General features: G+C 47.8%; 4 protein-coding genes across 5 annotated transcripts in view; 2 read left to right on the top strand and 2 right to left on the bottom strand.

Moving 5' to 3' along the window:
* ITPK1 (inositol-tetrakisphosphate 1-kinase) overlaps positions 1-37448 on the bottom strand; it is a gene marked incomplete at its 3' end in the record, with an annotated part of 167532 nt that extends 130084 nt beyond the window's left edge. Inside the window, exon 1 of the mRNA XM_079699798.1 lies at positions 36775-37448. Within this exon, the coding sequence (XP_079555924.1) occupies positions 36775-36869 (95 nt within the window). The 5' untranslated portion in view covers positions 36870-37448. The remainder of the gene's footprint in view (positions 1-36774) is intronic.
* Positions 37449-55514: 18066 nt separating this feature from the next.
* GON7 (GON7 subunit of KEOPS complex) lies at positions 55515-105959 on the bottom strand (the record flags this gene model as incomplete). Of its 2 annotated transcripts, none has more annotated exons than XM_079698979.1 (2): positions 55515-55569; positions 105752-105959. In XM_079698979.1, the coding sequence occupies 2 exons, from the start codon at positions 105957-105959 to the stop codon at positions 55535-55537; spliced, it is 243 nt and encodes an 80-aa protein (XP_079555105.1). In that variant the 3' UTR covers positions 55515-55534. The 2 variants fall into 2 exon arrangements, with proteins under 2 accessions (XP_079555105.1, XP_079555104.1); XM_079698978.1 differs by lacking the exon at positions 55515-55569 and adding an exon at positions 102891-103400.
* LYSET (lysosomal enzyme trafficking factor) lies at positions 90156-91117 on the top strand (the record flags this gene model as incomplete). Its single annotated transcript, XM_079701365.1, has 2 exons — positions 90156-90253; positions 90706-91117. The coding sequence occupies 2 exons, from the start codon at positions 90156-90158 to the stop codon at positions 91115-91117; spliced, it is 510 nt and encodes a 169-aa protein (XP_079557491.1).
* Positions 105960-106213: 254 nt separating the features above from the next.
* On the top strand, positions 106214-121383 carry UBR7 (ubiquitin protein ligase E3 component n-recognin 7; the record flags this gene model as incomplete). Its single annotated transcript, XM_079699271.1, has 11 exons — positions 106214-106363; positions 108560-108693; positions 109530-109590; positions 110677-110772; positions 111715-111768; positions 112339-112444; positions 113881-114089; positions 114265-114414; positions 114929-115091; positions 116341-116402; positions 120801-121383. The coding sequence occupies 11 exons, from the start codon at positions 106214-106216 to the stop codon at positions 120891-120893; spliced, it is 1278 nt and encodes a 425-aa protein (XP_079555397.1). The 3' UTR covers positions 120894-121383.
* Between the last annotated feature and the right edge of the window lie 13627 nt (positions 121384-135010).

A 135010-nucleotide genomic window follows, 5' to 3' on the forward strand; every position in this document is an offset into this window, starting at 1 on the left:
GATAAATGTTGGATTAATAAGTTTTGGACAGAGGTGTACCTCACAACTCATAATACAAACCTGCTTTTCCAAAAGCTGGATATCCCATAAGGGGGGATCCATTTTGCAAAAGGGACCTCCCTCTCCAGACGACCAAGGAGAGCATACCCTTGGGGAATTTAAAATAGTTACTTACAAAACGGAGTATCTTTTCAGGGGAGAAGACGGAGCAATCAGAGAAGGCTTCAAGGAGGAGGCGGCATTTGCCATTCGAACAAAAACTGAAGGGCAACTACAGACAGACACTGGGGAGAAGAAGTTAAAGAGGAATAACACGAGGAGTGTCCCCCCTTCCCAAAAGTCATCTGGGAGTGTGGAAGCATAAGCCCCACTGAGAGGGCAGGCGGGGGCGATGAGAAGTGGAGAGAAGATGCAGGCTGGGCACAGCCCAGGGGCCCAGAATGTCACCCCACGGGCCAGTGGGTTCCAAATGCCAGGACAGATGACTAAGAATCACCCCTGGAACTTGTCAAAAATACTAAATTCAAGGTCCGGTCCCAAAGACTCTGATCCAGGAGGCGGAGGGCAGGGTCTGAGAGGAGCTCGGGGCTCGTCCAGCTCCCAGGTGTCCTCTGGAGCTGCCACGTGTGGAACAGCTGCTCGTCCCCAAGCAGCAACTCCTGCCGCTTGAGGAGCAGCGGGACCAGATACGCCCGGGAGGGGGCGGGGGCCTGTTCGTTCAGGGGCAGCCCCTCCAGGTCTTGGGGACAGGAGTAAAGGTCATGAAAGAACCAGAGCTAGCTGTGATGCTCACAGTCTGGGCGCAGCAGGCTGAGAACACACGCCAGCACCAGGGACGGAGCGTAGCAGGGAGACGGTGACTTCTCCATTTTTTGACCACGGTGGTGCCAGGAGGTGGTCAGAAGCCCCCCACTGAGCTGAGCAAACAGTTCAGGCCTGTCTGGGCGGCAGGCAGACGTGGAAGAGGTGGGGGGCGTCCCCACGAGGAGAACGCGGAACCAGACGCAACTGTACCTCGTGCCTCCCTTTCCTCACCTGTCAAGCGAGGAGAATCCTGGACCCCACTGCACAGGACGGCTGGGCCCACGCCGGGGCTGGGGGCCTGTTACTTCTGTTCTGCCCTGCCTGCCTGCCCTCTCAGAACTGCGCCTCCTCTATCCATGTGATTCTGACGGGCAAACAGAAAACGGAGGCGCTGCAGCCCCTCCAGGGGTGGGCACGTGGCCTGGCACCTCACTTAGCTGCAGGGTGAGCGCGGGACCCAAGCCAGAGCAGCCAGGGGCCTTTCCAGGACGGGTCCTGGGGCACTGTCAGCAGCACGAAGAGCACGTCCCGGAAACGTCAGAGGACACCGTGGGCGGACTCTCCAGAAGGAGGCTACACCAGGAGAAAAGGCCAGCACTCCTTTGCCAGAGGTCAAGGCCCCAATCCAGCCGGCCTAGAGCCTGCCCTCTCTAGACTTTCAGTTGTGGATTTTGAGTTTCTGTCACTGGCCACTGTCTTGCTTAATATAGCAGAGCTTAGTAAGTAAGAGCAGCACCCACTTCCTGAAGACAAAAATTACCCCAAAAGACACGGTGTAGAGAGAGGGGGGACAATATAGGACAGGAGTCCAGCGAAGAGGGCCAAAAGCAAGAGGACTAGAAAAGAGCAAGGTCCCAGAAGCCAGGGAGGCGGGACCCTGCAGAGGCACCAGCCCAAACCACTCAGAGGCCACCATAAGGCCTGAGACTCAGCTGCTGGGTGTCGCATCAGGAAGGGTAACAAGGTACACCTTGGGACACCAGCAGGCCTGCCTCACAGCGGAGCGGGGCCCGCGAAAACCAGCAGCAAGAACAGGACGCAGGGCTTCCCTGGTGGCGCAGTGGTTGAGAGTCCGCCTGCCGATGCAGGGAACGCGGGTTCGTGCCCCGGTCTGGGAGAATCCCACATACGGCGGAGCGGCTGGGCCCGTGAGCCATGGCCGCTGAGCCTGCGCGTCCGGAGCCTGTGCTCCGCAACAGGAGAGGCTGCAACAGTGAGAGGCCCGCGTACCACGAAAAAAGAAAAAAAAAAAAAGAACAGGACGTGTTGCTGAGCAGCCCCGGGTCTCAGCTTTCACATCTGTTAAATGGGTCTGACCCTTCCAGACCTTCCAGGGCAAGTGTGAGAACCGAGGGCTGCGGGCAAGTGAAGCACATGCAATGGTGAGTCAGCAGGGAAGAGGGGATTAGGCCGAGACAGCGGTACCCTCTGACCAACAAGGAAAGAAAAGTCCCGTGACAGCTGGGAGAATTCCAGGTGCTCTGAGAAAGCAGAGCAGTGACCAAAGAAGAGTAAAGTCTGCCAAAAAGCGGGCCCTTGGGTTCATCAAGAACCGCTTTCCTGGGACTTCCCTAGTGGTCCAGTGGTTAAGAGTTTGCCTTCCAATGCAGGGGGTAGGGGTTCGATCCCTGGTCGGGGGAGCTAAGATCCCACATGCCTCGCGGTCAGAAAAACAAAACATAAAAAGACCCAGAAGCAATATTGTAACAAATTCAATAAAAGACTTTAAAAATGGTCCACATAAAAAAAAATGAATAAACTTTAGGGACTCCCCTGGTAGTGCAGTGGTTAAGAATCCGCCTGCCAATGCAGGGGACACGGGTTCAAGCCCTGGTCCGGGAAGATCCCACATGCCGCGGAGCAACTAAGCCCGTGCATCACAACTACTGAGCCTGCGCTCTATAGAGCCCGCGAGCCACAGCTGCTGAGCCCGCGTGCCACAACTACTGAAGCCCACGCGCCTAGAGCCCGTGCTCAGCAACAAGAGAAGCCACCACAATGAGAAGCCCGCGCACTGCAATGAGGAGTAGCCTCCGCTCTCCGCAACTAGGGAAAGCCCCCGCGCAGCAACAAAGACGAAACACAGCCAAAAATAAATAAATTAAATAAATTTAAAAAAAGAATTGCTTTCTCACGATATGCAAAGCCACAGCCACCTGCCTCCCACCCAGGCACAGCAGAGGGCTGGCCAAAGTGGACAGCAGAGGAAGGATAATCCCGCTGGGGAGGGAGGCTTGCCAGGCTGCCTCGGAGCAATTTCACAGCAGAGGGCATCAGCCCGGAAACACAGGTTTCCCCCACGCCAACGGGCAGGGAGAAAGAAGCTGCACCTGCACCAGAGCTAAAAACCACTTAGAGACGGGAAGTGTGTAATTATATAAGTGGAAAGCCAGGCACATTCACATCCCAGCCATTTGTAGCACAGCTTGGTAATCACCAGGTTTCAGGAGCCCCGAATAACAGGCCCTTTAGCACCACGAGGCCTGCAGGCAAATCCCCTGCCCCCGCCTCTCCCCAGCCTGCAGAAGGCAGGGCCTCGAAATGTCTCCCGAGGACTCAGGGTTCCCCGAATAGGCGGCTGGGCCTTCTCTTTCACCCAAGTTTGCAGAGGGACACGCTGTCCCCACCGCCCCAAATGCCACACCGGCATCACCACCTAACCCATGCTCGAGGACAGCACCTTAGGAGCCCTTCTTGGCTCCCGTCCTCCTCAGAGACCCCACACCCCAGCACAGAGTATGGATGTGAAGGATGCCCGGCTCCGTGCCGTTGACCCCTGCTAGACTAAGAGCTAGTAAAGTGGACATTAATGGTGACCACCAATATGACAGTTCTCCTCCTCCTGGGCACTCCCCAGATATACACACACACACATACACACACACACACACACACACACACACACACTCAGCAGGCTTAAGCACAGCCATGTGGCTTGCTTTGGCCAAGGAAATGTGCACAGAAGTGACCCATGTCACTCCTGAGCAGAAGCATTCGATGGCCAGTGGTCGGCTCTCTGGCCAGTCCTCCTGGTCCTCAGCAGCTGTGGGGGCACGGGGGCACAGACGGCCCCCAAAGCCATCCCAGACCCACTCCTGGAAAGAAACCTGGCTGGGTGACTATGATGCCAGGCCGGGAACCAGAAAAAACTCTATTAAGAGGACCTTCAGCTTAACAGTGGTTCTCAACCGGGGCAATTTTGCCCCAAGGGGACATTTAGCAACGTCCGAAGACATATTTGATGGTCACACCTGGGGGAAGTGTTCCTGACATCCAGAGGGTAGAGGCCCTACGACGCACAGAACAGCCCTTAAACAGAGAATGATCTGCAACACAGTGCCGAGAATGAGAAACACCAAGATGCAGAGGACCAGCACTGAGCCACCCCAGGGAGGCCGCCAGCCCTGGAGAGTCACGCAGGCCCAGAGGGAACTCTCAATGAGCTATAAAGAAACCTGTTGTTGCAAACCTCTCAGGGATGCCCGTTATTGTAGCCTAACCGGGCCTAACCTGACTGATAAACGCTCCTTGAGGAAACGGGGCTTGTGCCCTCTGTCTACACCCCAAATTCCTGGCACAATACCTAGCACAAGGCATTTGGAGGCGCAGCACGCAGGCATCGGGGGTGGAGGGAGTAGCACAAGTCCCTCCTCTCATCAAACTCCCTCAAGAGAGACCCTAGGCTACAAACACCTAACTGCCAATGCAGTCAGGCCTGACCTGACTGTGCATCCGCACAAGCTGTGCCCTCTGCTGGAATGCCCCTCCTCCTCTGGCAAAGTCCTGCTCATCCGTCAGGGGAAGCTCAAACATCACACTTGCCGAGAGGCTGTTCCCTGCCCCTTCCCCGGGCAGAAATAATGGCTCTTTAGCCACACAGCCACGGACACTTAAAAGACTGCCCTGTGCTCAGTTTTGGGCCGTGAGCCCCCGAGGTCTGAGAGTTTGTTCTTTATTCCAGTGCCCCGTGCCCACCACTGACACCCCCCACCTGGCAGGTACTCTGCAAGCACTTCCTGAATGAGGCTGACAGCCTCCAGTCCATCCCTGAGGGCCCCGGCCCGTCTGCGTCCTCGGCAGCCTGGTTCACTGGTCGATGGTTTCGTAATTTGGATTTGTCTTCTCTCAGCAGTGCCAGAAACTGAAATGGCCCCATACAAAGGCAACATACGAAGAGAATTTTAAAGCCAGTGCAAACATTTGAATTGTTTGGACAGCTCCAAGAAAGAACCAGATAAACTGGAAGCTAGCATATGTCTTTTCTTCTTGTGGGGGGGGGCAGGTGGGAGGTCAAGGGAAATGTAAAACCCTTCCCCTGATTGGACAGTCACCACCTCTGGTAACTGAAGACCTTCCCCCATACTAGGTGCCCCACCTGCAGGAGGTGGGCCAGAAGGTCCCCGCAGTGGCACGAGTCAGCGTGTCCCTTCCGACCTAGAACGAGCCCATGGGATGCCTAGAAGAGGCTCTTCCTCATGAACCCAGGATGTGGGCAAGAGGCAGAGATAGTGACTCACCTTCCCGGCATCGCCAGGAAGAAAACAGAACCACCAGGGCCAAAAGGCCTTTGCTATGGAGGCACATGGCAGCACAGGGACTGAGGCACTTTAAAACCCCACCCCCTCAACTTTCAGGGTGGGGAAACTGAGGCAGGGGTGGAGATTACCCAAGAATGTGTTCTGCTGCATCCAAAGGGTCACGTTTCAGATTAGAAATCGCCCTGACTTTTCATCCGAAAATAAATGTTGAAATTCCCTTCACGCCTCCACTTTTCAATATAAAATTCTCTACTTGAAATTCTTTTAGGTCTTTCACTACCCCCTTGCAGGTGCTAAAATTTCTCCTTCTCATAATTAAGGATGGGCCTTAGGAGCGGGAGACCCACAGGGGCATCAGGAAGGGTTGGTTCCAGCGCTTTCCCCCACCCCCCCACCCCCCCACCCCCCCCCCGCCGGGCAGTCAGTAGACCTGCCTCAGGGCTAATGACTCAGTCGGTTCTCTTCAGAGCAGTTTCTTATTCCCAGGAATGCGAAGTCTCTTTAACATCAGCCCAATGAACAAGGTAAGCTCCAGCAGGAAGGGAGACAGGAATCCCTGTGCTGATATTTCTGCCCTTTGGACCCAATGGGGGAGGGAGAAGCCTGCCTGAGAAGTTCTGAATTGTCTTTAGCGCCTATCCTCAAGGTACCACACGCTCTCAAAATAACTGCACAAGTGTGTCCCAGGACCGCTTCTGGGATGCTGACACTCTTATAGGCTGCATTCCAGAGCAGATTAAATATCTCCATCCACCCAGATCCTGCTGCTAGCACTCCCTTACAATTGAAAGCTCCCTCCTGCCCGAGGGCTGGAATCCAAGACCAAGAGAAGGGTTCTTTGAGCCACCATGGTTGGGGGGTGGGGGGAATCTCGGCCCTGCCGCTGTGCTGGAACTCCGAGCACAGAAGCACAGAGTTCCCTGTCTGACTGTCATCAAACATTTGCTGGCCACGGGGCCCTTGCACACAGCAAGCCCCTGGGGGATGGCGGTGAGCGCGGGAAGGTTTCTGAAGCCTTCCTTGAGCTGCTTGAGCTGAGCCCCAGGGGTGGCCAGGAGGGGGGCTGCCAAGCACCAGCTACAGCTGGGGCAATGCCAGGGCCTCTGGGCACTGGGGTTCCCTGGGCCCCTCTGCCATAAGCACCAAGGCTGCTGCCACATCAAAGCAAAGGTGAGGTTAGCCCTATCCCCAATCTCTGAAAACTTAAACCACAAGCACCTTATTCAAATACTTCCCCAACCCCCAACTACTTGCAGGATGGGGGGGTGGGAAGACAGGCCCAGGGAGTCAAGTAACAACCTTACCCACTTGGTCTGTGACTAAGGGCAGGGAGTCAGAGCCTGGCTCTGACCTTCACCTAGTCCCTCCTGACAGGTTCTGAAAAAGGCGGTGCATCAGAACAGTATATTCATTTTCCTATGGCTGTTGTAACAAATTACTACAAAGTAGGGCTGAAAATCACACAAATGTATTCTCTTGCAGCTCTGGGGGTCAGGAGTCTAAAATGCAGTCAGCAGGGCCGCGCTCCTTCTGGAGGCTCTGGGGAGAAGTCATGCCTTTGCTGTTTCCAGTTCTAGAAGCTGCCTGCATTCCTTGGCTTGTGGCCACATCATTGTGACCTCTGCTTCCACTGTCACATCTCCCTCTGACCTGCCTCTTATAAGGACCCCTGTGATGACACTGGGCCCTCCCAGATAATCCAGAATAGTCTCCCATCTCAAGATCCTTGACCTTTATCACATCTGCAAAGTCCCTTTGCTATGGAAGGGACCATATTCACAGGTTCTAAGGACAACTAGGCGGAGGGGGACATTATTCTGTCTATCCCAACAACAAGGCTCTGGCAGCTCCGCCACCCCGGAATCTCGGAATCTCAGACACTCTCTCAAAGTGCCCACGTGTGGGCTGGTGGCAGATTAAGATTTGTCCAGAGGTTCGTTGGGGGTCTCGACAGTCACCAAGGAGGAGGCTGGGGCTCAGCCCGCACAGTGCCCGCAGGACCTCAAGGGGGCAATGGATATAACCAAACACTGACATGGGTCCCTGATGGGAAGAGGCACCCAGGGCCTGGGTGGCAAAGACCTAAGGCCCCAGGCCTGGAAGGCTTGGTTGTAAATTGGGGGAAGGGGTGATATTCCTGACCCTTGGGTCCACCTCAAGGTCTATGAGAAATGCCCAGACCACCTAGGCCTCCCCACCCTCTGCTCCAAGGCCACCTGGCTCCAGCGAAGGCCACAGCTCCAAGCTGCCAAGTGGATGCAAGAGACACTCCCCAAACTGAGGCATTTGGAGCCTGAGCCCAGCACCTAGGCACACCGGGGCCAGAGAGGGCCTGCAGAGCCCCCTTTTACAGGCCCTGGGTATCAGGCCCTGGCCCCTGCCCACTTCAGATGCACTGAGCAGCAAACTCTAGAAACAGGCAGTGGCTTCATCTGGTGCCTCTGAGACCCTCAAATTTCAGGGAAGGTGCCAAAGGCCTGGATACAACCCAAACAAATGATTGGAAACACCTGTAATTCCTGAGCCCCTCACTCCCCACTCAAGAAGGGGATAGAGGAAGAGGCAGGGGTAGCAGGCGGGGCCCGGGGGGGCTATGAGATGTGCAACAATGGCCACTTAGCATTCATTTCAAAGGCTGCATTAGGGGGTGTGACTGTCCTATTTTTTCAAGTGAGGACATTTAGAGAGGTTAAGAAACTCACCCAAACATTATGCTAAGTGAAAGAAGCCAGAGAGAGAAGGACAAATACTGCATGGTATCACTCCTAAGTAGAATCTTAAAAAAAAAAAAAAAAAGAATCAAACTCAAAGAAACAGAGAACAGGGCTTCCCTGGTGGCGCAGTGGTTGAGAGTCTGCCTGCTGGTGCAGGGGACACGGGTTCGTGCCCGGGTCCGGGAGGATCCCACGTGCCACGGAGCGGCTGGACCCCGTGAGCCATGGCCGCTGAGCCTGCGCGTCCGGAGCCTGTGCTCCGCAACGGGAGAGGCCACAACAGTGAGAGGCCCACGTACCGCAAAAAAAAAAAAAGAAACAGAGAACAGAATGGTGGTTTCCAGGGGCTGGGGGCAGGAGGAAACAGGGAGAGCTTGGTAAAGAGACAAACTTGCAGTTATCAGAAGAATATGGTCTGAGGATCTAATGAATAATACGGTGACTATAGCTGACAATACTGTATTATATAACTGAAATTTGCTGAGAGTGGAACTTAACTGTTTTCACCGAGAAGAGGAAGGGGAGTAAATATGTGAGGGCACAGATGTGTTAATTAACTCAATTAATCCTTCCACAATGTGGAGTATCTAATCATCACACCGTATACTCTAAATATATTACAATTTTGTCAACTATATCTCAATAAAGATGGAAAAAAATACATATGTATTGCAAAAAGAAAAAGAAAAAGAAAAGAAAAGGAACTCACCCCAAAGACTCACAGCAAACAAGCCACAGCAGAACCACAGTCTAAGGTCTGGTCTGTCAGCGAAGACCATCCTTGTCCAGTGACCTATGAGGGTGCGGGCCCAGCCAGGTCTGCTAGGGGTGAAGCTTCTGGGATTTCCGGAGGAGGAATTGTTCTGGACAGACCTGCCTCTCCTCCCCCACCCAGCCCAGCCACTGCCCCAAGTCTGGGCCGAAATCCTTCCTCAGACCCCTGACCCCCCGGAGCCTGGAGGACGGGTGTCATGGCCCCTGGGAGGCCTGAGGGTCAACAGCCCCGAAGGGGCTTCCTGAGGAGCTGTGACTGGCCACAGGCATCCCGAGACCACTGTGCAGTGGGGGCAGGACACGCCTGGGTCACCCAAGGCCCAGAAGCAAGGGGAGCCGGCATGCCTGTTTTCCCCTCTCCAAGGGGCTGACAGCTCCTTCTGGCCACTGTGTCACCTGAAATCCACACTTTCCAAGCAGGAGGAGCCCTTCCTACAAAGCAGAGGGACAAGGAAGCAGATTTTGGTTCAACTGTAGAAGAGGCTGCCGGCTCCCCAAGGAAGGCTGTCCAGGCAGGTGGTGACTGCCCCGTGGTGGGATGGACTCAAGCCAAGGCTGGCTGCCCGTGTCACAGGGGGGAGACAGGTACATGGGGAAGGGGATGGGGCTAACGTCTTAGGAGGCCTTCCCCATCTCTGAAGGCTTCTGACCCCCAAGGAGAAGGAGCAATTGGCCCTCTGGGCCCCCGAGGAGGAGAGATTGAGTCCGGGGCCTCAGAGGGCCCCACCACCAAACGCTGAAGCCCAGAGCCTCCTCCCTGCAGGCAGGCACGTGCCCCACCTCCTTCCTGCCCGGCCTCCCACCCTGCCAGGCTCTGCAGCTGGGAGCCATGGCAACAGGCCCCAAACAGCCTGAGAAATCCCTCCGAGAGCCCCACGCAGGGTGTCACAGCAGCCGCCAACCCGAAGCCAAGAGCCAGGGTTGGTTTCTCCCAGAAGTGAGAAACACCAAAAAGAGGAAGCCCCGAGTCCAGCCAGAGGAGAAGAACGCTTCAGTGCCAGCAAAGGGCAGCCTCCCCGCCCCAAGAGACACAGGCCTCCGTCCCGAGGGCCACCAGGACCATAGGCCACCATCCTGCCGACCCTGCCCACCCCCCAGGGGTCCAGCCTGTGACCCTCTACATCTAAGATGTGACACAGCCCCTCCCTGCCCCCCACTCCTTCAGCTGCCCTCGCCACACCCCCAGCATTCAAGACCTCTGCAGCAGGTGCCCACCTCCTCATGTACCCCGTCCGCTCCCAGCACACCTGACTCTGTGCCCTCCCCCACCTGCCCACGCTGGAACATCCCCACCCCTGCCCACCATCCACAGCACTGGAAGCCTCCTCCTCACACAGAGGGCAGCCCAAGAAGAAGGTGGCCAAGGAGCCCAAGGAGATAAACCCCGACGGGAAGGGCCAATAAAGAGTGCCTTCTCCTGACCTGGGTGCCCCCTTACCTAAGGACAATGCACACAGCCCACTCCGTTCCAGTCCTTGTTGGGGAGTGGGGGCCCACTTCCCCGAGTCAGGACGTTAACCTGCTGGATAATTCTCCAGGAATGACCTTAATTGCCAGGATAAGAACTCAAGATAGAGAGGAATGGGTCCAATGTGCAGGAGGTGGGGAGAGGAGGCTGTCTTTTTTCTTTTTTTTTTTTTTGGCCCAGGTTTTCTTAAACCAGATTCCTCCTGATGGCTTGCTTTCCATCCAAGGCATTCTTTTACTCATTCATTTATTTCATGCCTGTTTCTTGAGCACCTACCACATGCCCAGCATGGTGGACACACACAGTCCTCAAGGAGCTTACAGCATAGAGAGGAGGGTGAACAAGCAAACAACTGAAGTAAGTACAGCAAGCTGTGACATGTTCTGAAAGGAACACTCGAGGGGCTGACAGAGAAGGGGGGACTGTGCTCAGACCAAAAGGCTGAGGAGCAGCCAGATGTGTGGTGGGGGCAAGGGCCTGCAAAGCAGCAGGAACAGCATGTGCAAACGTCCTGAGGTAGAAGGAGTTTAGAGCAGCTGAAGAACTCAGAAAAGATCATGGAGGCTGATCCATGGTGAGGATCGAGAGGGGCAGGAAGTATGTCTGGGGCCCTGAGGGGCTGTTTTGGTACCATTTGCTTCCCTGAGCCAAAAAATTTTCTTTTCGCTTAAGCTCATCTGAATTGGGTTTTCTGTCACTTGCATCCACAGAATCCTACAACATCCAAACCAACGCATCATATTCTATCACCTTCTCCACCAACCTGGGCCTCAGTCCTGAAAGCAAACACTCCCACCCATCCAGTCGCCCAAGCCAGAGCCTGCACCACCCTCCACTTCTCTCCCGCTGCCCCATCAGTCACCAAAGAAAGGTTCCATTTGGGCCTCTAGACAGCCAAGGGCTGGTGGTCCCTCTCCCAGGGAGGTGGCCTACTGCATGCTGGGAGGAGAGGCAGGAAGAGAAAAGCAGGTGGTCTCTTGGCTGAGGGAAGAAGAGAACCCCCAATAACACTGGCTGGCTGACTGCATACAATTACAAAAGAAAAACGTTATTTAAAATTAGCTTCCCAAATGCGAATATAATTTCAAGCGTCCCTTGCAGTGTGATTACAATGTCAGCCCAAGGAATGTTTTACCACCAGCACAGATCATTCAGGCCCCTGCAGGCAAAAAATAACGAAGCCAACAGGGGCACCAGTGCTCCCCGAGAAGCACGCCCAGCTGCCCAGGGGAAGCACCAGCCCAGAACCAGCCCGGCTCCCCTCCACATCTGGCTCAGGGCCTTCCCCAGGAAGGCACGTCTTTCTTCTTTTGTCCTCTCTCTTTAGGGTCTTTGACGTTCAGACTCAAATCCCAAGAGCAGCCAGTTAATAATAACAAGGACAGCTTCAGCCTCTGTATACCTCCTACACCCAGCTGCTCTACTCTGTGCCTCAGTTTTCCCATCTGTAAACTGGGCGTGACAATGCAGTGTAACTCACAGCGTGCTGAGGACTGAATGACGCCCGGGCAGCCAGTCAACAAGCCTCCCTCTCCCACTGAAGCCTCAGAACAGCACTGCCGGCTCTACAGATGTGGATCCTGACCCTCAGAAAGGCTACACGAGCTCTTCGGCTAGTGGCTGAGGAGCAGGGATGCAAACCCAGTTCAGCCGGAGTCCAAACTCCTCAGTGTGCCCCTCCTGGCAGAGCTGCCAGGCCAGCGTGCACTCTGACCTCAGCCCGCAGCCCGGCCCTCCCCAACCTTGGCACACAACCCTCTTCGGGACTCTGGGTTTTAAAACGCCACGGGGTCTGGCTGGGCGGCTGACTTCCACTATTCCCCTCTCTCCCCAGGGGATGCCTTTTAGCTCTGGGCCCTCTGCCTCCTAGGGTCCCCCCATTTTATACACAAGAACCAAGGCCCAGAACTGAGAGGCACTTGAGGTCACAGGGAGGTCACACCCAGGATGAGCCTGGAACTCAGGAGGTGGGGGGCACCACACTGGCATCCCCCGTCTGCACCAGCACCCAAGGAAGGGAAAGGCTATAAGAGCCCCACTTCAAAGATGAGAAAATCGAGGTTTGGAGAAGTATAAAGGGATAGGTTCAGGGTCTCCAGCAAGGGAACAGGAGAGCCATGACCCCCAGGCCAGAGAACCGGCCACACGGAGTGCCCACAAGCACGCTGCCATGTGGGCCTCGACGGATGTGTGAGGACAGTAAGCCACCAGAGCGGCCACCAGAGCAGGCCAGACCCACACCTGGTGGCTGGGTGGCAACAAAGCCAGCCTAGCAGTGGCTCTCACTGGAAGCGATTTTGTCTCAGGGGACATATGGCAATGCCTGGAGACATTTTTGGTTGTCACTATGGGGCGAAGGGGTGGCACCCAGTGGCTGGAGGCCAGGGATGCTGCTACATCCCACAATCCACAGGAGAGCCCGTAACAAGCAGAAGGATCCAGCCCGAAATGTCAGTCATACGAAGGCGGAGGAACCCTGAGCTACAGAAATCTGTGAACAAGGATTTGGACCTTCCTGGACAGGGGGTTGGTTCAAAACAATAAGACTTTCAAATAAATAAATATGCATATGTGTGTGTGTGTGTGTGTGTGTATTTATGTAAATATGGATATAGGTATGCACACATGTTTGCTTGCATTTGCTAGAATATCCTGGAGGCATAAAAAACTAGGGACAATTCCAAGGGGGAAGCTAGGGGTGAAGGAGCACAGCTAGGACGGGACCCTTTGCACTCTGAGTCCTTTCTTGTCTTTTGATTTGAATCGTGTGACGATACTGTCTATTTCAATGCATTTATATTCTCTGAAAATAAAAAAATAACACTTCCCTGCATGTAGGGTCTCTTTCAACTACCCAGCCTCTGGTTTGAAAGCCTCTGGAGCAAGACGACCTGAGGTCAGCCTTCCCAAATGTCTTCCTGACAACGCCGTGATTACATCCTGGATTCAGATGCCCACAGAGGCACAAGGACAAACGCCAGAGAGTTCCACACACCCCCTGACCTGCCCCTCCGAGCCTGTCCCCACAGGGCAGGGCTCCCCACCCCCAGCTCTCTCCTCTTCACACTTGCCACCATCTGTTGCCCCCAAAATGACGCTCATAAAAGCAGGACTCTCTTTATTTCTTTTTTTTAATTAATTAATTCATTCATTTATTTACTTATGGCTTCACTGAGTCTTCGTTGCTGTGCGTGGGCTTTCTCTCGTTGCGGTGAGTGGGGGCTACTCTGCGTTGCGGTGCGCAGTCTTCTCACTGCGGTGGCTTCTCTTGTTGTGGAGCACGGGCTCTAGGCACGCGGGCTTCAGTAGTTGTGGCACGCAGACTCAGTAGTTGTGGCACGCGGGCTCAGTAGTTGTGGCTCGCGGACTCTGGAGCGCAGGCTCAGTAGTTGTGGCGCATGGGCTTAGTTGCTCCGCGGCATGGGGGATCTTCCCGGACCGGGGCTCGAACCCATGTCCCCTGCATTGGCAGGTGGATTTTTTTTTTTTTTTTTTAAGAAGATGTTGGGGGTAGGAGTTTATTTATTTATTTATTTATTTTTGCTGTGTTGGGTCTTTGTTTCTGTGCGAGGGCTTTCTCTAGTTGTGGCGAGCGGGGGCCACTCTTCATCGCGGTGCGCAGGCCTCTCACTATTGCGGCCTCTCCCGTTGCGGAGCACAGGCTCCAGACGCACAGGCTCAGTAGCTGTGGCTCACGGGTTTAGTTGCTCTGCGGCATGTGGGATCCTCCCAGACCAGGGCTTGAACCCGTGTCCCCTGCATTAGCAGGCAGATTCTCAACCACTGCGCCACCAGGGAAGCCCTGGCAGGTGGATTCTTAACCACTGCGCCACCAGGGAAGTCCCAGGACTCTCTTTACTTCCACGACCCACAGCGGTGCACCTATGGACTCAATGCCCACTTCCTGACCGGGTAGGCAGATGAACAAGCACCCGAGTCTGGGGGGCAGGCCCGACCTCATTCACAGAGGACAGGCCCCCCCGGTTCTGGAGCCCCAAGAGCAGAGCTGCGCGCTGCTGTCAGCCCTTCGCAGAAAGTCCTCTGGACCGTCAACCACCCTAGTGAGGAACCCGAGGGCAATGAACACCCCAAATCCTACACCACTTCCTCCCCCGCTGCCCCTACATGGTCGGGCCTTGGCCTCATTCCCCCTTCCCTCCCCCAGCCCCACACCCAGGGGTCAGCAGGTTTCCACCCAGTGCTTCTCAGACGTGAGTGTGTAACGTGCACAGGCACCTCCCGAGGACCCCGCCACAACGCAGATTCTGCTCAGTGGGCCTGGGGCAGGCGGGCTCCTGCCACACCCTGAGCGTGAGGTCGGCACACATCCCCAGCCACCAGCCCCGGTCACCTCCATCTGCCACCGCACCCTCCGGACCCCCGTCACCTCTCGCCTGGACGACCATGGGTGTCTCCCCCTCCCCCCACCCGGAGCCCACCTCTGATCTGTCCTCCATGGGAGCTGGCCAGTGGCCCAGCTCACATGCCCGCTGGGGCTCCCACAGCCTTCGGGACAGGCCCAGACTCCCGCGGGGATGGCTCACGGGGTCCTGTGCCACCTGACCTTGACTCAAGCCTGCCCCAAATGCCAAGGTCCAGACGGACTGGACTGCACTGGGCTCCTGGGACGCTCCCTCCAGCGTCCATGGCCTCGCTCCAGCCCTCCCAGCAGGGAGGCTCTGGGCGTCACCCAGCTCTAACCCTGAGGGGTCCAGTAGGGGTCACTTAGCCTCAGGCAAGAGCCTCCAGCCTCCGTTTCCTCCTTGGTTCAGGCCTGAGGGCCTGTGGGGTCTCCTCCTCCCCACCTCCCGGAGGCCGGGGTGGGGGGAGGAGGAGGGGGGGAGGGGGCGGGGGGCGGGGTTGCCAGGCAGGGGACGGGGACGGTGGCTGCCCTGCGCTGCTTCGCAATGAGAAAGAAAGGAAACAAGCAGCAGGGCTGTATCTGTCGGCCTGCTCTGGAAACTCATCTGTGCCCACAGCTCAGAGGAGGCTAAGAGGGACGTCCCCCCACCCCTGCACACCACCCCTCGCCGAAACCAACAAGAGGCTGTCAGACGGGCTCGCCCTCCAGGACCCCGTTTAAAAGCCACCATTTCATCATCAAGTGCTTGCCATGTGCTAAGTGCCAGCCGTGGACCTCTCGTCCACCCACTGGCCCTGCAAGGGGGGACTGTCACCATCCCCAAGAGAAGCTTAGAGACTCGCAAGGACCTCCCAGCAGGGCAGCCAGAATCTGAGCCGGGGGCGGGGCGGGGGGACCCTCCAGGCTCCAGGGTCCTCATCACACCTGTTCACCTGCACAGCCACACCTGCCGCTCACGGAGTGGGGATGAGCATCAGAGGTGCTCCTTCCCCTGTACCCCACCTCACTGCTCTCTAGATGCTCATCAGCCCAGGCTTCCACAGGCTCTCTGCAGCCCCCGTCTGCCCCTGACCCGACACGTCCAGAGTCCCTCTCTGAGGACCCCTGACCTCACAGATCATACCTTCCCACATGCCGGCTCGCTACGTGGACTTCCTTAAATCCACACTCCTCTGTCCAGTGAGCTCCTCCAGACCCTCAAAGACCCAGCGGAAGCCTTCCTGGATCCTCCTAGACGGAGAAAACTGCCCGCCCCCCACTACTACCGCTGTTCCTAACCTGAGCACAACTAGCCTAACCCTTCAGCGCTTCTATCTCCCGCACCCAACTGAGCTCCCGGGTGCTCCCAGCTTAGTACCAGCTCTAACCCAGGCCCACAGCACCACCCGATAACACCACCTCCACAACTTTAATACCATCCGCCTCCCGTTTACCAAGGAACCTGGGATGGGGTCCATCTAACATTTATAAATAAATAAATGCGGCAGGCGGTGAACGACAGGGCTTTACATTCGTTATTCCAACTGACACATCAACCACGAATGTTAGAAAGTGCTTTGCTTATCCTACAGATGTAGGAACTGAGGCTCAAGAGAAGTTCAACAGCTTGCCCCAAACGACAGAGCTAGAACGTGGCAGAAGCAAGGTTGAACCCCAGGCCCCTCCGTCCAAAGCCAGCTCGGGGCACTTCGTTATCCAGGTGGAGGGAGGGGAGCCCAGGCTGCCCCAGGCGTACAGAAGTGTCCCTGCGACCGCCCAGCCAGGAGGACGGCCTGCTCCGGGACACAGTCACACACACGGGTCCTCACCCACCTGAGGGCTGAGCACGGCCCCAGGGGTGCAAGGAGCCAATGTCTTTCATCTGACATTTAACATCCTCAAGGATAATACGCACGGACAGCCAAAACACCTTGCCCTGGAGCTCTGAACACTGCCCAAAGCTTTTAAAGCGGTCATCGATGTTCAAGGGCTATCTTGTGGGGTGATCTGATGGGAGTCTTTGCCGTCCCCTCTCACATAAATAAAACTCAAGCTGCACGCCACGGCATGGGCAGCCCTGAAGAATCTGGCTCCACCTCCCTCTCTACCGCTCCCTCCCTCACACCTCACAAGCCTGGCTCCAGCCAAGCCGTCCTCCCTGCTGCTCCACAAACACAACAAGCTCCTTGGCCCTGCGGCACCCCAGGGCCTTTGCACTTGCTCCTCCCCCTGCCTGAGATGCTCCAGACTCTCCACAGCTTGCTTCTTTCTGACCAGTCAGGTCACAGAAGGAGTCTCTCCTTTAGAAAGGTCTTCGTGGGCTTCCCTGGTGGCGCAGTGGTTGAGAGTCTGCCTGCCAATGCAGGGGACACGGGTTCATGCCCCGGTCCGGGAAGATCCCACACGCCGCGGAGCGGCTGGGTCCGTGAGCCATGGCCGCTGGGCCTGCGCGTCCGGAGCCTGTGCTCCGCAACGGGAGAGGCCGCAACAGTGAAAGGCCCGCGTACCGCAAAAAAAAAAAAAACAAACAAGAAAGGCCTTTGCTCACCACCCTGGGGATCACTGCTATCACTTCATGTCCTGTTACCTCCTGAAATCACCCCTTTACCTCACTGGTTGACATGTCTGTTACCCACACACACCTGCCCCCATGGACCAGAGCTCCAAAGGATGGGGCCTTTTCCATTCTGGCCATCCGCACCCTTTGCAATGACTCTGCCGCTGCGACCAAGCCAACAGAGTGGCATTAGTATCACTGTCCCAATTTCACAGACGAGAAAACCGAGGTTCACACAGTTAAGCTCTTTGCCGAAAGTCACAAAGCTAATAAGTCATGGAGTGAATACCGGACCAAGCTGTGGCTCCCAAAATGTCTTCTCTGAGATGCTAACACGTCAAACGCAAAACGCTAAGTCAAAAACAATAAGGTTTCTTTCTGGCAAGATGTCTTAGGATTTCTAATATGCTACTGTGTGTTTTAAATCTCCAGGTATGTACTGCTCCCCAAACTTATGTGACCATGGAATTGCTCGTTGGTGGATTATCTTGTAGAAATCTTACAAGATAATTGTTCTAAAGAATGCTTACACGTCATCCTTCCTGAAAATCTAGGCCAAGTGTGTCAAACAAGCAGCTTTCGCCTGGGATCCATAGAACCTTTGCTTCAGAGAGCCTGTGGCATTCTCTGTGTTTTGGTATATGTGTATTATTACATGTCATTTCTTCAGAATAGGATCTATAGCTTCTAAGAAAGGTTAAGAAGCAACTGTTCTACAGAAACAGGTGATTTATGTGACAGCCTCAATATTTCCGAGTAAATTCCTTTTATGTACTAAAAAAAAAAAAAGAAAAGAAAAGAAAAGAAAGAGGTGAAGTTCATTTTTCTCACCCCCTGAATCCGGGTGGGCCTTGAACCTTGTTTGGCCAACAGACTGTGGTGGAGAGACCAGGCATCCAGAGGCCTTGGAAACGCCCACTGTCTTGGACCCCTGCCCCCTGGATAAGAGCACACACCCAGGAAGCCTGCTGGGCGATGAGACACCCATGGCCGGGCCACCCCCATCACCCTGGCTGAGCAGAGGCCAAGCCACAGAAGCAGAGATCCTGACCAACCGGCCGCTGACCGCAGATACACAAGGGAGCCCAGCCCGAGCCGCCGCGCCGCAGAGCAGTGAGCTCACAAGTGGTTACTGTTTAAAGACGCTGCTACGCTGGGGATGGTTTGTTATTCAACAATAACTGATAAAACTCTTACTTACGCGTAATGGAATCAGAAAGGGAAGGAAGGCAATTATATTCACAATGATATCCAATGCAGCATTATCCACACCAGCAAGAAAACTGGAAATAATCTAAATATTCAATCATAAGATTATAGCTCAATATATCACAGCGTAGACACCCAACAGAGCTATTGCGTAGCAATGAAAAAGGACCATCCTCTATTGTACTTTATTTTCAGGTGAGATAACATCATTGGGATTATGTTTTAAGTCCTTAGCATTTCTGCCGGCAGGCGGGGGACGGGGGAGGGAATGATGACACTTTTATTATCTTTTAAGATATCTGGTTTATGAAAAGGAAAATTAAACTATAAATACATGATCATATTGATTATGTAAGTCCTTAGCTTTTAAGGATCATACTAAATTATTTACGTATGAACTATGGCTGAGATTTTCTTCAAAATAATACGAGGGAAATAAATAAAACAAGATGAGCCATAAGTTAATAATGATTAATACTTGGCATGGGGGGAGGGAGTTCATTTTATGATTCCTTCTTTTATACATGTTGGAAATGTTCATAATAAAAGTTCATAAAAATTTTTAAAAGATCACTCTAAAGACTGTAGCAGGACTTCCCTGGTGGTGCAGTGGTTAAGAATCCACCTGCCAATGCAGGGGACACGGGTTTGAGCCCTGGTCCGGGAAGATCCCACATGCCGCGGAGCAACTAAGCCCGTGCGCCACAACTACTGAGCCTGCGCTCTAGAGCCCACGAGCCACAACTACTGAGCCTGCGCTCTAGAGTCAGCAGACCACAACTACGGAGCCCGTGTGCCACAACTACTGAAGCCCACGCGCCTGGAGCCCGTGCTCCACAACAAGAGAAGCCACTGGAATGAGAAGCCCGTGCACCGCCACGAAGAGTAGCCCCCGCTCGCTGCAACTAGAGAAAGCCCGTGCGCAGCAACAGAGACCCAACGCAGCCAAAACTAAATAAATAAATAAATGAGTTTATTTATTTTTTTTTTAAAGGACTGTAGCAACATGGAACTAGTTTACACTAAAAGGCTGTGTGCAGAAAGCAAACATCAAAAAGCTACCCATACAATGTTTTCAACTCTGCAACTTTAGATACAAAAAAGGAACTAGACGTGGTGGGGTGAGGAGTAGAGGGATGATCTGTCTCTTCAAATTTTGCTTTCATGATGTTACACTGTCTTTACAGAGGACCAAAACTGCCAAGAGAGAAGATGACGTTCTTTCATTTCCTTCAGCTGGGGCTCAGCATGAGTGAGGGGCTGGCTGGTGGGGGACCCTACCCAGAAGCACGCGGGGCTGGGAAGGAGGAAGACTCTGACGGAAGCAGCTGAGGAAATCCAGACTTGGCGGAGCTAGAGAGGACCCCCTCCCCCCTCCAACCGGCCCCAGCAAGAGTGCTGGGTTAGGAGGTTATCAACCAAGATTGGTCCTTCCTAGTTTACCAGCTACCCTTCCTGTGACCAGTTTTGAGATCACAGATGATATTCAGCTCTCTAAATATTCATCTCTAGGCAGAAAAAAAAATTATTTGAGGAAGAGCGTAAATTATAATCAGATCCCCCATCATGTGTCAGAGACCACCTCCACCAATTCAGCCATCACCTCCTCTGATCCCCCGAACTTCCCAACTGGGTGTTAATGTGCCCATTTTACAGACGAGGAAAAGGAGGCCCATCACCTGCCCCAGGTCAGTCATGCCCTGGGCACTGGGGCTGGGTTCAGGAGCCAGTGGCAGGCCTGGACCAGCACACCTGTTGGCTTCCTTCCAGGCAGCACCTCCACTAAGGGCCACATGCATGTGGGGCAGGAGGTAGAGACCCACACACACTGAGGACCCCCAGCCTTAGATGGAAGGCAACCCCTGTACAACCCCTGCCAGGTGAGATGCTACTGACTGAATGTTTGTGTCCCCCCAAAATTCATGTTAAAGCCCTAACCCCCAATGTGATGGTATTGGGATGGGGGTGGCTTTTGGGAGGTACTTAATGTTAGATGAGGTCATGAAGGCAGAGACCCCACAATGGGATTACTGCCCTTACAAGATGAAAAGACCAGAGCTCTCTCCCCACCACGTGCGGACACAGAGAGAAGGTGGCCATCTATGAACCAGGAAGTGGACCCTCATTGGGAACCAAACTGGCAGGCACCTGGATCTCGGACTTCCCAGCCTCCAGAACTGTGAGAAATAAACGCCTGTTGTTTACGGTGCCCAGCCTATGACATTTGTTATGGCAGCCCAGGCAGACTAAGGGAGAAGGTAACCATGAGCCCCGGGGCAAGCCTAGAACCCCCAAGAGAAACTGACAAGGGGTCTTTTTCAAGCCTGAGGTTGTACTAAAACAGAAGAGTAAAGCTATGTTCATATATTATTTCCTAGGCAATGACAGTTCAACATCTGTACAAGTATAGAATCACCCATAAGCTATATTAAACGAAAAATAAAGGTAATTGTATGAGAACATGGATAATGGCCATCACTGTTTCAGAAACAAAAAAGGGGGCTGTGCATGTGCGTGTATGTGTGTACACAAGGGCTTACACAGACACAACACGTGTCTGAGAGAACAGGTGAGAACGTGGTAACACGGCGGCCTCCAGGGCCTGGGGTGAAGCGTAAGGGAGACCGACTTTTCACTGCACGCTCTTAGGTGTGGTTTAAATTTTGATCACGTACATTATTCGTTTTTAACAAAAGTTTTTTAGTGTTATTCACAAGTCAGATGTAAACCTGCCCACAAGAAACTATGGAATTTTCGTGCAGACAAGTCACTGACCTTCTCCAGCTTGGTTTCTGTTTTCAAGTGCTGTTTTTAATCAGCCGATAAACTGAAATGACCCCTCCTCGCAGCCTCACATAACAGACCTGATGAGCTGACAACTCGGGCCCAAACGGCAGTCCGACCAGCTAAACCAGAAGTATTCGCTCCCCAGGACCTCTGAGTTGGGGGCGCTCAAATAGGGACTCTGATGATGGCCACACAGCTCGACAGTGAGAATGAATGAGACAGACGTGAGCTTCCTGACCCGGCTGCTTCATCATACAGCCCCAGGAAGCTACCGGGGGGGCTGACAGATGTCAGGCCAGGCCTGCAGTCCACGGTGGCCACAGCAAAGGGGAGGGCCCGGGACAGCCTTCCCTTCCACTGTTTTCCCACCACCACTACCTCTATCTACCTGCCACCAAAGGCCACGCCACTAAGAAGAACCACTGGCCTATGAGAATTCGGGAACACCCAAGTAGAGGCACCCAGAAGGCAGGGCAAGGCCACTGAGCAGGGCAGCCACCGGCTTCTCAAGGGGTCCTTGCTCCCCCACTGGTTCCGAAAGGAACCATCAGGGACCGAAACCCCTCACCAGGTCCCACCACCCTGAGCCTTCTCCCGGCCTCCACCCGTGCCCCTTCGCCAGCGGCCCTCCGGACTGGGGCCCTGAGGTGTGCAGGGCCCAGGTGTGTGGCCACCAGTCACTTCCTCCCCTTCCAGGGGGAACCACTCCCAGCAGGCCTGCTCGGATGCGGGACAGCAGGCAGCAGAGCCCGCGTCCCGCACTAACGCTCCCCTCTGCAGGAGGACTGAGCCCCCAAGCCAAAGTTCACAGCTGCGAAATCCCGCAGGCTCCCGGGGGAAAGGCACCTAAACATTCCCCGGCGTGCACGGGGCAGGGCCAGACGGCAACAGGGCGACGGCGTGTTTACGTAACGCAAGACTGTTTCACCCCAAACACTCGGTGTCAAAACCCCACCGTTCCACATGGCAGGGCCGGGAAGACATTGGCTTTCACCCTGGACTCCAGGCAGCCTCTGCCCAAGGCCCCAGACCCCATCCCTCAAGGCAGGGTTACCTAAGCCCTTCCTCCAGGATGTCCCTGCATGACCACTGGGCTCGGGGCCCTCAGAATCTGCCTGCGTCCGACCGGCCGTGGGAATGAACCAGCTCGGGTTTGTTTGAGGGGAAAGAGGAAGCCAGGGGCCCAGCCTCAGGCTCTCACTTGTGGAGTTGGCTGTCACCCCACCCCAGGAACAGCGCCCTGGCCCCGGAGCCCAGAACAAGGGAGTATCCCCACCTCTCCTGGCTGCCCAGCGGCCAATCCCACTGTCTTCAGGGAAGTCCCCAGCTTCCTGCATGGGGTCCATCCGGCCCACACGCAGATCACGTGGTAGGGAACGGGGCACTCCCCGGCCCCAGCACCTGGCTGAGGGACAGCTATGTGGCCCAGGCTGACCTACGTCCCAGGGGGAGGGAGGCCCCGAAGCCACCAGCCCGGGTCTGCATCCCAGTCCTGCCACCGACCAGCTGTGACCCTGGGCTAGTTATTTAACCTCTCTGTGCCTTCATTCCTCTGTTAGGAAACAGGGGTACCAAAAGCCCACACCCTCATGGGGTGTAACGCAGATCAAAGGAGATGACACACAAGGAACTCGGCACTCGGAATAAAGGTCAGTTGGGAGGACTCACCTTGTATCACGTGGGCCTGAGAATGAAGCCACACGAGGGAGGCCAGGGACCCAGAGAGACTGGGTCCCGAGGACACCATGAGAGCCCCTGAATCCACCTATACCTGAAGCCAGACCTCCGCATGGAGTTACCACTTACAGGAGCCCCTTTATTACTGAACCCAGTTGGCACTGAGGCTTCTACCGAAACCAAGACACTGCTGCCGCTTATAGAAATCAGTCAGACAACCGCTCTTCTGCTCAGATCATTAACTTCATCCCAGCAACTCTCCACGTCTGTTGGTTGATTGAGAGAGAGAAGCCTAGAGGACACGGCTGCCCCGGCTGCCCCACTGCGTCCTCCAGCAGTGAAGACAGATTGGCAGGCACCTGGCCAGTCCTCAGGTCTCACTCCCAGGGGAGTCCCCATTCCCCCTACCCCAGAACTGTCCATGTCCCATACGGCTACCCGCCCACTCCCCCGCCCTTCCCAGGGGAGCATCCCAAATCCAAAGAGCTTGCCCCTTCGGCATTCCTGGCAAAGTTGGAGGAAAGACAGGAAAGACCACCAGGCTGGGGGTCCTACCCCCAACTGCCTGGGCCCATGAACCAAAAGAACTCATCCTGGACGAGGCGGGCTCTGCCAACAATGGCTCAGAACGGAACAGAAAAGAGTAGACCCTGGCCTCACATCCGACCTGCGGTTCCCCGGAAGCCAAGGGAGGAGATCTGTGGGCTCCAGGGCTCAGGCCCAGCACATCGGGCTGATTCCCTGTGTGCACGAACCATCAAGGCTGGACACTCTGAGCTGCAAATCCTCACCTGCAAGGACCCCTTCTGGCTCCGAGGTTTTGGGAAATTCCTCCTCTCAGATGGCGAACCTCCGCATCTCACCAGCAGGGTAAGCTGACTCTCCATCACCCGTGGACACAGAGGGCGTGACTACAGGCTGGGGGGGTGACGGGCAACCCTCCCCTGCTTCCGTCAGAGACGGCCTCTGGCCTGGACAAGAAAGGAGCAAGTTGGTGTGCTGAGCCCCTCATGTGTGCACGCTCGAGGCTGACTCTTATCAAGGAGGAAATTAAGGCCCAGAGAGGGGCCAAAACACACCCGGGTCACCCATCCAGTAAGAGGCTGGGTCAGCCTTCACATCCCACCACTGACCAAGATACACACTGTCCCTGGGACATCACAAGGAATCCAGCACAGCCCTACCTAAGAGGCTTCCGAAACTCAGCTTGCCCATCTTCTTCCCAGATATGAGGGCTGCTCAAACATAAGCTCCTGGTCAACAGCTCCATCACCCTTTTTTTTTTTTTTTTTTTTTTTTTTTTTTTTGCGGTACGCGGGCCTCTCACTGTTGTGGCCTCTCCCGTTGCGGAGCACAGGCTCTGGAGGCGCAGGCTCAGCGGCCATGGCTCACGGGCCCAGCCGCTCCGTGGCATGTGGGATCTTCCCGGACCGGGGCACGAACCCGTGTCCCCTGCATCGGCAGGCGGACTCTCAACCACCGCGCCACCAGGGAAGCCCCTCCATCACCCTTTAATGGCTGACTCTGAATAACAGAGTTACCATTTGCCCACCAAGAGCCAGGTTCTGCGCTAAAAAAGACTCAAGCTGCCTCAGCTCACCCAATCTGCAGAACTATTCTGCTGCAGGTTGGTAGAAAACTCCCATTTCAGGTATAGAAACGAAAGCCTCAGAGAGGTGAGGTGGCTTGGCCCAAAGTCACACAGCCAGAACCCAGCATCCCAGCCTGCAAGTTCCTGCTCCTGATCTCGGAGCTCTTTCACAAGCATCCCCCCACTTCTGAAGCCGAGGAATGGCTCCAATGAGAATGGTCCCAAGAGCCTTCCAGGTTTTTGGGGCCTTTCCAAGGTGCTTCCAAAATCCTCTATCTTCAGTAGAAAAAGCACCAAGGTTCCCCAAGGTGACCCCAAAAAGGGACACGCATGGCAATTTAAGCAGAAGAGTAGGCCATGGGGCCTCATCCACATAGGCTCAGAGGATTTCAAGGCAGGAGCGTGCGAGGCGGGAATGGTCAGCTCCTGGGAATCTGAATGACGCTATCTGGACAGAGCACGCCGCAAACTGGGCGGTCCAAACTCGGCATCCACAGGACGGATGGCAACGCTGCTGAAAGGTGACTCAGCTGATACCCAGCCGGACTGGACACCAACAGAGCCAGCACCTAAACTTCCTGACTCCAGGCAAGCCATACATCCAACTGACATTGAAAATGAAAAGGAGAAAAGTTAAACACTAAAGGGCACAGAGGACGGGTCATTAGAAAAGAGCTCAGGCAAAAGGAAAGCCACCCTCTCATCCTCTGCCTTCATTTACAAAGAAAGGAACTCTTAATGGTCAAGGGTCGGAGCTTCAGATTCACAGAAAGCGCTGTTCAAATCGCACCCCCAGGAGTGACCAGCTGTGAAACCCGGGGAAGGTCCCTTACCCTCTCTGAGCCTGTTTCCGCCTGTGGACTGGGAGCCTTAAAGCACAGGGTCAGGCCCGTGGCTGGAGCTCCAGAATCGGGAGCTACTGTTATTCCCAGGGCTCAGCTGTTCTCGTGACACTGGAAATGAGGCCACGACATCCACGGCCTCAAGCCACGGACCCCACTGCCCCCTCCATGCCAGAGCAGCCACAGCAGCTCCCCCAAGGGAATAAGCACATTCCTCACCAGCAGGGGCACGGAGGCCCAGAGGCTCAGGCAGCGAGGCTCTGAGCAACGAAACCTCCTTAGGCACAGGCCACGACTTGCTGCGCCGGGTTCAAAGTGCAGGCGGGGGGCTTGGGGGCTGATTCCGCAACAAGCAGAACTCCTTCCCGACAGGACCCTGGAGCCCCTGCCCAGACCTGCCCACAGGGAGGCGGGAACAGATCTCTGACAGAATGGCCGGAATTCCTTTGCTTCTTTTCAAGGATCCCACAATGAATGTTCGGACTTTTAGAATAAAATCTTAAAGAATGTAAGCTTTAGTGTCAGCAAGGCCAGGTTCAAATCCAAGCTGCCCCACCTACCAGCTCTGCAACTTGGGGCTACCTCTGCATCTGCCTTCTGGGCCTCTGTAACACGGGCTGGGGAACAAAGAGGAAACCCCATCCAGAGAGAAAGCAAGAGTCCCACAGCACTGAACATTCCTCAGAAAGACGCCCAGGATCCCGGGAGGATGGGAAACAGCACAACAGCCCCTGGGGATTCACAAATACCGCCCCCACACATGGCCCCTTCTCTCCTCTCCAAGGGCCCCCCATCCCCCCTAGAGAACAGAAAGAGGGCCACACACAACCTGCAGCCCCCTGCTACCACCCTCCCCTCCATGGGACCCAGCCCAATGCACTGCGAGGAAGAGCCTTCCGCGGCCCCAGGCCACCCCCGGCGTGCTCACTGCTGCACGGGTCCACCGCACCCAAACTCATCCACCGGGAAGGGGGGTGCCTAGCAACCTGCACTGGGACGAGGGGCCCAGGCAGGGCTCCAGAGGTTTCCACACCCCAGCCCTCGACTGTTGGATGGATAAAGGGTGTGAGGCAGAAATGAAAGCAAAACTGCCACAGGGGCCTCCACTCTGCAGCCACCTACCACGCACAGCCCCTCCCAGGAAGCAGTGAGCTGAGAGGCTGGGGGCATGTCCTGGGCACAGGCGCTGGAGGTCCCCCACACCAGAAAAGGATAGGGGAGCCGGGCAGGGAGGCTCTCTGCCTGCCCTGGGCTGGGAGCTCCCACCAGAGATATGTCAAAGGCCCCAGACCCTGGCCTGGCCGGGTAGGAGGGTGTGGGAGGTGGCCCACGGGGAGGGGGAGTCCTGTCACACCCGAAGCACCTGCCGCGCTCAGCTGCCCTAGAGGTGGGTGTACTGTGCCCATTTTACCGATGGAGGAGCAGAGGCCTGGGGAGGCGGAATGGCTGTCAGTCATCTACAGTCAATCAGGCAGGTCTTGTGCTCCGAGGTTACAGACGTCTCACCACCCACCACCCCTCTGGGCCCCGTAACTGCACACAGAGGATGCTCAGAAAAGAATGCCTGGATTTTCTTCTGAAGCCGGGTTATCAGTCCAATGGTACCAAGATGTCACATTCAAGATGGAGATAAAAGCCACCTAGAAGGGTAGAAACAGCAGGGCTCCAAGAGTCAGTGAGCCCCGAGGGTGAATCCAAGCTCCGCCACTCACAGCTGAGTGAGCAGGCAAGTCATCCCGCCGCTCCCCCAGCCTCGGTGTTCTCGTCTAGCAAATGGAGACGTGCCGTCTTGGAGAGTAGATTCCCGACCTACAATAGTGCCCGGCCCGTGGTAAGTTCTCCCTGTGCTCTGAAATCTGGTATGAGCCACTGATCCAGGAGGCAACAGGAGGGAACTTCAACACAGCCCTTCTGAAGCATGGAGGGCCTCCTGGACAAGCCCCTGGTTCTGGTTTCATGGCTCAGAGGCTCTAAGACCCGAGCAGGCCGAAGCCTGATGAGGAGCCCATGGGTTTGCAGACTAAGGCACCGCAGGCTGTGCCCCGGCCTCTGCTCCCGGCCCTGGCCTGATAATCAGCGTGCACCTGGCTGAGCCAGTCCCCAGGAATGTCTCCGGTGCAAAAACTAGCTCCGCCCCAGCCTCAGGATCCACCTCTAAGTAACTTCAGTGCAAACCAGCAGCCAGAGGCGAGACATTTTTAAAAGGGGAAACAGGACTGCCCAAAAGGTAGCAACCAGCAGGCAGGGAAGCTGGGTGGGCAGCCTGGGGCCCCTGCCTTGCCCCCCTCCCGTGTGATGAGGTTCAAACAAGGCAGCAGGTGGCGAGTGCCTCACCAGAGTTTCCCAGGGTGGGCTCCGGGGAACACGAGTCCCGCACAGGGACTCCGGGAACAGACCAGCCTGGGAACCTTTACATCCTAGGTGCCCTCCTGGAAAGCCCCTGTCCCAGAGAAGCCCCACAGTAAAGAAGCCGCTTTCGCCTGTTTAACTCAGCGTCAAACGTGCCCGATGGTTCGGGGGGTGAAGCCTAGTAACACTGTTTGGGAAATGACAGTGTCCATTTCCCAGAAGAATCAGCAGGGCACCTGTTAAGAGGAGGCTCCCAGACCCTTTCCCTGCAGAATTTTAAGGGGGAAGGGGTGGACTCAAGGATACGTTTTTCACTGGTGCCCCCAGTGCTGCTTTTGTTGGGCGAGTTCAGCAAACACTGGCCTGGAGGAAGGTAAATGAGTGTAAAAGAGAGAAAGCATCCTTTCCCCCGCTCCCTGGGCACCTGAGGCCTAACCTGAGCTTTAGGAAAGGCCAGCTGGCCTAGGGCCTACCAGGGCCATAGGGTCCCCCACCCACCCCCGCCCCAGCCCCCCAAAGCCCAGAACTGCTCATTCCTGAACCCAAAATCTGCACTGAATGAGGCCAGAGGGGAGCATCTGTCCTCCTGTCTGGCCCCCAGAGCACAGCTGCAGCCTCAGGTGCAGGAAGGTTCCAGGGCCACCCCCCTGGTGCCCTGTCACACTGTCAGGGAACAACGCTACTGCAGGACACCCTGCTGCTCCTTTGACCACCGCCTGTCTAATGTGGAAACTGGCCTGCTCTTCCCTAGAGGGCTGCCCTCGGTCCTCAGGGAACCCGGGGCCACGGCAGAGGCAGGCCAGGGCGTGTGACCTCCGGGCAGCAGACCCCACCCGCCCTGTAGCTCCTTAGCTCCTAGAGGAACAGGCACTCGCCCCTCATTAAACGTCACCGCCTCAGAGAGGCCTTCTCTGACCACACAGTGCTGAAGTGGCTGCAGCGGCTCCTGTCATGGCTTTCCCATCGGCAGGCTTCCTGGCTCTAGTTCTACCTTGCAGCGTTTTAAATGTATCTGTGTGCTGGTTTCCCTTCATCTCCTTACCAGGCGCAGGGGGGCAGGGACCAGCACCAGCACAAGGCAAGCCAGGGTGGATGCTCGGGACTTGCTGAGTGAATGAAGGAATGAAGCAATGAAGCCAACGGTCTCCTCCCTGACCTCGGACCTACCACCTTCACCCTGGGTCTTCCTTCCTGGCCCAGAGCACTCCAGAGTCACAAGTAGCTTTGGCTGAGTCACAGGGACACAGAAAAGGCTTCCAAAACCCGCCAGTCAGTTCCTTCAGCCACTAACAGATGCACTCTTGAGCCCCTACTGTGTGCCCTGGTACAAGCACTGGGGCTTCAGCAGGGAACAGAACTGTCAAAGTCTCGACCTTTATGGAACCAACTTTCCAAAGGAGAGACAATGAGCAGAGAGAAAGAACAAGGACAGCCGGGGGGGCACTAAGGGTTTAGGATCCTGAGCAAAAGGAAAGAAAACAAGGCATCTCCCAGAAGCTCTCTTCGGGAGGGACTTTGGCCTGTGTGTCCTGCTTCTCCCTCCGGGGCAGCTGGCGGCTTAGCAGAGTCTACCCAGCGGGCTCTGACGGCAGGGCTGCTGGGAACACCAAGGGCAGTCAACGGGGTGGGCACCCCGCACCCACGGGCCTGGGAGGGGAGGGGGCAGGAGTCCGGGGATCCTCCACAGAATGATTCTCAACTCTGCATGGCCAGTGACAGATCCACCCCCCTGAGCCCTAAAACTGGGGCACCCCCAGGAGCTGTCGGCCCGACAGGCCGACGCAATCCTGCCCATGAGGCCCAGCTGGGGAGGCACAGGCCACAAGGGCAGCTGCTTTCTGAGGGCAGCTGGGAGCAGGCAAGACAAAGCAGCAGGCGGAATTCAAACAGCCCAATGGGAACGGCCTCATTCACAGCTCCAGAGGAAGCGCAGTTTGAAAAGAGGCTTCAGCAGGCAGCGGGGAGGGCGCGCTGGTCTTGGAGTGGGGACAGGGCCCCCTCCCCCGACCCCTACCACATCCCACTGCGTCGCCTTGGATAAGCCACCGCACCCTGCCTGGGCTTCCCTGGGGAGCACGGCACTCTCTCGCCTAAGCAGGCCACACACCCAGGCCGGGTCCCTGAGGGCCAGCGGAGGGGGAAAGGTCGGGATGGGCCCGATTCATGCACCAAGAGGGAAGGGGTTTAAGACCGCGGCTTTGCCAGGGAGGCAGTAGGTGCCCAGCTCCTGAATGATGATCTGCTTTCTAAATGAATCTTACTTTCTCTAAAGGAGGTACCAGAACATTCCCTCAAAAAGCTAGCTTACCAGCTGAATTCAAAATACAAGTAGGAACAGAAACCCTATTTACATCCAACTGTTCAGGAACTGCACTCATGCGGCACTTCACTAAGCATTTACTGAATGCCCCAAACCTGCTAAATCGCGAGGGAGAAATAACCCGTGGAGGCAGGAGGGCCCAGGGGTTAGGATGGGAGGCCCCAGTCTGAGGCACAAGTGGGCCCAGCTCTGCCCCACGCCTGCCCAAGCACAGTCAGCGCCGCCTACGTGAACTCCATCTCACCGTCATGAGAGAAATGCAAACCAAAAGCGCCATTTCTCACCCATGTGTGTGGCCAAGATCAGAAATATCTGTCCACGAGCTGTGCTGGGGAGGGTGTGCGTGACAGGCCCTCCCATGCGCTGTCATCTGTGAGCAGTGCCCTGTCCCGGTGAGTGGTTTCAGAACTGCCACGAAAAAGTAAAATGCCTATGCCCTTTGACCCAGGGCTCACTCATCTAGCAATGAGCACTCAGGCGATGGGGCACAGCACTCCCTGCCCCACTGTCCACACCGGCAGAAGCCAACCACAGGGCAAGAAATAGGGTCCACTGGTCTAAGAGCTGGACCCCAGAGCCGTTAAAGAAACGAGGCAAGTGAAACAGAACTGTCTCCAAAGAAGCAGTGATGTTCAACTGCTCTAAGACACGGTGTTCCGCGAAGGGAGCCGAGGGCAGAACGATATGGGCGGAAGAGACCCCCACACACGCACCCTGTGTTTTGCACAAAAGACCTCGAGAGAAGGGGGGAGGAGCAATATAGGAGTAGGGGATTTTTTTTAAAAAAGGTTATTATGGGATTATAGAAAACCATGTGTGAAACCTGTGCAAGTTGTAAAGCACTACAGAATTTCAAGAACCTTTCATTCAATTAAAAAAAAAAAAGTTAAAAAGGAAAAAAAAAAACCACCTCCAGAGACAGAGACTGCCAACAGCACATGTCCCTGAGTGACCGGAACTCAAGAACAAGAAGGAAACGGACTGACTTTTCATTGTGTATTTTGAGTCCTTTTCATTGTGTATCTTGAATCCTCTGGGTTTCATTTTAACATATGCATGTATTTAATATTCAAAAAGATAAAACAATAAATGTTAGTGAATAACAGCATCATGACTGCTCGTGGAGACGCTTGGCATTTTCAGGAAACCCAGCACAAACTCCTCTTGAATCTCAGAACTTGAAAAAATGAAAGTATCATCTGGCATTAATGTAATTTTCTCAGGCTCCCCATCCATAAAATAGGTGAGGACAGCAGCCCCGCCCCCCCAAGGGGCTGTAAGAGTCCCACAGGCCGGGTGTGAAGGGACATGCTGGGGGGCACCAGGCAGGGTAGCCCCTCCTTAGCCATGCCCGCCAGCCCCACACACACCTCACACGCAGGCAGGATGAGCAGTTAGCATCCCTCCCGGACTTCAGGGTCACCCAAAAATGGCCCAGGCCGGGGACACTCAATCTGCAAATGCCAAAGATCTGGGAATAAAAAGGCATTCGTGGGCGGAAGCCCACTCCCCCCTCACCAAGGACAGCAACCACCGTTCACAGAGCTCCAGGCACGGTATGCATCTGCATACTGACATTTTTAAGGCTCCTAACCCTGAGCTAATACTGTCATTATCCTCACTTTTGTTTTTGTTTTTGGTTTTTGGTTTTTTGCGGTACGCGGGCCTCTCACTGTTGTGGCCTCTCCCGTTGCGGAGCACAGGCTCCGGACGCGCAGGCTCAGCGGCCATGGCTCACGGGCCCAGCCGCTCCGCAGCATGTGGGATCCTCCCGGACCGGGGCACGAACCCGTGTCCCCTGCATCGGCAGGCGGACTCTCAACCACTGCGCCACCAGGGAAGCCCTCATTATCCTCACTTTAAAGATGAGGACACTGAGGCACATGCCCAGGGTCACATGGGTGGCCTGTTGTAGACCCAGGCCTGGGACCCAGGCAGGCTCATCAACATACAGCAGAGCCCAGATGGCCGTCTTCTCCTGTGGGAAGCCCAGTTTGCTCCCTCGGAAGCTGTTGGAAAGTGTTTACTTGCAAGGCTGGGTATGGACAGTCCCAGTGCACAGCTGCGAAGAAAACCTAAGTCAGCACCTCTTCCCACCTCCACGCCCCCAAAACGGTGCCAGGTCCAGACACTAAGACAAACAGAAAAATACCCACTCACAGAGCAGCAGCGCTTAATCTAGGAAAAGATTCTCCTTCCTCCCCACTGAGAAGCTCCCAAAAGAATCCCAGCACAGAAAAATGCTAAACCATCCCAGCAAAAACGAACCTTCTGGATTCCTTCATTTAAAGAAAGGAATGGGGACTTCCCTGGCAGTCCAATGGTTAAGACTCCGCACTTCCACTGCAGGGGTTGCGGGTTCAATCCCTGGTCGGGGAACTAAGACCCCACATGCCTCACAGCAAAAAAGTAAAAAAATAAAATAAATAAAAATAAAGACAGGAATGTAGGCCCTGAAGGGCCCTTAGGGGAAGGGATGGCCTGGGGGTACCCTGGAGGCCAGGGTACTGTTAACACCAAACTCCCAGCTCCCTCCTTCTGGAGCCTCCAAGAGCCCAGGCCTAAGCTGGGCAAAGAACTTCTTAATAAACAAGGCAGCCACATCCTCAGGTGTAGAGACCTGGGGTCTGGGCTCAGGGAAGCCCTCCACTCCGAATGCAAGTCCCTCATATGCTCCAAGCCTCAGTTTCCCCATTCTGCCACCCTGAGCTACAGGGAGGATGATGTGAGATGAGGTTCCAGCATTAAAAAGTCAGGTAGGGCTTCCCTGGTGGCGCAGTGGTTGAGAGTCCGCCTGCCGATGCAGGGGACACGGGTTCGTGCCCCAGTCCGGGAAGATCCCACATGCCGCAGAGCGGCTGGGCCCGTGAGCCATGGCCGCTGAGCCTGCGCGTCCGGAGCCTGTGTTCCGCAACGGGAGAGGCCACAACAGTGAGAGGCCTGTGTACCGCAAAAAAACAACAACAACAAAAAAAGTCAGGTAACACGACAGTAAAGACAGACAGAGGTTCACCCACGTTCTACACCAAAATGTTTCGTGATGTCCTGCGCCTTTCCACCACCTCCTGCAACACAAGTTCAACCGCAGGAAAGAGGAGTGGGGGGGTGAGGCGCTGGAGGGCTGACACAGAAAACGCGGACAAAGGGAACCAGGTCAGCCAGCCTTTCCACACAGGGCACTGTGGAGAGCTAAGAAAACTAAAAATTAAAAAGTCACCCACCATGCACTTCCCTGGTGGCACGGTGGTTAAGAATCTGCCTGCCAATGCAGGAGACACGGGTTCGAGCCCTGGTCCGGGAAGATCCCATATGCCGCGGAGCAACTAAGCCTGTGCGCCACAGCTACTGAGCCCACGGGCCTAGAGCCCACGCTCCACAACAAGAGAAGCCACCGCAATGAGAAGCCCGCGCACCGCAACCAAGAGTAGCCCCCACTTGCCGCAACTAGAGAAAGCCCGCGCACAGCAACGAAGACCCAACGCAGCCAAAAAAAAAAAAAAAAAATTACCAGATATTTCCAACTAACAGCTTTACTTCTTTGCTCCCTGCCTGAAGTTCCTTCTGGACTTCTCGAAAAGGCACAAAGGGAGGTGTGAGGGAGCTGCAAGGGTGCTCCAGTGTGAGGGGAAGGGGAAGGCAGGTAGGAGGGTAAGAGAACACCAGAGCCGTCCCCGTGGAGAAGGGAAGACACGCAGGAGAGGGGCGGGAACAAACGGTGCCATGAAAAACAAGCTGAGTCAAGGCCCATCTGTCGAGGAGCCAGAAAGCCCATCCCATCGAGGTGCACCAGGGTCCGAAGGGTTGGCCCTCACGCCTGCTAAGGTGTCCCAGCGGGACCTGCTCCAATGGCCCACGGATGCCTGCAGCGGGTGATGCCCCTCAGAGAGCAGACATTACACCTGCTGAGGCCACAGCTCAGCCTTGCAAGGAAGTGTCTCCAAGACAAAACGGCAGCAGCTGGACCCCGTGAAGATAATGAGGGGGTCCGCCCAACTGTCGGAGATGCCCAAGGAGAAAGGACTTGCTTTCCGTGTGGGTCTCAAGGTGCCCAGGTTGGACCCATTCTAGAAATTGAACAAAAGGGACAAACGTATGGAGGCTGCTCCGTCTCATGCCATATCCCCGTCTGTAAAACAAAGGGGCTGGGGGGACTTCCCTGGCGGTCCAGTGGTTAAGACTCGGCACTTCCATTGCAGGGGGCACGGGTTTGATCCCTGATTGGGGAACTAAGATCCCGCAAGCCGGGCGGTGCGGCCAAAAAAAAACAGGGGCATGGGAGCGGTGGGGGTCAGGGTGGGGGGTCTGGTAAGATGATCTCCCACACCCCTTCCTGCTCTAAGATTTTTACAAGGCCTGACTGACGTTCGACTAAACAAACAACTCATCCCGATCCACTCAGGTCATCCTCTCTGCCACTGCCACTGCCCCAAACATTCAGAGCAGAGCCTCAAGCCATTTTCAAACATCTCCGGACTTCTTAACTACGGAACTCACAGACAATTCATCACCCATCCATGGGAGCGCTGCACCCCCGGATCGTGAAAGTCAAAAACATGACAATGTCCATCTACAGCCCCTTCTCGGCCACTGAGACTGCACCAGCATTCACATCAAACACCAGAGCAGCAAAGGACTCTGGCCACTCTCTCGAGGGTGGGAGTGTTTTGCACCCAGTACAAAAACGCGGCCACCAGGGGGCGCTGCCCTGAAAGTAATAAAGGAGAGAAGAAACAGAAAAAATTCTTTTTGGTGTTTTCTTTTCCTTCCTAAGCTTAAGTGACTAAATATCTAAAGCACCCCTGATGAAAACACAAAGTGGGTTTCCTGAGGTTCTAGAATGACCCAGATGTTTCCCTTCCTCTCTTTGAAGCCCATTTGGCCAGAAGAACGCAACTAGACTTTGAACACAATAACCCCTTCAGAGAAATCAACACTCCGTGCTGGATTTCCCCCAGAACGGTTGACATCACGGCTTGCCCTGAAGCCCCCTCTTTACAGACAGGAGGGTCCACGGGGAGGGAAAGCCAATCCGCAAGTCCAGCCTGAGGACCCAGCCACGAGTCTCGGCTGGAACTGTTTTGCGAGAGCCTCCTAATTACCAAGCAAAACATACCAACCAGATGACAAGCCTCATGCTTTAGCTGCAGACACAGGATGACACAAATACAGAGAGACCTCAGGAAAAAGGGTGCAAGGTAACAGTGGGGATTTCCCAAGTCTTAGATGACTGCAGGGGGAGCTCGGGCACCTAACACCAACACCAGACTTCGAGAACACGTCAAAGGGGCTTCTCCACATTTCTTCAGTATCTAGGGCACATTTTCCACAAGTGTGCGTATCTGCGGTGCAATGTTCAAGTGCCCCTTTTTGACGCTGCAAAAGTCTTCAGACCCACTTTCAAAGCTCTGGCTGCAAGTTCCTCCTGGTTTCCTTGTGAATTCCCCGGCCACTCGGCATGCCCTACTGACCATGAAAAGCTTGCTTTCTCCTGGGGAAGCCAGCAGGAGAGAAGGCAGCCAACTCCATCCCCAGACCAAGGGATGCAGAGCCAGGAGCTGTTTTATACAAGGTGCGCCCCTCTGGCTGTGGGGAGAAGAGCTCCTGGGGGGCTGGAACAAGGCAAGGGAGCAACAGGCCCGGGGGGACAGGCATGAGGGGCACAGAGGTACTGCCAGGCCAGCCTGCGCGGACCAGCTCAGACTGGCCACTTGCTCCGCACACCAGGAGATAAGGAAACCCAATTGTTCAATTCATCATTATGTTTGGTGACCCAACAGGGACAAAAATGCAAGTGGGACCCATTTTCGAGAATCAAATCTACCAAATGGAGACGCTGCATAACAAAAGGGTTTTCCCCCTCGAGTTTGCAAAAGGCTTGAGGATCTTGATTCTCTCAGGCTTTCACTGAGAACAGGATTTAACTAACAGCTTCTCAGAGGCAAAGCCACCGTGGTGGAACAAGGTGAGGCATACCTGACCCAAGACTGGATGCATCTGTAATGGACTAAGAATGCGATCTTATTAAAACACCCGGAGTCTCCCCCACTGAGGACCAGCATGGGGAGGTGGGGCGGGGGGGTGGAGCCCAGAGGGACGAAAGCCATCCTACACCGCAAGCATCTACCCAGCACCTCCTCTGCACCAGCCACTCCCTAGATGTGGGACCCGGGGCCAGGTACCCCATCTCTCTGCGGATGGATTACCCTTCTTAGACACGTGGCCCTGAATCACCAACCCAGCCAATTCCCAAGGCTGGTGCGAGGCTCTAATGAGACAGCAAATCACATACATGCCAAGTATTGCTACTCGCTTCAAAGAGGCTTAATCCAGTGACATGCAATGACAGCTTCTTGCAAAGAGAGCTGCACCGGCGGGGCACATAGTAGGTGGTCCGCAAACATACAAACATTGGTGCCCTTCTCCATGAAGGGAAGCGGACGAAGGAAGAAAAACACTCCAGTCCAAAAGTAACCTCCAGCCACAGGCAGACAGCGTGGATCCCCCGATTTCCCAGGTCCCTCTGCCACCTTTAGCAGCGCTCCCACCGTGCCCTGGGGAGGCAGGGGTCTCCCCACCCGGGGTCCCAGTGCACCTGAGAGCCCTGGTCCGTGCCACACCGCCCATACTGGCCACTGCTTCTCTCGAACACAGCCGGCGGCCACCACCGCCACCTGGCTACTCGGACTCAGTGTCCCCGCGCACCGCTCCTTTCCGTTTCGCTCTAACCTCCCAAAACAGCCGCTGAGGCTGAACTGGGCTCAGGCCGGGGGTCCCCGGACGCCGGAGCCCCGTCCCTCCATACCTGCACAGCTCGGCGAAGGCCTGGAAATTCAGCTTCTTGATTTTCTTCTCGCTCAGCCAGTAGCCAACTCTCTTCCCTTTCAGAAAGGTCTGCATCTTCCTTTTCGGGCGGGGAGCTGGGGTCCGGAGGAAATCGCCCACAGGCCGAGTCTGGCGGCCCGGCGCGCGCCGCGAGCTTGCGGGCACCTCCTCCCGGCGGCGGGGACGCGGAACGGGGCTCCGGGCGCGCAGTCCTGCCGGGAGGGGCGGGCCGGGGCGGGGCGGGCGCCCAGGCGGAGGGAGCGGCGCTCAGCGCGGCATTCCACTGGCTGCCGCCGCGTCGGGGCCGCCCGCGCCGCCGCCGCCGCCCACGCCCCCGCCGCCCGCCGGGCTCCCGGCGCGCAAGTTCGCGAGCGCCAGGCCGGGCCGGGGAGGAGAGGAGGGAGGCCCTCCCTCGCTGGCGCCGCCCAGCCCACCGCCCTCCCGGCGCTCGGGACCGAGCAACACGCCCTCCAGCGGCGGCCACGGCGGATCGCCCCCGCGCTCGGGCTGCGCGCCGCCCCCGAGGTCCTCCTCCTCGCCCTCCCTCTCGCTCTCTCCCGCGGTCCCCACTCCGAGTCCCCGGCGGCGCGTTCGGCCGATCCGACCCGGGCGCGTGCCCTTCCCGGCGCACTCGGACCCCGGCGTGGCGCACGCGGCCGCCCGCTCCCCCCGCCCAGCCGTCCTCACCCGCCGCCGCCGCCGCTTCCTCCTCGTCCCCGTCCTCGGCCTAGCCCGCAGCCCGCCGCCGCCGCCGCCGTGCTGACCCGGCCGGGCGGCCCGCTGGACCCCGCCGGGGCGGAGGAAGCGCGGCCGCGCCGGCCGCTAGGGGGCAGCACCGCCCGCCGCCTCTTAAAGGCGCCGCGCCTTCCCCCGCCTACTCCTTTGGTGCGTGCTTGTGTCGAGGCTCCGGCTGTTGAACTTGGGGACTGAGGGCGCGGGACTGAATTTAGGGCAGCCCTTGCCAAGTGCTTTTACTTTTTAAAGGAGCGAGAGGAGTCGTGGTGTGGGCATTTTCTGCTTGTCCTTTGGGAGTGATCGAGCCACTGAGTTTCATTCATCAAAAGCATCTCTGTACCCCCAGCACTATTCAGTCCCAACTGCTGCAGAGGGCGCGGGAGGAGGGGGGCGGGAGGGGGTTGGCGCGGCGGATGCAGGCACTAAATGAGATCATCTGTCTTCCCCGGAGGAGACAGACCCAGGCCCAGGATGGGGGCCCCTAGGGTGGGGACATGAACACCCAGGGGCCTTCTCAGGCTTAGGAAGTTAACCACCAATCACACTCTGGGCCCCCTCCAACGGAGGGGTGGGGGCGGAGGGGAGAGACTAGAAGTATCAGGGATCAGGGTGGGACACTCCCAGAAGACACTTTCCTTTCAGGGTGCAGGGTGGCCACAGCCTCAGCGCTCTTGATTCATTAACCCCACCCTGCCTGCCCAAGCCCTGTGGGGCGGTAGGGGAGCATCCTGCCTTCAAAGAGTCTGGGGAGAAGCGGGGATCTCTCCCCAGGCCCCGGCAGAAAGAATGAATGGGGGGTGGGAGGGGTCTCAGATGTTCAGGGAAGACATTTAAGCTGACCTTGAAAAATAAGGAGGATGTTGACGGGCTGAGAAGGGGGAAGAGCTTGAACAGAAGCAGGGAGAAATGGAGAACAAAGCTGTTAGGGGTGACAGACTCTCCTTGACCAAACTGGAGCTCATTCTTTAAGGCCCAGCCCTAGGCGCCTGCCTTCTTCCCCTAATCACAGCTTCCCCCATCCTTCCTCCTGCAGGGCTTCCCAGCTGCAACCAGGTGAAGCTTGTCCACCCACACGTGACTCGGAGTGAGCACACAGGTCCTCTGTGTCCACCTCTCAGCTAGCTCCACCCTTCACCCATCTCCCCTCCCCTTGCACCCCTGCTGGGTGACCTTGCAGTCCACCCACCCTCTCTGGGCCTCAGGTCCTCCCTCTTACCTTAGGAGGTAAGCCCTGCCTCATGAGAGCACTTCAGGCTGCAAAAGACCAGTGGCGATGAGGTCTAAAATGTATGGTGTTATGAGGGGGTGTGGTGCAGAGTGGGGACAGGAGAGATGTCTCTCGCTGAAATGGGAAGAACAGTCTTCGGCTTTAGAAAGACCTGGCTTTGGGCGGGGGGAGGGGCGGTCCTAGTTCAGGTCCTCCCAGCTTGGACAAGTCACTTAAGTTCTGCCTCTGAGCTCTGGGTGGAGAAAGTAATGCTTGCCTTAAAGGATTGTGGTGAATCTGAGAAATATTTGGGGAGGATTAAGACAGGGTATTCGACTGGTCCTCAGCAGGTCATCAGAAATGGGGCTTGTTACTGTCTCACCCAAGGACTCTTCTTTTTAAACTGAAGTATAATTGACTTGCAATATTATATTAGCTTCAGGTGTACAACATAATGATTCAATACATTACGAACTGATCACCACGGTAAGTCTAGTTACCATCTGTCACCATACAAAGTGATTACAATATGATTATTGACTATATTCCCTGTGCTGTTATTTATCTTAGAGCTGGAAGTTTGTCCCTCTTAATCTCCGTCACCTATTTTGCCCATTCCCCGCCCCCTCCCTGCAACCACAACTTTGTTCTCTGTATCTATTAGTCTGTTTCCGTTTTATTATGTTTGTTCATTTGTTTTCTTAGATTCAACATATAAGTAAAATCGTATGGTGTTTGCCTTTCTCTGTCTGACTTATTTCACTTACATAATAACCTCTAGGTTCATCCATGTTGTCACAAACAGTAAGATTCTTCTTTATGGCTGAGTAATATTCGTGTGTGTGTGTGTACCACATCTTTATCCATTCATCTATGAATGGACACTTAAGTTGCTTCTATACAAGGATTCTTTTTCTTGATTTTTATTTTATATTAGAGTATAATCGATTTATAATATTGTGTTAGTTTCAGGGGTACAGCAAAGTGATTCAGTTATACTATACATATATCCATTCTTTTTCAGATTCTTTTCCCATATAGGTTATTATAGAATATTGAGTAGAGTTCCCTGTGTTATACAGTAGGTCCTTGCTGATTATCTATTTTTATATATAGTAGTGTGTATATGTAAGGATTCTTAACTTGAGGCCCAATTAAGTCCCCTCCTTACCCCACCCCAGGACTCCAGGAACCCCTGCAGCTGCCAGAAGTTATATGTATGATGACCGTAGCTTTCAACAAACTCTCAGAGTCTGAGTCACCGATTACTCCAACTTCCTGTCTTAGCAATGAAGCAACGGACCCAGAGAGGGAAAAGGATTTGCCCAAGATCACAGAGCAGGTAACAGGGAAAGCTAGAACCAGCACCCCAAGGTCAAGAGGCCCCTCATCCCCATGGCTCACCATCATTCTGGAGATGGGAGGGATGTGAGAGGAGAGGGACAGGTTCTGAGGGCCAGGACCCCTGCCCAGGGCAAATCAGGATCCTCCCGTGCATTGATAAGACCAGGGACCTACCGACACTTCTCTGGAACCCTGGGCAGTTCATGGCCTCAAACCTCCTCTCCATTGAGAATGGGAAACTATACATTTTTACTTCTGTTTTAAGTTGTTGGTCATCCCCCAGGGAGCTCCAGGGCTAGAACCACCCTTCAGAGCTGTCCCACCTTGACCGAGGGAGTGGGCCTTTCTGCCTGCTCCATCCCTGCTCAATCAACCAGACTTTGAATATGGGCTGACCTAAGGAAGGGGCACAATCTCGGGCCAAATATTTCTCAGATTCACCACTTCCTCCTTTCTTTCAGTGCCACAGAGCCCATCAACCCTTCCCCACAACCCTTGCCCACTTCTCTGTGCCCACTAGTTCAGCTAGTCTGTTCTCCACCCTTCAGCCAGAGCAGTCTTCAGAATGCAAGTCAGATTTGATCAGTCCAGTCAGACTGCACCATTGCCCTCCCCCCACCCCACGCTGCTGAAGTGGCTTTCTACTGTACTTGGGATAAAACCAAAACTCCCTGATAAGGTCAAGGCCTCCCACGCTCATCTCCCACCACCTTCCTCTCACCCTGCTGCCTCCATCCTGGCCTCTTGTGATCCTTGCTGTCCCTAGAGCCTTTAGCTATGCAGCCCTTTTTTTTTCTGGAAGGTTCTTCCCTCTCTTTGCTTATTAACTCATCCACCAGCTCCTAGCCCAGGTGTCCCTTCCTGGCATCAGCCATCTAGCTCTCTGCACCTCTAGTGAGGATGGTCATCCCACTTGCCCCTTTGAGTGGTGTACTTGACTAATGTTTGTCTCACCACTAGACTGTAAGCCCTTTGAGGGCAGGGACTGTGCTTTTCTCTGCTCACCATTGTTCCCATAACACAACAGTAGATAATACTTGGGACTTCCCTGGTGGCGCAGTGGTTAAGAATCCACCTGCCAATGCAGGGGACACGGGTTCGATCCTTGCTCCGGGAAGATCCCACAGGCCACGGAGCAACTAAGCCCGTGGGCCACAACTACTGAGCCCGCGTGCCACAACTACTGAAGCCCATGGGCCTAGAGCCCGTGCTCCGCAACAAGAGAAGCCACCACAGTGAGAAGCCCGCGCACCGCAACGAAGAGTAGCCCCCGCTCACCACAACTAGAGAAAGCCCGTGCCCAGCAAGGAAGACCCAACGCAGCCAAAAATTTTTAAATTAATTAATTAATACTTTTTAAAAAACAGTAGATATTACTGGCTGGGCGCTATCTGGATTCTAGAGGAAGCCAAACTGCCTCTAACAGTTCCCTACCTGCAGAAGTGCTCATTAAAAGTGACTGATTAAATGAACCTCAGGTAAGTCCCTTCAGGTGGTCCCTGACCTCTCTGAGGTGGGAAACTCCAGAAGGGAAGTCTGGAGACATCTACATTCCCTTTGGGAGGCAGATGAACCATTAAGGGATTAAATGGGGTAGTGTGTGTCCATGGCCTAGGGCCATCTGGGAGAGGATTCCGGAGAGGGGAGAGGAACAGTAGAGATGAGGGCCTTGGGGAGGAAGGGCACCTCCTACTTGGGAAGGAGGGAAGACCTCCTAACCCCAATCCTTCCTCTGGGGGAGGAGGCTTTGGGAGGTGAGACAATGTAGTGATGGAGAATTTAGCGTTTAGCCGATAGACCAGAATTCTAGCTGTGTGACCTTATGCAAGCTTCTTAACCTCTCTGAGCCTTGCTTGCCTCATCTGGGAACCATAAGATGGTGTCCATTTGTAGGAGACTGGTTAAGTAAACCCATTCTTCAACAGTCTGACACAAAGTTAAATGTGCTAGCTCAAGATAGCTAGACTGTGTTATTATCTGTGTGACCGGGAGCAATTTAATACATCTGTCTAAACCTCAGTTTGATCATCTTTTTTTTTTTTGGTACGCGGGCCTCTCACTGTTGTGGCCTCTCCCGTTGCGGAGCACAGGCTCCCGACGCGCAGGCTCAGCAGCCATGGCTCACGGGCCCAGCCGCTCCGTGGCATGTGGCATCTTCCCGGACCGGGGCACGAACCCGCGTCCCCTGCGTCGGCAAGCGGACTCTCAACCACTGCGCCACCAGGGAAGCCCTGATCATCTATTATGTGGGAGTGATTATCAAATGTAGCTCACAAGGTTAGCGAGAAGTTTGAAAGAGTCTAAATTCATAAAGGACTGTATCAGACACGCCTTATTGAGTGTTAGCCACCATCATCCATAAGTGGACCCCTTTGGCCATTTAAACAATCAAATAGGATAATATCTGTTCATTCACTCAATCAGTAAATATTTATTAAGTATCGGCTATGTGCCAGGAACTATTCTAGTCACTAGAGCTACTGCGGTGATGAAAACAGTGCAAAAATAGGAGGCAGATGGACCTCCCCCCCAACCCCCTGTCCTTGTGGAGCTTACATTCTCATAAATGACCTAGTACAATAGTAAGTGATACATGTTACAAAAAAATAATAAAGTGTACAAGGAAGATGGGAAATGGCGATCGCCATCTTAATCCAGTAGTCAGGGTAAATCCCACTGGAAGGTGACATTTAGCCAAAATGTGACAAAGGTGAGCAAGCAAGTCATGCAGATATCTGGGGTAAGAGCTCTCAGGCAGAGGAAGAGCAAATGCTCTAAGATAGCCTTGGTGTTGACAAGGGACAGTCAGGAGGCTAGACGGGCTGCAGCAGAATGAGCAACGGAGGAGGAAGAGGATGTGAGTCCGCAAAGAGACCACACGCGGCTCCTGGGCCACTGCAAGGATGCTGCCTTTTACTCTGAGCAAGATAGGATTCCTTGGAGGAATATAGGACCTCGTCTTGTTTAACCAGGATCACTCTGCTACTGTGTGGAGGAGAGACTGGGCGGGGGAGCAAGGATGGAGGAGAGAGGGACCAGTTAGGGTTCTCTTGCAATAATCGAGGTAATGAATGATGGAGGCTCAGACCCAGGTAGCAGCAAAGATGGTGAGAATTGGTCAGATATTGACTCAAAGGGATTTGTTGGTGGGTGGGATATAGGGTTTGAGAGCAGGGGAGAACTCACGGATGTCTGAGGTTTAGCGTCCGAGCAATAGGAAAAATGGAGTTGAAATGGGGAAGACGGCAGGAGGTGAAGCGTTAGGGGCTTAAGTCAGGAGTTCTGTTTTAGACAGTTTCGGTTTGAGACATCGGTCAAACATCTGATGGAGATGCCATGCAAGCAATTTGATAAGAAATCTAGAGTTCAAGGGCATGACTCAGGCTGGAGGTATAAAACCGGGAGTTGTCAGTATAGAGGTGGTATAAAGCCTGAATGAGATCACCAAGGGTGTGAGTGTAGACAGAGAAAAGTTCAAGGACAAGGCCAGGGACGTGACAATATTCAGAGGTCAGGGAGGAGAGGAGGAGACAGCAAAAGAGCTGAAGAGATAGGAGGAAACCCAGGAGAGTACTAGCCCCGGAAGCCTCGTGCAGGATGCCTGCCTGAGGGACAGGGCAATCAGCTGGTGGCGTAAGGGGACTACTGACAGGTGGCCTTGGATCTGAACACAGGGAGATCATCGGTGGCCTTCATAAGAGCAAATATGGAAGACTGTCTCGTATATGTTAAATCAAAACACCCAGGTGTAATACACTGTGGATGGTAGGCTGCCACTGAGTAAAAAACACAGGGGACCACATATCCATGTATATATTTGCGTGGACAGAGAATGTCTGTTTTCTGAAAGGATACACAAAAAACAGTAGCTGCTTTTAGGAAGAGGAACTGGGAAAAGGAGGTTCCTACAGTGAGAGGAATCATATTTCATCGCATATTTGTTAAGTGATTAAAATATTTTTCATCAAATTTATATTGCTTTTTCAACTAAACATAGTTATAAAAAGGAAAAACACATGGATATTATGAAATGAGAAATATATATAAAGTGCTGACCTATAACAGAAGTCCAGTAAATGTCCATTTCCTGTTGAAAGGTTTGTTTACAGAAAGGGAAACTTCCAAGGTAGTCCCGTGGGTTGGCTTGTCTTCACCAAGATGAAAATGAATCTGAATTTTTTGCCAGTATGCATCTTTCGAAAATAACATTTTCCAATAATTAGTGTTATCATACTTTAAAACATGAAAAACAAAAAAATAAAACTAAACAAAAACAAGAAAAACAATTCCTTAATGACATCTAAAACTTGATCCATATTTAAATATCCCTATTTGCCTCTACGAGTTTTCTCTATGACTGGTTTGTTCAAACCAGGATCCAGACCAAGGCCTTGCATTGCCTTTGGTTGCGATGTCTCTTGAGCTCTTCTGACCTCAACCAACTCCCCTCACGAAACACAGTGCGTTGATTGTCCTACAGAAGGACCCACCTTCTGGGATTGTTTGGCGTCTTCCTCGTGGTACCATTTAGCTTGTCCATCTATCTCTCCATTTCTTGGAAACTAGAAGTTAGATCTAAAATCTTGATTAGATTCAAGTCAAAAGCTTTTGGCTGAAATACATTATAGATGGTGTTATGTTTACCAGAAAATGCATAAGGTCCTCTTGTGCTGAGATGCTTACATATGTTTCCACCCACATAACCACAGCCCAAATCAAGACTGAGAACATTCCTAGCTCCCCAACGGGCTCCCTCGCATGCCCCCTCCCAGATAACAGCCCACACACAAAGGAAACCTCTATGCTGACTTTCTTCACACAGATGAGTTTGGCCTGCTTCAGTACTCCATATAAGTAGCGTCTTATAATATGAACCCTTTCACTCAGCATTATCTGTGATATGCACACATATTTTTGTGGGTATCAAGGTTTTTCCCCCGTTATTGTCTTATTTCATTAGATGAATATGCCACAATTTTGTTGTCCATTCCCTTGCTGATAGACTTCCTAATAGCTTTAACACCAATAGATAATTTTGCCAGAATTGTTGATTTCCTTGAAGATTGCAGAACTGATCAGACTCTAAATCAGCTGTCACTGCCAGGAAAAAGTGGCATAGGAGAGATTTAAACTGACATTGCAGGTCTAGTGGGAGAGAGATGATTCAATTCAAGAGATATTCATTTAGAGTATACACAGCTACTGAGACCATGAAACTGGTTTTCAAAGAACTCTTCAGTACATTGCTTTACAGACTTCTATAGCCACCTGCAAAGAAGGGTGTGTTCTCCCCGTCTTGATACTGAATGAGGACCCTGATGGGCAAAGTGCCCAGCTGCAGGCCACACAGTGATGGCAGAGTGGGACCTGCTGCCTCCTGCTGGGCTTTCCCCACCATTCCCTGTTGCTGTGGGAAGAAGCAGAGAGGTCTAGGACAGGAACCCTCTTCTCAAGACCGCCAGTGGAAAGAAGGAAGGAAACACTCAGAGAAACAAGGCAGTGCAATCGAGTTTTGCAGTGCGGCTGGCTGCAGCAACGTGCCCTTTGTACAGGCCAATAAACCGAGGCAGAGGGAGAAAGCCAGCAGCATCCAGCTCTGCCTGTGACCTGAGCAAGGCCAAGTTCCAAGGATTGCGAGGCCAAAGTCTCCTTGGGCGATGCCAGCTCTCTGCTCACACCATTATATTCATGCCCAAAGCCAAAGTGGTGAAAAAGCAGAGACCAGGCCTGTGCATGGGGATTTGTCTCCATGATGCCCCCCTTCTATGACATCTGTTCTCCTTCCAAGGCCTGGGAAACGTCCCTCTCAAAGCCATTAGTAACCTCCATGCCAAACATTAGCGACATTCCTTTAGTCCTCTGTGGCACTTAGAAAACACAGCTATTGACTAACTATATTAAGCAATGCCACCCGCAGCCCACCCCTGGCAGCCCCATGAGCCCCAGTGACATGCACCCTCTAGGGTCATGGGGAAAGAGGCCCCTGGTGGCCTCTCGGGTCCTAAATTGCTTTTCCTGGCACAGTCCTGCCCTCTGCGCTCTGCCAGAGGCCTGCAAAGGGACCTCACTTTACAAGAACCCAAGATTTAAAAGGAAAAGTATAAACAAGCTCACAACCCATGTGTCTCAGCAGTTGACGCTTTCCCAGGCCAACCTTGGGTCTAGAACATGAGTCCATCTACAGCAGCGAGTCTCAAACACCACTTCCAAGCACACGTCGATTGCAGAAAGGGAAGCATACACACACGACCCAAGAGCTGTGTGCTTCTTCAACTCCAATGAGCACACGATCACCTGGATCTTGTTCAAGTGCATGTTCTGATTCACTGGGCCTGGGGCAGGGCCTGAGACCCTGCATTTCCAGCCAGCGATGCTGTTGCTGCTGGTCCACGTGCCACTCTGACAAGACACTAGAAACTGTAATGAAACACAGGTGGCTGTACTTAGAATCGCTGAAGAGATTTTAACAATAAATACCTCTGTCTGCGCCCTACCCCAGACCAATGGATCAGAATTCTTGATGAGGGGAAGGGAACATGGAGAGAGTGTGAGACTCAAAAATAAATGAGTGACACCTAGCATGGACCATGACGGTAATGTACAGTGAAACGAAGAGGATAATTTTAAAACCCTGTGCCTCTAAGACCAACATAAAGAAATGCCAGAAATTAGAGTCTGAGAGAGAGAGAGAGAGAGAGAGAGAGAGAGAGAGAGAGAGAGAAGAGTCTTCCCCAAGATATTTGGATGCACGCGGGGATTGAGCACTATACCAAGATACAGAAAGGAATGAATCACAAAATTATCATCATCATTTATAATCAGGTACCCAATATTCTTTACAGTTTAAAAGAATAATAGCTACTCTGCATACATTTATGAGGCTCCTACAGTGTGCATACAGGATCACTGTCAGTCCTCGTAACAGCCCTACGCTGGGTTCACACTTATTTCCTCCCATTTTACACCCGAGGAAGCTGAGGGGCAGAGAGATTAAGGAATTGCCCCAAGGTCGGTGTGACTGGTGAGGCTGGAGCTGAACTTGGCCTCATGCTGTAAACCCACCACTGGTTTTTGTACAGCCCATGAGCTGAGAATGGTTCTTCCATTTTTAAATGGTTGGGGAAAAAAAGTCCAAAGAAGAAGAATTCATGTCATGTGAAAATTACACAAAATTCAGATTTCAGTGTGTACAAATCAAGGTTTATTGGCACGCAGCCACACCCATTCTTTTCTGTCTTGTCCATGGCTGCTTTCCTGTAGCAACAGAGTTGAATGATTGTGACAGAGACCGTATGGCCAGCAAAGCTGAAAATGTTTACATCTGGCCTTTTCCAGAAAAGCTTTGCTGACCTCTGCTCTGAATGGTTACCCCGTTTATTTTATACTTAAATGAGCGCTGTTTTTATCCTAAAACTACTAAATTCGAGCATGTATAAAGTAGCTTTTATAGGGTCATATAACAATAAACTAATTGTCTGAGATTTCTGGAGGATGAATTCAAGCTCATGAATATAAACGTATTCAGTGTTCAGATGTGTGAGGCCATAAAAACATTTACAACTAAAGGAAATCTTAACCTTTCTCATATATGGGTATGTAGAAACTGGAGGCTAGACCAGGCCTGGAAGAGGCTAGACCAGGCCTGGAAGAGGCAAGCAGCTGACTAAGAAAATCAAAATGACAAACTAAAGAGGGTGAAGTATCTGCCAAGTTATTTCCATGCATTTGTAGGATATATGAAACATTCATTTAGCAAATATCTCTTGAGGCCAATTACATACTCTGGGGAGTCAGAAGAAAGAAACACAAACTTTGGCCTCAAGAAGCTCATGATCTAGTGGGAATATCAGGCGAGTATGTACAGAGCTGTATGAGACCATGAGAAGAGGATATCCTGGCAGGCATCCTGGAGGAGGTGAGTCTAGAATGGTGAATTAGCAGGCACTACATAGAAGTGTGGCTGTAAGACTCTCAAGGGCAGGCTTTGTGTGTTTCTCATCTCCGTATTCCAACTGCTCTGTTGCAGGGCTGTGCCTGGCACCTGAGAGGCATTTCTTAAATATTTTTAATTCATCAGAAGGTAGGGAAGGAAGATGAGAGAATCACAGTGTAGGCCTCTGGGAGATAACCTTGGGTAGATTCTGGATCCAGCTACCTGGGAAGACGGGGAGGATCCTGGAAGACTTTTCAGCTTTGTTTTGTTTTGTTTTAATGATAAAATGAATATACAGGGCTTCCCTGGTGGCACAGTGGTTGAGAGTCTGCCTGCCGATGCAGGGGACATGGGTTCGTGCCCCGGTCCGGGAAGATCCCGCATGCCACGGAGCGGCTGGGCCCGTGAGCCATGACCGCTGAGCCTGCGCGTCCGGAGCCTGTGCTCCGCAACGGGAGAGGCCACAACAGTGAGAGGCCCGCGTACGGCATAAAAACAACAACAACAACAAAAAAAAAACCATTTATTTAAAAACATTTGGAAAAAAGAAACTATGGAAGAAAAAATTACCTAACAATCAGGATTAGCATTTATTTCCTTCCAGTGTCTTTTCTCTCAACAGGTAACAAGTTTTTATTTTAATTTCGTGTCCTGCTTTTGCCTCTCTCATCATCAGACTTTAAGCATCATCTATGTTGTAACAGCCTTAAGAATCATTGGTTTTAATGACTGCCTAGTTGTCTGGTGACTAGACCATCAACTCACGTAACTAATCCCCTGATACTGGACCTGAGTTATTCTCTGGTTTTCAATCTTATTGTGAGGATTCAGCAATTCTCTTACGTACAGCACTGCCATGAATGTGTTAGCAATTATTATAGATAGTTCTGGATGAATGTCTTTATCCCTAAAGCTTACTTATGATTTTGTCCTTGGAAATGAGGGGAATAATGGGTTCAAACTCCTTGAGTATCAAAAAGTCTAAAGTATTTCCCAAAGGCTGAAACTGACTTCAAACTTCCTGAGCAGCTTTTAAAATGGTGATACCTACTCAGAAGCAGCCTTCTCAGTTTTTCAGCTGTTTTTAGTGCAAAGGGGCTGAGTTTTCAGATGTAAATGACATCAGGTACTAAGTCTCTGAGTTACCTGCACGAAGTCCTTCTTTGACAGGTGCTGACTCCCTTTTAAGACACCAGTCAGACCCCAGTTGTTTACCGTATTTACGTGCAGCCCCCAAATGTTGCCGGATCAAGCAAATAAAAATATTGGAGGTCAGTTACATTGGAATCTCGGATAAACAATGAATAATTTTTTGGCATAAGTATGTCCCAAATGGGCTGTGAGGTACACTTATACTTTAAAAAAGTATTTGTTGTTGAGATTCAAATTTAACTTGGCCTCCTGTATTTTACCCAGGTGTATCTAACCCTACCCATGAAGAACCCATCCAGCCTTTGAAGCCTCTTCATTGTGAATGTGACCTTCATCTGCCCCCTGGGGTTAGTTCCTTCTGTTCTCCTGGGAGTGGGACTATCCATGTTGATTGGATGCCAAGGGTCCTATCCCCCATTCGATGCCGTATTAAGAAAGCTGGGGGCCTCCCTGGTGGCGCAGTGGTTCAGAGTCTGCCTGCCGATGCAGGGGATACGGGTTCGTGCCCCGGTCTGGGAGGATCCCATATGCCGCGGAGCGGCTGGGCCCGTGAGCCATGGCTGCTGAGCCTGTGCATCCGGAGCCTGTGCTCCGCAACGGGAGAGGCCACAACAGTGAGAGGCCCGCGTACCACAAAAAAAAAAAAAGAAAGCTGGGCATCGCCTAGAGGAGCTGGCTTTGTTTGTTTTGTTGGATAAAGATTTTGCCTGCTTATATTAGTGGGTAAATGTTTGTTTTCTTTTGGGAGAGCCAGAAATATCCAGGCAGGCCTGGCCCCAGAAGGCTTGATGGAATAGGTCAGAGCAGCTTCTTCCATGGTGTCCTTGAGGAAAGTCCCTCATGGATTTTCAAGGCCAGTGGAAAGAGAAAAGAGCATTTTAGCCTTAAGAAGCAGACAGTTGGGGGCCGAGGGATGGGGGGTGTTCAAGCTTAAAGAGACATCAGGGACCATCTCCCCAACATGTTGCTGTGAAAGGACTCTAAAAGCCTGCTGGAAGTTGAGGTCACCCTGAGGTGTCCTTCTCTTCCAACTTCTGCAGTGTGAACACTGACCTCCCTCCTGGACTCTGACCCTTGGTCAGGAGTACCAGGCATCACTGGGACACCCAACAAGACTCTCTGTCCTCTGATTGCCCTTCAGAGAGGAGCAGGTAGTCATCCCACCCTTACCCACTGGCTGGTCTTCTATCTCCAGGCCAGAAGGGCCCCATTTCCTCCAGCTGGAATGTCTCTTCTGAGCCTGCTCCGGGCTCACCTGAGTCCACCTAGGTCTGCCTGGCTGCCTTAAGGCAGAGTCAGAATCTCTTCCCTTGAGATAGATATGTCTGTTTACATGGCCTCGTATCAAATTAGCTTTCTGGACTGGTTCTACCACTTCCCTTCATAGATAAGGAAGCTGGGGCCAAGTACCCAGCCCAAAGTCACACAGCCAATGGGTGGCGGAACAACACCTTGAACCCGGGGGTCTCTGGCTCCTAAGCCGGACTTCTTTCTGCTGTCACACACAGTCCTGCCCAGAGTCTATCGGGAGGGGTATATAGCCTGGAGGCTCTGCGTGTGGCTGATGAGTGCCTGGTATTCAAAACCCAGGCCTTACGCCTGGTGGTTGCATGACATTGAGAACCTTTCCCAGCCTCTCTACTGAGATGATTCTGCACACACTTTAATGTTGAGTTCTAGGGATGGAAATTAGGGTGATCTTGGACACCACTCACGTAACCACTCCCTCACTGAGCGCCCTCCATGTACCAGGTGTTGTTTTGGGCACTGGAGATGTGGCATCGAAAGAAACAAAGCCCTGCCCTCCTGCAGCTCACATTCTAGTCTCAGACACAAGCAACACAAACAAAACATGTAGACCACTGTACAAGGTCAAGGAGTGGTGTGTGCGGAGAAGAAAAATCAAAACGGGGGCCCACCTGTGGTTCTCACCTCGGACTCTCATGCCAGCTAGCGGACATTTTGACAATTTCCAGGGCTTTTTCTGCTTGTCACAATAAGGGCGGGCAGGTGCATACCAGGTGTTTAGCTGGCTGGTGCAGGCACACCAGACATCCTGCAATGCACAAGACACATGAAGCAATGAGGGGCTGGAAACTGACCTCCTTCATGAAACTCTGGAATACCCCAGCAGACATCTATGTAGGTGAAAAATCTGCTTATAATTATATGAACCTAGAACCTGACTTGGTTTTATAAATAAGCAGCAAGTATTTTATACACAGATTTATCACTCACTGCATCTTCAGGAATTCAAGAACTATGTATACAGAGGGAAGGTTACACTATGTTTTGTTTGGGATTCCACCAAGAGTTGTTCACTGTTTTGAGAAATCACATCTCTGTGGAATCGGAGTCAACACGTTGTATCTTTGTGGCTGTCACATTTATAAGAACTCTAGGTATAAGTGCAGAGAGCTGCCAGAACATCTATTTGTTAAAATACATATTAAATTATTAAACATTCATTTCCTTTTATTTTTCCCTTAAATTATTGTACATCCTATTGATTTTTTTTGAAAGTATGTGCTTAGGTAGGTTTTATTTTATGCTTAGGTGAATTTATTTTATGCTTATAAAATGTGATAAAAGGGGGCAAATGTGCTAATGAGCAGGGGCCCTACAGGGGGAAGGAAGGAGCCATGAGCATATCTGGGGAAGAGTGTTCCAGGCAGAGACAACAGGGTCTGTGAATGGGGGCGGGGGGTTGGTGGAGAGAAGAGCCATGGAACGGAGCCTTGTCAGCCATGGCAAAGACCATGGACTCTGTCCCTGGCCCTAGGTCAGCGCTGAGGATTCAGGGTTGAGCTGGCAGGACAAACATGTCCCAGGGGCCAGGACCAAGCAGGAAAGGGATATAATTTAACTCCTTTTTTTTTAAAGCTCACTGTGGTTGCCTGATGGACAGTGGGTAGGAGGCTACTGCAGGGGTCCAGCCTTGACAGTGGCTTGGATTAGGGGAGGAGGCCAGGGTGGTCAGATTTATGATGTATATTGAAGGTAAAACCCACAGAATTTGTTGATGGAAATGTGATTGAAAACACACACACACACACACAGTAGTCAAGGACTCACTCCTCAGAGAAAGGGTGACAAAAGGAGGGAGCTGGCTAATCTATAGGGGATATTCAGCTTTCCAGTTAGGAGATTAAATTGAGAGAGGTTTTGCACTTTGAAAGTACAAAGGATCTCTAAAAATGTAAAAAATTAAGCCTAGGGCTTCCCTGGTGGCGCAGTGGTTGAGAGTCCGCCTGCCGTTGCAGGGGACACGGGTTCGTGCCCCGGTCTGGGAAGATCCCACATGCCGCGGAGCAGCCGGGCCCGTGAGCCATGGCCGCTGAGCCTGCGCGTCCGGAGCGTGTGCTCCGCAACGGGAGAGGCCACAACAGTGAGAGGCCCGCGTATGGCAAAAAAAAAAAAAAAAAAAAAAAAAATTAAGCCTAATTAAAAAGCACTTGTTAGCATATGTTTAAGCTGGGCTGTAGGTCTGCGGGCTGGGGATTATTTTATTACTATGTCTTATCACTTACATATGTATGTTACATTTTTTTTTTTTTTTGGCACCTGTTAAATATCACACAGTGGTACTTTTTAAAAAGCTTGGCGCTGACATCTTTTGTGCGCCCAGGACTCTATTTCCTGGATGAAGACAGAACTAGCCAGAGCATGGGTAGCGTCAGACCAACAGGTGGAGGTCAAGAGAACACTGAAGTGAGAGGTCAAGGGCTCAGAGCAGGATAATGGAGCCGGTGGAGCTGGACCTCAAGGGCTCAAGTTCTGGCCTTGATGTTTGTCACGTGACCTTGGGCAGGTTCACTCACTTCTCTAAGATTATATGGGGTTTTTTGTTTATTTATTTATTTATTTTTGGCTGTGTTGGGCTGTGCGCGGGCTTTCTCTAGTTGCAGCAAGCGGGGGCTACTCTTCGTTGCAGTGTGTGGGCTTCTCATTGCAGTGACTTCTCTTGTCGAGGAGCACGGGCTCTGGGCACGCAGGCTTCAGTAGTTGCAGCACGCAGGCTCAGCAGTTGTGGTTCACAGGCTTAGCTGCTCTGCGGCATGTGTGATCTTCCCAGACCAGGGCTCAAACCCATGTCCCCTGCATTGGCAGGTGGATTCTTAACCACTGCACCACCAGGGAAGTCCTCACTCACGTCTCCAAACTCAACATCCTCATCTGTAAAATAAGGACCATCACAGTGCCTCCCCCTAATATTACTGTAAGGACTAAAAAGAGATAATACTTGCAAAGCCACCAGCACAATGCCTGGCAGGGATGCCGCTTTTGTGGTGGCTGTTGTACTTGAGGCTGGGATCAGAAGACGAGAAGGGTGTTAGCTGGATGCTCCTGAAGAACAGCTACCTGGGCACTGGGCTCCCCCGTAAGTATAGGAGCCCCCACCCAGGGCCCTTGCTGGAGAAGCATCCAGTTTTCGTGCTTCCAGCATCCTCCTTCAAAGGCGTCCTGCAGTCCAGGCCCTTTGACTAGCACCTTCTTTCTTCAAGCAGAAGGCAAATCCAATCTCAGCTTCCCTGTGGCCCAGAGTTAAGGGGGAAATGTTTTCTCCAGAAGGTCACTTCGTTCTGTACCTATAAGCAAGCTAAACGGGAGGCCAAATTATAATGAGGAGGCTATTTGACGAGCAGGGGGAAGTAAAGGGATTGATAATATCTTAAGATGTGCATCTGGTCTCTTCCCGCTTCCCTTGGTCAGGCTGGGGACATGGTAGGGCCAGGCTCGAGGAGGGACCTGAGTGGTCAGGGGATTGGTACATACAGGCGGACCAAGCAAACATGGAAATAGTGTGGAAATAATGGGATCCAGTTTCTCACCATCAGAGAAGAGAGTAACGTCTGATGGAAAAGAGGGAGTGCTTGCTTCGGCAGCACATACACTAAAATTGGAACAATACAGAGATTAGCGTGGCCTCTGCGCAAGTATGGTATGCAAATTCGTGAAGCGGTCCATATTAAAAAAAAAAGGGGGGACTCCCCTCGCGTTCCAGTGGTTAAAACTCCATGCTTCCAATGCTGGAGGTAGGGGTTCAATCCCTGGTTGGGGAACTAAGATCCCATATGCTGCATGGCAAAATAACTGAAGTATACAAAATGTAACATTTATCTGTGCAATATAATTATAAAAAAGAAAGAAAGAAAGAAAAAGAAAAAGAAAAGAAAAGAGGAAAAGACTAGAGTAAACCCTGAGTGTTGAATTGGAATTAGAAATGTTGGTGTAAATTCATGGTTTTTAAATGGATGTATAGATGCAGGAGTTTGTATTAGATGCATGTATTAACCTATACACACACACATATGTATACACACATGTATTTCCTACTCCTATCTGCCGGAAAGCCTGGAAGCAGTGTCAGTCCGGTATCAATAAGCATACATAGCACACAGGTCATGGTGTTTTTCTTTTTGTTTTTTTTTTTTGGCCTCACCACATGGTATGCAGGATCTTAGTTCCCTGACCAGGGATCGAACCCTCACCCCCTGCATTGGAAGCGTGGAGTCGTAACCACTGGACAGCCAGGGAAGTCCCCCAGGTCATGGTTTCTAATCACCATTCTCCACCCAAAACACTAAAACTCATTATTCAAATGATTGAGTCCAAGGCTGAGGCATGGAAATTACAAGATGAGCCTGGAACATCTTGTGCCAAATGTAAGGAAATACTCAAAAAAGCAAAATGATGTGTGTATATCAAAGTAATACAAGAGTCAACCGAATAGTCAAATAGATAATTGTCAAACTGACAATAGTCAAAGTCAAAACAATGTAAACATGTGTCTGGCTCTTTTTTGGATACCATGAGCACCTTAATGGTTTATTAAGTATCTTAGTCTATTTGGCTGCTATAACAAAAATACCATAGACTGGGTGTCCTATAAACAACAGAAATTTCTCTCTCACAGTTTTGGAGGTCAGGAAGTCCAAGATCAAGATTCTGGCAGATCCTGTTTCTGGCAGATTCTGTTTCAAGAGCCTGCTTGCTGTCTTCTCCCTGTGTTCTCACATGATGGAAGGGACAAGGGAGCTCTCTGGGGTCTGTTTTATAAGGGCATTAACCCCATTCGTGAAAGCTCTGTCCTCTTGACCTCCCAGAGCCCCCACTTCCAAATGCCATCATATGGGAGATAGGATTTAACATACAAATTTTAGCGGTATACTGTTTATAGCACTGAGTACTTGGTAGAGTATACGTTTGGCTGCTATAACAAAACCCAAAGATGGACAATGGCTGAACAAATAGAAGTTTAATTCTCTTGCCCTTAAAAGTCTGAGCTGGTATGGTGCCTCTCCTCCACTAAGTCATTAGGAACCTAGGTTCCTTCTGTCTTCTTTCTCCGCATCCTCAACACTCAGGTCAATGTGGCTGCTCCATCTCCTGCCAGCACATCCCTGTTCCAGGCAGAAGGACAGAAGAAACGAGAGAAGAGGTGAGTATGTGCCCTCTCTTTTTTTTTTTTTTTTTTTTGAAGAAACGTAACAGGACCTGTTGCCTTTTGCCCTCTTTAAGGACATGACCTAGAAGTTGTACATATCACTTCTGGTTACATCACACTCTCCAGAACATTGTTACCAGGTTGTGCCAATCTGCAAGGGAAGCTGGCGGAAAAAAAATGTAGGATTTAGCTAAACAACTATGTACCTAGCTAAAAATTACTTTACCATGTTAGAAAGGGATAACAGGAACTGGGGGACAGTTAGCAGTCTCTGCCACTCTTACAAATAAATTCTTTGTTTTGCTTTAGTTAAACAGAGTTGATTTCTGTTGCATGTGACCAACATGAGAGGAGTACAGGAAAAGGGGACACTAACTTTTATTGACCAACTCCTGTGTCCCAGGCACATCACACAGATCATCTCTTTTAATCTTAGCAGTGACTCAATAAAGTTGGGTTTGACAGGTGAGGAAACTGAGGCTCAGAGAGACAAAGTAATGTGCTCGCAGTCACAAGCCATGAGTGACAGAGCTAGAATCGGAAGCTAGATCTCCGAGACCCAGAGTTCAGGCTTTTCCCATGGTACCACACTTGGGGTGCTCTTCCTTTGCCCAAGACACCCCCCAGGCCCCTAACCACCCCTCGCCCCACTGGTGCTGGGAATACACCAGCCATAGCAATGCCTGCTTCTCAGTTTCCGCGTGTGTCTCAGTCTGTCTATGGTTGGCATCTTCTCCCTTCAGCAATGTTGACGCCAGCCTCAGTGATGCACATTTGTGCTTAGACAGTAGGCTGTGTCTGTAGCTACACCCTGATCTCATGATTAGAACTTGGGTGTTAGGACACACCGCAGCCATCCCTCGGTCACTCATGTACTCTAAATAAGACAATGATAGATGTTACCCCAAGGAGCAGCCAGTGTGGCAAAAGACTCAAAAATAAACATAAGTTTAAGAGCACTGAAGGTGCTAAGAGAGAGGTATGAGGTATGTTTGGGGTAAAGCAGGGCACACAGGATGTAGGAGTCAGGAAGGGCTTCAGAGAAAAGAAGTTGTTTGGTCCATGAATCCCCTGAAACTATATGCAAATCTTTGTGTGTCTGTATGTGTGTTTCCTCCAGGGTGAAGGTCCATGATCTTTATCATATTCTCCAAATGACTGACAATTCATGGGGTAGAGACTCTGGGCTAGAGATTGAGAAGGCTGAGGAGGCCAGGGTGTGGCGATGGGGTGCGGATGGTGTGGGCAGGAACGAGATGCGAGGAGGGCACAGGCCACTGCTCAGAGGAACAGCCTGTCATGATAAGGAGCCTGGACTTCACTCCAAGGGCAATAGGCAATTATTGCCTAGGAGGGGTGTCTGTCTTACGCATGGCCTATGTCACGTAGCCCTCAGAATTCTGGATTGTCTAATGGTGTCTCCAAAGTTATGTGAGTACACAGAGAATCAGCTTCCCACAAACACCAGATGAGGCTTCTCATGGGAGATGCACTGGGTCACGAAGCATGAGTAAGAGTTTGCCCCGATGTTATAGTCAGAAAGACTATTTGGGCTGTATGTTACGGAAACCCCCTGGAATTGTCTTAAAACCATCGATGTGCTTGTTAATGTTTAATAACCAGTTTTTAGTGGGGGACACTGATTTGTAGCATTTGCCAATTTCTGTGGTGTAAATACTGCAGCTGTGGCCTATGTCAAGCTCCCAACGTGACGTCATGGAGAAAGATGTACAATTAGCTTTCAGGAGCTAGTGTGAAGCAGCTCCAGGACACCATTGCTTAAACCCCATTTATTATAAGAATATAAGTGAGGGGCAGGGGCAGTATAGGGGTGGGGAAGTGGGAGGTACGAACTATTGGGTATAAGACAGGCTCAAGGATATATTTACAACACGGGGACTAGGGCCAATATTTTGTGATAACTGTAAATGGAAAGTAACCTTTAAAAATTGTATAAAAATTTAAAAATACATATACATATATGTGTATCTCACAGGGACCAAGCTGGAGCTGCAGCCAGGTTTCCGAGAGGATCGGAAGCAGGAACTGAGAGCTTCTGCAACCTCGGCTACCCTTCCCCTCTCTCCTCCTCACTCTTCTATTTTTACTCTTGTCTCCTGTTGAGGCAGATTGGCTTTCTCTGCTCCCCAGCCCATGGATCAAAGAACTGCTACTGCCAACAGTTTCCAGATTTTCCCTCTTGACAAGAAACCAGCCAGACTGAAGCTTGGCCTCTCTTAGTCCGACTTCAAATTCCTTGGAGTCCATTGGCCCAGCTTGGGTCAGGTGCTCGGCCCTGGTCCAATCAGCTGTGATGAGAGGGCAGGCCATCATTATACCAAGATGGTGAGCAAGCCCTCTGATGCTGCAAGTCTGGGGTGTTGGGGAAGGAGAAGTAACCAGAGGAAAAGGAAGCGAGCTCTGAGCCACCAACTCCTTAGGTATCTTGAGGCAGGAAACAGGGGAAATTAATCATATAATAGTTCATGCTGTCTCCTCTAGTCTTGAACTATCCACCTAGAGAATCACTAATTCATTCATTTATTTACTCATTTATTCATGCATTCAGCATTAATTTGAGGTTTATTGAATATATACTCTATATTAGAGGATATGTGGGGCTAAAAAGGAAGCGGAAGATGAATAAGATTTAGTAACCATCCTCCAGGAGTTTGCCATCTGGGAGAGAGACAAAACGTCCATGACACAAGCTTCACAGAAGTTCATTCGAAGTGCCGATCCCCTGAGGACCGCATGGGGGAGTGGTGGCCGGCAGCCTCTGAGACAGCCCCAGTGAGCCCTGCCTGCTGGTATTCACATCCCTGTGTAGTTCCCTTCCACACTGCACTAGGGTTGGTCTGTGTGGCCAATAGAATAAAGTAGAAGTCATGATAGGAAACTTCTGAGCACAGGTTATGAAAGACTGTGGCTTCCATGTTGGGTCCCCTCTGTCTTGCTCTCTTGGGTCACTCACTCTGGAGGAAGCCAGTTGCCAGGTCATGAGCAGCCCTATGGAAAAAGCTCAGGGGGCCAGGAACTGAAGCCTTCTGCCAACAGCCAGGCGAGTGAGGTGGGTAGTCAAGCCTTCAGAGGAGACCGCAGCCCTGTCAACAGCTTGACTACAGTCTCATAAGAGACCCTGAGCGAGAACCACTCAGCTAAGCCACTCTCAGATCCCTGACCCTCACAAATGATGAGAGATAATAAATATTTGTTGATTTGAGCTGCAAAGTTTTGGGGTGATTTGTTACACAGCGATAGATGACTAATGCAGGAGGCGAAATTTGAAGTGGATCTTAAAGGATGAACTCACCAAGCAGAAACAAAGAAAGGCAAACAAAGAAAGGCAAACAAAGAAAGTCATTCTAGCAATGCCACGTGCAAATCTGTAGACAAGAAAGTGCAGGACATGAATGGGGAACAGTAGCTTGGTGTGGCCAGAACTTGAGAATCATGAAATTCTTAGATGGTTCCTGGTATGGTTAAATGCTCTGTGAGTGTTGACACTTCTCATTAGGAACTGGGGGCTGAGAACTAACTCCATGGGGCCCCAGGAACCATGAAACTGCAGACACTCCATATCACAGTGGGAATAAGAGTGTCAAGAGAAGCAGCACTGAGGCCCAGAAGGCCTGCAAAGTGTGGAGTGGTGAGCCCATAACTGAGCAGGTGGCCCAGGGGGAGCCTCTGGCCTGGCCTCGGGGTAAGTCCTGGCTGACCTCTAGAAGGTGACTTCCCTAAGGTTGTGTCTCCCGGGGGGGAGGGGGAGGATCTAGCTGGCTGAAAGCTTGTGGTGAATGAGGAACTTCCAGGCTGGGGTCCCCAGCTCTGTCTGAACCCAGTGCTTGGTAGTGGTGTGTCTGGGTCCCTGGGAAGGCTCTGGTCTGAGAGCTCTAGGGTAGACAGGCCCTGATGGTGCTGTGGAGTAGAGACGGCCAGTGCCACCTTGGGCATCAGGGTTGGAGGGGCCTGAGCTTTGCTCCTGGGCCTTGACTGCAGAGCCTGCTCTGGGGACAGCCCGTTGTGGAAGTGAGCCTGGCCAGCCCCAGCTCTGGCCTCCCACCCTGACTGCTTGGAGAGCTGGCCACGCAGAACTCTCCTCCTCCTGTCTGTACTGGACGGGGGGAGAGGAGGCCATAGACTCCCTGCCATCTGCATCTGTGTTCCTCCCCTACCCGACACCAAACCCAATTTGGCATTTCCTGGGCCTCATCTTACCTCTTTGCCCGCATCATCACTGCTCCTGAAATCTGAAAGACGAGAATGCCTGGAGACGAAGCTTGGTCTTCACCCGCCCCCAGAGACTGGGTCAGAGGAAGACGTGTGACCCTACCTGGGCCGGTCAGAGACCGTGAGGGTCAGCTTCCGGACTCAAGGTGAAGCCAGGAGGTAAGAAGCATTCTTTTCATGAGAGCGAGCTGGAGTTGGGGGTAGCAACCTTGCCTGCATTCAGAGAAAGCTTGAATAAGAAGAAAACTGAGGAGTTCCCTGGCAATCCAGTGGTTAGGACACTGAGCTTCCAGGGGGCATGGGTTGGATCCCTGGTTGGGGAACTAAGATCCCACAAGCAGCGCAGCATGGCCAAAAAAAAAGACAACTAAAGCGGAGAAAAGCAGAGCCTAGCAAGAGTGGGATTTCTGGTCCATTGTTTAAGCACTGTGCTAAGCAGAAGCCAATACACTTAATTTTTCACGTATGCCAGCTAGAGTTAGCAACTTGGCCTGCTTCCCCAGAAAGCAGAGCCTGAGGCAAAGGCTTCTGCTACTCGTTTATAAGGCTGTGCAATCCAGAGAGCAGAAATCCTTGCCCCTCGACAAGAGAGGTGGGTGAGAAGGGGGCACTGGCAATGTGAGGGTGCTTCGTCTTCCAGGACTGTCCTCTCAAAAGCTCATAAACTTCATCTCAGGACAGTCCACTGAGGGAAAAAGGGTAAGAATTTATCCCCTTCTCCCACCTCCCATTGGTCAAAGGTTTGCCTAGCGGGGCATTCACACCCCTGCTGCCCCACATCCAAGTTGTAGGGCTGCCCTTTGGGCCGGGAGCTACTGGGGCCCCTGGGAACCCCGGAACTTAGAGTCTCTGGGGGGAGAGAGGCGGGGAGGCAGGAATTAAACAAGTAACTGCAAGGTGATGAGTGTTTTGAAGAAAGAGAGCAGGATATTCTGGGCGAGGTCAGGAAAGGCCATCTGATGAAGAGGTGGTGAATCCAAATGCAGATCCAGAGGAGGAGCTGGAGTTAGCCAGGCCACGGGGATGATGGCGAGGAAGAGCCATCCTGGAGCCTGAAGTCCGGAAAGAGCTCGGTGGGTTTGGGGAACTAAAGGAAGGCCAGTATTCTGCAGCTCGTAGAGCCAGGCAGGTCGGGAAGCATTCACAGAGCACTAAGTATATACGAAGACGAGGCCCCCTATAGTTTGAGCTGCCCCGCCCTTTCACACTGTTTTCAGAGAACTGTGCTTTGTTCCTTCCCGCCCCACCGGGTGCCCTACCTTAGGAACAACCTGGGTCCCAGATTGAACCACACCCCTCTGGCCGCAGTTGATTGGGCTAGAGGTGAACACCTCACCGAGGCTGGACCAATCAGGGTCTTGACTCCCGGAGACTGGCGAGGTTGGGACAGAGAGAGTGAGAAGGCTCTTGGCTCAGGGCTGGACAAGTTACATCTCCCCTCAGGAGATGCTGGCAGCCAAGTTCTCAGCCGAGGCGACCAGAAAGGAGTGAAAGATACTTCTGCGGAGAGGAGGTGTTAATGAGGCAGATGCAAGAGATGAGGAATCGCCAGAGAGCCCGGTTCCTGTTCTGCCGAGCCGTGGCTGCACCCCTACCCTGGGGATCCTTGAAACAAAGCCCCCTTTTTTTGCTTAAATTGCATCCAGTGGGTTTCTATCTTTTGCAATGAAACAAACCCTAACTTTAGTGCTCGAGCTTTATAGATGCATAAATTCGGCAGGATTTCTGCCCTGAGGAAGGTCATAAACCAGCGGGAGAGATGGACATATACACTGAACATTAACTACAGGGCGATAAGTGCTATAATAAAAGTTTGTTCAAGGCAGGGAGGTTGTGCAGAGATAAAGTAAGATAACGGATGTAAAAGTATTTCGAAAAGAAAAACGTGTTATGTATGTCCCCTATCATCATACTTAGGCAATTCAATTGCATTTCTACTTCGATTTAATCAGGAACACAGCCACCCGACTTCCAGAATAATGCTGATTTTATAAGGCAGATGCTGCTATCTGGCAATGAGTAAATTATCCGGGGTCTCATACTTTCTTTTTCCTCATCGGTGTTTGGTGAGTGGATGGAAAAAATAACATTACAATTTCCCAAAGAACTGGGAAGCACTTGCCGTTTCTGCCTTGCTGCTATGTCACAATTTTCGACCCTTTCTGCCCCACCTACATCAGCCTCTCCTTGACTCCAGGCAACTAAAAGGCTGCTGACTCAACTAAAATAAAATCTCTCAAGTGAATCACTGATTGAGAGGTTAGCTGATAGACATGCCATTGCTATGTGAACTACAGATAGTGACATTATGTCTGGAGAAAAGGAATGACTGCTTCCATCTAAACAATCTTCAAAATCAGCCTGTGCAAGAACGCTTTGAACATTGAAATATGTTACGACAGAGCAATTATATCTTATTGAGAAACACCTTCCCTCCACCTCCATCAAAGACAGACACCTGTTTATTCCTGCTGAATTTTTTAAAAATATTTATTTATTTATTTATTTGGCTGCACCGGGTCTTCGTTGCGGCATGCGGGATCTAGATCGAACCCAGGCCCCTGCATTGGGAGCGCAGAGTCTTAGCCACTGCACCACCAGGGAAGTCCCCGCCTGCTGAATTTTTTATGGTGGAGCAAAAGCATAGCTTAGAGTCACCCTGTTGCACAGGAACAAAGCAGGCTTTGGAATCACCTGACCTAGGTTCAAATTCCAGCTCCACTGATGGTCAGCTGTGGGGTCTTGGGCAAATTACTTAACTTCTCTGAGCCTTGGTTTCCTCATTATTGAAGGAAGGAAAAGACACTGACAAAAGATCAGCCATCGGGGTGGATGGGTGGGTACTAGAACCAGGTAGAGTTATAAGGATTAAATAAGAGAAGGAGGATAAGCACAACCTAACACGAAATGGAGCAAAAAGTGTTTGTTTCTTCACTCGTGTCCTGGAGGGAATTGGGTTTTCTGGGCCAGGTAGGGAGAGCAGAACTTCCTTTCTAGCTGAGCTGATCTACTCCTAGGGATCAGAATCTGATCAATCACATTTCATGAGAACGATGGGTTTCTAGAGATTTGCATTATTTAAAACTCAGTAGTTGGGGCTTCCCTGGTGGCACAGTGGTTGAGAGTCCGCCTGCCGATGCAGGGGACACGGGTTCGTGCCCCGGTCCGGGAAGATCCCACATGCCGTGAGCGGCGAGGCCCGTGAGCCATGGCCGCTGAGCCTGCGCGTCCGGAGCCTGTGCTCCGCAACGGGAGAGGCCGCAACAGTGAGAGGCCCGCGTACCGCAAAAAAAAAACCCAAAAAACAAACAAAAAAAAACCTCAGTAGTCTAAGAATAATTTTCCCACACGAATAATTCTAAAGTTGGGGGCACGATCCTCAGAGCACAGATTTTACATCCATTGTAGTCTTGTGCTTTCATTGGACCTTTGCTCTCTGCACCATCTCTAATATTTTGCAGAACTCTCACACATAAATTAATAGCAAGAGCTATCACAGTGACTGGCCTTCTTCACAGCACTTTATCTCAGCTAAACTTTCTGCAAAAGTGATCACAACATGAATACATTGTTCAGCCTCAGACCTTCCAAGACCACTTGAACTCTAAGTCCCAATACACCTTCACACCACTGTGGTTCCCACACTGTTGACGCAGCCTATGTATTTGTTTACCTGTTGAAGTAGCGCCACCCTGTGGCAATGTCATGAACGGTGTACAATACCCAGTCTCACCACTTTTGAAATGAAGGGATTCTTGACTAATATTTTAATTGGGTGGGATTCTGTATTTCAATTATGAGGTATAGTATCAGGCTTTCTTCATATTCTTCCATTATTTCGGATTTCCACAATTCAAATGAGCATCACATGGAACTACACTATAATCGATTTACTTAAACCTTTTAACTCCAGATTCAGGAGTTTCTATTAAAGTTTTCCCATCCAGAACATTTTTAGGAGGGCTACTAAATTTGGGGATTAAAATAACAGTGTGTGCGTGTGTGTGTGTGTGTGTGTGTGTGTGATACACTTGTCTTTCTGTGGGCATTGTGTCTATCTTACAGCAGCTCTAGGAGGAGGGCGCTGTGGGGGTCACTCCTATTTTATGATCAGGACCCTGAGACCAATAGAGATGTAAAAGATTTCCCCAACATCTTACTGGAACAATGCCTGGATCTCCTGGATACTAATCCTCAGACACTGTTTAAGTTTTCAATGTTTCAGCTGCGCCTTTAAAAACTTTTTGTCTCCCGATGCTCCTTCCACCCCTCAGAATAAGTGAGAAGTATGCAGGCTTCAAATCAGACAGACCTAGGTTTATATGCCAGCTTCAGCAGCAGTGCAGCTAGGGCAGAGGCTAAAGCAATCTGAGCCTTAGGTTTCTCTACCTTTACAAATAAAATTGAGGTTAAAAGCATGCACACAGGGACTTCCCTGGTGGTGCAGTGGATAAGAATCCACCTGCCAATGCAGGGGACACGGGTTCAATCCCTGGTCCAGGAAGATCCCACCTGCTGCAGAGCAGCTAAGCCCGTGCACCACAACTACTGAGCCTGTGCTGTAGAGCCCGCAAGCCACAACTACTGAAGCCCAAGTGCCACAACTAACTACTGAAGCCCGTGTGCCTAGAGCCCGTGCTCTGCAACAACAGAAGCCACCGCAATGAGAAGCCCGCGCACCTCAACAAAGAGTAGCCCCCGCTCACCACAGCTAGAGAAAGCCCGTGCACAGCAAAAAAGACCCAACACAGCCAAAAAAAAAAAATTAAAATTAAATCTTTACAAAATAAAAAAATAAAGAAAATAAAAACATGCGCACACACACGAGCGTGTGAGAAGGCTGGTGAAATCTGAATAAGTTCTGTAGATTGTACCAATGTCAAGTTCCTGGTTTGGGTATTGTACTGTAGTTGTGTAAGATGTCACCATTAGGGGAAGCGAGTTGAGTACATGGAACTCTCTGTACTATTTTTCAACTTCCTGTGAGACTATGATTATCTTTCAATGCAAACTTTTTTTTAATTTAGGCAATGAATTGATAAAGACAGAATCTCCAGAATATATTTTCAAATGTTAGTGATCTCCTGGTCTTTACTGAACCATGGGAGAAATGCTTATGTCATAATATTGCTTGGGGGAAAAAAAGTCTACTGAATTGCCCTCACGGTGTGATTACAACTATATTCAAGGAAAGGAAATTCTTACCACAAAGAAGTAGAGGAAAATACTTTGAAAATTTAGTGGTATCCATACACCTATGGTCAATTAATCTTTGACAAAGGAGGCAAGAATATACAATGGAGAAAAGACAGTCTCTTCAGCAAGTGCCATTGGGAAAGCTGGACAGCTACATGTAAATCAATGAAGTTAGAACACTCCCTCACATCATACACAAAAATAAACTCAAAATGGCTTAAAGACTTAAACATGACACCATAAAACTCCTAGAAGAGAACATGGGCAAAACGTTCTCTGACATAAACCATAGTAATGTTTTCTTAGGTCAGTCTCCCGAGGCAATAGAAATAAAAGCAAAAATAAACAAAATGGGAGCTAATCAAACGTATAAACTTTTGCACAGCAAAGGAAACCGTAAACAAAATGAAAAGATGACCTACAGACTGGGAGAAAATATTTGCAAATGATGTGACCGACAAGGGCTTAATTACCAAAATATACAAACAGCTCATAGAGCTCAATAACAAAAAAACAAACAACCCAATCGAAAAATGGGCAGAAGACCTAAGTAGAAATTTCTCTGAAGAAAACATACAGATGGCCAACAAGCACATGAAAACATGCTCAACATCATTAATTATTAGAGAAATGCCAATCAAAACTACAATGAGGTATCACATTAGAATGGTCAGAATGGTCATCATCAAAAAGTCTACAAATAATAGGGTTTCCCTGGTGGCGCAGTGGTTGAGAGTCCGCCTTCCGATGCAGGGGACACGGGTTCGTGCCCCAGTCCGGGAAGATCCCACATGCCGCGGAGCGGCTGGGCCCGTGAGCCATGGCCGCTGGGCCTGTGCATCCAGAGCCTGTGCTCTGCAACGGGAGAGGACACAACAGTGAGAGGCCCGCGTACCGCAAAAGGGAAAAAAAAAAAGTCTACAAATAATAAATGCTGAAGAGGATGAGGAGAAAAGGGAACCCTCCTACACTGTTGGTGGGAATGTAAATTGGTGCAGTCACTATGGAAAACAATCTGGAGATTCCTTAAAAAATTAAAAACAGAGCTACCATATGACCCAGCAATCCCACTCCTGGGCATATACCCAGAGAAAACTCTAATTTGAAAAGATACATATGCCCCAATGTTCATTGCAGCACTATTTACAATAGCCAAGACATGGAAGCAACCTAAGTGTCCATCAACAGAGGAATGGATAAAGAAGATGTGGTACATATATACAGTGGAATATTACTCAGCCATTAAAAGAGAATGAAATAATGCCATTTACAGCAACACGGATGGACCTAGAGATCATCACACTAAGTGAAGTAAGTCAGACAGAGAAAGACAAATATATATCACATATGTGGAATCTAAAACATGATACAAATGAACTTATTTAAGAAACAGAAACAGACTCACAGATTTCAAAAACAGACTTATGGTTACCAAATGGGAAAGAGGGATGGGGAGGGATAAATTTGGAGTTTGGGATGAGCAGACACAAAGTATTATATATAAAATAGATAAACAACAAGGGTCCTACTGTATAACATAGGGAACTGTTAAATATCTTATAATAACCTGTAATGGAAAATAATCTGAAAAAGAATGTGTATATATATATATATATATATTATATATATATATACACACACACACACACACATACATACATCTATCTGTATGTATGTATATATAACTGAATCACTTGACTGTGCACCAGAAACTAACACAACATTGTAAACCAACTGTATTTCAATTCGAAACAATGTTTTTAAGTTAGTAATGATTATCTCTGAGTAGTAGGAATTTGTTTGGTTCTTACCCACTTTACTGTATTTTCCAAATTTTCTACTATGAATCTGACTTGTATAATCAAGGAAAGTTACTTCATCGAAAGAACAGACTGGAGCTGAGTCAGAAAATCCAAGATATGTGGTTGCCTGTCACTCCGGACAGTATTGGTCTTGGAGAGTTGAGGCACTCTTTATTATTTAATAAAATGAATTATAAAATAAATTATACATGCTTATGTGAAAAATGCATAAAGTAGGGTGGAAGGGAAGTTCCTTAACTACTTCCTTCCTACTTTCCAGAGGTAAGCATTGTTAACTGTTTATTTTCCTTTTTTTTTTTCAGACCATACTCATGTCAGACTTCTTGGGGAAATTTGCAGCTCAAGTTTCAAAGAAGCACAGAGGAAAGGCAATCATATCTTATGTTGTTTACTTCCGGAAGGAACCTCACTCTGACCAGGATTGCATCAAGCCTCCTCCTTGAATGTATACGAGCTGTCTGCGTTTGTCGTTGGAAACTCACCCCCAGGCCCTTCCACCTATTGAAGGCTTCCCAAGCTGTTTCTGCAGGTCAGCAGAGGACGTCTCCAGGGCCCATGCTTGTGGCCACTGAGAAATCTCTTTTCTTCTCCCCATGAAACCCTGGGTGGTGCTTTTCTTTTCTTTTCTTTTTCCAGCTCCATCTTATATTTTTATTTGTGAGATTTTGCAGAAGTGAATGAATGCCAGAAATATGTAAGGAAGTTTTGTTACTGTTTGACGGTTTTTTACAAGATGGCAAAATTTTCACTTTTATGAAAAGTATTTCTAATTTGCTCTCTCAAGCAAAGTTTTTTTTGTTTTGTTTTACTGTACTTTTTTAGAAAAACATCTTTATTGTAGTATAATTGCTTTACAATGGTGTGTTAGTTTCTGCTTTATAACAAGGTGAATCAGCTATACATATACATATATCCCCATATCTCCTCCCTCTTGCATCTCCCTCCCACCCTCCCTATCCCACCCCTCTAGGTGGTCACAAAGCACTGAGCTGATCTCCCTCTGCTATGTGGCAGCTTCCCACTAACTATCTATTTTCAGGTGGTGCTTTTCATCTTGGGGTCTGTAGGCATATTACTGGGGGTCTATGGATTCTACCAAAAGTTTTAAAAGTTGTGGTTTCATTTTTGGACCATCTAGATTACCACCCCAGAACCAAGCGCCACTTCACCATTTTAAACTTGCTTTTCCGTTTGGATTAAGGTCACGCTCATGGCAGATGAATCAGTGTGCTGTATCATTGAAGGCAAATATTTCACTAGAGTTCAAAGAGAGAAAGATGGCAAGAGAATTGGGTGGTCCTGCGAGATAATGGATTTTGCAGCTCTCATCTTTCCATTCATCTTGTGACGATATGCATTAGCAGTTAAGTGTGGTAGAAATAAACAATAAAAGAATTCCACTAAATGCTTTCAAAACATTTCCTGTATTATGTTTGGCAGGGTGCACAATTAAACTGATTGGCTCATTAAAATAATGGATAGGCGGTTAAAAAGGAGTTTATTATTCAACCCCCCCCCAAAAAATCAACAGTGATACTGTCAGTAACTCAAATAATAGTCCGTTACCTGCCCCCCACAAAAAAGTCAAATTGAAAATACATCTTTCTCCCATTAAACCGCACACCAGTGATTCACAGTGACCCAATGTTGGTAAAGCATCATCCATCATGCTGATTTAATGTTAATTTGAAGTTCATGAGTTTTTGTTTGTATTTTTTAAAATTTATTTTATTTTATTTATTTTATTTTTGGCTGCGTTGGGTCTTCGTTGCTGTGCGTGGGCTTTCTCTAGTTGTGGCGAGCGGGGGCTACTCTTCGTTGCGGTGCGCGGGCTTCTCACTGCGGTGGCTTCTCTTGTTGCGGAGCACGGGCTCTAGGCACACGGGCTTCAGCAGTTGTGGCACGTGGGCTCAGTAGCTGTGGCTCACGGGCTCTAGAGCGCAGGCTCAGTAGTTGTGGCGCAGGGGCTTAGTTGCTTTGCGGCATGTGGGATCTTCCTGGACCAGGGCTTGAACCTGTGTCCCTGCATTGGCAGGCGGATTCTTAACCACTGTGCCACCAGGGAAGCCCTGTTTGTATTTTTAAATTTTTTTTCATTTAAAAGCTGGGGAAGCACGTGAACTTTCTAAATATGAAAATTTAACAGTTTTGTTTTTCTTCCCTGCCTTGGAAGGATTCAACACAGTCTAGGAAGGGAGTCTCTCCCCACCCCCAGCCCCAAGCACATGCCCTGGGGGGCAAATATTTCTGAACATTTCCCTTCCCTTTCCCAGTAGTAAATGAAAAAATGAGTCCTCCCAGCCCTCAGGGCAAGGGAAACCAGTTTTTCAAATGGGTAATGATTTAGTGTCCAGTTTTATTGGCCCATCAGCCTCTACCAGGAAAGAGAGAGAGACTAGGGCTTTTGTGTGAAGGGATTAAGCAGGAAGGGCTGAGTGTGAAGCACTGTTGAGTCCCCGCCCAGGGCCTTGCTGGAACCTCACCAGCTTCTCCTGGGAGGCTCTGGATACAGACACCTCTGTGGTCTGCATGCAGAATGGATCAGGTTCTGGCAGGGACAACACCCAGTGATGCCACAAGACTGTGTTCTGTCCCCATGTGACTATGCACTGCGGATGCCTCCTTGAAATGCTCCAGGGCCCCAGGGGCCCCAAGGGCACGCCTGGCCACCCAGAGAGAGGGATGGGAGGAGGCCCCATGGCTGTACTTAGTTGGGGAATGACAAACTCAAGCTGGAGGCCCCCAACCTGGGACAGTGATTGGAGACAATCCAGGCACCAATCAACCATGTCAAAAGACATCCCCGAGGAGGGGGCACTGCCCCACTGCTGCTGGTACACGGGAGAGGGCACAAGGCTAGCATCTGACGTTGCTGTCCTGGTGTGATAGATTCTGCTATTTTCCAGGACGGATTCCTTCTCCTCTCTTCCGCCCCATACCTCCCTGCCCTGCTGACTCTGGGCTTGTCTGTGTGACCTGCACTGATCCATGGAATGTGGGCCACTTGACTGTGTGCCCTTTCTGAGCAGCGTTTCTGCCCTGCTCTTGACTACTCCAGGGAGCTGCTGTTCCTCCAGCACGAGCTCGGGAAAGATGTGGAGCACTTCTGACCCCAGCCGACAGCCTAGAGCCCAGCCTGTGGGCGCCCAGGAGAAACCAGCCAAGGTGCAGTACACCAACAACCCATCCACAGAACCGTGAATGAGAAACACACATTTGCTGTTGGAAGCCACTGAGATTTGGGGGGTATTTGTTAACACAGTAGAAGCTGACAAATACACGTGACCAGCTGGCAGAATCTCTCCTCCGCTACTTCTTTACAAAAGAGCTCCAGCTCCAGATACAAAATCCTCTGTGGAGGTGTCCACCGGCAAAGCCCAGGTCACACACCTGTGTGCACCTGACAGGAAGACTGGGAAAGTGCATATCAGGTGTTGCCTTTTTCTATAGAAGTAGGTGGGCTCCATATCTTTTGTATTCCAATCAGACTCAGCGTGGGGCCTCTGGGTTGAATAGTGTCCTCCAAGAATTCATGTCCACCTGGAACCTCAGAATGTGATCTTATTTGAAATAGGGATTTTGCAGATGTAAGTGGTTAGGATAAGGTCATATTGGGTTAGGGTGGGCCCCAATCCAATGACTGGTATCTTTATAAGAAGAGAAATCTGACACAGAGAGATACACAGGGAGAAGGCCATGTGATGAAAGAGGCAGAGATTTGGTGATGTGTCTACAAGCAAGGAACACGGAGGATGCTGGCCACCACCAGAAGCAAAAAGAGAGCATGGAACTGATCCTTCCCTAAGGCCTTCAGAGAGAGCAGGGCACTGCTGACACCTTGCTTTTCACTTTTAGCCTCCAGGATTGCGAGAGAATACATTTCTGTTGTTTAAAGCCACCCAGTTTGTGGTCCATTGTTACAGCAGCCCCAGGAAACTAATGCAGTGGGCAAACCCCCACATATAAGAAGGAGGTATAAAAGCTCCCCGCCTTCCCACAACAAATTCCCTTTTCTCATACTTATTTCAGTAATATTCTGAAACAATAATTCAAGAGGAGGATTCTTCAGTGTTCTTTCTTTCTTTCTTTGGCTGCACCAGGTCTTAGTTGTGGCAGGCAGAATCTAGTTCCCTGACCAGGGATCAAACCCAGGCCCCCTGCATTGGGAGCACTGAGTCTTAACTGCTGGACCACCAGGGAAGTCCCTGTTTTTTCTTTAAAAGCAGTTTGCACATCAGCTCAAGGGAGTGTTGCAAGGGCATCTCCTGGGCACCATGGCCCCTGAAGAAGGAATTTGGTGTTTTGGGTTCCTTCCTTCTCCTGGATCCCATTTGATCCAAAGATAACTTTGCCTGGATAGGGTTACTCCAGACTCTTGGAGGAAAACAGATGCCTCTTCAAAAAGTCTGTATTTCAGGGTACAGGGGCTGCTGTAGGGACAAGATGTGTAGGGCTGGAGTCTGATATCTGAGGATGACCTCAGCTGATTCTGCTAGACTCCAAGTCACATCCACAGCCTTTCTAGCAAAGACCAGCGCCACCTGTTAGACTCTCTCCAAGCCACTTTGAAATAGTGTGGGGAGTATAAAGGTGTTTCTTATGTGTCTTTTTAACATTGGAGATTCAACAAGGCCATGGCATGGAGAAAAGGGAGAGGGGCCGCTTTAATTAACAGAATTCAGAGGCGTAACAACCAAGGGTCATGTGTGGTCTTGTTTGGGTCCTGATTCCCATAAATCAACTGTAAGAAGATCTTTTTTGAGCTAATCAGGGAAATTTGAATATGAACTGGGTATTAGAGGATATCAGGTCATTAGCGACACTTTTGTCAGATGTGATATTGGCATGATAAGAAAAGGTCTATTTTTTCAGAGGTACATATTGAAGAATGTAGGGACCAAATGCCATCATGTTTGGGATATGCTTTGAAGACATTATAATGGTGGGCTCAAATTTTGACCATTGCTTTTAGGTAAGAGATGTAATTTCTAGCAGTCTATCTACTTGCCCTTAGTATGAGACCATTTTGAAAACAAACATATCATATTGTAACAAATGGAAGAAGCAATAAAGCTATTTGTAAAAATATTTAAAATCATCAGAGAAAGGGAACCCTCCTACACTGTTGGTGGGAATGTAAATTGGTACAACCACTATGGAGAACAGTATGGAGATTCCTTAAAAAACTAAAAATGGAACTACCGTATGATTCAACAATCCCACTCCTGGACATATCTCTGGAGAAAACCATAATTCCAAAAGATACATGCACCCCAATGTTCATTGCAGCACTATTTACAATAGCCAAGACATGGAAACAACCTAAATGTCCATCAACAGAGGAATGGATAAAGAAGATGTGGTACATATATACAATGGAATATTACTCAGCCATAGAAAGGAATGAAACTGGGTCATTCGCAGAGACGTGGATGGATGTAGACAGTGTTATACAGAGTGAAGTAAGTCAGAAAGAGAAAAGCAAATATCGTATAATAACACATATATGTGGAATCTAGGAAAATGGTATAGATGATCTTATTTGCAAAGCAGAAATAGAGACACAGATGTCGAGAACAAATGTATGGATACCAAGGGGGGAAGGGGTGGGGTGAGAGGACTTGGGAGACTGGGATGACATATACACATTATTGATACTATGTATAAAATAGACAACTTATGGGAACATACTGTATAGAACAGGGAACTCTACCTAATGCACTGTGGTAACCTAAATGGGAGGGAAGTCCAAAAGGGAGGGGATATCTGTATGCGTATGGCTGATTCATTTTGTTGTGCAGTGGGGGCTAACACAACATCGTAAAACAATCATACTCCAATAAAAATTAATTTAAAAAGAAGATGTGGTATATATATATGCACCGGAATATTACTCAGCCATAAAAAAGAATGAAATAATGCCACTTGCAGCAACATGGATGGACCTAGAGATTATCATACTAAGTGAAGTAAGTTAGACAGAGAAAGGCAAATATCATATGATTATCACTCATATGTGAAATCTAATTTTAAAAAATGATGTAAGTGAACTTATTTACAAAACAGAAGCAGACACACAGATTTCAAAAACAAACTTCTGGTTACCAAAGGGGAAATGTGGGCAGAGGAGGGATAAATTAGGAGCTTGGGATTAACATACACACACTACTATATAGAAAATAGGTAATCAACAAGGACCTACTGTATAGCACAGGGAACTCTACTCAATATTCTGTGATAACCTATATGGGAAAAGAATCTGAAAAAGAATAAATATATGTATATGTATAACTGAATCACTATGTTGTACACCTGAAACTAACACAACATTGTAAATCAACTATACTCCAGTGAAACTTAAAAATAAATAAATAAATAATTAGTTTAAAAAAAAAATTGGAGAGATATTAGGTTAAACCCTGTATATTAAACACACGTGTTTATTTACACCTGCAACTCATCCAAGGACTAAAACAAAGATGGACCTAGAGAACAAGGAGAAGGGGATGTGTCTGCTGCCGGGGAGAGCTGTGTCTCAGTCCACTCAGGCAGGATAACAAAATAGCACAGACTGGGTGGCTTATAAACAGCAGACATTTATTCCTCAGAGTCTGGAGGCTGGAAGTCAGCAGTCAGGGGGCCAGCATGGTCAAGTGTGGGTTTTCTTCTGGGTTGAAGACTTCTCATTGTATCGTCACATGGTGAAGGGACGAGGGAGCTCTCTGGAGCCTCTTTTTACAAAGGGCACTAATCCCACTCATGAGGGCTCCATCTGCACTACCTAATCATATCCCAATGTCCTATCTCCTAATAATATCATCTTTGGGGGTTAGGATATCAACAAATACATTTTGGAGGGACACAAACATTCAGACCACAGCAAGACATCAACACATTTTTTGGAATAAGGACAAATATTGAAGGAATGTTACTGACCTACAAGAGCAGAGGAAGGTTCAGAGGAAGAGGAAGTCCCTGCAGGGGGCGCCAATGCAAAGCAAATCTTCACCCCTCCCAGAAATTCCAAAGACATTAAAGGCACCAGGGACAGAAGCAGGCACTGTAAGGACATGGGACCGAAGACAGGGTGTAACAGGTTGAATAACGGCCCCCAAAGATATCAGGTCCTAATCGCTGGAACCTGTGAATGTTGCCTTACTTGGAAAAAAGCGTCTTTGCAGATGTGGCTAAATTAAGGATCTTGAGATGGAGAGATTATCCTGGATTATCCAGATGGCCTTAAAGGTAATCACAGATGTAATTATAAGAGGAAGCAGAGAGGGGTTTGACGCAGACACAGAGGAGAAGGTCATATGAAGACGGAGAGGTTTAAAGATGGTGTCCTTAAAGATTGGAATGATGTGACCGCAAGCCAAGGAACGCCAGCAACCAGCACACCTCAGGAGGCAAGGAATGGATTCTATCCTAGAGCCTCTGGAGGGAGGGTAGCCTGCTGACCCTTTGATTTTGGACCAGTGAAACTGATTTTGTACTTCTCGCCTCTAGGCTTGTGAGAGAATAAATTTCTGTTGTTTTAAGCCACCAAGTTTGTGGTAATTTGCTAGAGCAGCCACAGGAAACATTCAGACAGTTTGGCTGAAAGTCAGATAAAGGAACAAAAGGACACCCGGAGCCTGACCCCAACCTGTGCTGCCCCATCTTGGCAGGACATGGAGGTTTATTCTCTGGACAAGTTGAACTTGAACCAGAGATGCTCCTGACTCAGGGATGCCAGACACAATGTAGGGTGAAGTGAGACTCTTGATGGAAAACCTGGAGAGTAATGAGGGTCCGCATTCCCAGCAGGAGATGCAGGGCCTCCGTATCCCATCTGACTCCTGCAATGTAAGTAGTCAGGCTCATCCCCCTTGCGCAGGAAATTTAAGGATCGTTCCCTGGAGAAATTGAACAGTCAGAGAGAAAAGACCTTTCTTTAGCTACTGACATTTGGGGGTTCCCCCAACCGAGAAGCTGGCCTGCTATCCCAGCACCCTGTGGTGAAGCCTCAAGTCCCACCCATGAAAACAGAGCTTAAAATCAGGTGTTCAGTGCCCCACTTTGAGATGAGACTTGACAGCTAAGGAGCATCGCACAATTGAGAACCCACCACACATTTTCTCAGACTCATTTGAGAAAAGCTTCCAACACAAAAGAGAATAAAACAAACAGAGAAAAAACTAGGATGCAGGGCTGCCCATAAACATCATAAGATGCAGCCCCTGGTGGCTTCCACCCATGTGAGGGGCTCAGGACAGCATTTTCCAGGTCCTTACACAAGGATGGATGGGACTGGGGGAAACAGGAATAAGGTAGGGAACAGTAGAAAACTAAAAATATAAACTCAAACTCAAACAAACCAAAAAAACTGGAATAAAAATCCTGAATGATAATGAAGGATAATGAGCCATTGAGACAGACTGCACTTTCCAATTATATACTTATCCCATTCCACATCCTATTTCACAAAGGGAATGGAGTGGGATCTATGCCTTTTCCTTAAATCCTTCAATCTGGGTGGCGGAGGGGTCTTGACTGCCCAGCCAGTAACCGGTGAGTCCAGCAGAAGGGATGCTGTTGGACTTCTGGGGCTGGGTCATAAAAAGGATACAGCCTCTGCCTGACAGCTGGGTATATTTCCCCTGGGAACCCAACCACTATGTTTTGAGGAAGCCCAGGCCACATGGAAAGGCCTAGCAGACAAGATCCTGTCTTCTGGCAGACAACACCCACCCCTCCCCAGCTGGCCCTGAGCTGGCCCCAGCATCAATGGCCAGACAAGGGAGTGATAAGACTTCAGATGATTCTAGGTCCCCTGCCTCAGAGTCTTCTAGCTGAGGCCCCAGACATCATGTAACGGAGACAAGCCATCCCTGCTCAGCCCTGTCTGAATTCCTGACCCAAGAAAACTGTGAGAGATAATAAGTGATTTTTGTTGTCTAAGTTTTGAGGTAATTAGTTAGGCAGTAATAGATCATTGGTAGTAAAAGTAATACAGCCATGAAATTAGGACAGAAAATCAATAAAAATGGAATAATCACACAGTATGGATGAGTGAGAAGTAACGCTGTAACTGAATTTAAAATTCAACAGACACCACATTGTAAACCAACTATAGGTCAATTTAAAATTTTAATTTTTAAAAGAAAAGAAAAGAGAAAGAAAAAAATTTCAACAGAAAGGCTGGCAGAGGGCGCTGAGGAGATGCAGTTCATCTTTCTGAGGCTTCGCTCGGGTCCCGTGCTCACCTTGCACGAATGTGACTCGCTGTTTAGTTCAGGTCTGGATCATGTATCCACCCCTAAACTACGGCTAAGCTACGGCGGAGAGAATCCCCAAACAAAACCGGGGCTACTGCTGGAAAAAGAGAGAGCAAACTCGAAGTCGAGCACGGAGGTCCTGGGGGACCTGCACATTTCTTCAGTCACTCTGCTCTCAACTAAACCCAAACCCAAGCCACTGAGAGAAAAAGCCTATCTTTTGAGCATCCCTTGCTTGGCCAGTCTCCCAGCACTAGAGGAATCCCCTCCAGCTGGCTGGGGCTCGCACACCTGCTCGCTGCAGAGAAGTTGCTTAGCCTCTGCTTGGCTTAACGCTTTATCAGTTACTATGAAAAATGAGAGAATAGGGTTGGCCTTTTGGAGTTTATCTCTTACGCTTTTTTGGGTTTTCTTTTACTTATTTAAGAATGTGTAAACATTACACCAATAGGAAGTATTCACTAGAAAAAAGCAGAAACTTCATTTTTTAAGAAAAGGATAAAATTGCACATAATTCCGCCACCCAAAGATAACTACTGTTAACATTCTGATGTATGCTTTGCCAGATTTTTTCTTTACAAATGTTTATGTGTTTGTCAACACAGAAATAGATTGTTCCATAAATACTGTTATACTTGACTTTTTTCACTCAGTAGTAGGTTGTAAATCTATTTGTATACCAAATATCCTTCTATTAGGCTGAACCATATGAAATTACCAAAATTCAGTTTTGAACTACAGAAACAGTGATTCCATATGGTTTCACCCAGCATAATTTTGTTTTAACCACTGCAGATTTTGTAGCCGTTTGGGCATGGCATCATTTATTCAGCCTATCACTTATTATTGGGCACTTAGTTTCCAATTTTTTTTCAGAATGATTAAAAAATATTGCAATGGAAAACTCTTTTAGCCCATTCTTTGTGGCCTTACTTTTTTCTTTTGGCTGCGTCGGGTCTTAGTTGCGACACGCAGGATCTTCGTTGCAGCACGTGGGCTTCTCTCTAGTTGTGGCGCACCGGCTCCAGAGTGTGTGGGTTCAGTAGTTGCAGCTCCCGGGCTTAGTTGCCCTGTGGCATGTGGGATCTTAGTTCCCCGACCAGGGATTGAACCCCCGTCCCCTGCATTGGAAGTTGAATTCTTTACCACTGGACCACCAGGGAAGTCCCTCTGTGGCCATTCTTACTTAGTATCTTGGGATACATTTCTATAAATGGAATACATTAGATTAAAGGAATGTACATTTTATTTATTATTTTTAAATGAATTTTTATTGGAGTATAATTAATTTACAATGTTGTATTAGTTTCAGGTGTACAGCAAAGCGAATCAGTTATACATATACATGTATCCATTCTTTTTTAGATTATTTTCCCATATGGGTCATTACAGAGTACTGAGTAGAGTTCCCTGTGCTATACAGCAGGTTCTTATTAGTTATCTATTTTATATATAGTAGTGTGTATATGTCAATCCCAATCTCCCAATTTATCCCCCCGCCCCACAAAGGAATGCACAGTTTAAAAGCTTTTGTTGCATACTGAAGGAATAGTCTCTGAGAAGCCAGAGTTTGTTGGGACAAGGTAAGTCTTCTCCCCACTCCCCGGAGGATGGGAGTGTCAGGGGCCCTGGGGGTTATTGCTTCTCCCTAAAGGGCAGTCAAAGGGAAGGAGTTGAAATCAGAAGGGAATCAGAAACTAGGAAGCAGCTGGACATTTACTCCTTGGAGTAGAGAGAGACTGAGGAGGTAATTATGCCTGTAACTCTAAAAAGCTGAACATATGCTGGTTGTAAAACCTGAGAAGGGGGCTTCCCTGGTGGCGCAGTGGTTGGGAGTCCGCCTGCCGATGCAGGGGACACGGGTTCGTGCCCCGGTCCGGGAAGATCCCACATGCTGTATAGCAGCTGAGCCCGTAAGCCATGGCTGCTGGGCCTGTGCGTCTGGAGACTGTGCTCCGCAACGGGAGAGGCCACAACAGTGAGAGGCCCTCGTATTGCGAAAAAAAAACCCAAAAAACCTGAGAGGGCCCATGGCAGCCTTTAGAAGGGACAAAGAGCAAATCTGTGTTTCTTACTCTGATCCATGAAAGAGTTAAATTAGAGAAAAGGAATGTAATGGAGGATTATTTTTCTTTTAACCTGGATCTAATAGAGGAATTTAATCATTTAAAGGGTAAATACAAAGTAGAAGTAACAAAAATATAGACTTTGTAAAACAAACAAACAAACAACCAGTAGCTACCATAGCCTCTGCAATGGCTCCCAGTATTCTCACCTCCTGGAATTCACACTTTTGTGCAATCTCCTGTCCTTGAGAACGGCTAGATTTATTGCCTTGCTGCTAATGAGTAGAATATGGCAGAAGTAATGGGATGCCACTTTTGATAAGATTATAAAAGGACTGTGGCTTCCATCTTGGGTGTTCTCTCAATCTCTCTTGGATTGCTTGTTTCTGGTGGAAATGGTGGAAGTCAGCTGCCGTGTCACAATGCAGCCATGTGGCGAGGCCTCCGTGGGTGAGCTTGGAAGATTTCCTAAGCGACGGCCACAGCCCTGGCTGACACCTCTGTCAGAGAGCCAGAACCTCCCAGTTAAGTCGCTCCCAGATTTTTGATCCAGGGATCAGCTGTTGGTTTTCAGCCTCTAAATTTGGGGGCAATTAGTTGTGCAGGAACAGAGAACAAATACAATAGCTGTTTGTTGAGAACTTACTGTGCAGCAGGTACAGTTCCCTGCACTTTACCTTATGAATTCATTTGGTCTTCACCATGACCCTGTAAGTGCTGTTATTACTCCCATTTTCAGTTGAAGAAACTGAAGTCCAGAAAGGGTTAATAAACTTTCCCAAAGCCATAGAGTTAGAAAGTGGTGAAGCTGGAATCTTATTTGAGGTATTCTGGCACCAGAGTCACGCTCACATAAATAAAGATGAAAAAACAGCTGCTCATATTTCACTGGATAGAGTTGCATTATTTGCCCACGCCTAAAACAAGCAGTTTGGCAAAGGGACTGACTGAATCAGCTTAAACTGATCAACACTTACCACCCCCACTCCCTGCAGGGGCCAGGGAAAGGCTAGGTTCCACCTGAAATTCACAGTTCTGTGAAGTAGGTGAACAAATCTGGCTTTGGATACAAAGGAGGAAGGGTTAATGGTTGCGAGGTGGTAGCTAACTATTGTCTCTTCTGCAGCCTAAGCTGGGTTGTATTATTATTATTTATTTTGGAGGAAGAGAGAAGGGAGTGGTGATGGATAGGGTTTCAGGTTATATAGTCAGAACCTGGTTTACCAGTGATTATATTCATGTTCTCATACCCATTCTTGAAGTCGTGCTAGCTTGGTTCAGAGCCAAGATACTCTTGGAGGCTGTCTGGCACAGTGGTTAAGGTACTAGCTCTAGGACAGATGGATCTTGGTAGCTTCCAGCTGTGTGACTCTGGGCAAGCCACTTTACCTATCCAAAAGTCTGTTTGCTTCTTTGAAATTAGTGATAGAAATATACCGACAAAGGTTGTGGTCAGAATTAAATGAGGTAACATATGTAAAGCATTTGGCACCACGCCTGGCACATAGGAAGAGCTTAACAAATGATAGCCATGATTATATATTACATATCATATAATATATAATAATTAAATAGCATAATTATCATATATCATTATATATTATATCTATACATATAATTATCATTATATATATTATTACATCACAGCACTGCTGATTAATTAAGTGAGAAACACCATGTTGGGCTTATATAGGGATAAAATACACCTTGATATCAGGGAAAACACAGAATCTAGTTAGGGAATTAGTACACTTATCAAAAGATATCCTGATAATATTTAGGAACACATGTTAAGTGACAAATATGAGGCATGTTAAGAATTTAGAGTCAGGGACTTCCTGGGGGGTGCAGTGGTTAAGAATCCGCCTGCCAATGCAGGGGACACGGGTTTGAGCCCTGGTCCAGGAAGATCCCACATGCACGGAGCAACTAAGCCCGTGCGCCACAACTACTGAGCCTGCACTCTAGAGCCCGTGAGCCACAACTACTGAGCCTGCGCTCTAGAGCCTGCGAGCCACAGCTCCTGAGCCCCTGTGCCACAACTACTGAAGCCCGCTTGCCTAGAGCTGGTGCTCCACAACAAGAGAAGCCACCGCAATGAGAAGTCCGTGCACCACAATGAAGAGTCAGTTTTTACATTAAGCATATTCAGATAAAGATAATTAGAAGGTCCTTTGAGTCACACAGTTTTAGAGTTATAAGGGATCATAGAGTTTGTAGGAAAGTAAACTGAAGTCCAAGAGGAATTAAGTGCCTTTACTTCAGGTCATAGTGCAAGCCAGAGGCAGGCTCAGATTTGGGTTCAAATTTGGGCTCTGCCACTGACTAGCTGTGTTCCTTGAGCAAACCAATCACCTCCTCTGAGCCTCATTTGCCTCATCGGCAATATTCTATCATTTTAGACCCCACCCCTGCGACTCCCAACCCACCCCTCAGGGTGGAGACTAAGAGACTTACAGCCCTACTTTACACTGAATTATTTAACATACTGATCCACTTTATATGGTAACCCACATGCACATAAGAAAACTAACACCTCTGAAAGCGGAGTTAGGCTTGCTCACCAGCAGATGCAGGAGAGTGTATGGGAAACCTATGATAGCTAAAGATCAGTACTGTCAAGGGACTTCCCTGGTGGCACAGTGGTTAAGACTCCATGCTCCCAATGCAGGGGGGCTGGGTTTGATCCCTGGTCAGGGAACTAGATCCCACATGCATGCTGCAACTAAGAGTTCACATGCCACAACTAAGGAGCCCATGAACCGCAACTAAGGAGCCTGCCTGCCACAACTAAGATGCGGCACAACCAAATAAATAAATTAATAATTTTTAAAAAGCAGGTTTTGGGGCTTCCCTGTTGGCACAGTGGTCGAGAATCCGCCTGCCAATGCAGGGAACACAGGTTCGAGCCCTGGTCTGGGAGGATCCCACATGCCGTGGAGCAACTAAGCCCGTGTGCCACAACCTCTGAGCCTGCACTCTAGAGCCCACGTGCCACAACTACTGAAGCCCACGTGCCTAGAGCCCGTGCTCCGCAACAAGAGAAGCCACCGCAATGAGAAGCCCGCGCACCGCAATGAAGAACAGCCCCTGCTCGCCGCAACTAGAGAAAGCCCACGCATAGCAATGAAGACCCAATGCAGTCAAAAATAAATAAGTAAATTATTTTTTTTAAAAAAAGCAGGTTTGAAAAAGAAGCAAATAGTACTTTAAAAAGATTAGTACTGTCGATCTAAATGTTATTCTCTTTAATTTTTTAAAAATAGATTTATTTATTTATTTTTGGCTGCATTGGATCTTTTGCTGTGCGCGGGCTTTCTCTAGTTGCAGTGAGCAGGGGGCTACTCTTCTTTGCAGTGCACAGGCTTCTCATTGCGGTGGCTTTTCTTGTTGTGGAGCACGGGTTCTAGGCGCGCAGGCTTCAGTAGTTGAGGCTCACGGGCTCTAAAGCGCAGGCTCAGTAGTTGTGGCGCACGGGCTTCATTGCTCCGCGGCATGTGGGATCTTCCCAGACCAGGGCTTGAACCTGTGTCTCCTGCACTGTCAGGCGGATTCTTGACCACTGCACCACCAGAGAAGTCCCTAAATATCATTGTCTTTCAAATAAGAGACTTCCAGTGACTTCTCTGGTGGTCCATAGGTTAAGACTCCATGCTCCCAATGCAGGGGGCCTGGGTTTGAACCCTGCTCAAGGAACTAGATCCCACATGCATGCCGCAACTAAGAGCCCACGTGCCACAACTAAGGATACCACCTGCTGCAACTAAGACCTGGCACAACCAAATAAATAAATAAATATTTTAAAAAATAAAATAAAATAGGAGACATCCAGAAGCTGATCTCTAAAACCATCTAGTATCCAATTTTGTGAAGTGCCCTGGGAGTGTGGTGGAATCGCTAAGGATGTTCTTCATTTGTACAGATGGATCAGTCCCTTTGTCATGGCCAGGCCTCTCTGCCAAGGTAGTTAGAAGATTCTATAAACAATAAGGTCTTACTGTATAGCACAGGGAACTATATTCAATATTCTGTGATAGGGGATTCCCTGGTGGTCCAGTGGTTAGACTTGGCAATTTCACTGCGGTGGCCCAGGTTCAATCCCTGGTCAGGGAACTGAGATCCTGCAAGACGCACGGCATAGCCAAAAAAAAAAAAAAAAAAAAAAAAAAAAAATCCTGTGATAAACCATATGGAAAAGAATATTAAAAAAGAATGTGTATATATATATGTATATATATAGAACTGAATCACTTTGCTGTACAGCAGAAATTAACACAACATTGTAAATCAACTATACTTCAATTTAAAAATAAAAGATTCTAGAAGTGTCATGGACCTAGAGAGGAAGTCACTGTTTCATATTTAAATATTTTTCCACATAAAGGCTTGAGAGGACTTCCCTGGTGGCGCAGTGGTTAAGAATCCTCCTGCCAATGCAGGAGACACGGTGTTCGAGCCCTGGTCCGGGAAGATGCCACACGCCGTGGAGCAACTAAGCCCGTGCGCCACAACTGCTGAGCCTGTGCTTTAAAGCCCGCAAGCCACAACTACTGAAGCTCGCGCGCCTAGAGCCCGTGCTCCACAACAAGAGAAGCCATTGCTTGCCGTGACTAGAGAAAGCCCACGCACAGCAATGAAGACCCAATGCAGCCAAAAATAAATAAATAAACTTTTAAAAATAAATAAATTTTAAAAAGACTTGAGAAATTTTCCAGTCCTTGAGGGGGACAGGAATGACGACACTTACATAAGAAATAATCCCTTTCCCTGCTTCGTTCTGGCTAAGGCCTAACCTGAGTGCTTACCGCCACCTGGTGGTGTTTAGATGAATAACCATTTTAGGGAAGGGCCGGCACTCCAGTTACTCACTCCCTAGTGACTTAATTCCCAGGCCATTTGTTATCTGCTTGCGTACGTATGTATGTTTAAGTATCTATGTATAAATTTCAACTAACATCTTATTTTAGAATAGTTTTTTATTTACAGAAAAGTTACAAAGATAGTGCAGAGAGTTTTTGTTTGTTTTTAGAATTTTATCATTTTTATTTGCATTTCTTTGATTACTAGAGCAGCCAAATAGCTGTTGATGTCTTTTGGCTATTGGTATTTTTTTCCTTGTACTGTACAGTAGGTCCTTGTTGGTTATCCATTTTACATACAGCAGTGTGTGCAAATCAATCCCAAACTCCCTAACTATCCCTCCCCACCACCCTTCCCCTCTGGTAACCATAAATTCATTCTCTAAGTCTGTGAGTCTGTTTCAGTTTTGTAAATAAGTTCATCTTTTTTTTTTTTTAGATTCCACATATAAGCGATATCATATGGTATTTGTATTTCTCAGTACAGAGTTTGCGTATACTCACGTCGTTTTCCCTATTAACATCTTTAAAGATATTTTTTAAAGTTTATTTATTAATTTATTTATTTTTGGCTGCGTTGAGTCTTCGTTGCTGCATGCAGGCTTTCTCTAGTTGTGGCGAGCGGAGGCTACTCTTTGTTGCAGTGCACAGGCTTCTCATTGCAGTGGCTTGTCTTGTTGCAGAGCATGGGCTCTAGGCATGTGGGCTTCAGTAGTTGTGGCACACAGGTTCAGTAGTTGTGGCTCGTGGGCTCTAGAGTGCAGACTCAGTAGTTGTGGCGCACGGGCTTAGTTGCTCCATGGCATGTGGGATCTGGGATCTTCCCGGACCAGGGCTGGAACCCATCTCCCACATTGGCAGGCGGATTCTTAACAACTACGCCACCAGGGAAGCCGCTAAACATCTTTCATTACCTTAGTAATTTGTCACCTCCGAGAAACTAACATTGATATGTTACTATTAGCTAAAATCTAGACCATATTCAGATTTCATTTCTCTATTAAGGTCTTTTGTTCCAAAATCCCTGCCAGAATACCACATTACATTTAGTTACCAGGTCTCCTTACTCTCCTCTGGTCTGTGACAGTTTCTCAGTCTTGATTTTCATGATCTTGACAGTTTTAAGGAGTGTTGGTTAGGTATTTTGTAGAATGTCTCTCAATGTGGGTTTGTCTGGTGTTTTTCTCATAACTAGACTGGGTTATGGGTTCTGAGGAAATAAAGTGCCCTTGTCATTGCATCGTTATCAGGAATACGAGCCGTCAACGTGAATGATCACTGATATTAACCTTGTCCTAGCAAGGTAGCCCTTGCCACGTTTGTTCACGGAGAGGTTACTATTTTTCCTTTCCATATTCTATGCCTGAGTTCAGCCCACACTTAAAGGGGGACAGGAATAAACTCCAACTCCTAAAGGGGGAAATAGCCACACTAATGATTTGAAATTCTTCTGTAAGGAAAACTGGATTCTTCCCCCACATTTACTTATATCATGATGAACTCATGGATATTTATTTTATACTTTGGGTTATAACCCAATACTACGCTATTCATTTTGTTCCTCAAATTGTAGCTTTCACCAGTGGGAGCTCTTTCAGTCTTGCTCCTGAGTTCCTTTGATGTGTCAACTGATTTTTGCTTTATGAGCACTTCTTTTGCATATTTATTTTTAATATAAAAAAAACACATTTAGGAAACAAAGAACTAAATTACCCTTATAGTCCCATCATCCCAACACAACTGGTACTTTAGTGATCTCTTTGTCATTTACATTTTTGAAACATAGCTTATAAAGAACATGTTTTATTACTTCACCTGATTTCATAAACATAACTGCCATTTTTTACAATTATGTTGTGTTTTCCAGATGCATATGTCAGGACACCTTAAGAAAAGCTCTCTGGAGTCGGACTATGTGCCCCCTGCGCCCCCGCGCCACTGAATCTTTGCTCCTCAATCCTCTCGTCCAGAAAAGGGAGGAAATGATGGTATGTTTTTCACGGAATTTAACACAGCAGCATAGAGTAGATTAACAGCAAGGACTCTAGAAACAGATGGCCTGAGTATAAATCGTGACCCTGGAAGGATTTAGTTAGGAAACCCTGGGCAAGTTACTTAACATCTCTGTGCCACAGTTTCATCTGTAAAATGGGAAAACAAAAGGCCTTGCTTCTCACTATTGTTGGAGGACCAAATGCATTCAGTGGTGCTCAGCATTTATTCCATAGCAAGTGCTCAGTGTCAGCTATCATTGTTGACTCTGGGCAGATCTCCATGGCAGGGCTTATAACCTAAATTTAATCATACAATCTACTCCCCCGCCCCCCCATCTCAGTGCCTCACATGCAGGAGAGGTGCAACATTTTTTTCTAATTAATTAATTAATTAATTTTGGGTGGCTGTGTTGGGTTTTCGTTGCTGTGCGCAGGCTTTCTCTAGTTGCGGTGAGCAGGGGCTACTCTTTGCTGTGGTGCGCGGGCTTCTCGTTGCAGTGGCTTCTCTTGTTGTGGAGCATGGGCTCTAGGCGTGCGAGCTTCAGTAGTTGTGGCGCACGGGCTTAGTTGCTCCGAGGCATGTGGGATCGTCCCAGACCAGGGCTTGAACCCGTGTCCCCTGCATTGGCAGGAGGATTCTTAACCACTGTGCCACCAGGGAAGCCTCGAGGTGCAACATTTATTAACACCCATGTGTGCGCACATTCACAGTGTTTGTTTATCGGCAAAATGCAGCTAATACTTCTTACTACTAAGGTGGCAAATAAATGACTATATGCATATAAACAAGATCAGAATTACACCTTTGAATTTATCCATGTCATCTAGTATTTAGCTTCTCTTTCCTCACCTTTATCGAAGTGTAACTGACAAGTTAAAATTATACATTGGGCTTCCCTGGTGGTGCAGTGGTTGAGAGTCCGCCTGCCGATGCAGGGGACATGGGTTTGTACCCAGGTCCGGGAAGATCCCACATGCCGCGGAGCAGCTGGGCCCGTGAGCCATGGCCGCTGAGCCTGTGCGTCCGGAGCCTGTGCTCCGCAACGGGAGAGGCCACAACAGTGAGAGGCCCGCGTAAAGCAAAAAAAAAAAAAAAAAATTATATACATTTAAGGGGTACAACATGATGGTCTGATGTGTATTTAACCTTCCATAGTGTGAGAACTTATGGGAACTTATAAAGAATGAAACCATGACATGTAGTCATAACAGAAACATTATACTATGCCTTCGAATCTAAACCAAAAACATATATCCCAGAATTGTTTCTTTGGGGGTATTTTTTATTAAAGATAAAGACTTTCAGTCTGATCTTTCAGCAATTTTCATTTTTTCTTCATGCTTTCATTCATTTTTTTTAGAGACCAAATCACTAACCCATGTCCACCCTCCCTGCTGCCTGGGGGTCTTACAGTTTCTCATACTCTGCGCTTCTTAGTGTCCAGTTTGCAGTAGTGATTAAGATGTAGTGCACACTAATGCATACTAAGAGTTCATTTATTAAATGTTAACAATCTCCCCTGCTTCCCCTGGGAGGCTGGGTCCAGACACCCTTAGGATTGCTTCTTTCTTAGCAACGGAACGAACACTGGCCTTGCAGTAAGGCAGATGACAGAATTCTGAAACTAGCTGTTTTCTTATATTGCAGGATTTTTAAGAGGATTAAGTGAGGAAGTACATGGAACATTTAGTTCAGTCTGCCGTGCAGAGGTGAGCAATGTTCCTGTCTTTCTTTTCACCCTCCAGATTCAACGCCCCGATGCCTTTGAACCTGCTACTTGCACTAATTTATACAGTCTCATTTCATCCTATTGTACTTCAGGAGAAGGTCCTGCCAGCACTCTCACTTAGAAAACTACTCCCTACCCACCTGGTCACCAGGAGGAAAGTGTCCAAGGGACTAAGACTGTGCAAGTTCAGTGGTTTTCAGATTCATGCTTTTGGAACCCGTTGTTCAAGTGAAATCTCCCTTGGAAACTTGATACAAACAAACTAGGTAAAAAGGTCATTTTATTCACATTTCTTTATTTTATAAGTTCACATCTATAATTTTGTAACCTATTAAAATGATATTCAGAACTAGATGCTTTGAGACACACATCAGAAATCTGGGGTTAGAGGTAGCAGCTGCAAACTGACCAACTGCAGCATTTAACTCTGCTTCTTGTTTTGATGGCATAGAATCAATAAAATTCCGACTCACACACAAAATAACCTCTTAACCCCTGCTCACGATCTTCATGATTAATGTAGGGCCGTACACAACCCAAAACTATCTATGACACATTATCACATCTGACAGCTACACTTGCACCTATTATCACACAAGCTGACATCTGGACGAGATGGGATCAGCATGTGCACCTGAGCCTTGGTTGTACTCTCAGAGTATCACATGTGCGTAGTGATGAGACTTTTTGTACAACTGTGTGTGATAAAAAAAAAAATTCACAGGGTGAATTTAAATATATAAATACCAGTGCAGTACTACATCCTTCTAGTCAATGACACATTTAGGAGACATTAAATGGGCACAGAAATGACAAAGGATTATACCGAGAACTGCACAAAAATGAGTTACTTGGCAACACAAGATAGGGACTGGTTAATGTCCGTCACTGAGCATACAGACTGTTCTACCTTATGCTCTGCTCACTGCCGGAGAGCCCTTCCTGATTTCCCAAGATTCAGGTGAAATGCCCCTCTAATCCTGCCTGGAGGAGGGCCTCCTCCTCCTCCTCAGCTGCCTCTTCATCCTTTACTAGTGTCAGTAACTGCAGTAAGCCAGGGCTGAGCCGTCCTCTGACAGAGCAAACTTCCTGCGCGGCGTGCTGTGGACTGCTCCAGCAATGACTTGCTCCAGGCGGGCCTGATTCACAACTTCTTGCTCAACTGCTCCTCTCTCTACCAGTTTCTGTAGTGAACGCTCCAGCCTTAGTACATACGCAGACAATTTTTTTTCATCCTTCTGGTAAGTGGTCAGATACTTGACCCGCAACACCCTAGGATTATCGGTAACCCCAAATACCTGCTCCAGAGCATGCAGGCATTCAGGGACTGTAATTAAAGGACTGTTTATCTTGAGGACGCGAATGATATCAGATGCCGGGCCTCTAAGGCTCTCTAGCAATCGCTTTCTTTTTTCGGCATCTGACACCTGCCATGTCTTCATCATTTGAATGGCATGAAACAGCCAGGATTCAAACTCTTCTTCTTCTGGAGGATCACTGCCTGAGAATACTCTCAGCCTTTTGTATTCCAGGTGTTGCAGGGCAGGCTGAAGAGCCTCATCTAATGCCTGTGGCAACAATAGGGGCCCGCACTTCTGGGATCATGTCATCTAGTATTTAGCTTCTCTTTCCTCACCTTTATCGAAGTGTAACTGACAAGTTAAAATTTTATACATTTAAGGGGTACAACATGACGGTTTGATGTGTATTTAACCTTCCATAGTGTGAGAACTTATGGGAACTTATAAAGAATGAAACCATGACATTTAGTCAAAACATGACACTTAGTCATAACAGAAACATTATACTATGCCTTCGGATCATGTCCTGGTCTAGGTCAAAAAGGTCGTTTCCATGCCCAAGAGCTCTGGTAAACTCACCCAATGTCACGCCCTCTCCCTCTTGGAATTCATGTAACCTGCTTAAAAATTCATTGTCTGGGTCAGGGGTCTTAAAGATCACTCTCCAGGCACCCCCGCTTCCGGGTATCTCTTTAGGGACCAGAGCATGACTCGTCTCCTCAGTTAAGTCCTATTAAGGCTGCATTCCTGTTCTCTTCCCTCCGGAACATCCTCCCGAGCAGTCGGTACTCGCTCAAGGGAGCTAAACCAGATCGCAGAGCCTCCTCAATTTCTGCCCTTTACAGGTCGGGGGGATGCCGGCAATCAACAGCGCTTTCCGTGGGTTTACATCCATCCCCCTACACCAGTCTTCTAAGAGCCTCAACGTCATGATGCCCAAAACAACACATGTAAATTCCAATTTGTCCCGGCCACTGATGCCACTGCAATTCACAGTATTCCTCCGCGGTAACCGAGTTAAGTCTCGTCAACGTCTTCAGTTCCGACGGGCAGTGAAGATGAAGTAGTCACGTTAGTTCGTTATAAATGAATAACCCGAGCCCGGAGAAGCCCCGCGCACCCGCGCCGGCGGCCGGCCGCACTGCGGCAAGCAGCCACCTTACCCTCTCCCGGCCTCGGGCGCCCCGCAGCAGACAGCGGGGTCCCACTTCCCCTCGCAGTTATCTAGTAGTCATGTCTGGGTCCGTCGCCGGTGGCCGAGGCGCCAGGGCCTGCTTCCGACGCTTCCCGGGCGGCCAGGTCCGAGGAGCGGGAGAGCGGCCTCTCCTGCACTTGGATGGACACTCGAGAGGGATATCCGAACTGCGCAGAGTCGCGCCGGGGGATGGCTGATCGCCCGTTGCTCCGGTGCTCTCCGCGGCGAGGAACGACGGGGGCGATCAGAGCCGCGGGCGAAGCGCCAGGGAGAGGCTTTGAGGAGGGCTGAAGCGGCCAGGCCCACACTGCCGCCCCCCTGAAGGGTAGCGCCACAACCGACGCCTCCGTAGCCTCCCCCTAGTCCCAGCAGAGCTGTTCCGGGCGCGCTCGGGGAGGCGGTGCCGCGGCGGAGGCTCCCTGACGTCACGAGGGAGCGGGCCTTTCGGGGGCGGGGCAAGCGCGCTTCCGGCCCGAGCCGGAAGCCCCGACTGTGGCAGCATCCGGGACGGCGGGCGGGAGGGCCAACCGGGACAGGAGGTGAGATCCGGGACCTGCCCAGCTCTGCAGGCTGCCTGTGGCCGCTGCCGGGCACTGGGCTCCCGGCGCTGCAAGGCGGAGAGGCCCGGGTCTGGCGCCGCCCGCGCAGCCCTGTCGCGGCGGCGGGCGCTGCAGCACGACAGGGGGCGGGGCCGGCTGCAGGGGAGGCCAGGGTGGCTGGGGAGCCTCCTGGCTGGGCCGAGTGACACAGGCTGGGGTTCCGGCAGCGGCGACAGGGGCCGGGCCGCCGCGTGACCGGCTGCAGTCACGCTGTGCTTAATCACAATAAGCTTTTGCTCCAGGCTGGCCGTGTTCACCATTCTCCCAGCCGGTGACCCCGGGGATTTCTTTTATGGTGGCTTTCTCTGAAATGCCAAAGCCACCCGATTATTCAGAGCTGAGTGACTCTTTAACGCTTGCCGTGGGAACAGGAAGATTTTCGGGACCACTGTAAGTGTTTAAGAGTTGCTGTCTTAACTTGGGGGCTCCGACATTGGTTTGACTTGTAGAACCAAGTTTTCATGTCTGAAGCAATACTGTTAATTCAGAAAGTATTTGAAGTATAGAAGTGAAATGTTCCCTAGGAAACTAGTTTAATTACAATTTAAGGGAACGTGTGCTGAACCTGTTTAAGCCAGATTTAGTGATTTATTTATCTGTGGGATTCAGTAAAAAGCACACATAATATATACTGAAACTTTACTTCCGCGTAACTATTACATAAAACAACCTGTAAGATGTTTATATTTCTTAATAGATGTAAATTTAATTTAGTTATTTTAAACCTCAAATGTGTTAGGGAGTATTTTAGAGCTCATTGGACAAAAAGTAAGTACATTTGGAATAGTTGACATGACAGCATTACTAGACCCTCACTGTGTTATTGTTGTTTTAACTCAAAGGCACAGAGCATGGAGAATGATGAACTTCCGTCAGCGTATGGGATGGATTGGAGTGGGATTGTATCTGTTAGCAAGTGCAGCAGCATTTTACTATGTTTTTGAAATCAACGAGACTTACAATAGGCTGGCCTTGGAACACATTCAACAGCACCCAGAGGAGCCCCTTGAAGGAACCACATGGACACACTCCTTGAAAGCTCGGTTACTCTCCCTGCCTTTTTGGTTTTGGACAGTTATTTTTCTGATACCTTACTTGCAGATGTTTTTGTTCCTTTATTCTTGTACAAGAGCTGACCCCAAAACGATGGGCTACTGTATTATTCCCATATGCTTGGCAGTTATATGCAATCGCCACCAGGCATTTGTCAAGGCTTCTAACCAGATCAGCAGACTACAACTGATTGACACATAAAATCAGTCACTATTTTTTCCTTACAAGTACAAAACTGCCAGTATTGTATGAAGCCTGATCACAAGACTGCAGTTTCTTCACAGATCTCAGGAAGCTGTGGTGGGGCAGAGGCTTTTTAAAGAATGTGACTAGGGGACTATCTTTATCTGAATATTGAATTTTTAGGTAAAGCCTGTGATACAGTACTACAAAATCATGTTGATGACTTCAGATTTTGGAAGTAAAATTTTATCTGTTATTTGCATTCTTTAGAAACTTGAATAAGTACCTGGATTCATATTTTTATTCTACTGTGCAACATAATGATGATTCAGAAATTTTTCCTTTGGGGAAAAAATGAACATTTCCATTGTGTTTAATGTAAAAAGGTCCAAACATGGTCATAAAATTTAAATTTTATACAATTACTTGGCTTGTTTTAAAATTCTTCAGACTAAAACACCAATTCATCCTGTTGTAGCTAAGCCAACTATTTATGCTTGTTTGCTATCAGCTTGTGAGAAATTGGTATAAAATTATTGAGGTGATGGCTGTCTTGAGAAGCAAAATGTGTTCTTCGTTTTGGTAATGCTACTGGCATTAATTAGCTAGAATTATTCATGCAACTTTTTTTTTTAAACTACTTGGGAAGAGACTAAGTGTTTGAAAGTTGAGAAATCTAACACATAGAAGATAAAAACAAGGTGTTCAGCGAAAATACTTCAGCCAGTCCCTGTCAGATGTGTGACATCTAAAAGATGCTCTCAAGTCATCGTCCTGATTTTCTTTTCTGCCTAAGGTCCAGTCTTCAGACGTTAGGTTAATTGCATGAAGATGTGATCCCTGTACTGCCTCCTTTGCATCTGTACTTACTACCTCATGTCTGGTAACAATACAAGTAACTAAAACATGGAAAATTAGATATTAGGATTATTTTTCTTCTTTTCTGGGTGAGATCAAGATATATTTTTATACAGTTATGTCATCAATACCAGGGAAATGTTTACACTGACCGATTTGAATAAGAATCGTAACATTTTTTGGTGCTTTCTCCGTTGGGCCCTGTCCTAAGAGCTTTACATGAATTAACTCATTTAGTCCTCCCAACAACCCTATGAGATAACAGCTATTATTATCCAGATTTTACAGATGAGGACCGTGAGGTGGAGAAGTTAAGTAACTTGCCAAAGGTTACACAGCCAAGAAGCAGAGCCAGAGTTCTAACCTGGCATCTGATGCCTTTATTCCTATCACTGAACTGTAGTGCTTCTCACAAATGACAAATGTTTCAGCACTGGGTACTGTCTGCCTAACCATGCTAAAGATTGGAAAAGAACTGAGAAAGGTTTTTCTCAATTTGTGTGAGCTACTGAAAATCGAAAAGTTTTCAAGCAACCTCAACCTTTACCTTATATCAGGTTTGACCAGAATGGAAGGCTGAGCATTCCGTAGCAAGCTTTTACCTGAAAGATAAAGCAGGTACTCTTGTAACTCAAAAGCAGCGTGATCAGATTCTTCTGTTCTTCTCCAATTAATCTCATTTCTCTCCTTTACTACTTCCAAAGGTCTAGTTACTGAAATGATGTATTTTTTGCTACAATACACTGAATCTTCAAATTAAGCAGCAGTTTGAAATATATGTTTCTGCAAGGGTCAGATAACCAAATCACTTGTATCTTTTGAATACTTACTAAAAGTATGCATGCTGCAGGCAAGTTTCCTGAATGATACACATTCATGCTGCACAGGAGTCCTATGAGGCAGGTATGTATTGGTACTAGTACCATTTTACAGAAGAGGAAAATGAGGAAACCTGAAGCACATACCAATTAATAACTTGCTCATGGTCACACAGCAAGTGGAAGGGCTAGGATTTGAACCCAGGATATCTGGTTTCAGATCTCCAGCTCTATCATTCCACTATACTGCTTGTCAAAAAAAAGATTAAGGAAAGTCATTGAGCAGTTTCTTGTTTTGTCTTGAGGCAGTGATAGTTTGGAAATGATTTAAGGAAATGATTTCCATTATTTTTTGTTTTATAAATGCTTGATGTAATGCAGGGTTTGTGAGTTTGCTATTTGTCTTGTAAGGTAGTAATTCCTTTTTATTGAAGTAGACTTTCTTACACTTACGATTCTAGTATTTTGGGATTTGGTGAGCAAATGCTCAGTCCATCTCTTTCTTTCAAGATATTGCCTTGATAGTAGAAATATTAAAATAATTAGAGTAGGAGTAATGTAGAATTTCCAAATGCAATCACAAAGGTTTAGACTGCAGGGTTAATCTGTTTTTTGATTATTTAGGAATTAATTATCCAAGTTTTAGATCATTCCTATTTTGTCAATGGCTATTTAATAGTTCAAAGCACTCTTTTGGTAAAGAGAGAAAGGTGAAATTAGTCCTTAGCTCTATTAGATTGAGGTGGAGGTTGAAACCAATGGATAGGAGACCTGTGTATTGTAACAGATCACTTATTTCATAGTCACATCACAATACAAAAAGCTGTGAATACAGGATTAGATAATGAGATAAATGGCAAATGTAGAAAGTGCTTCAGGGATTTTAGGGAAGGGACGCATCCTAGGATCTATAGCTACTCAGTGATATTTGCTTCCAAATTGAGAAAGACAGTTACAGCTCCTAGTGGGTTTTTTTTTTTTAATATTTATTTATTTTATTTGGCTGCGTCGGGTCTTAGTTGCTGCATGCAGGCTCTTTGTTGTGGCACTGGGCTTCTAATTGTGGTACGTGGGCTCTAGAGCGAGCGGGCTTAGTTGCCCTGCAGCATATGGGATCTTAGTTCCCCAACCAGGGATCGAACATGTGCCCCCTGCAGTGGCGGGGCGCAGAGTCCTAACCACTGGACCGCCAGGGAATTCCCAAATTTTCTGGTTTTAAAGAGGCTACCAGCTTCAAAGTAAAAAATGTGATTCCCCAAGTTTAGAATTTGATTCTACTTCAAACAAAGCTTTTATAATTAACAAGCTTTTCTTTGCAAAAGTGGAATCATCAGATAAAGTGCTACAAGAGTAACAGCACCCATAAAATAATCAAACCTCTATGTTTGTTCACCATGGGTAGTGTTAAAGTCTATGTTAAGATTATCTGGTGTTGATTTCCTTCTTGATGGATTTAATGTTCTCAATCTCCAAATCACTGGCAGAAAAGCTTACCGCAGTACCACATGACTCATTTTTGCATCAAGTATGTGCCATCACTTTATAAATTCTCCAATATGTTGATAAAGTTCCATATAACTCTGGACCATGGTTGGGAATCATTATGCATTGGTATTTTTGTTTTGGTCTAAGGCAGTGAGTGGGTCTTGAACTGTGGCTGAATGTTAGAATCACTCAAGGAAATAAAAAACAAAGCAAAACTCCTCATAAACAATGCCAGGGTCCCTCCCAACTATCAATCCCTGGGGGGAGGGGCCAAGGCAATCCTGTTTTAGGAGGTCTTCAAGCAAGTCTATTAGGTTGAGAGTTACTGGGCCAGGGGTTTTCACGCACCATAAAGCTTCATCTGTTACTCCTGAGAACTGTGTTTGTCTTTGGAACAGTGTCAACAATTATTTCATGGTAGGCTTACCCCAGCTGTCTGAATTGTGCAAATCTTTAAAAAGGTGTCTATATATTTTCTCTTCTTTTTTTCCAAGGTTTAAATAGACTTTATTGTTAAATAGACTTATAAACTAACATATGTGGTCCCAGGATATCAAGAATGGAGAAAGAGAGGTCATGAAGGTCAGCTGCAGAAGGTCACTAACTGAAGACCATGATCTAGGGGAGGCCAGCCAGGAATGCAGTAGACATGATCAGGACAGGCTGGGGGTGGTCATGTCACAGATAAGGGAAAGGACAGCCCTCTTTACTCCTGCTTCTTGTAGCTCTCCAGGTGTGACAAGACCCTGCCCCAGGCAGGAGGAAACAGGAAGCAGGAGGTGAGCCCAGTGGCAACATCCATGGTCCTGAGCTGCTCCCATGGTGGCTTGGAATGCATCTGGGCATGCAGCACCGGGAGCTGCAGGCCGGGCCTGTCAGGCCCCTCAGCAGCAGTGGCGGCAGAGTAGACATGACCATACCAGGTAGACTGCAGACAGCTGCCAGCCAGAGCCCAAGATCGGGAATGAGATGTCTATATTTTGTGATTCTGATTCCTATCGTCCAATTTATCCTCAGTACACTTCTGTCAGGCTTTTGCCTCCCACTCTACCAAAGCTGCTCTCTTGTCAAGAGGTTGCCAGTCATTTACATGTAACAACCCAATGGTAAAGTCTCAGTCCTCAAATTACTTTTTTTTTTTTTGGCTGTGTCGTGCCTTGTGGGATCTTGGTTCCCTGACCAGGGATTGAACCTGGGCTCTTGGCAGTGAAAGCATGGAGTCCTAACTACTGGACTGCCAGGGAATTTCCCCTCAAATTATTTTTTTTAATGGATTAAAAAAAAACATGTATGTATGTATGTATGTATGTATGTATGTATGTATGTAGGTTGCGCCAGGTCTTAGTTGCGGCAGGCGGACTCTTAGTTGCACCATGCATGTGGGATCTAGATCCCCCACCAGGGATCGAACCCAGGCCCCCTTCATTGGGAGCACAGAGTCTTACCACTGGACCAACAGAGAAGTCCCTCTAATTACTTTTTGACACACTCCCTTGTCCTTGGGCTATTTTCTTCGGTTGGCTTCTGGATCAGTACTGCCCAATAGAATTTTAGTGATGTTGGAAATGTTCTGTATCTGTGCTGTCCCTATGAATAGCCAGGAGCCACATGAAATGAGCCCTTGAGATGTGGCCAGTGCGGCTGAGGAACTGAATTTTAAATTTTAATTAAACAGTCACATGTGGCTAGTAGCTACCATGTATTAGTCCAATTCTAGATACCTTTCTGATTTGCTTCCTTCCTCACCAGCTTCTCCTGTCCCCTTTGCTGTTTCCTCTTTGAGGATCTGCCCAATCTCCAAGTGTTGGCATTTATGCCCCAGTTCTCTTTTCTACACTTAATCCCTTGTCATCGCATCCAGGCTCATGGCTTTAAAACCCAGATTTCTATCACTTCCTTGATCTCTCTCTTGAGCTCCAGACTTGAATATCTAACTGCCTACTTGATATTTACTAAGATATCTTACCAGGCACCTGAAACTTAACCTGTCTATAAAGATAAGATGCTGGTCTCTCCACCCACCAAAATCTGCTCAAGTCCCCTAAAAGTCTACTATGAAACAAGAGGCGAGGGATCATTTTAGAAGTTATTCCTCTCAAACATCCTTCTATAGCTCCCCTTTCTCAGAATAAAAGCCAAAGCCCTTAACATGGCACACAAAGTTCTAAGTAAGTGGCCCTCGACTTCGACTTCATTTTCTACAATCCCCTCCACCCCTTGCTCCACTCCAGCCACACATGCCAGAAAAACATGTTTCAGGGCCTCTGGGCTCAGTGTACCTTCTGCCTGGATGCTCAGCCCTGACCGGCTCCATCATCTTCTTCAGACCTTTGCTCAACTGTCAGCTTAGTGAGGCTGCCTCTGACCACACTTTAAGCATCTGCCTCCCCCGTTTTTCTCCAGAGCACTTACTGTCATATGACATGTTATACATTTTGTCAGGATCTAAACTTCATGAGGGCAGGGATTTTGTCTGTTTATGCCATGTGCCCCATGCCCAGAACAGTGCCTGCCACATAGTAGGTGCTCAGTAATTATTTACTACATGAGTGATTTTTATTGCCATTCAACAACTCTCTCACGAGGCTGCAAAACAATCTAGAGAATAAAGTTCCTAAGTGCATAGCATAATTTGTCATGTGTTCTAGGTAAGTTTGGTTACTAAGCTCTTTCCAGTTTCAGCATGTAGGGATATATTCTTTTCAAGGCCAAGATTTAAAATGAGTCTCTCAATTTATTTTTTCCAACAGTTCTTGTGATGTTGGCTGTCTTGGGATTTTCCTTATTCATGCGAAAAAAACATAGACCGCAGTCACAAACAAGGTTTTAAGTGGTGGTTAGTCTTGAGAAATTCTTAAGTTACAATCATGAAAACAATGGTTTCCTAAACCACCAAACATACACAGCAAGTATCATGAGGACATCTTAGAGCTACAGCACACACTTTCAGTACTCTGGTATCAAGGGGCAATACCTTGGCCCTATAAAGCACTCATTTAAACTAGTAATGTGCTTCCAGAAGTTACTTCTATACCCAGCAGAATTTCTGGCATAAGAGTAAATTTCTATTTAAAACTGTACCCCAATTGCCTTGTTGCTGCCCCAAAGTGAGCTGCTACTTTTTAAAAGATTTAAATAGAGGCTTACTGTCTAGCATTCACTGTTTCCTGGACCATGTCTTTATTTTATTTTATTTTTTTAATTATTTTTTTGGCTGCGTTTTGGTCTTCGCTGTTGCACGTGGCTTTCTCTAGTGGCAAGCAGGCCACTCTTCGCTGCGGTGCGTGGGCTTCTCATTGCAGTGGCTTCTCTTGTTGCAGGCAAGGGCTCTAGGCAGGTGGGCTTCAGTAGTTGTGGCACGTGGGCTTCAGTAGTTGTGGCACGTGGGCTTCAGTAGTTGTGGCTCACAGGCTCTAGAGCGCAGGCTCAGTAGCTGTGGCGCATGGGCTTAGTTGCTCCGTGACATGTGGGATCTTCCCGGACCAGGGCTTCAAACCGCATCCCCTACATTGGCAGGTGGATTCTTAACCACTGCGCCACCTGGAAGTCTGGACCATGTCTTTAAATAGAGCAACTCTGATCCCAAAGGTCACCTGAGAACTGGAATAGTTACAATAACATTGGAAAATTCTTTTTAAACTTTGAGAATACTGCACTGACTAGAGGGTTAAGGCTGGGCCCATCAGTTTTAGAAATACCTCCTCCCTTTCATTAATGGTACCCTATTCTCATATTTAGCCCAGCTCTGGTAAACCTCTTTAGAAGTTGCATACTCCCTCTTCTGACAAAGTAGTGTCAGATGGGAAATGTGGACATTTTGTTTTGATTAAGTCTGTATTTGTTAATTTTTGCCCTGAATTACATACATGACAATGTTTTAAACTACTGAGCCTGCACGTCTGGAGCCTGTGCTCTGCAGCGGGAGAGGCCATGACAGTGAGAGGCCCGTGCACCGCAATGAAGAGTGGCCCCCGTTTGCCACAACTAGAGAAAGCCCTTGCACAGAAACGAAGACCCAACACAGCCATAAATAAATAAATAAATAAATTAATTAATTTTTAAAAAGTAACTGTTCAAAAACATAAATAAAATAAACTGTTAATATGGCTGATCTGCCCTTATTAAAAAAGCATGACTTTTTTGTTTTTCTGTTTGTGTAGAAAAATATGTAACATATGCTTTTTTAAAAAAGCAAAGAGAGGGCTTCCCTGGTGGCGCAGTGGTTGAGAGTCTGTCTGCCAATGCAGGGGACACGGGTTCGTGCCCTGGTCCGGGAAGATCCCACATGCCACCGAGCAACTAAGCCCATGCGCCACAACTACTGAGCCTGTGCTCCAGAGCCCGTGAGCCACAACTACTGAGCCCACGTGCCACAACTACTGAAGCCCACGTGCCTAGAGCCCGTGCTCTGCAACAAGAGGAGCCACCACAGTGAGAACCCGACGCACCACAACCAAGAGTAGTTGCTCACAGCAACTAGAGAAAGCCCATGCAAAGCAATGAAGACCCAATGCAGCCAAAAATAAAATAAATTAAAAAAAAAAAAAGCAAAGAGAACAAGGCATACAATGAAAAGTCTCGCTCTCACTCCTAACCCCAACTTCTTCTTCCAGGTGCACTTTGACTATCCTTTCAGAGACACTATATGCATATCTAGCCAATATTCTCCACTAGAAGCATTCTGCACTCTGTTCTACATTTTGCTAGTTTTCATTTAACATCATATACTGCATATTGACCTTAACAACACATAGAGCTATACCTTGGTCTTTTTTTAATGGCTGCACAGAATTATTGCACTAATGTGCTTCTTTTTAATTTAATTAACTAGGGTCTTCTGCTGATGAACATTTAGGTTGTTTACAATCATTTGTTACCAAGAATAATGCTACAATGAATAGTTTTATATATTTATCTGTGCATATGTGTGCTATTAACCATAGGATAAATTTCTATTAGTGAAACTGTTGGGTCAAAGAGCACACACATTTAACTTTTTTTTTTTTTTTGCGGTACGCGGGCCTCTCACTGCTGTGGCCTCTCCCGTTGCGGAGCACAGGCCCCGGGCTCACGGGCCCAGCCACTCCGTGGCATGTGGGATCTTCCCGGACCGGGGCACGAACCCGTGTCCCCTGCATCGGCAGGCGGACTCTCAACCACTGCGCCACCACGGAAGCCCCGCACATTTAACATTTTGACAGAATCGTCAACTTGACTTTTGAAGAGCTTATACCAATTTACACTCTCACCACCAATATATTATGGACTTCACACCCTTTCCAGCTCAATATTGCATCAAAACTTTTGCCCTTTCAGTCTGAGAAGTAAGAAAACAGTACTGCATTGTGGTTTTACTTTTCATTTCTTTGAAGTGAAATTTTCTGTTGTCTTTCTGACTGGTACATGTGACAGCTATAAAAGGAATTTTAGTTCTTAGTCATTTCTGTTGAAAATACTAAATACTTTTTTTTTTTTTTTTTTTTTTTGGTGGTATGCGGGCCTCTCACTGTTGTGGCCTCTCCCGTTGCGGAGCACAGGCTCCGGATGCGCAGGCTCAGCGGCCATGACTCACGGGCCTAGCTGCTCCGCGGCATGTGGGATCTTCCCAGACCGGGCCACGAACCCGTGTCCCCTGCATCAGCAGGCGGACTCTCAACCACTGCGCCACCAGGGAAGCCCTAATACTAAATACTTTTTCCCGCTTTGGCTTTTAACCTCATTTACAGAATGTTCAGAAATTTTCATTATTATATAATTGCATTTACTAATCTTTTCTATCACGGTGTCTGGATTTCTAAAAATCTTCCTTAGGTAACCTTCCTCACTCTGAGACTATAAAAACTCTTAGTCCATTTTCTTTTAGTACTTTTACAGGTTTTTTTTTTTAAATACTAAACATCTTGAATCTACCTGAAATTTATTATGCCCTAGGTAGTGAGAAAAGAACCAACTTCATCACAAAAACTAACCAACTTGTTTCTCATCTGTTAAAACCGAAAGTGTTATTTTACAAATATTCTCCAATTTCTATAATAATTTTACACTCTAATCTTACTATATACTTAAATGTGCAAGATGACATCACAAGATGATTGTAGTACGATTAATTTCCCCAACATGTTAAAGCCTAGGTTTTTAAGATGTCTTATGTATGCATCTTACTGCAATATGTTGGATAAGAAATGATATTTTACGTTTGTAGATTGAACAGTTCTACCGAGAAATAGGTGTATCTTTAATAGGCTAAATAGGATCTAGCGAAAAGTACTACATAATAAACTGAGGGCCACAGATGTCTCTGATTTTTCCATCTGGAAGAAAACAAACTTTATTTCCTTAAAAATACAAGCCTTCTCATTAAAAGTTTAAAAAAAATATTGCGGGACTTCCCTGGTGGCGCAGTGGTTAAGAATCCGCCTGCCAATGGAGGGGACACGGGTTCGAGCCCTGGTCTGGGAGGATCCCACATACCGCGGAGCAACTAAGCCCGTGCGCCACAACTACTGAAGCCCGCGTGCCACAACTACTGAAGCCTGCGCGTCTAGAGCCTGTGCTCCACAACAAAGAGAAGCCACCGCAATGAGAAGCCCGCGCACCACAACGAATTGTAGCCCCCACTCACCACAACTAGAGAATGCCCGCGCACAGCAACGAAGACCCAACGCTGCCAAAAAGTAAATAAATTTATAAAAAAAAAATTTGAGCAGCTTGAAGAAATAATTCTAATAAAGTACATTTTATGAGGGGGTAAGTACAGGGGGCCAGGTTCCACAGAAACATATAATATGGGGCCCTAACATTGTCTCAGAAGCTGAGAAAGTTCTGCTGAAGGAAATGTTTAAATGTTCAAACTTCCTATCTAATATTACAGCCAAGTAACAGCAACCTATTATAAAAGAGTAAAAATTCTTGTCCTTGACCACAGAACTCTATTAAAATAAGTATTTAATGCGACACAAAAGCACTTACATATATACATATTTGCATATGTCCATATATTTCATATTTAGAACTCCGTATGTTTCATATTTTAAAAGATTATCTAAGGGCTTCCCTGGTGGCACAGTGGTTGAGAGTCCGCCTGCCGATGCAGGGGACACGGGTTCGTGCCCCGGTCCGGGAGGATCCCACATGCCGCGGAGCAGCTGGGCCCGTGAGCCATGGCCACTGAGCCTGCGTGTCCGAAGCCCGTGCTCCGCAACGGGAGAGGCCACAACAGTGAGAGGCCCGCGTAGCGCGCAAAAAAAAAAAAAAAAAATTATCTAAGTCTAGCATCAAGCTTATTTTTAGGTAGGATTGTGGGGTTGACTTTCTTGTATAACAGTAAAGTTGGAGATGTTTCAGAGAATAACTGTATCCTGTATGCCTGTGGCCAACGTTTTACCTCTGGTTTTCAGATTAGAAAACCAGTCAAGGCATTTCTTTTCTACTGGTCCTTCAAGCTGGTCCCTCAAACCTTCAAAATCTTTTTTGTCATGCATGTGGCTCACTTAGGAAGACAGTATTAGAATCAGAAAAAGATCGATCAGACCTATAACCCAGACCTCCAAACTCTAGACCACAAGCAAAAATATGTTGACATTTCTTCTTCATAAACAAACTTACTAAACCCAGAGACAAAATGTTCAGGAGCAAAGTTCAGCTACTACTTTAAAAATATGAACTATTCTAATTATACAGGTTAAGTTTTTTAAAGGATTGTATAAAGATAAAAGATTATTACAAATCAGTAACTGAGCTAAAGTCCCAATATTAGAGACATTATCACAAACTAAACAAGGTAATTTCTGACCATTTATAAAACTTTTTCTAGTTGGTATTGTTTTAATTACATAAGGGTACTTAGTGGAAGGCTGATGTTCCAAGTAAAACAATACTTTAAAGATATGAAAAGGTGTGTAAATTCAGTTTCCTTAATAGCATGTACTTTGTAAGCTATAGGTTTCAGAATGTGTAACTGGGAAAGTGCTACGGGAATCTTTCAAAGGCTATGTGTATAACCCAAGCTCTGCCAATAAGCTCTGCAACTCAGGGCAAATATCTAACATTTGATTCACCTCTGAAATAAATCATATAATCTGTAAGGTTACTTCCAACTCTAAAATTCTATGACAATTTGTGTTTCAGTAGGTACAAGCTACTTGATTTCTCTACAGTTTAGCTATCTAAATGAATCAGGAAACACACAGAGTAAATGAAAAATGCCTTAGTCCCTCCGACAAGCAGAAAAGGAATACATATACACACACATATATTTTAGGAATATATACATATGTATATTTAAAGGATTTGATAGTCCTTTGCTAAGCAAAATCAAAGTTTGACTACAGGATGACACGAAATATCTTTTTATATTCAACACAGGTTGCTTACCTAAAGACTTATATTTGTGTTAACATAAATAGCAAATCACAGCCTAAAAGCACACCCCATTTAACTCTCTTAAGGTACAGGTTAAACATATATCCATTGAGTGGTATCGTCTCCAGAAGTCTGTGTACTGGGTGAGTGTGGATTCAAGGTTTCCTTGGGTCTCTCTCAAGGGCTCTCCTTTCTCTTCAGTATTTCTCTCTATTCCCATTTTCCTTCTATTTATACAGAACTGCCATTCTTAAATTTAATACCCAATTTTCACCACTTGTTCATGTCAGTTCCTTGAAATGTAATTGTCCATGAGCCTTGACATGTACTTTTTATAACAGAAGCAGAAGCTAAAAGATGTAGACATCACACAATTTAATCCAGAGGGTATTTAAAAAGTATAAAGAAAGAATTCAGTTGCCAACATAGTGGATTTTATACATTATTAAATGTCTATTTTATTTCCATGGTCTGAAACTTACTTCTCACTCAAGAAAAAAGATTCCTTTCTAAACATTTATTCTATCTTTCTTTGATGGAAACAGCAGAAAAGTTTCTTCTTTGACAAAATTGTCCCAGGGGAACAAAACAAATGCTTTCCAAACTAGAGCACAAGTCTTCCTTAAATGTCAGTGTGTGATAAATAAGATATCATAGCAGTCTTTTAAATTTCATAAAAACTAGTTAAGTTGGTGTTTTTGGCCGTTTTGCAGATGGTCCATCTGAGTTAGTTCTGTTATCAATGTTATTTTCATCTTCTGCATCATCTTCATCATCACCTTTTAAAATAAATATTTGTTGTATGACAATATGTTCGTTGGTTGAAAGAAATATACATAGCTAAAGCAGTTGATAATGAGACCATTTCACTTTAGGGATTAATAGAACAATGGATATATCAAATTAGACATATGTACAGTTAAAAAGACTTTGGGAATTTTGGTGTTTAAAACCTTTCTTTTCTATCAGTTTTTTTGGAGATATGATTCATTTACCATAAAATTCACTTTCAAAGTGTATTGATTTCGATATTCACTAGGTTGTGCAACCATCATCACTAATTCCAGAACACTTTTCATCTTCCCAGAAAGAAATCTCGTACAAATTAGCAGTCACTCCCCATTCCCCTCAGCCCTTGGCAGCCACTAATCTACTTTCCTATCTTAGATTTGTCTATTCTGGACACTTCATATAAATGAATAGTAAAACATGTGGCCTTTTGTGTCTGCCTTCTTTCACTTATCATGTTTTCAGAGTTCATTCATGTTGTATAGCATTTATCAGTACTTCATTCCTTTTGGTGGCTGAATAATATTCCATTGTATGGATATATATTTTGTTTATCTACTCATGAGCTGATGGACATCTGTGTTGTTTCCACTTTTTAGCTATTATGAATAATGCAGCTATGAACATCTGTGCGTTTGTTTTTAATGGGAACATGTTTCCAGTTCTCTCGGGAGAACGAGGAGTGGAACTAGGAATCCCTAGGAGTAGAATTGCTGGGTTGTACGACAAATTTATGTTTAACTTTTTGAGGAACTGACAAAGTGTTTTCCAAAGAAGGTACACCATTTTGCATTTCCACCAGCAATGTATGAGGGCTCCAATTTCTTCACATCCTAGCCAAGACTTGTTATTGTTCTTTCTGATTACAGCCTTCCTAGTGGGCATGACATGGTATGTCACTGTGGCTTTGATGTGCCTTTCCCTGAAAGTCAATGACGTTGAGCATCTTTTCATGTGCTTTCTGGCCATTTGTATATCTTATCTGGAGCACTGTCTATTCAAGTCTTCTGCACATTTGGTAACTGGATTCTTTTTTTTTTTTTGTCATTATGATGATTTTTTTCAATTGAAGTATAATTGACCCACAACACTGTTAGCTCCAGGTGCACAACACAGTGACTCAATATTTCTGTACATTACAAAATGATCACCACTATTTGTCTTTCTAGTGTTGTGTTCTATCACTTTTCTTTCATAATTGTTACATTTAAAAATTTTGTATTTGTTAAGATATGATTCATATAAGATAAAATTTGTCATTTTAATCTCTACAGCTTTTAACAAAGGAAATTCAAACCGAAGCTTTATGGGGACCTCATTAAATATACAAAAGCATGTCTTCCTGTATGAAGATATTACAGACCCACTATTAGTAGAACAGACGGCAGTTACTTTTCCAGTAATCTACCTATACCTGTCCTTATTCCAATGATAATATGTTCAACGGATTAGAGAGGAACTTTTGGAGCCAAGAACCAGGACTTCTCTCTCATGGAAACAATCTATTATCTGAAGTTCGTGTAATATTCTGAATTGGTTCCTTCACATTATCTAGCAATCAAGATGTAAACAAGATGGAAAGGAAAGGAAAGGAAAGTACAGTTTAAGCTCCTCTTCAGAGGAATTAAGTCCTGATTCTAATATTTAGTTCTTAGGTTCTTCAGCTCAGGGTAGTCAAGACAAGTCTTAAAAAAAAAACGAATACACTTAAATTTCCCGTTTCTACTTTCAAACTGCACCTACAAAACTGGGAAAGGAAAGGAGTCCCTGAGAGTTACGACTTGTTCATCTGAAATCTGCTGCAATCTTCGGAACCTGCTCCTATTCTGTGACAGATGGCAGTCTTCCAAACTTGTCTGTAATTTTACACCAGGGAAAATTCCTTTCCATCCAACACCCAGCTTAGAATTCACGCCCTCTCTGAAGTCTTCTTGGGTTCTCTAGGTTTGCAATAGCTACAGAGGAGCCTAGGGTCATCCTTCTACTCTTTAATAAGAGTGTTTGTCTAACCCCTCAGCGGTCAGAGTCCCACAAGGACAGGAACTGAGTTTCATTCTTTCTCCAGAGCTCAGCCCAATGACTGGCATAGAGCAGTAGCCGTTCAGCACGTTTTTTTGTGTGTGTATGATATAAATGCAAAGACAGTCGTGAAAAGCAGCCCTGGTAAATGAGCCCAGGTACAGCCCAGATCTGGCGGAAGGTGCTAACAAGTTTTAGTTGGAGTTCTTCCCCCCAGGCTCACTTTCTCCAAGTTTGCCACTCCACGCGGGCTCCCTGAGCAGACTTTCCCCGGGCGCTCCTGCCCACCCATCTGTCGCTCCAGCACCGTCTCAGAACTTACCGTCCAACGCATCGTCTGGAGCCGCCGCCACCTGGTCCTGTGCTTCCCGCTGTACCGGGGAGCCGAGGAGGTTGGTCACCAGCTCCCTCATCTTAGCCACGCCCGACAACAAGCCCTGGAAAGGGTCGGCGACGCCCGGCGCCTCACAGGGCACCCGTAGCTGCTGTCGCTGCCCTTCCTGCCCGACGTACTCAGCCAGCAACTCCATGGACACCGCGGAACTTCCAGAGCGCGCCGCGGTGACGCGCCACCCGGAAGCGGAAGTCAACTAGCCGCCGGCGCAGGCGGGAGAAGGGAGAGGAGTAACTTCCGTTTGTCGGAAGTCGCTCCTCCCCCTTCCTTCGCTCCCCTTCTCTGGGATTGGTGCCTGGCACTGAGGCCCCGCCTCCTCCGGCCCCGCCCCTCGCGGCCGCTTTTCCCGCCTCCGCCGGGGCCGAGAGTCGGTCTGGGTGACAGTTGAGAATGGCCGGAGCCGAGGAGCCCGCTGGGCGGCATTTGGAGCTGGAGCCCGTGGTATCGTTGGTCGACGTACTTGAGGAGGACGAGGAGCTGGAGAATGAGGCGTGCGCCGTCCTGGGCGGCAGCGACTCGGAGAAGTGCTCCTACTCGCAGGTGGGCGCGCGGCCCGGGCCTCGCCTCCCCCGGGCTCCCCTGAACCTTCTCTTCCCCGCTGGACTTACCCTCTTCCCGCCTGCCGCGGCCGGCACCCCCGTGGTGGTCCGGCGCCGCTGTTCATAGTACGTTTCCCCATCGCAGGCCCAGTTGTCCTATTACCCTTAGTCTCCTGAGCCCCCTTCCTCAGCCTGTGTCCAGCAGGGCTCCCCTCCTTTCTCGGTCTTCCTCCGTCCGGCCCCCCACGATTCTCCAGGCTTTGGCCCTGGAGCGGCTGCTCTTTCCTTCCTTTCCCGTCTCTTCTCGGTGCCTCAGCTGCTTTTCACGAAACCGTCCCCGTGACCTCTCACATCCAGACATCTTTGTCTCTACTTTTCGCATCCTCAGAGCATTTATTAGGAATCGAATGGGAGAGTCAAAACAGAGTGAAAGGAGAGCGTTCTGGATTTGAAAATCTCCCCGTGTGGGCTGGGCTCCTGGACAGCTGGTTCCTCTGCGATTTAGGTTGACAAGTGCTAGCTGGTTTCTTGGAGAGAAGAAGCAAATACCGCATCTGTCTGCAGTCTGCCCCCCAGGGGGATAGACCGGGACCCGAACAGCTGCTGGCACTGGCAGAGGAGGGGAGGGGAGGAGAGAAAGCATTTGGAAGATGTGAACAAGGATTTGAGGGGGTGTGATGTCGTGTTTGGTGACTCATCCTATATTTCTAGGTACAAAAATGGAGAAAGGTGGGTAGAAGAAAACTAATAAGAGGTGAGAATTGGTAGGAGGAAGGTTACCTTCCAAGGGGGTGGAGTGGAACACTGAAGGATGGGGAGAGAGATTTGGGGTCATTATGTGGTGTGGACTGAGATCATAATACCAGTTGTCATCGCTGTCCAGTTGAGTTTACACTGCAAAGTGGTTACATTTTTGTAATACACCTTGTGTCAGATGTACTTAATGTTGTCTGGTATTTAAAAACCTTTGGTCACCACTGAAACAACTTTTTCTCTGCTTTCCTTTTTTTAAAAAGTCTGTATGTAAGTTACCTTTGAAATGTAGTTACCAGCACTTTCCACCATCCACCATTACTTCCAGATTTAAAGCTCATCTTTTTTTTTTTTTTTTTTTTTTTTGCGGTACGCGGGCCTCTCACTGTTGTGGCCTCTCCCGTTGCCAAGCACAGGCTCCGGACGCGCAGGCTCAGCGGCCATGGCTCACGGGCCCAGCCGCTCCGCGGCATGTGGGATCTTCCTGGACCGGGGCACGAACCCGTGTCCCCTGTATCGGCAGGCAGACTCTCAACCACTGCGCCACCAGGGAAGCCCGTAGTTAGGTTTTTGAAACGGACTTCCTTAACATTTTTTTTTTTTTGTAGTGAAATATGTGGAAAAGTGCACAAACCATATATAAGTCTTGGGAAAGCATAAACAAAAACACATGCAGGTACGTACTACCCAGATCAAGAAATAGAGCATTACCGGCATAGCAGAAGCTTCCTTGTATCTTCCTTGTGTCTCCCCACTTCCCAGAAGAGGGTACTATCCATTATCAGGATTTGCTTGTTTTTCTTTCAACTTTTTATTTGGAAACATTTTAAGTCTACAGATAAGTTGAAAGAATAATATTATGAACACCTGTGTACTTTCACATATATTCACTTTTTAACATTTTACATTTGTTTTTTCTTTTACCCCTTCATTGTAATAGACTTTCTTTTTTCTTTTTTCCTCAGCCACTTGAAAATAAGTTGCAGACCATGACACTACACCTCTAAATACTTAAGCATACATCTAAAAATCAAAGGGATTCATTTAATGCATTGGTTTTCTCTTTGGTGGAACCACAAGCATTTTCCAAAATTAAGTATGATTATTATTTACATAAACTTACACGCATTCTCCTACATTTTTATGTGTTGAAATGATTAAGCAGACCAGCTTATTCACAGCTGACTGAAAATATTAAACTTCTTTCTATCACTTTAAGAAAAAATTATATGAAAACAAGCACTAGTGTATGAAACATGCAACAGTGTTTTGGTATTCTGTTGAATAAGCTAATTTATTAGCCTCAGTGTTTTTTACAGGAAAATCTTGACCACAGGTAATCTGATTTCAGTTATTTCTTAGATCATAGTATGGGCATTAGGTGACTCTGCCATGTTTCTTCAATTTTTTCTCTCTCTTTTTCCATTTTGGGGCTGTCTTTTAGGGCTCAGTAAAGAGACAAGCACTATATGCCTGTAGTACCTGCACCCCAGAGGGAGAAGAACCAGCAGGAATTTGCCTAGCTTGCAGTTATGAATGTCATGGAAGTCATAAACTTTTTGAGCTATACACAAAAAGGTAAAACGGTCAGAGACTGATGCTGAATGCTTTTCAAATATTTAGATTCTTTTCCAGCTGCACTTTTTTTCTTAATCTTTTTTTTTTTTGCATTCAAAGTAGTTGTGCACTGGTAAAATGTAATGTGTTTTTATATAATATAATTGGAGAGAGCAGTTTTCCAGAGGGCCTTTTTTTTTAATTAATTAATTTATTTTATTTATTTATTTTTGTCTGTGTTGGGTCTTTGTTGCTGCACGCAGGCTTTCTCTAGTTGTGGAGAGCAGGGGCTACTCTTTGTTGCGGTGCGTGGGCTTCTTATTGCAGTAGCTTTTGCTGCAGAGCACAGGCTCTAGGAGTGTAGGCTTCAGTAGTTGTGGCAAGTAGGCTCAGTAGTTGTGGTGCACGGGCTTAGTTGCTCCACGGCATGTGGGATCTTCCTGGACCAGGGCTCGAACCCGTGTCCCCTGCATGGGCAGGCAGATTCTCAACCACTGTGCCACCTGGGAAGCCCGGCAGGCAGATTCTTAACCACTGCACCACCAGGGAAGTCCCCAGAGGGCCTTTTAAAATAAAATTATGGTGCAAACTCAACTACTCCTGCTGCTCTGCCATTATTTTATTAGTGTTTGTGTAATATAGATATTTGTCTTTATGCATGTTAATCTCTAGAATTATTAAATCTTTTATTGTTATGTGCTTGGAGAGATTCTGGACTGGATACATGAACAACAACCAAGGTCACTTTTTAGATCCTAGAAGCCAGTTGAAAGGGAAGAGGCTATGACATGAATTTATAGAGTAAGTCATTAGATATAAAAGAAAAATTAAAATCGGCTCTTCCTCCTTTGTTTCAGAAATTTTCGTTGTGATTGTGGAAACATCAAGTTTAAAAATTTGGAATGCAAATTATTTCCTGTAAGTAAGCACTGTAACTATAAATGCATGAAAAGTAGCTGAGATTGATATTTGTCCGAGTGGATAAAAACCAAGTATTTTCCAAAAAGGAAGTTCTTATGCTTATTCTTTGTAAATGGACAAATCAATATTAGACTATCCCATTTATTACTTTTTGGAAAACTAAGTAACCTTTTCAGAGCCTACAGTATAGATTGTAATTAATATGAAGGGTTTGTGGGGGAATGTTCTAAAGTGATTCAGGTTTAATTATGTTGATTGTGCCTATGCTTTAAGGTTTTTTTTTTTTTTTTTTTGCGGTACGCGGGCCTCTCACTGTTGTGGCCTCTCCCGTTGCGGAGCACAGGCTCCGGACGCGCAGGCTCAGCAGCCATGGCTCACGGGCCCAGCCGCTCCGCGGCATGTGGGATCTTCCCGGACCGGGGCACGAACCCTTGTCCCCTGCATCGGCAGGCGGACTCTCAACCACTGCACCACCAGGGAAGCCCTACTTTAAGGTTTTTAAAGCAAAAGGGATGACTTTAAAAACTGAATAAATAAAACTTGGTAATAATGAGCGGGTTATGTGCACTCAGAAGTTTTTCAGTGCTTTTTGGATAATAAAAACTATGCTTATACGCCAACTTTCAATGAAATAACAGAAATGAAAGAGAAAATAAGGGACTCTACATTGTTCAATCATATTGCTAAAACTGTCATGCTTTTTCCCTCCTCAAAGATTATTTTTAGACAATTTCCTTGCCTGCTTTTTACCTCCTAGTAACCTGGGGGCCTTGGCTGTCACAGCTGGGCATTAAGAAGTCTTTTGAAATTCTAGGCCAATGTCAGCTTACAGAGGTTGATAATTAATATTTATGATTGATTTTCCCCCAATTGCTACAAAGAAGGCATAGAAAATAAATTTTATTTTTTCCCTGTATCCGGGAAAAAGTATCCCTTTAATAGGAATGAATTTTTTTCCTTTGTACTTTGAAAGTTAAAGACCAGCTTCTGGGGGGGGGGAGATATTGAATGCATACATTTCATGATGCATGAAATTATAGTTAAAGTTAGACCATATTATATATTGAAATTAATATCTTTCAGGACAAAGCAAAGATAAACTGTGGCAATAAGTACAATGACAACTTTTTTGGATTGTACTGCATTTGCAAGAGACCTTATCCTGATCCTGAAGATGAGGTAAGAGATTGAGAGGTTAGCACCGGGACTGTGTCATCTCTAGCCTTCACTCCTCAGCCTTTTGTCATATTTGACCCTTTAGCTGTTCAGCAGGGATTTGGGGATTGTGAAAGGATTCTAGATTTATCCCTTCTTATGAATCTGGGCTGGAGCTACAACCAGAGCAGACCCCAGCTATTCTCATTCTTACATCATGAGAATGAAATATCGGACAGGACTTTCTCAAGGCCAGAACTCTTTTCCTTCCTCCCTGCCTTTGCCTGCCTGTTTGCTCCATTCCCCTGAACACTTGCCAGAAAATGACCTTCAATTTCTTGCATCCCTGCAAGGAAAGAAATAGGGTGTACAAACTGGATCCTCTTAAAAATTTCAATTAGACGTACACACAAAATTTAAAAAGAATTTTTCTTCTTCCTCACTCCTGTACCTTCTTACCTCCCAGAAACAACCACTGTTAACACTTTTTGGTATATGTATTTTTAAACCTTTTTCTGTGCACACATAAGTGGGTGAATGTGAGTTTTAATTTCTAGTTTCCTTTTATTTTCACAAAAGTAAAAATTCTGTGCAGTCACTTCTGCAACTTGCTGCAATTCACATTACCTCCCTGGGCCTGGGTTTATGTCTGAAGTGAGAATACATTACTTATTTATAAAGTTTTATGGGAATCATATTAAGTAACTGATATGAAAGCCTTGATAATTGCTCACAAAGTGCTTATCTTAATGTAATCCTTCTGTAACACCAGTTCATGGAGAATGAACTTCTTTGGCCCCTTGAATTGCCGTTTCTCCCTGTCCCCTTGACTTCTGGCATGTGGATAGCAGTTTTACAGAACTGGTAGAGAATTATTTAATATCTAATTCTAATGTGTGCCAGATTTACTTTGGTATCCCAGAATTCGCTGTAATCATTAACAAACAAATGGCTTTCCCGTGTTAGATTCCAGATGAGATGATCCAGTGTGTAGTCTGTGAAGACTGGTTCCATGGAAGGGTAAGGAGAGCTTTTACCTTTTAAAGACATTGTCTTTACAAAAAGAGAAAAGATCTTGTCTTTTGGAATTTACTATATTTTACGTTATAATTACTCTTCTAAAAATATAGTAAAGATATGATCAGCATCCTAGTGCAATATATTTCTTTCTCCCGGCTGCGTTGGGTCTTCGTTGCTGCGCATGGGCTTTCTCTAGTTGCGGCGAGTGGGGGCTACTCTTTGTTGTGGTGCGCGGGCTTCTCATTGCAGTGGCTTCTCTTGTTGCGGAGCACGGGCTTTAGGCACTTGGGCTTCAGCAGTTGCGACTCTTCAGCAGTTGCGACGTGTGGGCTCAGTAGTTGTGGGGCGTGGGCTCTAGGGTGCGGCTTGGTGGTTATGGCGCACCGGCTTAGTTGCTCCATGGCATGTGGGATCTTCCCGGATCAGGGATCGAACCCGTGTCTCCTGCATTGTCAGGCGGATTCTTAACCACTGCGCCACCAGGGAAGTCCCGCAATATTTTATAAAATAATGGGCTTTTGGGACAACTTGGTGATCACAAGGAAAATGTTCGGTTTTCTGTGTTGGCAGCATCTTGGTGCCGTTCCCCCTGAGAGTGGAGATTTCCAGGAGATGGTGTGCCAGGCTTGCATGAAACGCTGTTCTTTCTTGTGGGCTTATGCTACACATCTGGCAGGTAAATGTCTCTGTGGAGTTGGTATTCCACCAACTTGTGCTGTATGTTCAGAACAATTTGTACGTTCAGTAGATAATTTTTATCAACTAGTTTTAACTGGACTCTGCGGAAAAAAGTATAAGACCTGTTCCTTCTCCACAAGGTGCTTATAGATAGATTGGGAGACTACCAAGAACAAATTTGTACTTAAATGGCGTGATGCAGAGTATGGATGAGACCAGAATTAGAGAAAATGGAGGAAGCAGTTCTGAACGGGGTTTTGAAAGATAAGGAGATAAACATTGTTCTTAAATGTAAGACATGCTATTGGTTGGGGAGGGGGTGGTGGTATAGTTTGTCATATAGTGCTTTTATTATACTCTAAGAAATTGACCCCAAACCACTAATCAGCAATGAATGTTCTTGAGGCATTAAATATTTTATTTTATTTGTAATGCTATACGTGTTAATTTATTTTTAAAGTGGCAGTTATCTGCTGCTCTGGCCTCACAATTTCTTGCCCTTCTCACCTTTAGGGAACACTTCACCATACAAACCACAAGCAGCATCAGACATTTTTGATTTGTCTCCAAGTTCTTAAACTTGGTGTGCTTTCTTTCTGTTCATACCCTTTACAATTAAATCTCGCTTTCTGCTGGACCTGGATTTATTTCGCCTTCATCAGGTTGTCTTAACCGCTCCCCTCTGCCCCTCCTTCATTTCCTTCCCTGTCAGCAGATGGCCTCATTTCCTACTAAACTGAAATGCCATCATGCAAACTGAGTTCCCTTATCATTTCTCTTCTCTCCTTCACGGTATTTCTGTCTCTACACGCGCCCTTTCTGATTTCCTTCTCTCGTAAAGAAAAGCTGTTGTTTCTTCTAAAACTGCCCTTCTACCTGTATTTGCAGTTAAATCTATTCCTGTTGCCTCTTGCTTCTTGAGGTGTCCCTCTGTCTTTAACATCTATAGTATTTTTTTTTCTCTTTTACATAGAAAGTGCTTAAGTAGTGATTGGTTTGTTTTTTTTTTTTTTTTTTTTTTTTTTTGCGGTACGCGGGCCTCTCACTGTTGTGGCCTCTCCCGTTGCGGAGCACAGGCTCCGGACGCGCGGGCTCAGCGGCCATGGCTCACGGGCCCAGCCGCTCTGCGACATGTGAGATCTTCCCGGACCGGGGCACGAACCCGTGTCCCCTGCATTGGCAGGCGGACTCTCAACCACTGCGCCACCAGGGAAGCCCGTGGTTGGTATTTTTAAATGATCTTCTCAGTTAATTTGACTCTTTGGATTAGGCAGACATAACCTAAAAAAGTGTTATTTCCTTTCTTATTATTCCAGAGATTAAGGTTCACTTTCTCCTTTTCTAGATTCTGAAGTATGTTTTAATCAGACTAAGTGATTTCATTGGCTAACTGGTCTGTGGATATGTGTGTGTGTTTTTTCAATGAACCCACAGTAACCAAAGTAACTGCTGAAGATGATGGGTTGGTGCTGAATGTTGATGTGGTCGGTGACCAGGAAGTTATCCAACCTGAAAATGGAGCTCATCATGATGGTGCCCTCAAAAAGGATGTTCCAGAACATGGAAAGGCTGCTGAGAAGGAAGTTAAAGCAGAGCAGATGAACCAACCATGTACCAGCTCTAGTTCTGAGGCTGATCTCCAGGTAACATGAAATCTGAGCTATAAAAGAAATAAAACTTAAGCAAAATTAATTCTGTAATCTATATAGCTTTGGGTTTCAGTTGTACCCTTTGCCTAAAGAAATCCTTTGACAAAATCTAAACTATGAAAACTATGATAGTTTAAAAAACACACTTCAAAACTTAATTTAATTTCAGACAGCATTTAAGAATCAACATCTCAACACAGAATCACAGTCTGGCTGCAAACTTCAGGAGCTTAAAGCTAAGCAGTTTATAAAGAAAGACACCGCCACCTATTGGCCCCTGAACTGGCGTAGCAAGTTATGTACCTGCAAAGACTGTATGGTAAGTACCTGATCAAGTTCAATATTAGTATGTTTTGTGGACTGATGCCTAAAGTAAGAGCACCTGAAAAGTATATTTATGAAACTGATATTAGAGTATAGAGAACTGAAATTTTTTTTATATTAAGCAAATTTATGAAATAGTATTTGCAGTCTGAATGCTTATGGAAGAAATTAAGAATTATGCAATACTTTTTATTTACTTAGCTTCATTTCAGTGGAAAATAGCTTATCTTTTTTATATCATAGAATTTCTTGGAAACACATATTACTTGAAAGTTACAGTAAGTCAGTGGTTTTTAAATAAAGATCTCTTAGATCATATAATATCTACTGGGAAGTTGGGAGGTTTCTGAAAGAGATTTGGGCAAAAAGAATAAAACGTTCAAGCAACTCGCTAAAAGGCTCAGGTTTTTCTGGATATTAATTAAATAAATTTTTAGTGATTCTCATGAGGTTGACTTTCTGAGAATGACATACAGTTCTAATGGGGAAACTGGTTTTATTTTTTAAAGAAAATGTATGGCGATCTAGATGTCCTGTTCCTGACAGATGAATGTGACACAGTTCTGGCTTATGAAAACAAAGGCAAGGTTGACCAGGCAGCTGACAGGAGAGACCCTCTAATGGACACCCTTAACAGCATGAACAGAGTCCAGCAAGTGGAACTTATTTGTGGTAAATATTGTTTGTGAAAGTTTATGAAGTTCATGAAGTTTCCTTCACTATTAAAAAAAATTATGTATAAGGAGGACAACTAATAACCTATTTTAATTTAACACAAAGATGGTTTAAATTTGGAATTGTATAGTAGGCCTCACCTACACTTGCTTGATTGTAATGTTGCTGGGTATTTAGCCACTATTTCCATTGAATTTGGGTTACACGCTAGAATAATTACATGCTTGAGAAATCGTAACATGCTATTTTGATTAAGGGTAGATGTATGAGTAAAGAATAAAAGGAAAGCAATTTCTTTTTCCATTCACTGAAATAATTTTCATTGAACATTACATGTCATCTTTCTGAGCAAAGCATGCCATCTTTTTGACAGTTCTTGAGGATGCTTCAGTGGTTCACAGGAAACCACTAGAGGGGAAACATTCCCAAACCCTTAATTACAGGCTTTTACATTTTTTCCCCCAGTATGCCCAACTATTTTAGTGATTTCCATCCTAGCCATTTCTACTCGGATGCCACCACTTTTGTGCCCCTTTTTTGACATTGATTATTCCTGTCTTGTATTTGTAACTGTTTGATTAATTTCCTTTTGCCTTTATTGGAGTAAAAGCTTTCCAAGGATAGAGGCTGCATCTAAAACATTTTTGTAGCCCTCAAGGTGCCTTGTACATAATATAAATTGTTGAGTGAGTGCACGAGTTTTAAAACTTAATGTTTGACAAGTCCAAGATATTTCAAGCACTAGAATTCCAGAGAGATGGAAAACTTTAAAAAAAAGTTCTTAGCTAATCTTTTTGGGAATGAGGATATCTCTGTTTTTTTGAGGTTTTTTTTTTTTTTTTTTGCGGTACGCGGGCCTCTCACTGTTGTGGCCTCTCCCGTTGCGGAGCACAGGCTCCGGACGCGCAGGCTCAGCAGCCATGGCTCACGGGCCCAGCCGCTCCGCGGCACGTGGGATCTTCCCGGACCGGGGCACGAACCTGTGTCCCCTGCATCGGCAGGCGGACTCTCAACCACTGCGCCACCAGAGAAGCCCCTTTTGAGGGTTTTTGAATGAAAAAGTGTCCCAGATGTCAAAATGGAGGAATTTGAGAGAAATTGAGAACAAGTTTCTATGCAGATTTCACTTAAAGAAAAATGTGGTTTAGACTAACATACTCAAATGTCAATGGTCAAGAAATATTTTGTTTCTAAACACAAATGGCTTATCTAAAGTTTATGTCCTTTTTCTGTTGTTTTGATTTAGAATACAATGACTTGAAGACTGAACTTAAAGACTATCTCAAGAGATTTGCTGATGAAGGCACAGTAAGTTTAGTTAGAGTTTTAATCATAGCCTTGTATGTTTTGAATAAAGTATCTTTTTTTTATTGAAGTATAGTTGATTTACAGTATTATTTTAGTTTCAGGTGTATAACATAGTGATTCAACATGTTTATAGATTATACTCCATTTAAAGTTATTATAAAATATTGGCTACATTCCTTGTGCTGTACAATATATCCCTGTAGCTTATTTATTTTATACATAGTAGTTTATTCCACTTAATCCCCTACCCTTCACTTGCCCCTCCCCCTCCCTCTCTCCACTGGTAACCACTAGTTTGATCTTTATATCTGTGAGTCTGTTTTGTTCATTTGTTTGTTTTATTTTTTAGACTCCACATATAAATGATAACATGTAATATTTGTCTTTCTCTATCTGACTTATTTCCCTAAACATAATAATACCCTCTAGGTCCATCCATGTTGTTGCAAATGGCAGAATTTCATTCTTTTTTATGGCTAATATTCCATTGTGTGTGTGTGTGTGTGTGTGTGCGCACGCCACATCTTCTTTAACCATTCTTTTGTTGTTGGACACTTAGGTTGCTTCCATATCTTGGCTATTGTAAATGATGCTGCTGTGAACATTAGGGTGCACGTATCTTTTCGAATTATTGTTTTCAGTTTCTTGGATACATACCCAGAAGTGGGATTGCTGGATCATATGGTAGTTCTAGTTTTAGGTTTTTGAGGAACCTCCATACTGTTTTCCATAGTTCATTTTCTTTGATGAAAAAGATGACTGAGAGCTTAATGCAGGCAGAGGAAAGGGAGATCAATAGTAGTGAAACACCAGTGGACTAGCCACATCAGGATTCCTTCCCAACCCTCCGGATGAGGGGCGGAGCAGTCTCGCATGATCTGGAGAGAATCGTTGTAGCTTAGGAGAGGGCCATTGGATCAGCCATACTGATTCTCCCAGTCCTGACCTTCAAGCAGGGATTTTTGGAGAAAGAAGGAAAAATGACCAGGCAGGAAAAAATGAAAGCCAGACCGCTTCTCTGTGATTTTTGAGTTCTAGTTTAAAATGAAAGAACTTTATATTGGGGGGCTAAAACATTTCTCTTGCTGGTTAGGACAGTCTACATGCTTTTAAGGGTGACACTAACTCTATAATGTATAATTTTTTTTTTTTTTTGGCCACGTGGCACGTGAGATCTTAGTTCCCCGACCAGGTATGAGCCCATGCCCCCTGCAGTGGAAGCAAGGAGTCCTAACCACTGGACCGCCAGGGAATTCCCATGTAATCTTTTAAAATAGTTTTCCAGGGACATCCCTGCTGGTCCAGTGGTTAAGACAATGCACTTCCGCTGCAGGGGGCGTGGGTTCGATCCCTGGTCAGGGAACTAAGATCCCACATGTCACGGGGTGCAGCCAAAAAATAAATAAATAAATAAATAAATAAATTGATAAAATAGTTTTCCAGATGAATTTACAAATACCTCCTAGCCCTCTACTACTCATACATTTATGATGGACTTTTTTTTTCTAAAATACTTTTCTATCTTCCAGAGGCAGATATAAAGCAAAACTTTTCTTTTCATGGCCTACAGTTGTCCTTCTGGACAGAAAATGTTTTGCTCTGCTATAGCTAGACAGACAACTAAAGTCAGACGTGGGTCTGACAGACACTCGGGACGTGCCCGGAAACTTGTTTTCTTGGAAGAAGTCTCTGCAACCGAGTGCTTTCTCATAAATGTGGGAAGAACTTGTAGCTGCCTGGATATCTGGCAATGCTGCCTTTCTTCAAAATGAATTGTGAGGTCCAAAGTTAAAGAGACTTGCTAAATGGTTTTCTCGTTCTTAGAGAATGTTCCTCAGTGTCACTGGGGACGGACGTCTTCCTGCTTCCCAGCAGCTCTTAACAGACAGTTATTCTCGTTTCTGTTGCAAAGGCTGTCCTCTGCTTAATGCAGCCTCAGGCTTCTCTCTCACTGGAACTAAGAGGGTCCATGGGTGTAACTGTTTTTGGGTTTTGTTGGGGGTTTTTTTGATAAATTTATTTATTTATTTTTGGCTGCATTGGGTCCTCGTTGCTGCATGCGGGCCTCTCATTGTGGTGGCTTCTCCTGGTGCAGAGCATGGGCTCTAGGCACGTGGGCTTCAGTAGCTGTGGCACATGGGCTCAGTAGTTGTGGCTCCTGGGCTCCAGAGTGCAGGCTCAGTAGTTGTGGCGCACGGGCTCAGTTGCTCCACGGCATGTGGGATCCTCCTGGACCAGGGATCGAACCTGTGTCCCCTGCATCGGCAGGCGGACTGTCAACCACTGCGCCACCAGGGAAGCCCCGGGTGTAACTCTTTTAACCTCGGCACTGTTGGTGGATGTTCAGGGTCTTTCCGTTGTGTCAGAGCACATGCTCTTGCCACTGCTTCTGTGTAGTTTGTGGTTGCTGTGCTCTTTTACACACACACTTAAATTCACATAAAAGAAAAAAAGTAGGTATATTGTCTTTTTCCATTCACAATTGGAACAATTTTGTCCAGAGTCTTCACGTGTGTCCTCAGTGTATGGATCTTTGTGAAAGCTAGAGCCATTCTTTATGAGTCTGAGATAATCTGATGTGACAATTTAAAAGGACAGAAAAATATTTTTTATCGTTTGTTTTCGACATTACTAACTAGATCTTTACAAACACCTTAAGTTGTCTTAAAGCTCGTCTGCTTTGGTTGTATTTGGCTATAGAAGAGAATGCTAATAAGGTCTGGGTGTTGTCAAATGATGGACTGCCCTTTAATGTTTGTGTCTGACTAAAAAATAATAATAACACTTAGACACTGCACATTTTCTAGGACAAACCAATAAAATGATTCATTATTGGACCCAGGTATTTATTCTTTAACATTTCTACTCTGCATATTGGCTGTGACCATTTGAGGATGCCTAGAAACTAAAGATTACACACTCTAATTTGTGTAATTTGGGGGCTTTTAGGTCTCCTCCTACTATTTCCTTGCCAGAGAAATGTCCTTGTGTTGCCTTGCAGCGTTTAATGTCTGTGATCCGAGCTGGGGGCAGATCCTTCACATTGGAACTCCCCAGTGTCCTATTTATTAGCATTTATAAGTGTGCATTCCCAAGCCCAGTGCCTTAGAGCTCTGAGCTGTGGTTGCCTCAGAGTGCGTTAGCATCTCGATCTTGAGTCTGTGAGGGGCTCTAATTCCTCGCAGGTTGACCCCCAGCTGACTCTTGGTGCCTGTGAGACTGGTGTGTCAGCTGCCAGTCTGGTGTGGAGTTCTTTCATTTCGAGGAGTTGTCAGATCATGTCTTGCCCCAGTGAGTTATTCAGGTTGCCTGTGCCATTTGGGGATGTCGCGCTCTTACCCCTGGGGAGTGGAGAGGGAGGTTTTCGCTTTACCCACAAGTATTTGTCCTCTTTCTTACTTCTCTCTCTCTCTCTCTCTCCCCGTCTTGCTCACTGTATTCCAGCGCTTTCTTTTTCTTTTTCTCTTTCCCTCCCTCTCCCCGCCCCACCCTTACTCCTTTATAATAATAAGAATGTGTTACCTTTGTAATTAAAAACCATGTTAACAAACCTGTCAATTGCAGCACAGACTCACTCTTGGGGTGAGCAGGGACTCCTTCCGGTTAGGCCTGGTTTACTTTTTTTCTATATTTCCCCTTGTTTTCTTATTTTTGATATTTTATTTTGCTAATAGAAACACTTTTATCTGATGTTCTAGTCCTTTTTCCAATAAAATACAAGATAAATTTCTCATTTTTATTGCATAACATGGATATTCCATTTACTGGGAGTACTGCTTCCATAGTTTTTGCCAATTATTTTTCTATTTATATAGCCAACATCTTTAATTTTGGACTCTTGAAGAGGGAAGAGTTTGGGGGTTCCTTTTTTTTCAGTAAAGGAGAGAGCACAAATCTCAGAAAAGCAGATTTTGTTTGCTGTGGGCGCTTCTGCAGAACTGAAGGACGTTCCCAAGACAGCTGTGTCAGGAGGCAGAGCAGTGGCCTCAGGAGACCGTTAGGCCCCTCAGGTTTCGTCCTGGCTCGGCTACTTTTCTTTTCAGCTGATATTCACTGAGAACTTACTCTGTGCTGGGCAGTGTTTTACAGGCATTACATCTCATCTGCTCTTCAAACGGCCCTGTTAGATGGGGGCTGCTTTCATCTCATTTTAATGAGGAAACCAAGGGCGGTGGTGGAACCCACGCTCCGTACCAGTGTGCTGCCTGCCTACCGCGTGACTCTGACTGGCCAGTCTCTGAGCCAGGATGAGCTTGTCTGTGCAGTGGAGATAGGATAATTAATTACACATTAAAACAATCCTTATCAGCAGTATTGTTGGACTCGATTGTGAATGTTACAACCAGTTAGTGCTGTTCTGTGATGCTCCCTTTCCTAACTTTCCCTCTCCCTCAACAGGTGGTTAAGAGAGAGGACATCCAGCAGTTCTTTGAAGAATTTCAGTCAAAAAAGAGAAGAAGAGTGGATGGGATGCAGTATTACTGCAGCTAGACTGGAACATGGCGCCTTCTCATCCCGCCAGTGAGGACGCCCCTTACTGTTCCAGGAATAAAAGAGGCATAGTTCACGGTTGGTCCTCGTTCTGTGCCCCCTGGAGCGGCCTCCTCCTGCTGATTTCACAACCAGCATTCTTTCTGACTCAGCTAAATGCAGCTCATTCCACAGACTTGAGCCCCACCACGCCAGTCCAGCCAGGGTTATGTGCTCATGAGTTTCAAGACATTTGATTTGGTTTTGAGAAAGTCAACTAGTTTTTTTTCCCCCTTATGATTGGCTCTTTAACTCCCGAGCGTGTCTGCCCTGTCACAGAGCCGCTGTCTCCCAGGACCTGCTCTGTCAAGTTCTCTTCCTGTCAGCTCCACCCTCCGTAGATCCCCCCACCCCTACGGTCATGGTGCCTTGGGCCAAAGCTTCCTCAAGCCTGTTCTGCCCCTTCTCCCACATCGCTGTTTTCTGAGGTTTGGTCACAGCTTAGAAGGGATCTCAGAGCTTGCTTCCTCCAGGCCAAACCTCCGGAGTAGCCAGGACTGACGGTTTTCTGGCCTAGATGTTTATCACAGGCAAGGAGATTGGCTGATGGCAGGACTGAGGAAGCCCACCTTTGTTACAAATTTTACTAATAAATTTAAAGTGAGAATTTCATTCACACGTCTGCTGGCACTAGATGATTAGAATGTCAGTACTGTAGTGCTCACAGGGCTTCCTGGAGAAAATCTGCCATTATACTGGTCCCTCTCTGCTGCCTAGAAAATAGACCGGGTACTACCCTGTGAAATCTTGGTGGTTTACAAAGTCCTCTGGGTTTCTTTATATTATCAGGGATATTCATAAGCCTAGATTATAAACAGACCTATTTTGATGATGTTCTGTTAAGAAAATGGTATTAGAACCCCCAATAAATTATTATTTTTCCCCTTAAATCTGTGCTGAAGAGAAAAGCTACTGGCTTAGCTTACTTGTGGCGAGCAGGGCAGTGAGTGCTCTGGTTTGGGAGACTGTGTGGAAGAGACGCCAAGCAAGGCCCTAGGCTGTGCATATGATGAGCTTCGTGTATATAAACGTTACTGTCCACAGCTGCGTCCCTAGTGACTGTGAGATCTTCTGAAGAACCTCATGGGATGTTGTATAAAACCCCATATTTGAGGGGATGTCCTTTCAGTTGGTTTGAAATCTCTTTAAAGCCCCTCAGTCTATGTGGAAAACCCATTTTGATAAACAAAGAGCCCTCAGCTGCTCTCTCCCTCTGGAGGAGCGTGGTCTTTCCTGACAGTAGACGACACACTTTGAGGTGTGAGACTATACGCATTTGAGGCTTTGGGGCCACAGGTGTATATTAATATTTTTTGTGTGTCCAGCAGTCACAAGTGCCCACCGACCCCTGGATAAGGTGAACTAGACCTACAGAAAGTCAAGGACTTAAAGAAATAGTACAACTCGTTTTTCTGCAGCAAACTTCCTAATTATATATCCTCATGAAGAGTGACGTGTGGAGCTGGAAGGTCTTGTGGCCACAGGAGATGCCTGTGTGCTCTGAGCTGGCCTTGTAGAAAGGGTGGAAAGGCTAGGGTGAGAGCTCACGGCATCTTCAAGACGGTTTACATCCCCAGCTTGGGAACTCTGTCCCAAGTCTGAGGATTTTTGAACCCCCTCTGCAAGGTGGTACTAGTTGTGTACCGTTGTGGCCTGAAAGTTTATATCTTCTCAGACATTTGATTTAACTATCAGAAAGTTCCTTCCTTCCTTATGACAGGTCAGGACCCAGTCTTGGAGGTGATGCATTGCTGTGCAGCACAACACAAATCACCCAGTGGTGAAGGGCTTGTTTTTGGAAAGGTACTGTTCCTTTTACATTAACCAGAAAACCTCTTTTTTTTACCTATTGTTAACAACTAGTTTTCTTATTGACTGTATTGGACCGTCTCTTCTTGTAGAGACTGATTTTGGCCAACATGTGGCAGTTGATATTAATGCATGTTTTATGCAAAACAAGAATATGATATTAGTTACTTTTAAGGAATTCTGGCATTGTATGTGCATTTTTGTAGAATTGTTACTGGACTCATAATTACATACTTAACTCTAATCAGGTTTCTGTAAAATTTAAATAAACCAATTCAGAATAGTGGTTTTTCCGATTGTTTTTAGTCCCTCTTAACTGTACCCAGCCTCCCTTTGCAGGCTGTAAGACAATGGGTCCCTCCGGCAGCTCTGCCTGCCCTGGGGCCCTGCTCCAGCAGAGGGGATGGTTCCTGTCTCTGCAGCTGTTTTATCCCATTCAGCCTGATCCCAGGTCCCACTAGCAGAGCTCCTTCACTCCCCTCCCCACCCCCACTTTACGACACTGCTGAGGAGGGAGGGTCCATGATTCCCTCTGGGGCCTAGATGAACAGAGAACAAAGAAATGGGTGGTCATGACCTATCGCAATGTGTTCAGGTCCCGCTGTGTGCAGGGGAGAGGGCTGGGAGCCCACAGGCCAAGGAAGAGATGAGGTCCACCTCCATGGTAGCCATTGTTTCAAAAGTAAATGTGAGAACAAACCAAGAAGCCAGTGTAGAGGCCCATCTTTGGCCTCCCCGCAGCTCTTGCTTCCTTGGAAATGATTCACACTTGAGGTCATCACCTGTGGTGAGTTAAGTGAATGAAGTGCTCTCTGTAGGCCTGGAGCTGCCCTCGTCTCTGAACGCGCAGGATTGTATAACCATCGATGGCAGGAAAACAGCAGTTCTCCCAGCTCCCCCAGAGCACCCTAGTGGACTAGAAGAAGATGGAAAGAGCAGTCCCAGTGATAATCGGACCTTGGCAGTGACGTAGTGAAGCTCCCATGGAGGGTGAGTGTGTTCTGGGGAATGTGGGGAGCACAGGAAGCCAACCCAGCAGAGCTCCCAGCAACCAGTGAGGCTGCCTCCCAGTCAGCTCACCTGGAAGCGGCTGCCAGGCACAAGCTTTGGCCTGAGGGGCAGCCGGCATTTGGCACGGGGCCAAAGCCATACTCTACCTCACTTGTGCCCCGAACCACTGGGCATTAGACAGGTTGTGTTCCATACTTAGTCACAGGATCCCTAGGTTGGAAGGGATCTGAGAAGTCACCCAGCCTCACCTCTTGGGACGGGGTCCCTCCCTCGTGGGTGAGCCTCACAGGGGACCAGTGCTGGTCTTGGCCACAGGGCTTCCATGCCTCCATGCTGTTGGTGGCAATGCCTCCCCTTCCCTGCCGGGTGACTTGAGGCGCCTTGGCCTTTCTTTCTCAGCTGCGGGCATAAATCCTGTGAGCCCTGGAAAAGCCAACGCCCTGGAAGGTGGAGAGGAGAGAAAACCAGGCCCCCGGGCACTGAGCCACTGGATTAGTCTCGTCTGGAGCTCATACAACTCATAGACTTTTCCGTAGCAGGGAACACTTCTGCGGTTCTCTAGCTCCTGCTTGAGCACTTCTGGTGACAGAGTGCCCCCTACCGCACACGGCACTCGTCCCCTGCTCTCCCAGTCTTGGTGCCTTTTCCTGTGGAAAAAGTCTGGACACTTCTGGACTTTTCCACTGGCCTCCCATCCAAACCTTTGTTCTGGTCTTCTCCCAGGGATTCCTTGGCTGTTCCTGGTGTTCTCCAGCCCCTGCTTAGCTTTGCCTCAACCGCCCCACCTGGAGACTCCCATCCCCCTGGAGCTGGTTGGGTTTCTCCTCAGCCATCTACCCTCCTGTGTGGAGCCTGTGGCTTGTGCTACTCTGTTTCTCCCACCCACGTCCCCGACTCCTGGCTTCCCTCTCTTGCCTCTGCCTCAGGCCTTAAGGCTCCTGGATGCAGCTGACCCGTAGTTAAATGAGCCAAATTGAAAAGTTCTACAGCTGTATTGGGTTCTCCAGAGAAACAGAACCAATAGCGGATATATACACCCATCTCTCTCTCTCTCTCTCTCTCTCTCTGTGTCTCTCTGTATATATCTATAAAACGAGGAATTGATTCACATGACTGTGGAGGCTGAGAAGTCCCATGATCTACTGTCTGCAAGCTGGAGACCCAGGAAAGACAGTGGGGTAGTTCCAGTCCCAGCCCGAAGGTCCAAGAACCAGGGGAGCTGATGATGTAAGTACGTGTCAGTCCTAGTGCCAGAGGAGACCAGTGTCCGAGCTCAGATGGGCAGAGAGTAAATTCTCCCTCTGCTTTTTTTTTTTTTTTAAAGAAGATGTTGGGGGTAGGAGTTTATTAATTAATTAATTTATTTTTGCTGTGTTGGGTCTTCGTTTCTGTACGGGGGCTTTCTCTAGTTGTGGCGAGCGGGGGCCACTCTTCATCGCGGTGCGCGGGCCTCTCACTATCGCGGCCTCTCTTGTTGTGGACCACAAGCTCCAGACGCGCAGGCTCAGTAGTTGTGGCTCACAGGCCTAGTTGCTCCGCGGCATGTGGGATCCTCCCAGACCAGGGCTCGAACCTGTGTCCCCTGCATTAGCAGGCAGATTCTCAACCACTGTGCCACCAGGGAAGCCCTCCCACAGCAGCCTGAAGAATGTGATTGTCCGTCCTCATTTTACAGATGTGAAAACTGAGGCTCTGAGAAACCGGGGGTCCATAGCTTGCCAGGGGTGACTCCCAGCTCATTTCATTCCACAGCCTGGCCTCATTCAAGTGGGGCACCAGGAACAGTTAAGAATCTTGGAGCAGGGACTATCCTGGCAGTCCAGTGGTTAAGACTCCACACTTTCACTGCAGGGCGCACAGATTCGATCCCTGGTCGGGGAACAAAGATCCTGCATGCTGTGTGGCACGGCCAAAAACATTCTTGGAGCAGAAATGATGGAAGATGCCAATAGCTTTTGCATAGATCACAGGATGTCATATTTTGCCCTGGGATAGGAGGGACATTGACTCTTTTCTGGGTTTTGTTTTGGTAAATTCACTTATACTTACATGACAGAATTGGACTGTCTTCCAGCATCTAAACCACTACAGGGAGGGTTTCCTAAGCCTTCCAAGAAACACGACCCCAGTGCAGCGTCCCCAGGCGAGAGGCTGGGAACGGATGGTGACCCCAGAGGAGAGTGTGGTGCCCTCGCGCACAAGAAGTATCACAGAAGGGAGGACGAGGGAAACGGTGGCAGCCTATTTTGCCCACGAGGTCCAGGAGTGAGGAGTGAGCTGGAGGGTGGCCCCCATGAGAGAAGGCGAGGGTGGAAAGTGGCCGGGAGCTGGGTGAGGGCCGACTCAGCTGGCCTGGGCACTGAGGCCGGGAGCCTGGGCGCCGTGGGGACCATGGGGACTGTGGCTGTACAACTGTCTTCAGTTGTCCCCCAAAGCTGGGTCCAGACCCGGGAGATGGACATGTCCTTTGTTTATGGGTTGAGTTTGGCCAGAAAATTGGTGGGAAGGTGAGCAAATTGAGGAGGCCGACACCTAGGGACATGGGGCTGTCCTTGAGAGGGGAGCAAGGAGGCCAGAGGTCAGAGGTTCCAGAGGAAGACAGGAGGGGCATCTGGGACATGGTGGCCTGGGAGCAGGAAGTGAGCTAAGGTTTCAAAGGTGGAGCCCTTCTGGGGACAAGGGGAAAGGTCACAGAGTAGGGGGGAGGGGAATAGAAGAGCAGGTAACTGGAGATGGTCCCCGGTGCTACCCAGGTTGATGGCTGGGCCTGGAACAAGAGGACAACAGCGAGGCTGCGACAAGGCCTCGGGGTATGAAACGAGTGACAGGGTGACGGTCACGAGCTGAGAGTGGGACAGCCAGACAGCAGGGGCTGCAGAGGTGCTAAGGGTGTTATGGGGGTGCCGCCACACACTGCCTATCCTGACCCTCAAGCGTGGAAAGTGCGAGACGCCAGTTCTCGGGAGAGGCCTGCAGGGCGGGAGGAGGGCTGGGCCTCAGCTAAGGCAAGAGGCAGGAGAGGAGAGAGTGGGAAGGTGGGGGAAGCATGCAGGGAAGGTGGGCCACGCGGATGGGGTTGGGGGACGGCCTGGGAATCCAGGGGGCTGGATCAGGGGAGGAATCCAGGGGGCTGTGCAAGCGACCTGGGAGAGCGGGAACAGCAGGTCCAGGGGCACGACGGGCCCCATCGCTGCAAAGGGCACAGTCCTGGAAGCCCCGGGGGGATGCTGGGAAATCGGGGCACTCGGGCCTCTCAGGGCCACCCACACCTGGAACTAACCAGAGTTTGGGTGGATCTGTTCAGAATGTGGAGAAATGGGAAGAACAAATGTTTTTAGTTTGGTCACAGAGGGTGGCGAGGTATTTGGTTCATCTGATGGAAGGTTCCAGAAATGGAGGATGTTTACGTGTGTTTAAGGTGAGGGATTTCAGGAGGAGAGTGCGAAAGGCAACAGCTGCCCACAGACCCTCACAGCAGGCCTGCCAGGGGTGTTGAGGGGCTTCTTCACCTGAGAATGGGGAGAAGACTCAGAGTGACTCGAGGATTATGAGGCAAAATACTTCAAGTCCACAGTCAAAGCTCACTCCGTGAACCCTGTGAACTACTGTCACCCCATTTAAGGATGAGGACCCGTAGGCTCTGCGTGGCACCTGGTGACGGTCCCCGCTAGGCAAGTGTCCCTCCGGAACACGAGCCCTTCCTCCCTCAGGGTTGCTGGTCTCGGCTTCCTCACTCTCTCCCAAGCTCGGCCACCATCCAGCAATGGTCACAAGCATGCTTGGACACCAGACTTTGTGGATGCAGATGCCTCGAAGTTTACAGACAAGTGACGCTGGCCCCAAATCCAAGGCTCTGCAAGATGTGAGGCTCACCCACTGAGAAGACCTCAGAGGAGGACGTCTTAACCCTGATGCTGACGCAAAGGCTCCGGGCCGGCATCTGAGGCTGTTCGGAATGGTGAACTCCGGGGGTTTAGAGACCAAATAAAAAGGAGCCCATGGGCAAAAGGTGTGCAGACAAGGGACGTGTCAGTGGGTCCTTGAAGTCAAGACTGAGGTGAGACCCATGGTCCCAGTGTCGTTATCACTGCCAAGTATAAAGTTGCGTTTGGAGCTGGGACATTTAATGTAGGCTTAGCGGATGATGGCGAGCAGACCCATGATTCACTTCCATACTTTCTGTGAAGGGAGCATCCCTCAAACTTGGACAAATTAGCAAACGTGGAGGCAAAGGTCTGGGAGGGTCTGGGGAGCGTGAGGGTCCCTTCCGGGGAGCTGTCATGTTACTGTCAATCGGACAGATGACCAATAATAGAAATGACCAAATGACTCAGTTCATCTGCTTTGGTCCTGTTACAAGGGGGATGGGATGGCAGGTTCTGGCAACTAAGGACAGGGGCCTTCACTGGGGTTCTCTAGAGGTTTTTTTTAAAAACATTTATTTATTTATTTATTTTGCCTGCACCAGGTATTAGCTGCAGTGTGTGGGATCTTCATTGTCACATGTGAGATCTTTACTTGCTGCATGCAGGATCTAGTTCCCTGACCAGGGATCGAACCTGGGCCCCCTGCATTGGGAGCTCGGAGTCTTAGCCACTGGACCGCCAGGGAAGCCCCTCCCTAGAGGATTCTACAATGAACTCCTGCTACTGCTGAATGATTTTTTTTTAAAGACATAGATAATGATTTTCTTAAATAAATTTATTTATTTATCTTTTGCTGCACTGGCTCTTTGTCGCTGCGTGCGGGCTTTCTCTAGTTGCAGCGAGTGGGGGCTACTCTTCGTTGCGATGCACGGGCTTCTCATTGTGGTGGCTTCTCTTGTTTCGGAGCACAAGCTCTAGGCACGTGGGCTCAGTAGTTGTGGCACGCGGGCTCAGTAGTTGTGGCACACGGGCCTAGCTGCTCTGTGGCATGTGGGATCTTCCGGACCAGGGCTCGAACCCGTGTCCCCTGCATTGGCAGGCGGATTCTTAACCACTGGGCCACCAGGGAAGTCCCTGAATGATTTCTGATACTTGGAGAAAGTAGTTGTGATTAGGAACTAACAGTCTTTTTTTTCTGGCCGTGCTGCAAATCTTGTGGGATCTTAGTTCCCCAACCAGGGATTGAACCTGGGCCCTCGGCAGCGAGAGCACAGCGTCCTAACCACTAGACCGCCAGGGAATTCCCGTAACTAAGAGTCTTTTAAGAACAAATTATGCTGAGCTGGCCTCCTCCTCTTCCATGGGGGACAGACCCCAGCTGGGCTGCACATGGGCATGTGACAGTCTCTCATGAGGGAGGCGTGGAGATGAAGAAGGGGGGCTGGCCATGACTCCCAACACCTCACCGCTGCCCCAGCCTCCGTGCTCTCCGCGCGCCTCCCCACCCTGAGCTCCTCGCCCAGGCCATCGCCTCGTCTCCCACGCAGACTCCCGCACCAACCCGACCCCACCTGGCTTCTCCCCCTATCCTGCCACCAAACCGCTCTTGCCAACCTCACTCACCTTCTCCATGGTGCCGACCGAAAGCATCTTTTGAGCCTGATTTTCCAAAATCTCCGAGCAGCAGCCACTGAGTTAACTTTTGGGGAGGGGTGGAATTGATCCTTCATCTCTTAACCTTTAACTTGAAGAAGTAATACATGCAGGTAATTTAAAAATTCAACCAGGACAAAAAGTACACAGCTAAGTTCCCCCCACCCGATTACAATGCCCTTCTCTCTCCAGAGGCGGTCCTGCAAATGTTCTCATAGGTCTTTGCAGACGTCTTTATGAATATACAAGTTTATTATGCCGCTCCTTTTTCTTGTCTTCTCCACAAGTGGGAGCGGCCATATGCCCTGTTTTGTATTTTACTTCTTTCACTTTATAAATTCTGAAGATCATACTCCGCCCTTTTTGAACAGCCTCTGCCTGGCCTTCTGAGCACACTAGTTCTCTTTCTACCTGGTAGGCTGCCCTTGGTCAGCAACTCCCTCAAGCTGACCTATAAAGGTCGGAGTTCCTCAAAGTTCATTCCTAGGCTCTCTTTTCATCTTTAAACCTTCCCCACTAAGTCAACTTATCTACTCCCGAGGCTTTCAATGCCACCCATGTATGTGGACAATTCTCACCTGGCACCTCCAGCTTGGCCCCTTGCTTCTGAGTTCCCGGCTTACATGGAATCACTAAGTGAACACAAGCAACGGTAAACTCACGGTCTTTCCCCTAGATCTGACGCTTCCCGCTCTCTCCCCACGTCCAAGCAATGCCCAAGTCCTGTAGACATCACTCCCTAACCACATTCCTCTCTGTTCTCTGCGGCCTCCTGCCTGGTTTCCTGACCCACTCCTGCTCTGCCTCAGTCCAGGGATGTGCAGCATGCAAATCTGATTACATTTATGCCCCTGCTTAAAACCCTACAGCAGTTTCCCATTGATCCTGTTAGGATCAACTTCAAAATCCTTGGCCTGCCCTGGAAAGGCTGGCAAGATGGGCTCAACCCTCGTCCCAGCCCACACGGGTTTCCCCAGTGCTCAGACCCTCCTGCCTCAGGTTCTGCCTTGTCCTGGAAACCTCCCGGGAAACCCGCCCCTCCTAGCCCCATGACTCCGCCTTCCCCTGCACATTGAAGCTCACTTCCACATGGAAGCCTTCCCAATCCCAGGACCAGTAAGACCCCCAGCCTTACCTCTGTAATGGTACGATGTCTTTTCTTCCTTGAGACCCTAATGTTCTTATGGGTGGGGCTGTGACTGTCTTGTTCATTCCTGTCACCTCAGGGCCTAGCAGGGTCTGGCGGGTAGAAGTTGCTTACTTATTGGATAAATGTTTGAACAAGTAAATGCCATGCTTGTACCTACCTCCACTCTGCACACTACGGTCCCCCTGCCTGGGCCACCATGCTTTCTGGTGTGCAGTACAACACCGTGGTTGAGAATTGGGCTCTGTAGCCACAATGCCTGGGTTTGAAATCAGGCTCTGCCAACTTACTAGCTGTGTGACCTTGGACAAGTCACTTGATATCTCTGTGCTTTGGTTTTCTCATTTGTAAAATGCACTAATAATAGTAGGTGATTCACAGAGGATTAAAGAAAACAATACGGGGCTTCCCTGGTGGCGCAGTGGTTGAGAGTCCGCCTGCCGATGCAGGGGACACGGGTTCGTGCCCCGGTCCGGGAAGATCCCATGTGCCGCGGAGCGGCTGGGCCCGTGAGCCATGGCTGCTGAGCCTGCGTGTCTGGAGCCTGTGCTCCACAACGGGAGAGGCCACAACAGTGAGAGGCCCGCGTACCGCAAAAAAAAAAAAAAAGAAAACAATACTTAACTCATTGATTACAGGGAAAAAAAATAAAGTGCTTTGCACTGAATCCAGCACGTTTCTCCTCCCATTTGTTCCTGGGCCATGTCAAGCCGGCCTTCCCCTCAGCCACAGTAACCTCCTACTGCTATGTGCTGTTCCAATCGTCTCTCTAGCTAGCTTATTATTTTTTTTTTTTTGGGCCGCGTTGGGTTTTAGTTGCCCTGAGAGGGCTTAGTTGCCCCGCGGCACGTGGTATCTTAGTTCCCCGACCGGGGATCAAACCCGTGTCCCCTGCATTAGGAAGGCGGATTCTTAACCACTGGACAACCAGGAAAGTCTCTCCCTAGTTTAAAGCTTCTGAGAATAGGTATCCTGTCTGCTTTATCTGCTGCTCCACATTCCCAAACTCTGGGAAGAGTGGACTCAAGAAATATTCCTTAATGCACTGAGCAGAGGTAAGGCCTCAAGTAGCTAGGGAAGCTGGCCTGAACTCACTCTTCCAGGGGAATCCACAACAGAAGTGAAAGTTGACTTACTCAATTTCCTGTTTTAGATTTTGAGGAAGCTCACCTCCAGAAACCTTAGGTTTTATTTTATCTTGATATTCCACAGTTAAACCTAAGATGGTTACGAAATATAAAAAGAGAACTGCCACAGTGAGGCACAAAGGTGAAATGCTAGGATGGAACTTATTAGTGAAATGATTAAAGTAAAAATTTTAAATAGTGATTTTAAAAAACGGAAATTGGAAAACTTTCTATTTTGCATGGTTTTTTTGGAAAACTAGACTCTAGATCATGACTCCATTTCCCTTTCAAACTGAAAAATATTAATGCTCCTGAGTTTGAATCTAAGCCAGGTGTCTGACACTTGGAGGCCTGTGAATCTTGGGGTGCATTTGGGTCTCTCACCGACTGACCACAGCCCTTCCAGTGACGGATTCATTCCAGTTGCTGGGTCCCTGTGTTTGGAATGCTGAACTTCCTCTGGAGACCCCTGTGCAAGTTACTTTTTTGCTCAAATTGTAAAATGAAATCTCTCAGAAATGCCCCAATGAAATCACAGAAAATTTTGAACTTGAATCAAATGAAACATGGTATTTCCAAGAAATCCATAATACTTTAAAAAAGCCTCTGAATAACTGAAAGCATAGAGACAGAGGAGAAGTCCACCTAGAAAACCTCCCACTTCTACCCTGTGGTGGGGACAACATCGCTTCCATAACTGAGGGCTGTGTGCTACCTGCTAAAACAGACTGTATCCAACTCAGCGGGTTCTATCCAAGCCATTTATTTGAAACGCCAACTATATGTAGGATAAAGTCAGTGTTACATGCTTGTCAGTAACAGTAGAAAAATAGAACCAGTGGAAACCTTTGTACAACTGCAATGATACTCAAAAGAGAAATGTATCATTTTACAATGCTTCACACAGACGAATTCAAGTTTGGAGGTACCTAAATAAAAATACTATATATTTCTTTAAAAAACACTATGTACATTTGAAGCGTAAACAAGTTTTACAAAGTACTGGTTATGCAGGTTGTAGAAAACACTTGCATAGGACATGAAATCAGTTTAAGAAAAATTTCTGAGCCTTTAGCATTGAAGGCACTTGACTTTATACCAGTAACAGCACAACCACAAGAAATGCAGTGTTGTAGAAGATACCACCTCTCTGATGCACAGACGTGGTACATAAACAGCAAGTGGAGTTCAGGAATCTTTATCGTTCAGCCACCCCACCTAAGAGCAGGATTCCGTCCCATGTGCCCATGGAACCCAGATACACAGTCACGTGCAGGTACACGATGAAGCTTCCAGAGCTCAGTTCAGCTCTTAGACAGAACCCACGTAAACACACAGACACAAGAAGTTATTTTCGAGACACACACTTGCAAGTAATCTTTCTATAGAAACGGCCACAGCATTATAATATTCAGAATATGGAAGATTGACTCATGGTCTGAGGCTTTTCTACAGGAAAAGAAAAATCAAAAATCTTGCCAATACAACAATTACATAACACCTATTGCAATCGACAGGACAAAAAGACAACATTTCATAAAACACTGTTCGTACAACAGTGTTAATGGAAAATAATACAATACCCTTTAGTGTGTGACGGTAATTCTTTTAGTAAGGTTATCTGTAATGAGGTTTTAAAGTAAACTCCTTAGTAGACAAAGTAAACCACTGCAGAACGGGGAATAGCACCCATCACTGCTGCTTTAATAGTAACTTTCAACAGTAAGTTGAAGGTCAACCAAATAATTAAAAAAAAAGTCAAACATTTCCCTTTGAGTTCAGTCCTAAGATAAAAACATAAATGCCTTAGAATTGCAAAACCAGTATCTTACAAGTGTTTCAGGGAACACATTTTCCCCTAAAAGGCGGATTTAAACATGAAAATACATATTTTGATGAGTAGTTACTGAGAATTGTTCATCTTTCACCTCTAGAGACCAACACGTGGGGATCATCTTTGCGTCCCGCTGCTGCCAACACGTGGGGGTCATCTTTGCACCCTGCTGCTGATGCTGCATATGCTGTTTCCCCTTCATCATCACCTAAATCCAAAGGGACAAGTATGGTCCACTGCTACTACAGCTTGAACAACAAATCCAAAGAAAACGCAATAAAGAACAGTTTTTTTAAGGAAGCATAAACAAGAATTAAGTTTCATAGAGTTCAACCAAAGAAAAAAAAACTCAAATAAAAAGAACTCATTTAAAATCTACCTGGTTACCAAAATGTCAGGAGAGATTAGGTCTAGGGACATGCCTAGAAAAAGCTACAGGGGCGTGTGAGAAAGAGTATTATAGTACATGGTAAATTCAAACAACGATTTTTTCAGGAATAATTTTTGCCTTTCATGCTGCTATCTTTTTCCCTTAGGAGTCACAGGTGACTCTGAACTGAAATTACTAATCAAAATCACAAAACTAAAACAGAAATATAAGAAACAGACCAACAGCATCTTGAAGAAATGTAGATCTTCTCCTTCCGCTCCAGGATCTAACTGGTATTCGCTAACCTCAACACGGCGGACACCAAAGGTGGCGATTGTCTAATGGCCTGATTGTCCATGGCCTCGAGAGGAGATCTGGTATGTTGAGATTTGGTTCTCATGAAATTTCTACACCGAGTAAAATGCTAGGTCCCGTGGCCTAAATTTTATATTATACGTGTTTATTTCTGAGAGCAATCTTACTCAGACTTCACATTTATCTTCGTACAGCACTGAAAGATTTTAATGCTTAGTAAGCATTAAAGAAAACTGAATAGATGGGTTCAAAGGCCAGAGGACATAGCTATTCAACCTACCCTACTGACCATACTTCACAAGATACATTAAAAGTCCACTAACACCTACCCTAACACAAAACCCACATCTGTTTACCTTCTGGAAGTCACAGCAGTCCACGATCCACAGCACATTTCTCTATATACATAGAGTTTAGCCAGGTATGCTACTAAATTATTAAAAGCAAACTTCATAAATTAAATAAAACTATGAACAGTGGCCACTTCTTCTATAATTATATTTTAGGGATGTGAAAGAATATTTAATAAATTTTCAGAAAAATGCATGTGTGGTACCAATAGCTCTTGTCTAACATTTAAAAAAAAAACAGGTTGGAGATGAGAAAGATTTCCCCCACCAACTATGTCTACTCACTCTTATTTGCAGTACCAGCACAGCACAGTCTGAATTCAGAATAGAAATTTAAAACTGTATCAAAATAATTCATGTCAACACATGTATATAAATACACATTAAGGAATATGATGGAATTAACACTTTGTGTTTCTGAGAAGAGACAGACTGAGATTGGCTTCAAAAGACACCGTCATCTATTACAAAGTCAAAAACCTCCTAAAAACGAGAACAAAGTCCTAACGTTTTTCAACTTTAAAAAAAGGAGCCTCAAAGGCGACGATGTGTAGCCGACCTCACAGTAGCCTGGTGTTGACTCTGGGAGATCTGGG

This window comes from Hyperoodon ampullatus (assembly GCF_949752795.1).
Source record: "Hyperoodon ampullatus genome assembly, chromosome: 3".
NCBI classification, from domain to species: Eukaryota; Metazoa; Chordata; class Mammalia; order Artiodactyla; family Ziphiidae; genus Hyperoodon; species Hyperoodon ampullatus.